This window comes from Ochotona curzoniae, unplaced genomic scaffold, assembly GCF_017591425.1.
Source record: "Ochotona curzoniae isolate NIBS_2020 unplaced genomic scaffold, NIBS_Ocur_1.0 scaffold_4701, whole genome shotgun sequence".
NCBI lineage: Eukaryota > Metazoa > Chordata > Mammalia > Lagomorpha > Ochotonidae > Ochotona > Ochotona curzoniae.
Window position 1 is genome coordinate 11,025,768 of NW_024467122.1, and position 144,179 is coordinate 11,169,946.

Genomic DNA, 144,179 nt, shown 5'->3' on the forward strand with positions numbered 1-144,179 from the left:
ACTTAATAAAATAACTCAGCATGATTTCAAAACTAGATGCTTCCGTGCAACTGCATTGCCACACAGCTTCCCATGGGTCAGAATCTTCTCCAGGCTGGATCTGCTTAGTGAAGGAAGGCTGGGTAGCAACTGAAGCCATTTGCTTCCTTGCTCGGGCAGTGCTGCATATCAGAACACACAGGTGAGCAAGCACACTCTCTCACTGCCCCAAGTTCCGTGTAAGCACCTTGTCATAACTTACAAAGGCAGAAGTGGTAAAGGTGGCCTGTGGCAAGATGGATAGTGCAAACCCAACTGTCTTAGTGTCTCCACCCAGAGCTGGGGAGTGCATTGGGATTCAATCTTTCAAACTGCATGACAGCCACTCAGTGGGAAGAGTGGGAATCTGACTGTGTGGGGTAACAGGAATTCACGAAAATTCCTTCAGATTTATGTGACACTTTCTAATGCAGAAATCATTTTTAAATGATACGTATTTTATCAATAGTTAGAGCTTTGGTCCTAAATGTAATCCTAGTTCCATTGCTAAAGAAGCAAACAAAACTTTGTGTCTGTTTTTGCTTTTTTTTTTACAAAGTGGGCTTTAAAGAGGGAGAGTAGACATAGGTAGTCCACCTGTCGTCAAATGCAGGAAAAAATAAGCTTTCTATAAGTTTTCAGTAAGTTAAAAGAAGGTGCGGAACTACTTCAGGAATACAGTGTTTAAATAAAATTCGAAACTCTAGTCTTGACGGGAGTTAGGGACAGACTGAGAAATATGAACAGTGATAGGAATACTAGGACAGAAAGTGGTCACAGATGATTTACATCAGTTCTAATTTACCAAAAATTCTACTAGATAACAACCTTTAATTACAAACGAGCTGGAATCTCGACCCAGTAAACCTGGTAGAACAAATGTGGCAGCTTATGTGAAGGTATGCATGCAAATGAGCAATGGTTTAAGGGATGAAATAGCAGGGGAGGGAGTTCAGGACATCTGCAGCAGGCCAGTACCATGAATAGGCTCTGGGCCCTCCATTCGATTCTGCTGTCTGAGGCTGCTTAGGTAGGACTAGGCTCTACCAAGCAATCCCAGTTTTTCAGGCGGCTTCCAGAGAGACTGTATGCAGCAGCCATGTTTTTAGTGAGGAGTCCTCACTTGTGTCTTCTTTCACCTTCTATTTTTTTTTAAAACTTTCAAAAAGTTTTCTTACAGAAGGAATCTGTTATCAAATTGATCAGTTTTGTTCTTATGAGGTTTACACTGGAAAACCGAAAGAGGAGGCTTAAATAAGTTCATGGAAAAATGGAATTTAAATACTTATTCCAGGGGAAATCTACTGAATTCATGCAGTCTTTTAATAATATACATTTTCCATAAACTTTTTGGTGATTCCTTATATAAGGAATCACTTTCAAACAGCTACTGAAAAGTTTCCCTACTAGATTATAACTCTAAAATCCAGTATATTTGATAAACTGATTAAAAACTTCTGTTCTCACTTATAAGGGAAACAGAGAAAGAGAGACAAACTTAAGAAATCTCCCACTGTAAATGTCTGGAAGCAGACGTAGTGGACAGCCTTCCAGACTGCCTGCCCTGAGGAAGAACAGTTCTCTCCTGGAAGGCATGTCTACAGTCAGGAGGCCAGGGAACAAGTGTCCTAGGGCTTCCCACCTTGAGAGAAGCCCTGGCTGCCAGTACGGAGGCCCTGGTATCTGCCTCAATTCTTAACAACAAACACCAGGGCCAAAAATAGAACGCTGTGGTCATAATGCACGGCGGTTACTAAAACACACCAACAGGCCCTCTGATGACACAACACTGGGTGCCAGATCCCCAGGTGGGCAGAATAATGTCAGATCCCCTGATCCAACTGGGTATCTCATGGAGGAGCCACGAGCACAGCCACTGTCAGAGGCTGCCAGACAGTTTCAGCAACCAGGGCAAAAAGCACTATCCCACATTTGTAGAGAACATCAAGCTCATGCAAACAGAGAAATCCTACTCAATTCTGTCCTTCAACTGGAAAGAAGAGAATCTGCTGAAAAAGAAACTCAATTTCCTGGAATCCATGAAAAAATATGAAGCCAATGCTTGGCTAATGGAGCAGAAAGCCTTTTATAAGCGATGCTATTTGAAGTTTCAAAGATCAGAGCTGGCCCATGCCCGGCTGCTAGGCCACAAGGAGCTGGTCAAATGGCTCACATCCAAGGGTTCATTTTCTACCTACAGTACCACTTTGGTGGATGACAGTGAGGCAGCAGTGAAGACAATAGTTGAGAAAAGGGCAGAGAAGGAAAGGAACAAGATGCTCTTCAATCTGCACAAAAACACACCATACCCAGCTGTCCGGAGAGGGGTGCTTAAAGATTTTCAGGCAATTTCCACTCCAAATCTCAAGACAAGCACTAAAGAAGAGGGTAGGAGCACACCTCTGAAGATAAGGAGACTGCCATTGAAAGTGGAGACCAAGCCAGCTCTGGTTTTATCTCAAGAGTCTCCATTAAGTCCAAAGCAGGGAGCAGAACATACAAAGAAACATCCTGAGGACAGAACACCAGAACCACAGGAGGAGCATGGTGCCATGGACTCCTCCAGCATGCATCCAAGCATCAGGCAGAGTCATCTCCAAGACGCAGCCACTGGCAGGGAATCCAAAGGCAAGCTTCTCAGATACATAGTCCAAGGAGATGTACGTGTGGAACACCCAAAGAAGAAAAGACTAAGTCCCAGAAACAATCTCCACAGCTTAGAATACGTACCTGCAGGTCCAGCATCACTGAATCCAAATCACTCCATCCTCAGGCAAGTTACTCATGAAAGAAACAGCTCAGTGTCTGGGAGAGACAATCAGAGGTCTCCCACAGCCCACCCATTTTCAAGGCTCCCTTTTCAACAGCTCCTTGGAGAAAGAAGAGAGGCAGCACTGCAAGCCCACAAAATCAGAACACACAGCGCAGGAAGAAGACAGGAAACAGTCTTTAAAGAGAATGGAAAACAAACTGAAAGGATTTCCATCATCACAAAGGACAGAAACTTTCTTTTCTAATGCAGATCTCTCACTTCTTCACCCATTAGCAACTGCTAAATACTTACTCATGAAAAACCTTACCCATGATCTAAACACTGTCCCTGTACTCAGCAAGAAATTGCTTTCCTCTTGTATAAAAACACAGCATCAAGGCAGGATTGAAAAGTAAGATATGGACGCAGGTCACAGCTGGCCCTGCAGCCCTTTGAATGGAGACACGGAGACAAGCAGTGAGAATGGGCAGCAAAGAGAAGGCCAGCTGGACAGGGACTAAGGCATCTTAAACTTTTTACACCAGGCTTCATCTTCACACCAAACAGTTTTCAGAGAACTATCTAGGAGGAACATGACTCTGGGGAACGTTTTGGCAGCATTGCTTACTGGAAGAGAGTAAAAGACAGTAATTTAGCGACCATTAGCAACTTGCTTTTTTCAGGGTTTGGGGAGGAAAAAGCAATGCAAGGTGAGGTGAGGCTGGCTCTAATTCCTGAACTTCGTACAATACCAACAAATAAAACAAATGAAAATGAATTGACTACAGAAGCAAGGAGGCATTCCCTGCCACCAGTCATGCCTTATGCATGGAGGGGGGATGCAGGATCCTCCTCACATTTAGCTAAGCAAAGATAAAGCCCACTGCTACTGGGAGATGAGTGCTACGCAGGAGCAGAGGATATGGTTTCTTGCTTCACTTACAAAAATCCCTGCCACAGTGATTTTGAGCAAAATACCTCAGTCTGAGAACTCTGTTTTCTCATCTGTAAATGAAATCTGGGCGAGATGAGCAGTTAGGTTATTTTTACTGCTAAATTTACACAATTGCCACAAAAACTAAGACTGGATTATTGCCCTTGAGAGCAAAGAAATGACACCATTTTTTGCTCTGTCAGTTCACATTTCAGAATCTTTTTCTGGGAAGGAGGGAGAGAAGAACAACTTTTTTGAGATACATAAGACAGTTATAATTTTTATTATCAATTAGGTGGACATGAACTAAGACTATCATGTGAAGTGGACTTATGTATTAAAATGAATTAACACTGGGACTCTCGAGTTCCAAATGACAGTTAAAGTAACCAAAGAAAGAACTGATGTCACAGAGCACAGGGCTCTGTAACACGATCACAATGTCACTTATAAAAGCAGATGACTCAGGTGAGGTGTAAGTCCTTCCCACACAACTGCCCCTGCTTTATGTGAATGCATGTTCACTTCATTGATTTCCTCCATGGGTTCTTTACATGGGTACATTCAAAGCATACAACTGGTTGTGATGAAAAACAAGAGAGCCATGCTAACTTGAACAGTAGGCTATGAGGGTGGACCTGCAGAGTAAAAACTCAGTGGCATGAAAGCAGTCCTCAATTAGGCAAAGTTGGGAAAATGACCAATTTACTCACCACCTCCTTAGGAATACTTGAAAGAGAGCTGGTTTTGCTTTTATTGCTTTTCTGAAACCAACTATGTTACTAAGAGCAAAATGAGAGTGGTAGTTGTCACTGCACAGTGGGAAGAAAGCAAAAGAGCATCTGAATTCCAGAAAAATCTCTATCAAATATCACGAATAATATCCAGTTTTAATCGGCAGTTTCTCTAAAAACCTCAAACACTAAACAAATCAGCCCATTTGTCTTTACTATCATAATTTTATTCACACATTTAACAAATGTATCATGGAAAGAAAACTAAAATTGCTTTCTCTCAAGGGAAATTCAGACACTATGAAATGATAATTGATAATGATATCTGAGAAACTAAAACTTAAAAACAAATCTATCCTATAGCACACAAAGGTGAACGGCCACTTCACGGGTTTGGGTGCTGGAAGCAAATATACTGGAGACAATTTCTGAAATTTATTGTTAGCTACCAGAATAATTTCCATCTGTCAGGGTCTAGGTGCAATTCATACACTTTTGTGGAGCTGGGATCCTCATCTTTCTGAAGAAACAGGTCTTTAGCCATTCACACTGGGAAGTGGAACACAGCAGTGTCAAGCACAGGGAAAGGACTTAAGAGGAAAATAATCACAATGGATGATGATTTTAGAGATTAGAATCTAAACTTAAAAGTTTTCAAGGTAACTTTCACTTGGCTGATTCATCTACATGGTGATGACATTCTAACTATATAAGAAATCTTCAACTCTGTGGACCAATATAACCAAAAGCTTATTTTGAAGCAAAATTAAAACCCCTTTTATGTGCCCTCCTTAAAAGTTACAATTAGAGTTGACACTAGGGGAAGAGGGCAAGTTAGTATTCAAGACAGGAGGGAGTGTTTGGGAAGTTTTTCAGACAATCTGGTAATTGTGTGGCTGCATAAGGCATAGTTGTGTTTGACTTCAGGCTCGGTGGTGCAAGCCCATGAAGACAGGTCCTCGCTTCAATATATCGATCTCTCTAGCACAGATAAGACAAAAATAAGTCAACAAATGGTTTTCCTCATCTTCCTTCCGTGTGATTTGCCTCTTACATGCTAATGTTTCCAAGTATCCTGTCCTTGATCTCCTCCCTTTAATCCCTTATTCTAGTGATAATGTTTCTGTTAACAGGATTTTTAAAGTCTTTTTCTGTAGGATTTCTTCTTGACATATCTTGAACTGCCTGACAGTTCACTATGTGGTTGTTTTTGGCACTTCAACTAAATCATGATCTAACAATACTGTTTCTTCCCCAAATCCACGTCTATTCTGGTAAATTCAACATTACTACTGCCCATCCAGTCATCCATCTTTGACCTTTTCCAAATCAACACTCTGTGACTAAGTCCCAGTCCCAAGCATGTCATGGACTGTCTTCCTTCCTTCAACACGTAAGCTAATCTGCCTTTCTGGAATTACATCATAGTCTACATACAAAATGCACAGTCACTTTTGCTTTTTCAATTCATATTATAAAAGAAACAAACACAAATCCAACTGCATCTTTGCATCTTAAAGTTTCCAGATTTCAAGACCCTCCCATTATCCTGATCCCTTTACCTTAGAGTTCAAAGAACTGTTTACTTGTCTGATACAAAACCTCATCATGTTTAAGTTTCAGTTGATCTTCATCACCTATCTGCAAAGGTAATGAAATTGTACTTCTACATTGCTTTATAACACTTATTATCTTGCATTGATGTTCTGGCTTAATCCCCTTGAAACAGACTGCTTTAATGAAGTGGTTCTAAATAACTTCAAAACCTTGAAAAGCTGAAAACTCCATAGGCATTTTGCCCAGGAATGTTTATAAAAACATTTCATATTTGCAATAGGAACATAAGTATAATCATCCTGTATTAAGTCCTTTCCACTGTTCAGAGTTACTGAACCACAACAACTGTGTGGTGTGTAGAACACAAATTACTTCCCTGTGTTAGCCTGTTGCGTGAGTTTTTCAAGACATGAAATCAGCCCATGTAGCTTTCCTGGTTACTTTCAGGTAATAAGAGATCTAATTTTCTGGATGTTAAGAAATTATAAAAGTGAAACATCAAAATGCCAAACAATCTTAAAGCCTAAGATTGCTGAATGCTTAGGCCTTCCTCTGTGAGTAGGAAGCCTGAAGATCAAAGTGTACATAACTTGCTTCTTTGTTACCTTCTTTCCCATTCTATTTAAAGCTGGCCCAACCCTCTGGTGGGAACAGAATTAAAAAAAAAAAAAAAAAGATCCTACCGTACCTGCTCTAGTTTCTTGGTGACATGCACAGGGTAACTTTCTTCCATGGAATATTCCCTGCTAGCCATAGCAAAAAATTCTGATATAAGTGGTAATTTCCAGCCTCTCCAAGATACCAACAGCCTTGATCCTGGACTGCTCTCAGTTGCTGCTTGCTGCCTTTATTACACCCATGCAGACAGGCTAGGCTTTAACATGGCCCAGGGTCCAACTTTCATAGAACCAGCTGAGAGCCAGAGAAAAGATACTCCATAACCCCTTCAATGCTGGAAGCTCCCTTTGTTCAGTTTATACAGCCCCTGGACAAGTATCTTACCTTGGGACCTTTTCCACAAAATACCATTCCTGAATACTCCAAGTTCTAAAAATAATTGGCCATGGTCTCGAAGTAGTCCATCTGAAACATACCTCACTGGTTCTGAGGACAGGGGAAGTTTCCAACTCACTGTATGAGGACCAATATTATCCTGATATAAAAACCAGACAAAGATAAAACAAGAAAATCACAGACCAATATCCTTTATGAATATAGATGCAAATATTCTAAACAAAATACTAGCAAACCAAATCCAGCAGCATAGAAAATGGTTTATATAGCATGGACAAATGAGATTATTCCAGGAATGCAAGGTTCGTTCAATATACAAAAATCCATCAACGTTATACAACATATCAATAAAGGACAAAACTACATGACAGCCTTAATAGATACAGAAGAAGCATTTGACAAAATCCAATATCCTTGTTTGATAAAACACTCAACAAACTAGAAACAGATGGGAATTTCCTCAACTTGAAGCATCTATGATAACCCCACAGCTAACATCATACTTAATGGTGAAAGACTGAATGCTTTCCTGCTACCATTAGGAATAAGTAAAATATTTCTGCTCTTGCCACTTCTATTCAATATTGTATTGGAGGTGCTAGCCAGGGCACTTGGGCAAGAAAAATAAAAAGAATCCAGACTGGAAAGAAATAATTTCTATTCACAGATACACGATCTTGTATACATAATCTAAGGAATTCAAATAAAAAAATATTAGGATAAATGACTTGAGAAAAACTATAATATACAAGATCAATGCACAAAAACCATTTATATTTCTAGACATTTTCAATTATTCAAAAATGAAAACTAGTAAACAACTGTAATAGCATTAAAAATAATAAAATAATTAGAAAAAAATTTTTAACCAAAGAGGTCAGGATTTGTACATTGAAATACATACAGTATCACTGAAGGAAACTAAAAACCAAAACAAATGGAAAGACATCCCATGTTGCTTGGATTGAAAACTTAATACTGTCAAAATACCAACATTCCTCAAATTGGCATACAGATTCAACGCAATCACTATAAAAATTCCAGCTGCCTGATTTACAGAAATTGAAAAGCTAACCCTAAAAATCATATGGAAAGCAAGAGATCCAGAATAGACAAAATGATTTTGAAAAAGAACAAAGTTGGAAGATACATCCCAAATCTCATTAAAAGCTACAATAATCAAGACAATGCAGTACTGGATTAAGATACACATATAGAACAATGGAATAAAATTGGTATTTCAAAAATAGTTTTATATATTTACAGTAAATCACTTGTAGTCATGGATGCCAAGACTATTCATGGGAGAAATGTCTTTTTGACAGCTGGTGCTTAGACAAGTGGATATTCATTCACATAACAAAGAATGAAGTAGGACCCTATACACACCATATACAAAAATGGATCAAACACCAAAATATAAAAGCTGAAAGTACTATATGCCTAAAAGAAAACAGACACATATCTTTGACTTGGAATAGGCATTGGTTCCTTAGAAATGGCACAAATGCACCAACCAACAATAGGGAAAATAGGCAGTTTAGTCAAACTGAAAAAAAAAAAAAAAAAAATGTTTTGTGCTTTAAGGGACTCCATCAAGAAAATGAAAAGACCACCCACAGAATGGGGAAAAAGGTTACTACAAATTATTTACCTGGATTTGTAATCCAGAATGTCATTTAAAAAATCAGTATAATTAAAAATATTCAAAAAAAGCCCCAAAACTACATTTTAAAAAATGGCTGACAGATCTGAACAGTCATTTCACTAACAATATACACATGACCAAAAAGCACATGAAAGACGCTTTACATCACTGACCTCAGGGAAACACAAATTAAAACTACAACATACTGCTTTACCCCCACTAAGAATCAAAACTGGATAAATGAGTTGCCCAGGATGGGGAGAAGTTGGAACACTCACACACAGCTGGTTGGAATGCAAAATAGTGTAGCCATTTGGGAAATGTTTGACAGTTCCTCAAAGGGCTAGAAAAAAGTCACAGTATGATCCAGCCATTTCACTTCCAGGTATATAACCGAAAGAAAAAACTTAGGTCCACATAAAACACACACAAATGTTCATAGTTGCAGTTTTCGTAACAACCAAAAAAAAAAAAAAAAAATAGAAACTCAAGCATCCATCACTGAATCTATCAACAAAAAAGTTATTATCAAAACAAAGACATCATTAAGCCACAAAAAAGAAATAAACCACTAATACATGCTACAAGATGATGGGTCCTGAAAGTAATATTCTAAGTGGGGGCAAAAAGATACAAAAGGCCACAAACTGCGTGATTCCACTGATAAGAAATGTCCAAGACATGTAAATCCATATACAGAATGTAGATTAGTGGTTTACCAGGGTCTAAGGATAAGCAGTCACTCCAAATGTGTACACAAGTTGCTTTTGCAGTGATGAAAACGCTCTGAAATTACATAGCAATGACTGCACAATACCATTGACTCTACCAGGAACTACTAATTGTACGCTTAAAAGGATGATCTTTATGGTATGCTAATTACATCTTAATTAAAGATGAGGAAAAAACACTCCTCTTCCATTTTAAGGTGGATGAAGAGTGTCAATTCCACAAACTCTTAGTTTCTCCCTTCATGCAAATATGGGGATAACCCATCTGTCTCTCCAGGATGTCTTGCAAGATGTTACGTAGCATCTGTATTTTAATCTCATTGAATCCTGACAACCAGTGATAAGGTAGGACAGGGTATAATCTAAGCCATAGGAATGGCAGGGCCAGGACTCAAATTCAAAGATACTGACTCTGGAGGATTCACCCTCAAATTCCATGTGCCACTTGTCAGATAAACCTCTAATGCTTCCAGTGGACTGGATGATAAAGCTAAGATAATTATTGTAGGTGTTGTTTGGCTGAGTCTAGGAATCCTGATTCGAGCTCTTGACGATGTGAAACTATCATATGGGCAATGGTTCAGCTCCACCTACTTACCGGCTATGTGACTTTTGGTAAGATGCACAACCTCTTGGGCTGTAGCAATTATTCCATAAAAATGAAAGATCATGTATACAAGGTATTTGATGCACAATGCAATTTAGATACTTTCAGAATCTGGTGGGAGTATGAAAACATGTCAACATGTGGCTCTCACATAAAATGTATTCATCATGGTGTTTCATTTAGTATGGAATGCAGTATTGTGGCTAAGGATTGCTCCTTGACAGGTATGAGTAGCTGGGAACAATACAAGATGACAGACCCCTCCCCCACCCCATCCATTGGGAAATACAGGATTGAGAACGACCAGGGATGGTGGGTGATCAGAGATGTATTGCCAGAGAGCCCACCAGGAAGGCAGGATGGGGGAAATCATGCTAAAATCTTGCTCTTATGGACTCATTCCCTTTCATCCTTTGTGGCAATCTTTTTTTCCATAGGTTGGAATGACAGGGGCAAGAATTCTGGAAAGCCTATTCAGGGAGCTAATCCTGAATTACTAAATATTCAAATACTTCAAAATATAAGAGGATTTCTATGGGAAGAAGGGAAATAAGAGTCTGACTTCAGTAAAAAATCATCAGTTTCACTGAACATTTTAATATAGGCTGGGTTATTTCCAACCACTGCGTAGTGATACTGGTAAGGTACGTACGTACAGGAGGGACTATGCACAAGGGGTTTAGCCAAACCTTTAACAAAAAATCATTTACACACCTATTATAGTAATGAGAGGCAAAAAAAATCTTGACTATAAATGTACTCCAAGCATTAATTATACGTTAAAAAAACACTTCATAGTCAAACCTAAAGTGTGGAAAGGACCTCAGCAAAAGCAGCCTAAACAGTAAGAATCTGAGTGACTCCATACCATTCAAAAATATACCCCCACCGTGCTGTGGTACTATGGATTTGTGGGGTGTTCTGAGGTTTTGGAGGCACTTTGAGGGTCAAAAGACATTGGCAGAGTGCTTTTATAATTTGGCTTTGAAGGGTATTTAATAAATACAAATGTAGCACAAGTAGGGATTCATGGAAAGATAGCTTTGGAACAGAAGTGAGAAGTGGAAAGGCAGGTGGGCTGTCAGTGCAGGGCACTGGATGCCAAACTGGAAAGTGAGTCTTAGGGCACAGGGTATTAAGAGCAGCAAAACTATACTTCAGCAAAATGGAAAGAGTAAAGAGGTGATCAGTCAGGCCTTATAAGAACAAGCAATGAAGGATATCCAGATGTGGGAAGGCCTTGATCTAAAGTATGAAAAAGGAGGAACAGAAGAGATTTGAGGTAAAAGGACTGATATCTGTGACAAAGAACAAGAGACTGTGGGAAGTGACATTTTTAAGGAGAAGTAAATCACAATAGAGATGAAAGATAAAAGCTTCATTTTCATTGAGGTGATAGAAGGGCAAACTACAGACAGAACTCTGGACAAGAGAGGAGTGGGAGTCTTTGGGACCAACTGATGGCAAGAAACATCGAGATAAGTTCAGACAAAAAATGAATTGGAGGAGGATCCACATAAGATGTGTACAGAAAGGGGGAACAGTTTGAGAAGCAGCAGCCCACGTTCAGGGTATTCTTGGATGTTAAGGACAGAGGAGGCTGTGAGTATGCTTGGGGAATCGATGGTCTTCAGAGAAACAGCATGGAATGCACAGCCTTTCGCAGTGAAATCCATCCCACTTGTACATAAAAATCTGTTTAACTGTGAACAAACGTAAATCCTCTGATCTGAACAAGGAGGGGAGGAACCCTCTCTCCCCCATTCAGGAAATTCTTCACGCACTGATAAAAAGAAGTAAGACAAAAGAGAGCACAAGTGGAAACTGTGTCTGGTGATTCTTTGGTGATACAGAGAGGGTGGATAGGTTGCAGAAGTTCCTTAGGCTGGTAGGCCAGAAAAGATAATATTAAGGTAAACAGGGCACAAAGATTATAGAGAGAGTAACCTTTAGAAGACACTTTTGCCTCTGACAAATCATCTGAATTCTTAGAATAATTCTTAAAAGGGGCAGGAAATTCTCATACTGCCATGTTTTTATGGCAACAGTAGTGACGTTACCCAGGTACTTCTGTCTCTTGTAATATGTTAGCTGTGGCAAGGGATGAGTAACATCACAGGTTATCTGTTTGAAGATTCATGTTCTTTTTGATATATATCTCTGTAAAAAGGCATGTATCCCAAAATAAAGCTAAAGATACTGTATTCAGATTTTACCATACATTTAACAACAGCCCAGTAAAGCAATATATAAATTAAGGGACCCTGGAGTTGCTAGGCTCCAGAGAAAGTATAGCCACATGCTGTGATTTTATACATCTGGATTATCCTATAATAAGAAAAGGCAAAAGAATTTCACATTTTGTTTATAAAGATAGTTTATGGTTCATTCTATTCCTAAGGGCTTCCTGCAGACTGTAGGCCAATAAAAATATCGTAATATGTAACAGACTATCTAAGGAAAAAAGCATGTTTATAGCAGTATCTGGAGTAGAGGGAGTAGCCAGTATACTACACTACAGTGAAATTCCTCTTATTATCCTCTTAGGATATTTAGTGACATTCTGGTAAACACAAGTGAAAAGGCAGTTATAAGAGAGTCATAAAATCTTGGGATAATTATTAACTAAGCAAGGGGAGGAACAACTAGTTTAAATCAGTAATTACATTTAATAAAAGTTTAAGGATAAGTTGTCTTTTTGTTAAAAGAATTGGTATGAAACCAACTATATTCAATTATTTAACAACTTCATAGATATTATTGTAAATGTAGAACTCCAATACTGTAGTGATAAAACTTGAGAACTGAAGAGCATAAATTTCTTCATGAATTTATTATATAAAATTTCCCCATAATACTCCATTTTCCCTCTTCTTACATTACATAAGAAGCACAGTGGATGAGAGGGCCTTTGACTTTAAGATAGTCATTTGAGGGTCCCTTGCATCAAGTAAAGTACATACCTTTACAATACTCTTAACAGTTGGCCCAGAAGAAAGCCAAAAAACCCATGTTACCTTATCACAATATGGAAAGCATAATCTTCTTAATCATTAAGTTGTGAAAATGCCACTGCTTTATTGTTAAAGTACGAGACAGTTCTCTCTCAATTATTAAAGAATTAAAATAATCCTGAAAGACATCCTTTTTTCCCTTTAATGATTCGACAGCTGTATTTTCCCTATCAATTTGAAACAAATCATCAAGCTGATCTGTAGTAATCAGTTAAAAACAATCAAGGCCCAAGCTCAGCACATTAGCTGCAGCTTGTAGAAGGATATATTAACCTCTCTCCTTAGTTAAAAATACACAATCCTTTTACTAAATAATGTAAAAAAGAAATCAACATCACCAAAACAGAAGACTAGGAAAGGGAAAACTACTTACTTCTTAACAGCAAGTAATTTAGGCCTAATTGGACTTTTTCCACCCTTAGCATTTGAAAGATCTTCTTTTTTAAAACTTTCTGAAGTAATTTTAATTGTTGGGGATAACAGCATAACTGTTAGGAGTGAAAGCTCCATTCCTTTCCAGGTCTGTTTACTGTCCAGGTGATACAAGGCACAGCAGCCACCCTTTCTACTATGTCACAACCCTGGTCATCTGCCTTGCTAAAAAGCTGCTCAAACAAAATAATGACAACATAAAGGTGAGACTTTAGATTGTCTATTTAAAATCTAGGCAATAATTAATAAAAGGATAAGTGCACTTTCACATGCATTTGTTTTATAATAAACTTTATAACTATCGCAATAGGCTTGACAATCATTTCATTTGGCCAAATGCACTTTTCCCAATAAACTTAACCAACAACAACAACAGAAAAAACAAACAAAAACAAACAAAAAAAACCCTTGACCTTTCATATACTAAAGATTGACTACTGAAAGTTCATTGCAAGACACATGAAGACAACATACTGTGGCATGAGTTGTTTTTAATTTGTTGTGCTGTTACTAAAGTAAAAGTTCTGAGGGCTGCAGTTAAAACATTCCAAGTTCTCCCTTCCATCTTTATTAAGATTTTGCACAGAAAACTCTTTGGGGGACTAGAACAGCAGTAATTGCATCACACTGTTTCCAAGACTTCAAGTTTCAAAAGCAAATCTTAAAAAAAAAAAAGTTCCTGATTTTTGTTAGATACAGGGACAAAAATAGTATGTACTTGAAGGTTACATGTTCTACAAATGGTGGAAATGTTTTCCTTGGGGGAGTAGTTTTGTTGGTGTATATATACTTTAAATACTTAAAAAGGCTCGACCTCAAGCAGTAATAAACACAAGCAAAAGTGATTTAACCCTTAAAATAAATATTCAGAAAAACCTCTCTGTACATACAAGTGAAAGAATATGTAACACTTTCACGCAAAAAAATAATTATAATAATAATAAAGGATTTGTTCATATATGTAGCTGAAATCTGCTGTTCCAGCCCACATGTCCCCAAATGAAGAAGGGAGGCACAGACAGAGGTGGCTACTGTGATTCACTATCTTACAGCCGTTTTTATACTGGGACACTACCACAACCAAATTTATCTCTCTTATTATATTTATTAAAATTTTTTTTCTTTTTTCTTCCTTGTTTTGTTTTAGTTTTGATTTACAGCATGCCAAATCCTTTGGCATATGTGATGGCCTTCAACAATCTCTCTTTAAGCTTTTCTTTGCTTGAATATTCCGGAAGTAAAAGGACATTAAAGCAAGTATGAGATGTAGGTAACCTAAATAGAGAGAAAAGGGGAAAACAGGAAAATAATAAGTCATGGGAAATATGCTCAATATTAAATGCTCCTATTCTTAGATGGTATATACAGCTGAGATGGTTTGCAATGCTTAGACCTTACTGTGCAACTACGAAGAATCAGGCTGTCATCCTATACATCATTCAGGGCTATAATGATCATGAGGATGGAGATGAAACATATTGCATTCACTGAGTTATTAGTTTATACTAGCTATTTTAGGTATTTACCCTTAGAGTTTATCTACAGTGTCTCAAAACAAACTTACAGAGAACTGCAAGCAGTACACACATTGTCAGAGTTGAGGCAATCACTGAGAAGTTAACTTACTCTGAGGTACACAAAATATTCAAAATTGTTTTTCAATGTTTCAAAGTCTATGTTTCTTAATGCTTCTTAGAAATACTGCTGGCAGTTTATGAAGAAACTTACATTAGCACCATGATGCATCAAATAATGCCCAATCAGTAGCAATATCTATACATTTAAACCAATACACTGATTATGTATATTCCCCAACCCCAGTATTTATAAAACTAAGGAATTTAACGTGATGCAATGCTGAACAATCCCCTAAACCTTAATTTAACCATTTTAAGATTATTACATAATAGGCTATTCAACAAATGGTGAATCCAAAACGAAACCTGTATTAATTCAAAATACTTAAACAAATGTGAGCCTCTGTTTAAGAAAGTTTCTTCAAACAGTAACAACAAAATATTTTCCAGAGTTCAGATGATCTGGAAATTTCTATACAAAACCACAAGGCACTTTGAAGCCCCAAGGAGAGTTCAGATGAGTGTGTGATATGGAATGTAAGATTGTTAGTAGCATGCAATGTTGATTACGAATTACCTTTCTGTGTCTGGGCCGTTTTTGGCTATAATCATCTTTAATTTTCCTAGTCCTCCCACAGGCGCTCTGTCTGTGCCTGTTGTAAACTGCAAGAAGAGTCTTTTTTGCTCATCTGTAAATGAATGAACGATCTCCCAAAACTCCCTATGGAGAGAAGATATAACATTGATTTTAGTGCAGGAAGTATAACTAGGCACTAATATAAATGTATTTACTGTTTTTCTTAAAATATTAGAAAACAAATTGGAAGTCATTAGGAACTCTAAAGAAATTCCAGTTAACACAAATTTACCTTAAGGAGATAGTTCTAAACACATAAACACTTGGGTGTTCCCAATTTTTTATTCTGGTAGATAATGTAGTGTGAATGTAGGTGCCTTACAATAGCAGGTATTATGCCAATGTGGTCATAAAACACAACATGTGAAAAACTGCAAATGCCTTTGAGTATATTTTTCTCTCCTGCCTATTTATCTTGTCCACTCATCCCTTACTGAATTTTCTAGGGAAAGAGTAATACAGATCAAGAACGTAAGAGAGAATCCAACCATATACACTTAACAGCAGCAATATAAAAGTATAAAATGTCATACTAACTTAATTTTATCAAATTACACATGCTACATGAAGGAAACCCTGTTTTTTTTTCCTGTCATATGCAGACACTTTAAGAGAACGATTTAATCTCTAGCACTCATAAAACCTGTGGAATGAAAGCATTATTCTGTTCACCAAAAAGCAAAACGCAAGCTCATATGTGCAAGCTGGGAGTAAACACACACTAATTCACAGCTAAAAAATTTGAAGTTTTTAGAAAACAAAGTATTTATTTGTAATCATAGATTTATAATATTCATTTGAAAATCTTTCCAGATTCCTGGCAGATAATCATACTTTCCAAATCAGTTTGTATTATTGTAATTTTTGATATCATAGTATTACAGCACTAAATTTTTATTACCAAAATGCTAGACTCCCAGGCTTTCTCCAATCTGTTACCACTTCACAAAAGTTTCTGGCCATCACATCCTCAATTTCTAAAAATTTGCCTACCATTGATCTAGGGTGGGGTACGATTTACCAAGAAACATTTGGATATTTCTAACATTATTCACAGTCCATTTAAAATTATCAACTATAAAATTTGCCTGTTACACATTTCTTTTTTTGTTGGATTTGTGCACTGATTGCCTTGGCGTGGCTAGACCAAATGATTTCCACGGCCCTAAAATTGCTCAGGGGCTCAACAATCCCCATGGCTGCTCTGAGAAAACAATAAATACACAGCAACAGAAAATGGAACCTACAAGAGCACCTCTCCACTAACAAGCAAAGGTGTCACACCTCATTTTACCATTGCTGCTTCTGGGGCCACTGAGAACAAGTTGCTGGAAAAAGAAAAGCTGTTCAGCCCCTGGTAGTTAAAAGCCTCTTTCCACCACAGGAATGCCCCGATGCCCCAGGGAACAAGCTACACCTACGCAGGCAGACAGGTGTGCTTCACTGGTAAGGAAAGACCCCGAAGGGAATGTCGGATCAGTAGTTGTCACAAAGACCAAATTTGGAGGTAATATTAAGATTCTATTTTTAAAAATTAGAACTTAAAGAGATTTCTATCAACTTCATATAGTAAAAAGAACTGCAGGACAATATTCCACTTCTATCATGTTACATGCAATATTACAATCTAGAATTAAATAAGAATGTACCCACTTAGATAAGTGAAGAAGAAAAGAATCATTCCAGGTTTCTACCTAAAAGTGGTGGCCGCATGGATCTCAGCTCACACTTTTAGAAAATTTATTTAGAGCAAATTGGGGAAAAGAGACCACTCATAATCTATAGTAAAATCAGGAAATAAACATCTATGATCAAGAGAGTTCGCACCTGAAGCACACTGCAAAGTCCAGCAGGAGCAATGGAAGAGCTCCAGCTTCAGAGATCAGCACTAAGGTCAATTTAGAGCACAGGCAGAACACTTAAGGGCTGTTGGAGGAACACATGGGCCGGAATTCATACTGTCTGAAGAGGAAGGGGCAGAGGCATCCCTTGAGAGTGGCTTTGGGTTTTGTAGGAAAAGAAATGGCTGATCAAAGAGCCTGAATGGGCATTAATTACGTAAGATCTAGTAACAATAAGTTCAAGAAAAAAATCAACATGCAGAAACATAAATGAGAAAAATAGAAATCTGAAATCCAAATGAAGAGATGAAAAACTATCCTACAGATGAGAAGGCAAAGCTTCTGGTTTGACAAAAAAGTTCACCAGAAAGATCAATATCCAAAAAGTTAGAATTTTCTAATATCACTTTACAACATGGGAACAGGCAATATTAAATAGGAAAGAACACCACCAATCAGAAAAAGAAAATTCTGAGAGCCAAGTCTGAAACACAAGCAAGAATACTCAAAATCACTAAAACAAAAATCAAAATACTTTTGCAAATACATGCTAATTTATGCTCAAAAAATGTGGTTCATAGTTTAGAAACAAAAATCTAGAGAATGAAAATAAACAATACATTTCGAAGTAGAATAATATAAAAGACTTTCAGTTAAATACATAATCTGCTGTAAAGACTTACAGAAAACTTATACCTTCCCTCCCCACCAATCAATCAATAAAGCAAAATGACAAATTGGGAAAAAGCATTTGCAAACTTGTCAAAATTGAAAAACTAGCTTCCCTAAATGTTCCTAAAAGTGATCGCTAAATGATCATCAAGTGAACTGAACAGAATAAGAAGACCTCATAAAAAAAAAAAAGTAAAAATAGCATTGAAATATATTGAAACATGCCCATCTTCACTGATAATGAGGTAAAGTAAAATTCATGACACTGAAATATCACTTCCTGGTTGGTAGATAAAGAGATTCTCTCATATTCTGTTGGTGGGGAAATGCTATATATTTTTAAAACGATTTATTTATTTTTAATTGGAAAGGCAGATATACGGAGAGGAAGAGAGACAGAAAGAAAAATCTTCCATCCGTTGATTCATTCCCCAAGTTGCAATGGCTGGAACTGAGCCAATCTGAAGCCAGGAGCCTAGAGCTTCTCCAGGTCTCCCATAAGGCTTTGGACCATCCTCGACTGCTTTCCCAGGCCACAAGCAGGGAGCTGGATGGGAAGCGGGGCTGCCGGGATTAGAACTGGTACCCTTATGGGATCCAGGCATGTTAGTCATTAGGCTATAGCTTCAGGCCCAGGAGTGCTATTTTGTCAGTGGTAAAGCAAAATGTTTGTATTTATGGAAAATTTGGTATAGTCCAGGAAAATGGCATGCATCTACCATTTGATACAACAATGAAATATGCATTTTAGTATTTCATCACTAACACCACATGTATGATATTCTAGGGGCTTCAGAGGATTCACTGTGACATTACTAAAAAACCCACAGTATCTTTCAACAGTCAAGCTGTGCTGTATCGATATAATGCAACATATATCTCCATGCATTCACACGGTGTGATTTTCTAGGATAGCCTTAGAACAAACTTCCTAGTTCTGGCTCACAACATTCGACAGCAAATCTCAAACTCTGACTTCCAAATGTCAATTACCAGGTCTGCGGTGAAAATGTTCAAGAGTGAACCAACTAATAGGGCCACATGAAAAGCATACCAATGCCAAGCAATCTGAATGTCATTAAGGAGCACTGTTTGTGAAACACACTAATTTTTTTTTAAACCATAAATTTTTCATTTCCCCCAAAGGAATGTAAAACCTATTAAATATCAGTTATCTTACTCTTACTTTAAAATATTTAAATATCATTTACCATGCCTTTTCAGTAGAATTGGTCTTCAAGGTAATCAAATAGCACCAAGTGACAAAGATAAAGAATGGAATGGGTGTAAATGTGGGACAACAGGATGAAAATAACAGACTCAGGTAATTATACTGATAACAACAACAACAAACTCCCGAAAGATAACAATTCTTGGAAGATGACTATGGCATTGATAGTTCATTTGTTTTTGCTCTTCTTTCTGCCATATCTTCCCCCCACAAGAGCAGCAGGTTAATGGGACAACCAAATGCCCACAGGACATTATCCATAATAAAACTGAACAATAAGATTTGAACACTTTTAATATTCAGGGGGGAAATGGAATAAACATAAATTTAACTTATACTGTTCTGAAATCCACATTTTTTCCACAATAACATGTATTCTCCAAACTTTCTAAAAATTCGGATTTCAAAGATTTTTATAGCAAATAAACTTATCTCTCAAGTTCATTATTTATTACCTTTTAAATTCCCTAAGTGGACAGTATTAAGGCAGTGACAGAAGACCTGGTTGCTCTGAGTATCAACAGGTGAAAAAGCAGAAGGAACTGGTCTCAGAACAACAGAATCTGAACACTGCCAACCTGCTGTACAGCACAGACCAATCTGAAGAAAGCTGTTAAAGGGAGTTACACAGGATCCATCCTGCAAGTGAGTGCGGAGGGATCATGAAGTGATAAGAGCTGGGCCCATGAAACTCTTCTGCATCACTACAACCTACCTTTCTAAAGCAAATCAGACAAAGAGAAAATGCTTCCAACTTATTCAAATGAATCAGCTCAAAACTAACAAAGAAGTGAAGGCAAGCAGGCAGACCACTCTCCCTGGGACCTCCCTGCCTGCCTGCCCACCCATTCCTCTGCACCGGTCCCCTATACATGTCACAATGACCACATCTGTAGGCACCTTAGGTAGTAGCTGCAGGTGGGGACTGGTGGCCCCTGCTTTCCTCCTTCTAGTCATTTATCTCATGCACCACTCCCTTCACAATATCTAGTCAGGAGAGCAACCATGGGGGCTCTTGTGCAAGCACAGGGAGGGGCCCTCTATCCCTGCATTCCAGAGATCTTAAAGGCCCCTATGTGAGTGTTTTATTTCCTAAGGGCCTGTTGGAGTAGGAAAACGGGGGAGGCACGCTAAGGGCTTGCCAGTGAGGATAGTAGGAGGGGCTGCTGTGTTCCCAGGAGTCAGCCCTGGGTCCTTCCACAGGCAGGTGGCTGCCTTGGGAGCATGGGGCTTTAGTCATTACAGTGGAAGGTGAAGGAATCTACCTGGTGATTACAAAACAAACTCCGCCTCTTCTCCCTGACCTAAAAGGAGCTGGCTCCAGAAGGCTGGGGTCAAACCAGGAATAAATTAATGTGATGCATTTACTTTTAACAACAAAAAATTGAGTGTGAATATATACATACATAAAACTGGTACAAAAGCCCCTTGGGAGTTCCCAGTGGTGTTTCAAATAGTCCCCCATGTGGTCACCAGAAAACAAGCCATTCTTTGCATCAATATGGGATGAGCCTGGCCTCCGGGGTTAGGAGTGCCTCCTGCTTGTCTTGGTATTCCCCCCGCCTTGTCTTGTGGTAGTGTCCAAGTGTGTCGTACTGTCTATTCCAAATCATGCCTGGTCCTGCCTCGTGGGCCGAGTACTCACTTAGAGCATAATTGTACTAGATCTTTTCGAGAACAGAGTATTAAAGGAGTGATGTGCAATAAATTCATTAATTAATTAATTTTTAAAAAGGCAAGTGATACCAACACCAAGATGAATAAGATGTTGGAATTATCTTATTAGGACTTTAATGCAGTAATCACAAAAATAACTTGACAAGAAATTAATTACTTTCGAATGTTAGCAAAGAAATGGAAATAAAGAGGAAAATGGAAACTACAAAGCTGAAAAATACAGTAAAACAAAAATAATCAGTTCGGCTCTCAGTAGAGTGATTCTGAACAGGAGGAAAAACAGAGGAAAAAAGGAACTGAGCCTCAGGAACAAGTAATGAGAGGCCCTGAAGAGAACAAGACTGGGACCAAAATAGGTTGGAAGGAATGATGGCTACAAGTTCTTCAAATTACACAAACCCACAGTTTAAGCAAACCCCCAACAGCATAAATCATAGTAACTTTTTGGGAATAAAAATGAGGATCAAGTCACCTTCAAACCAATAAAAATTAAAAGAATTTATCAACAGGTCTCCTTTTGAATCAGTTGACTCAGGAAAATGACAAAATATGAAATCCCACAATACAAGATGAAAACATTGAGCCATTCCTGCTGTCATCTCAACACAGCATAGTTGACAATGGATACAATACTGTAAAAGCCACAGTATTCAAAAGAATCTCATTTACATTGGAGCAACAGGCCCAAATGAAAGCAAGGTTTCCACATTTGACTCAAAGCTGTATTATACCAAGGAACAGTGATGAGTCATTTATGGATGAAGGAATACTCACAGCAAATACAGAAGAACTCTACAAAACAAAATACCAAAATTATCTCTCATAATAAGTTGAAAGGAAATCCCTAACAATGCTGAAGTAACCTATGGAAAGAGGAAAAAGGCACAAAATATAATAAACAGAAAAGAGAAATCAAAAAGGAACAGAAACAACCTGAGGCAGAGACTGAGAATGGTTCATTTAAAAAGGGATCCATTTATATCCTATTTTCAAAAAAGTAATTTAAAATTCAGCAACATAGATAGCTTAGGTTAATCTGACAAAACCATACAATTAAAACACAGGAATGGTTATATTCCTATCAAAATGGTTATACTGATATCAGATTCACAGCAAGAAAATTATAAAACAAAGATTACATAATAATAAAAAGATCAGTCCAACCAGAATACCTAATCAATTTCAACAGATATATACCAAATAACAGAGCCTCAAAATGAATGAATGAGAGAGGAGAAAATCTCAAAAACAGACGATTACAGATATAAACAACAGGTTTTTAAGAATTATCAATTTAACATGCAGAAAGAGAATGGGTATCTACTAGTTCACTCTCCAAATACTTGTAATGGCTCGTGCTGAGCTAGAACTCAATGTGGATCTTGCACTGAGTGCCAGGAGCACAGCTGTCAGGAGGAAGCTGAAGTCAGAGCTGGGACATAAGCATGCCAGCCAGTGTTCCAGCCACTGTGCAAACTCAAAACTAGTCTCAAAACTCAGCAGTAAAACAACTGTACTCTTTATTTATCACAAAGGAATCTTTTCTTTGCAGTTAACATCACAGTTAATAATGAAATACTGAATTCTTTTTACAGTGTTTCATTCTTAAAAAAACAAACTGAAGGTCTGTGGCAACTGTTCTGTTCAGTAAACAAGTCTACCAATCCCATCTTCCTTTTCTTTTTTTTTTTTAATAAAGATTTAATTATTTTTCTTGAAAGAATTACAGAGAGGGAAAGATAAGTTCTGTTTTTCTAATGGCATGTATTCCATATCTGATGTCACATTTGGTAAGTTTTGAAGAAAAATTTCTCTTATTCTATTTCTACACTCTGCGAAAACTGACTTGATTTTGCTGTAGTAATTATTTTGGAGCTACAAACCATGCCCATACATACAAGAGCATATTGAACAAATAAATGACCTATGTGTTCTGACTGGATAGGCTATTTTTTCTTTTCCTTGAGCTTATTCCAGAATACAGTAATAAAATCAGGCCAATTAATATTAAAAAAAAAACAGTCTCTAAGAATTCAAATGAGAATCATATATTACCCACTGTATATCAAAAGCTAAAAACTATGATTAGTAAGAAATGTACATAAACAGTCAAGATAAGTCAAAAGCTAGTTGTTTGAATCAAAAAGTCAAGTTGTAACTGAAGAAAAGTTCTTAAAGGAAGAAAAAGTGCTGCTCCAAAGAACCTAATCAAAAGAAAAAAGAAAGAAAACAGAGGAAAAAAAAAAAAAGAAAAACAAGTTTTATTGTTTATCTAGATAGAGAAAGCTGTACGATCTAAATAGGATACACCAGCCTCAGCTTTCATAGCTATAAACCAAGTCAACCTCTGGTTTCAAAGCTCCCAAGTTCTTGCAAACTAATGCAGCAGGAGATCCAGAGGTGGATCGTGACTCCAACCTTTTAATAAATAATAATCCATTAGTATATGACAAACACATTCCTAAATTTATAGATGAGAATTTTTAACTTTGCCTATTCAGGAAGTACTATCTACAGAAAAGATCTAAAGCATAAAGCACACTTCCCTTTGGAAAATCAAATTTTGTTTTTAAGAATTAAACACCTCACCTAATCAGGACAGAGTCCCTGGTATAGCCACCATCATATTCTGTAGTTTCTTCTAGTGCCTGGAAATCTAGATTCTGCAAATTCAAGAAAATAAGTCATAACATCATCTAAACTACAACATTACAAAAAAAAATCAATCAATCAACCAACATATGAATTTTTTTTTGCAGATATCTGCTTTCTTACCCGGCTCCCACATATAAGCAATTCAATTTCTTCTGGTCTGAATAAGTACTTTAAGGGAGATTCATTGGTCACCATATGAAAACCTCTGCGAAAAGCCTTGAATTGTTTCTCTACAGACTTATTGAGAATGTAGTCAGAATAGAGATTAACAAATTCCTGCAGAAAACAACCACAAGAATATTACAGAATATGGTAGACAGAAAAAACACAAGTCATTGCCATTAGTCTGTATAAAAACAAAGCTAGCCTTATTTTTCCAAGAAAATAAATCAATACTTTTAAAAATCCTAATTTTATACAGGCATAGGGAAATAGTATTTCACAGCTCTCTGACAATCAAAAATAAGCTGTAAAAAGGCAATCTAAATACAATGGTTTATAGATGTAAATTTCAAAAGCGTACTCCATAGGACATCTGAATACAAAAGTTGAAGTTTTGATACAACTTTATAACTTTCCTCAACTCAGTTATGCAAACAGATACAGATTTAAACCATGTCTACATCTACTTATAAAAGCCAACTACATTAACAGAATGCAAAGTACTTGATTGGAGTACACCAAAAAATTTCATGATTTCCATTACAAAATATTTAGTGAACCGTCTAGTGTATCCAAAGCAAAAACACTGGTATCTTACTTGATATATTGGTTTTTATACAGAATTAAAACATGAAAATGCACTTAGTGTCCTAAAAGAATATAAACACAAGATTCTTTCATAAATACAATAGATATTTAAGGTCACTTAAATAAAATAAATATGCACGTCAGAAGTATATTTACATAAAAATACACACATAATAATGTAATGACCATTATTTCTATGAAATGAACTCAACTCCCATAATATGAGAAAAACGCTGTTCCCTTCTTGCTTTATACTACAGCTAAACTTACCTATTCCCTCTCTCCAAATGTGTTCGTTCTCTGAAATGCATTTGGCACTCAACTGTGTGTTTTCATACCACTGTTACCATTAATGTGGATTTGATAAAGATGCCTTGGTTCTTGTTTTGAATCATATTAAAACTTCATCAAAAGCCAAAATGATACATGCTTTAAAATTGTTAACGAAGAGACAAAGCAATGATGATGATATAAATAATTTATTACCTTCCTGTTTTCATTTGTAATTGGAATTTTGTCACCGTTTTCCTTTAGATCATACATCATTGGGTTGCCAAAAAGATCTGTCTGTGATATCTGGAAAGTGATCATCATATCATCTTCCACATTTCCTTCATATTCCAACAAATCTTTTAAACTCTGATATAAAACCTAACAATCAGAAACAGAACATTGAGGATATGAATAAGTGTACAAAACAATAAATGGTTTGCATTATTCTTTCAAAAATGATCTCTTTCAATAAGAATTAAGACATAAATATCCTCCCTTTCTCTTCAGTTTGCAACCTAGAAAGAATGACTGTAATCCATTGCTGCCCCAAACTCTACTGAGTATCACCTTAGCAATGGATTTCACACTGTGCTCTGGAAGAGTCCCGACAGTGTCTCAAGGTGGCAGGGCACAGAGAAGGACACACTAACTGTAGCCACCCAGTTGCTTAGCCAGGACAACCATCATGTACGTGGCAACTTAAGAAAGTTACAAAAAACTTACATAAAAATCTACCCATTTATACTTATAAATATTCATAATATATCAATCACATTAAAAATAACTTTATAAGGTATAAATATAAGCAAAAACAAAACAAAAATCTAACAGACACAATAAAAAATGGCAAAGAACTTACTGGATGAGAGTCTCCCAAGTCACGGAAAGTTCCTTTTTTCCCCATTAGCTTCCTGTACACAACCATGGGAAAATGTACATCCAGTATACAGTTATTGTAAATAGCCAGGCCCAATACTATGCCAATCAGAGTAAACTGACCCTCAGTTTCAAAAGAAGATGGGTTAAACCAAAACAGTTTTGTAGATTCATCATATGTGAACATACCTACAAAAAATAATTTTGGAAAAACATAAATTTTATTATACTAACACAATCATTATGGGAAACTTGAAATTATGCATGTAAAATTTACAAATAATATGTATGTATACATCAGCACTTGCAGAGCTAGTATGTGTCAAATGGCAAGAACCCAAAGAAAAAAGGTAATTAGCAATTTTTATGGCACTTCTAGAAATTAGAAAACGTGTTTACTAAACTCAAGTTTTCTAATTCTCTAACATATACATTAACCCACAATCATACATTATCCAATCAATGGCTGAAAAATACATGCAAAGTCAGAAGAGGAAAAAAATTCATTCATGAAGACACAGCTTTTTTTTAAAAAAAAACAAAAACAAAAAACTGAGTTTTTTTTCCCCCCAAACTGGATAATGGCCCACAAAATCTTTCTGATAGCTTTATTTTGAAATGTTCACTGATCCCAAAGTCATAATTAGATAAGCCTGATAGTTAAAGAAATCTACTTAATATACTATTAACTGGGAGTCAGCAAAACGTAAGTTTTGTAGTCTTTCAGTTCCACCTGGTTTGTACTATTTATAGCACAAATACAATTTTTGGTTTGGCTGTGTGAGTTTGACTAAAATTGAATTATAGTCTTTCCTTTTAAATATATGGTTCATTTGACTGAATTTAGAATGCTTTCAGTTTACAAAGTTTATTTTTTCAGTTATTACTACAAAATAGAATATTTAAAATTAAATTTGAAAAATCCAAAATCAAGAAAAATGTAAATATTAATAAAAATATGTATTTTAAAACCAATTTGTAAGAATTCTGAAACATTTTAAATTTCCGTTCGTTTTTACTTTTAGACTGTGAGTTTCCCTCTCTTTTTTTGAGGCTGCATTAGTCTCTATGTAGTCAGAACATCATTGAATTGTAGACACCGAATTAACCAGGCGAGAAACAGCTGATACACAATCAAAACAGAAACAATAGATATTAATGTCATTATTTCAGGAATATACCTTTTTAAAATTTTTATTTTCCATGACATAGTTACCCTTAGAAAATAAATTACATAAGTAAACTATTCTCATCTCCAAATAAGAAAGATTACAAGTTTGAAGTCAAAGATGATTTCATACGAGGTACATTATAAGTGACTATAAGAAAAACACCCTAAAAGTTTCAAACATTTTTGATATACCTGCTGCCAATACTTAAGTGAGTAATAAAATCAGTTTCCATAATCTGCAATTTAATGATTTTAGTTCTTACCCACAGGTAACCTAAGACATCTTCCCTTTTGTTGCTCTTCACAGCACAAATATTTATATACCAACGTGAACAAATTCTCAGTTAGAAAGGAAGTAACATCACAATCAGCTAAAATACTTACCAATATCGGGATTGAAAATTTCCTCCACAACCAATTGAAAAAACTCTTTGGAGACACCTCCCTCATCCACTCCTTGTTCCCCTTCAAATTCCACATACAACTGTTTCTTCAAGTCTGCAGGGTTTTCCATAGCGATCATCTCTAGCTAATGATTGGAAAGTGTAAAAAAAAAAGATGACTTTCAATATGATGATAAAATTTAAAAAAACACAGAAGCAACAGAACAACAATGAGAAGGACTAAGGCAGCAGATAAAAGATATTTATACTTTCACAAGGAAGTAAGACACCAAACGATTAAAAAGTGAGGACAAAGATTCAGTCTCACACAAAATGGAAACGTAGGAGAAGGAAAAAAGGATACAATCTGTTATAAAATTAATACAGTGCAGAAAATTAGGATGAGAGTATCTTACTTATGTGTCCAAAATCTGAGTGTTAGACATGGAAAAGACAGCCAAACGTCCACATGATTTTCTAAGACAAAATCGCCACCAAAACATATCAAGTACAGGAGTTTTACTTTGAAATTATCCACCAGCAGTCTTGTTTATTAGAATACAGACTCTGGTCATAATAAAGTTATGAAAGATACACTGAGCAGATGTTTGGACCTACTATTCAAACACCAACTAGGGTGCTTACATATTCCAAGCCTCAATTAGGGTACTTACAAAAGGTGCCCAAATTCAAGATCTGTGCTAATTCAAGATTTCTGCTAATGTGCACCTCACTACCTCTGGGTTTGGCCCAGCAATGGCTGCTGCAGGCATTTGGGAAATTAAACAGCACAAGACCTCTCTCTGCCTCTCAGTAAGTTTTTATTTTGAAAATAAATGGAATAGAAAAGCAGCTTATTACCACTCAAAATATGACTTAGCTTAAAAGAGTATAATGCATTTTATACCCATATTTTCTTTTTTAATCATATTTGATAAGAGGTTTTAATTGGTTACAAAACCCCACATACAAAATTAGAAGCATTTAGATGCACTTTTGAAAGAACATTTTTTTTTTTTTTGCTGAGCTAAAAAATGCAATTTTTCAAGCAAACAATGTCTTGAAAATTTAAAAGAGCAGCAACACACTTAGTTTCCTTTGCCTGTGAAATGGTGCAATTCACAACAGGTAAGGTCACAATAAACCAAATCAAGCAAATGCACATGTATGTCTGCTCCACTCGGTGCTAATGTCCACTACTAACCATTACTACAGTAGGCCCAATTTTAATCTCAATGTGTACAACTTATATTTTCTTAAAAGCTGGTAAGACATACCCTCGTTCATGTTTTTCCCATCTAATTTACCCAATCTGAATATCTAGTATTCTTTCAACTGCAAACCTTAGGCCAAGAACTATTTTGTAGCTACAGAAAAACGAATAATGTGACTAATCCTAGTCATGAGAATAATCATAAAACAAGCACTAAATTGGAATGTGAAATGTTCCTGGTACAATTTGTTTACTGATATGCCTAACTATCCGTGTACAAAAGTGCCTCCAAATGATAGCTGTTTGAAAAAAAGTTACTCCTCAGGATCAGTATTTCCAAAATCAGAGCATTAACGGATATAGAATAAACAGAACTTTAAGAGTGTTTTTGACCAATGAAGTATTACCAGAGTATTTTATACAGGCCTGCAGTGTGATCAGTTCCTTAGGAAACAGTATTCATTTGCACATTATGGTGTCTAGAATTCATCTTAAGGCTTACAACCAACAGGGAAAAAAAAAAATCAGAATGTATTCCACATAGTAAAGGTGTTTTGTTAAACTCTGGTTTCAATTAGATGTAAAGAATCACCATTCTTTACATGGTGTGGCGTGTTGGAATGCTATGTAAAATACTTCTTCCTAACAGGGTAAAGTTAAAAAAAAAAAGATTGAAAAAGTAAGTAAAATTATAACCTGCATAGGACCGACTATGTGGTTCTAAGATTTTTGCGATTTAGCCATTTTTTTTAATGGGTTAAAAGAACGTCTGCTCTTGTTCAATAGTTGTCTCCAGAATCTATAAAATGGCTTTTAGGCCAGTGTTTTTAAGAGAATTCCTGAGCCATTATCACCATTTCCCATTGTCACTTAACCTGTCAGCTTGGTTAAATAATTTAATTAAGGTGTTTCTTTATCCACCAAAAATGTAAATAAAAGGAGTAATAGTCTTACCACTACAGAATCATGAATGCTTAATAAAAGTATGAGAAGTAGTTCAACAGAACCAACACTGTTATTATACTGCATTGTTAACTTTCAAAGCGACTTAGCTCTTTGAATTAAAGCTCCACAATTTTGTGTCCTCAAAGGAATCCAACAAACTAGTTAGTTCTAAAACTTTAGAGTCAATCCAATGTATGTTTGAAATTAACCTTAGGGACAAATGTCCTACATTCCAGTCTTAGCTCTACCTAAGGCATGTCATAAGAAAACTGAGACAAATTTATTGTTAACTCTTAAAAATTTATTACATATCTGTCCACTTCTACCAATCTCTACTCTATGCTCCTCACCTTGATTGCCAAAAGAATTTAATGCATTATGTTCTATAATGGTAACTGTAAACATATAACTTTAACTCTTTAAGATGCATCTGTAAATAAACATAATAAATTAATCAATACATGTTAGGTGCTTAGCTAAATTCCCCACACAAAGTAAGTGTAAGTTTGTTGTTGCTATTATTTTGTTACTGGTTCTAAAATTTTTTCTGGGCTTGTGAAAACCTAAAAACCATGACATTACACAATAAAAATATCCCAGCAGTAACAGTAACAATATCATGTAGAACTTCACACACAGCAACAACCATATAAGGCAGACAACATTATCAATCCCATTATACTGACGGCAACTTTGAGGTAATGAAAGGTTAAATAACTTGCTCAAGTCACAATGAATGAGAAAGCAGAAATCGTAAATGAAGCAAGTTTCCTATTGCTGCTTACTGCCCTTCACAGTGATTAGCAATCATTAGACTTGAGTGTAACTTATTTTCTTCTTTTCAATTTTTTACATTAACATATTGCTTTTAATAAAATCAAAGATACATTTGTTTTTATTTGAAAGGCAGAATTACAGAGAGAATGAGAAACAGAGATCTTCCATCCACTCCTCTAACTGGCCACAATGTCCAAGGCTGAGCCAGGAGATTCCTTCAAAGGTACTCCACAAGGCTGTAGATGCCCAAGAACTTGAGCCATCTTCTGCTACTTTCCCACGTCATAAGCAGGGAGCAGGAGGGAGTGGAGCAGATGGGACATGAACCACATCCATATGGGATGCCAGCATGAAGAAAGAGGAGTAACCTGAAATGCCACCCCACTGTCGGGATCCCAATATGATATCAATTTTAGAATCAAGATTTTAATTACAATTGCATATAAAAAATGATTTGAAGAGCAGTTGGCAGTGGAATTCCACAGGCAAAAATTTCCAAATGCTCTCTGTATTGTACTGCTATGCGCAAATGTGCATGGGGATTTAGAAAAAAATACTCCATCTTTTAATAATATATCAGTAACCAGTCTTTAAAAAAAATTAATAACAATTTTGACAGGTTATTATAATGGAAGGGGTTGCACTTCCTGAGAAGAATGCTGCAAAGGCTAAACCATAAAAGTGTACTACTATTTTGTATAATAGATATCACTTAAAATTGAGTTTTTAAAATCAAGATATTTCCTTTTTTGTGAACAATAACTGTACATGCAAGCTATGTATATAAAATTAGTATTAATCAAAGTATGGGAACCTACATTTTCCCTCCTTTAATATTGCTGATTGGAGGCTCACAGCTTCCTTTGCCCACATAGCATATCTTAGGTTACTGTGAAATAAATGTAGTCTGGTCAATGTTATACTTACAAGAGTCAAAGGTAAAATCCTTGCCACTAAGAACTCTCTCATGTCTTGTGTTATTACATCAAAACTATCCTCTATAGTTCAAGCAAAATAACTTAGTGATACTGATATTTCAGTAGAAGTTGCACTCCAATAAAATATTTTAAAATCTTCTAGGATGTCTAAGAAAGTTAGCTTAAACTACTCAATGTTACTCTCTGCAAAACTCCTTGCTGGTGGCTAGTTTTAAACTATTACAACAGGGCTTTAGAACAGATCACATAATCACATCTGTTTGTAAAGGGATTTTATTTCCAATTCTACCACTAACTTCTACTTTAATCTCCCTCACAAGTAATTCTAATGACACTGAGAATCTGCAGATCTGCTTCATTTTCCCACTGACCCCCAAGAAACTACAAACATAAAGTTATTCATTTCAGTTAGCATAATGCATAAGCAATAACAATGGCAATTGCATTAATTATAAAATAATGAACATACAAGCTATGTTTAGCCAAACCATTAAAGAGCAATCTTATTCTTAAAGTACATGGGTCAACTGACAAAAACAAACAAACAAAAAAAACATCAAGTTTGTGTTTCAATAAGTAAGAGTGTTTGCCAATGAAAATGTTAGAGGCCATATCAGAAAGTGTACTCAGCACCCAGATAAAATAGGCCAGTGACTATCCAGAAGGAACTGGGCATACTTTCTTGATACAGGCTTGTCATCTGTGACAACCACCTCTATCTGCACTGGCTCCTTTTAGATGTTCAGGTCCAATTCTACATCTACTCATTGCTCATGGTTCTTAGGTATTAACTCTGCTGTCCTCGTGATCCTCTTTAAGACGTAGCAGTTCCCAAACATTTATCTGCATACATAAAGGATCTCAATATTTGTCTGTGTTCATGTGCATTACTGAACCACAGCCATCTTCCCAAATACTGGCTTTACTAGAACATGTGGAAAGTCCTACACAAGCTATGGACTCCAAAACAAACCTCTGACTCGGAAGCTCTAGAAGGCATGTACTTAGTTGTTTTCTATTTACTTAACAATTTTTCCCACTTAGATGTGAAGGTAGTGGAAGGTAGTTCATAAAACAGCAACACTGTCTCCTGACATGAAGCTCATAACCTCAATTTCCTACTAATTTTAAAAGTAAATTTTTACATTTTATTTTCATACTGTTCTTGCAAATATTTTGTTCAAGAAAAATGAGAGATTATCTCTATTTAAACCTCACTGCACTAGGATTCTTTTTCTTCAAATGGAAGCCAAGCTCTGAGCTCTTGACCAATACTATGCCACTTATGCGGTAACCATAGTGAAATGTAAGAAAATAAATCGCAGCAGAAATATTCAAGCAACTTAAGCATGATTATGGGAGGCATGTTTCTTAAGCAATTCTGATACTTAACTGTGGAGCCAAGTTATCAATTCCATTAACTCTAAAATCCATTTTTGTTTTTTTCACATTTTCTCACCTCTGAAATAAGCATTTTCAACTAACAGTATCTCATAATTACTCAGTGGGATTATTTTTCCTTAGTAGTAATAAAGCAACAGTGTGTCCTACAATCAATGGTATGTAGTTTCAATAAACATAACCACTAATTTGTCCAATACAATCTAAAAACTCAAATGAGCAAAAAAAAAAGTCTTCTCTAAATACCCTACTATGTAGTTCCAAATTATTTTTGGTCAAACTGTGATATCTAAAAAAGAAAATGAAGCTTTAGTAACTAAGTGGGGCCTTGAGGAATAAAATGTTGAAAAACAGCACTCTTTAGAGTTCACTTGAGGGAAGGATCTGAGATCACTTTTCACAGTAACCGTATGTTGCTGAACTAATGTGATAACCATAACTGTCAACTGCTCTTAGTATTTCAATTATATCTAGGCAAGTAATCAACTAACTTTCAAGATCTATTTAGATGTCTTTTGTCTCAACTTTTCAAACTTTTTCCTTAACCTAAAGGAACAGATGAAATTAAGGATAAAATCTGTATAATGTTAATATTTACTGCCTAAATATCTAGGAATAGTTAAGAAACTCCTCAGTAAGCACCAACTCATTGCATTGCCATTGGTTAAGAAAACACCTAACACACTAAATCACAGTAATGAACTGCAAGTACAGACATTATCCAGGGAATTCCGATTTTAAAATAGCATCCAATTTTGACATAACTATATATAACTCACCAAAAATTTTGCTGGCATAATTAAAAAGTTCATTGTTAATTTTACTCTAACAATTGCTTAGAAGGTGACTAAAACCTGAATTGGTTGTTTCTTTACAACCCCAGAATAAAAATTTGAAACAGATAAAAGTATCTAAACTTTTACTGATCCTCAGTCTTGTGAATCTAGGGGTAAAAATGGGGGCAAGAAGCAAAGTAAGTCTGGGGAGAGAAATCAGAGAGGGCAGGTAAGAAAGTGGACAGATGTTCTACACCCTGGAATAAATCTTATAGAGAGCACTTAATTTTAGGCTAAGCACGGATTTCTGCAGAACACAGGGGAAGTATTCAACTCAAAGCCAAACAGAATGAGGTTTGGAATTCATAATTCTATTCTAGCAGAGGATGTTTACAGACAGAACTCAAAGTGCTTTTCCTAAAACTTCACTTGCAAAGAAAATGTTATTTGTTTAATTCACTTATTTGTGGGGAGGGGAAAAAGACAAGGGGGTGGGGCAGGGGAAGAGGTATATGAGAATTTTGCATCCACTGGCTCACATCTCAAATAGCTACAAATATTCCAGTGGTGGCCAGGATGAAGCTAGTAACTCCACTCTGGTCTTCACAGGGGTAGCAGGGACCCAATTGGGCTGTCTTCAACTTTCTTTCCAGGCACATTAACATAAAGCTGGATTGGAAGCAGACTCGCCAGGATTCAATCAGCACTCTGCTATGATGCCCCAAGTAGCACGCAGTGACTTAATGTGCTGCAACACCAGCCCCTTCGCTTACATTCTTACAAAATACATTACCCTTCTGCTAAACTGTAAAATAAGCCGTAATTGGTCCATTGGTTTGCCCTTATGCTAATTAATTATTCATGGAGCTTCCAACTACAGAAGTAAAACAAAAGCTAACCAGAAGCAAGGATTGTTATTTCACACAGTTAAACGCTTAATACTCTCACCACTCAAAATCTGAGTGTTTAAGTAATGCCGAATCTTTATTCAACACTATAAACACATTTCCCATTTTTAAGGAGGCAAAAAATTCCAGTAACAGCAATTTCTGAGATATAAGTTTTTTCCATTGGATTACAGATTCACAAATTCTCAGATTAAGAAAAACTCATTCTAAAACTTAAATACACTTTAAAATTTCTTACTGGTTGTCACATTATTTTTGCTCTTAACGTACGTAGAGACTTGATCTATATTTTTAATGCAATTAAAATTTAATTGAAGTTAATGAGAAGAACTAACAATGACATGGATACATACACTACAATTACAATAAAAATCTAAGCACATTTTGACAAATGCAAATTTTGGCAAAATATGACTGGCAACCAGTTTTTCTCCTAGCAAGTTCTACACCTTTACCTAAAGGCACTAAAATTCATATCTTCCATGGAAGAAATTAAAGAACAAGAGCCATTCTCACTGGAAAAAACAGAGTAGCAAGGTACCGGAGTTTACAATACTTTCCTAGCTCAATCTACCTGGATTTTATTGGTGACACTAGAAGAGGTGCTATTTTCCCACAGAGGTTCCAACACCCGTGGTTGTCCCTAAGGATATTTTAGTGAGTAGAACACTGAAAACAGGCAATTCCATTTAAGGACTTTAGTGCCCTACTGACCCTCCAGACTTTTACTGACAACAGGTATCTACCTGGCACATGATCATTCATGAATAAATAAAGCTCAAAATACTGCAACTGTATATTTATAGGACAAGTTTTTGAACAGAATTTACAACGCGATGGAGAACTTAGGTACATAGTCGTATCCATACTTACTGTGTTTCCACATTTCCCTTGTAACTGTGTTATCCAACACTCTTGAATGAATAAACTTTTGGAGTTAATGGTCAAGATTCAGAAAACTCATTGCTTTTCAAAAAGCGGAGGAAATCATTGTATAAGACAAGCAATGCATAGAACATATCCATACTCTTGCAAAGCAGCAAAAGTAAAACTTAAATGATCAGAAATGCCCTTGCGTGATATATGACATTTTTATTTTAAAAGTCATGTATAAAATGAACTCACTAAATATTCACAATATTCTTATCACTGGGTTTTTTAATTAGTACTGATTTTGAACAGTTAGTCCAACTTACCCGGACAAGTGCATCATCTATGATATGGTCACGTCTGACTTTGAGTCTCAAATATGGATTCAACTGCTGTCCTTGAACTAAGCTGTAGAGAACAGTAATTCTTCGTTCACTGTACATGCGAATTCTATTGTCATAATATAATCCCAAATTCTTTGTGACAGCATTCAATATAAAAGGACATGTCATAAAAGAGAATTTGTTCTCCGTTTCTACTTTGAAAAAAGTATAATCCTTATCCATTTCTAGAACATCATTCAGTGGTTCATTAATAAACTCTTCAAAAGGAATAAGTGGCTTTCGACAATCCAGAGTTTTAACACCAAGCTCAGTCTCCAGTGGGTCCACTCGAGGACCTTTCTTGTTTCTTCTCTCCTCTCCCAAAAGTTCCTGAAGTGTCAACTCACTAGACTCAGGGATAGGCTCTTCATCATCTTCTTCATTGTGATTTGTGTCCACATCTCCTCCAACTACATTTGCATAGTAAACCATTTTCAAGCACTTGGAAGCAGCAACAATGGCATCATCATCGTTCACCAGATTTCGACTGTTAAATTCATTGCTTATGACTTTGTAAGTAATAAGTTGTTGAAATGTTTCCATCATTCTCCGAATCTGGTCTGCACTGTATTTAGACCAAAGTCTAATCAGCTTTCCTTGGGCTGCAAGGGGTAGCTTGCTCATTGCTTTGCAAAATAATGGCAAAGCCATTTCCAGATATTCAGGACTGTGGAGATTTCTATTCTCCATTACAATAATAAACAAATTCAGATAATTAGGATCTCGGGAGTATACATTGTGATATGTCAAATCACATTCTACGTTAGGTGACAAATATACAAGTGCATTGAGAAAGGCAGTTTCTATTTTTTCATTAGAGAGCAATCTGGTATACACCCTTCTAATAGCATCAATATCCACAGACACATCCTCGGGGCCTAACTTTTGTATATTATTGTCTCCCTGTGAACTCTCACTGATCCTTGATGATGATGCCTCTGAATCTTCTTCCATAGCAGCAGCAGCAGCAACAGCAGCAGAACACGCAGCTTTTTCCTTTTCATCTTCATCCTTATCTTCATCTTTTCCTTGAAGAGATTTCAGTTCTTCCTTTGTGTGTTGTTTGACTTTACGAAAACTCTGGACCAATGCCTCAGCATTTGAAAAAACTCTTCCAATGACACGGATTAAAGGTGAATAATCCTCTCTCTCTCTACATAACTCAAGAATTTCATATACCAGGTCTTCAGTCAAGTAAGTCACATCTACAAAACAGAAGGGAACAAAGCAACTTATTTTCATATTACATCTGTTTACTCTGTCAGTGTCAGTTGTGGCAAAAACTCAAATATTTTAAACTCAAGCAGAATTCTAGCAAAAATATATGTTTACCCTTTTTTTCCCCAAACACTAACAATATCAACAACCTATTTTTTAAAAATTATTTCAACAATATGTAACTTTAAAAAAAAACGGAATTTATTTTTATTGGAAAGACAGAGTTTACAGAGAGGAGGACAGAGAAAAACTTCTCTTCTTCTGCTTCATTGCCCAAAAGGTCACAACAGCCAGAGATGAGCCAATCCAAAGTTAGAAACAACTAGTGGGTCAGCCACATATACTGGAAGCCCAGTGCTGCTTTCCCGGGCCACCAGCAGGGAGCTGGGTCAGAAGTGAAGCAGCCAGGACACAAACTGGTACCCAAGGGGGATGCCAAGCATTTGAAGGTGGAGGATTAGCCAGTTGAGCCATCCTGCCAGACTCAGACAATACGTGACTTTAACAGCCCCAAATAGTTCAAATTTTCTTCACAATCGAGATCTGTCAAAATGTAGTCATATAATACAAAAATGCATGTGTTCACTAACCATAATGCCTTTTACCCACCCATAAAGCAGGTACACTACTAGTCTCCTGAGAATTCTGACTTTTTCACTTTTGCTCTACTTAAAACACTACAAATGCAAGTTTTAGAAAAAAAAAAAAAAAAGACTTTCTTCAGCATATTCCTAGAAACTTTTGTCCTTTTCTATGTTCTGGTCATGTTGTATCTGAGTGGCAGGTTTGAGACTGGACTTGGCTCCCAATCCAGCTCCATACCAGAGTCCACTGTGGGAGACAGCAGGGTAGATGGCTTAGACTTCTGTGCCACCCATGCCAAAGCCCTACATTGCGTTTTCGAATCCCAGTTCTTTCTTCTGTGTCCATTTCAAGTATTTGAAAGTGAACAAGAGAATAAGACCATCTGTATTCAAATTCATTTTCTTTCGTTCTCTTTCAAACAAATAATAATAATAATAATAATAATAATAATAATGAAATGGTTCTTCTTGGGTTTTCCAAGTTCATCCCCGGGAGGCTATTTTGTAGATAAAAAGAATGTATAATTTTTCATAATCTCTGAAGTTGAAATTGTTTTCATAATCTCTGAAGATAGAAATAAGGATAGAAAAAAATCAGCGCAGTAAATCATAGTCTATGAGCAAATAAAAACAAACTGGGAAGAAGGTAACTTATGAGCAAACAGGTAAGAGGGCCTAGTTGTCACCAAAGTTGGTTTCCTCTTCTTTCTGGGCACAGAGCTGCAGCATATTTCCTAATTTCTCCAACTTTTTGAAGCCAAAGCTTTCCCATTTCTGGTTAATAAAGCAAAAGTATTTCATGTTGGAAGAAAAAAAAAATGAATGAAATACTTTGTTTACTACATATCTAGACTGGGGAGGGCAACGAGATCCCACCTGGTTAAGCCTCTGCCTGGGCTGTCCACACCCTATACGGAGTTCCTGGGACCTCACCTATTTTCAACCCAGCTTCTTGCTAAAACACCTAGAACACAGCACCAGTTAATGGCCTAATTATCTGGGCTCCTATCCCCCATGTGGCAGACCCAGACGAGTCTCTAGGCTCCTGTCTTCAGCCTGGCATAGCTTTGACCATTCAGGCATTAAAGAGTAAACCAGTGAAACAAATATCACTTTTCCATTGCCTCACTCTCTGTCACTCTGCTTTTCAAACAAAAGTCAAAAAATAAAACAACAAAAACCCTTTATTACCCTGTTAATACTCATTACTTTCACTGTGATTACTTTCACTGTGAGGGGGAGATTGGAGTTTAGGATAAGGGGGCAGCTTTAAACATTTTGCAATCCATACAAGGGTCTTTTTATAATGTATATTTTCTGTGAACTTTCTAAAGACTATTTTATTTCTCTTAACACCGTAAATTGATTTCGCTCCACTGTGATATCTTAATGTCACCCAATAAGCTGCAAAACAGAGCTCATACATTTAAATCTCAACATCCTTTTCAGTCAATAATTCTAAATTAAAAATTAAGCATCTTACCTTTAAAATCAATCCGAGGTCCTTTTCCTTCCTTCTTGTTCATCTTTATCTCAGAGTTGTTCGGGGCACCTTTCGAGTTCTCCAGGTAAGCCGAGCTTGCTCCTTTCTTGGAGGGATGAGGATCACAGAGTTTTGCATTAATCTTATAAAGCTCGAGGGCTTTAATAGCTGCTGCATTGTTATCCATACGATGAAACGTTGGACAGGAAGCACAAAACTCATTCGTGCAGGCCTCATTTCCACAGCCCTCAGTTAACTGATGGTAGTAGCGTTCTATTAGATGCTTTGCAGCTGCTCGCTTCCTGTACCAACATTTAAACAGTAAGCATAATCGTTAGTATGGCTCTCAGGCACAAAGCTCAATATATCAAGTAAAAAGTTAGTAAAACATATAAATGTGCATATCACCTAAAAACTAAAAACATAAAGGTAAGGGCCTATTAAAAGCATCAATCTAGTTTTTAATCTAACCACAATTTTTTCAGTGATTCATGAATATGATTATTTAAAACAGAGCTTTTATCCACATAAAAAAATTTCCCAATCAGTAACCCTACAGGAAGTGTCAAAGCAGTTCTACAAATGCAATGTTTAGTCTAGAGTTGGTGCTTTCTTGAGAAAGTAAAACACAGGATCATAAACCCAAAAATGTCACTAAACCTCATTAATTTCTTCTTGTAGGAAGAAATATTTTAAATTCCCTTTGAGCAAAATCTAATACTACTTTTACTTTGTGAATCTGAGGCATATACATATATCAAGGTTCCATTCCCCTTCCCACCCCACAAAATCTACTGGGAATACTAGTGAGGGGATTATTTCATCAAATTATTCAAATCAAATTCTATTAACTGATGATATCACCACACTTTAAGCAGTCTACTAAATCTAGAAAAACAATTCATAGCTTTTCTGCTTGGGTCAAAATTCACAAACACTGGAATAAAAACTGCTAAGAATTAAATTTGTAAAACAAACAAAAAAATTCACCTAATTCTCTGAATGTTTCTTCAATTATCTTACTAACATGTAAAATAATAAATGGTCAATACCACAAGAGCTTACTTCTTCTTAATCATAAACTAAGCAAGATGGTAAAGGAGTAGATAAAGGATCAAAATAAGTCTAGTTTTACCTCAAAAGTAGGAATCCAACTAAACCACCAGGGTAGACAACAAAGAGTGATCATTTAAACACATTCAAGCCATTCTGGTGCTTCTAGTTTGAAATATTCCATGCAAATGTACCACTCATGCATGCAAATAGAAGGGAAAGAAAACACAAAGCACACATAAAAACTGCATCAACAGGACCTAAGAGGCAGTACTGTATGCAGCTATAAAGAATCCCACCTTTGCAAGTGTTAAGAATTATTATTCCAGATAGATAGAAGTGAAATGCAGGATCTAAAACATTTAAAATATATATTGCTATACTGCTATCTAGGAAATAATGGGGAAGATATTTCCCTAATCAAACATAAAATGAGTACTTCTTCTCTGGAAGTAAATGATGAACATACACCAAAAATCATAAAAATGAAAGCCAGAGTTGTGCCATGACAGGTTAATCAATACCTGCATCTCTTGCATCCCCCATGAATGCCATTTTGAGCCCCACCCACCCCACTTCCAACCTTACTCCTAGCTAACACATCTGGAAAAGCAGTAGAAGGAAGATGGCCCAAATCCTTTGGCCCAGGCACCCATGTGGGAGACCCAGATCAGACCTCTGGCTTGGGCCTACTGTAGCCTTGAATACTGTGGCTATCTGGGAAATCAATCAGTGGGAAGGAAGATTGGTGATTTCTCCCCACAGCTTCATCCCTTCCTACTCCATTTCTGTAACTCTGCCTTTAATAAATAAATCTTCAAAATAGTCAGAAATATACATATCACCTTAATCATTGAACAATAAGAAATAATAAGATCTACATTTGGCAAACAAAAGTCTTCCTGACATATCGCTGACAAAAGTCACAAAGTAGAAGGTTTTTACTTCAAAGCTGTGATTTTTAAAAACCCTTTTTAGTATTTTTCTATGATTTGCACATTAGTACTGTACCAAAGATTAACATAAACAAGGGGAAAGGGCCGTGGCCCAGAAGACATAGAGGCCATTGAGTCCTGGAAGTGATTTCCAGCCCAACCCCAAGCTTATGGCTTGGGAAAGCAGCAGAGGAGTCCAAAACTTGGGAACCTGCACCCACTTGATAGACCCAGGAGGAAAAAAATTACTGGCTCCTTTCAGATAGCTCAGTTCCAGTGGTTATGGCCATTTGGGGAGTGAACCAGTGGTTGGAAGACTTCTCTGTCTCTCCTTCTCTCTCTGTAAAACCTGCTTTTCTCATAAAAACATTTTGAAAAATGAAATTAAATGGTAACAGACTCCATATAAGAATAATAATGGTTTGGAAAAACACATGTGCTGTTTAGAATACTGCCTGTTACATACTAAGCACTATGCCAAGTGCTAACTGCTATTATTGTTGCGTCATCCTCACAAATTGGCAATATTAACTCTCATTTGGGCGATGCTCAGAGGAAATAGCATACCTACTAACAGATCTGGATCCAGCTTTTAATTCTATCACAGAGATTTAAGAATAGCTCCTCGAACTAGTATGCTTCTATCCCCAGTTTACAAACAGCATCCGCACCGACGATGACAAGGCATGCACAAATGTTCATGTTCTTCTTAAAAACAACCTTATTATCCCAGTAACATTATGAATTATCTAATTGTAACCACAACCCCATTTAATTGAAATATACAGAAACATGAAATTCAGAGCACATAAAAAACCTCTAATTTGGAAGCTTCTAATGTTCTGGTAATAAGAAATACTAATAATGTTTTGGTAACTTTCCTGTCCAAAACTAATTCCTGTGAGGAAGTTGCCAAATCTCATCCAGCATCTGTATTTTAGTAGCTCAGAAATATCTTCTTCAATGGTTGAAAATAATTTGATAAAGGAACATTTTTTTCAAATGTGGGAAGAACATGAAATTCAAGTTTCAATACCTATAAAGTTAACACATACTGAAACGTTATTTTCCTACTGTCTATGGATGTCCTGTTTTCTATTAAAACAACAGAAATGCATATTTTTAACAGACTACTCACGGTACAAAGTATGAAATAAATATCTGCTGGTCTTTCTCCAAAAACTGTTTAACTGTTAATTTACGGTGAATCCTCTCTACTTTACAGTGACCCTTCCGTCTAATAACCTGGATTCTGCTTCTCTTTCTCCTCTTAATCAAATAAATGCAATAAAAATGCATACCCTTTCCCCATTATTATATATATACATATACATATATATATATGCAGAGAGAAGACAAAGAAAGGAAAATAAAAAATAAGAAAATCCAGACTCTTCTTAATGCAAAAAAGTACCATCTGATTTTTTTTTAAATTAAGAATGCCTTGCTTATCTAGTAAGTAAAGTCAAGAGAAATTTTTCTAGAAAAAAGTTCAAAAAGGTACTAAAAACTATTTGACTCAAACAATATTTTCGATTTGATTTCTAGTTAGTAAAATATTCCTACAAATGAAAGTTCTACAGAAGAACCTTACGTGTAATCCATGGCTTACTGAATTAAACTTAACAGCAATCTGTCTATTATAAAACAGTTTCACCGTAGAGGTAAATATACTGAATCACTGTGTGATTTTGAAATGCACTTGAAAAACCCAGGGTAGACTAGTGACAGAAACAAGGATATACAAGAAAGCAACAATATCCTTCTAGGTGGCAGGGCAAAAGGTGTGTAAACCATAAAAAAAAAATTCTTCTAACTATAAATGCTGGGGGTAAAACTGTTACCATATTTTAACTTTGTAAAAAGCATGTAATTTGGAAGCAGAAAAAGAGAAATATCTGCATAATCAATGACACTTAATACCATGTTTGCCGATTTTTAACTGCTTTTTGGACAGTCCTACACTTTCCAAAAAACTACAAACACAAATAGCTATGACTGACCATATATGTAATGGCAACTTAACAGTGTGTCAAGGAAACACACATTTGGAAAACATACACATAATGTTCCCATATACATGGCAAGCAATGGAGTCAGAATGGCAGCATAAGTAACCATAAAAATTATCTGGAATAGAAGCAATTAAAACAAGTACTAAGATGTTGAAGCCTAAGAAAACAGCAGCTATCAGGAAGTGAAGACATGACAATGAATTTAACTGGAATAAAAACTTAACAGTAATGATAAAACAGGGGTGAAAATAAGGAAGGGAGAGAGAGATCTTTGAATGCAGGGAGAGGCAGTGACATCAGGTACTTAGGTCCCTGCAAAGCAGAAGGATGGTAGAAACAGGCAGTTCTGGACTCCTTGTTTTCAACTTGGGTTAGATCCAGCTGCAGAGGCCTTTGGGGAGTGAATCAGAAGATAGAAGATTGCTAATACTGAATATTTTAAATAAATGAAAATTCTAAAAGACTATAACCGATAAAATGAAGAGATGGTTCTGTGACATGACCACCCTCCAAAAATGACTAGCTCAAATTAGTTTACTAAAATAAAAAAATTAACTCAATGTAGCCAGTTGATCTAGCAGTTAGGACTCGTGTTAAGATGTGCATGTCTCATATGGCAGTAAGTAGATTTGATCACCACCTCCAGCCTGTTGTTGGGTTTTTTTTTAAGATTTATATTTATTCATTTGAAAGACAAAAAATGAGGAGGGAAAGAGGAGAAAACAGAGAAGTCCTCAAACCACCAGTTCATTCCTCAAATGGCTGTAATGGCAAAAGCTAGGCCAGCCCAAAGCCAGGGGCTTCCCTTGGTTCTCCCATGTGAATGCAGAAGCGGAAGCACGTGAGCCATCCTCCAACTGCTTTTCCATTAGCAGGGAGCTGGCTCAGAACTAGAACAGCCAGGACTCAGACTGGCACCTACATGGAATGCTGGCAATACAGTCATGGCTGTAACGACTACACAAAAATGCTGGCCCTAGCTATGGTCTTGATTCCAGCTTTATGCTAGGATCCTTGGGGACAAAGGTGAGGGCTCACATACGTGGGACCTGAAATCAGTTTCTGTCTCATGATTCAGCTCCTCAGTCACTGTAGGCATTCAGGAAGTGGACCAGCGAATGGAAGCTGTCTCTCTGCATCTTGAATAAATAAACAAAAATTAAATAGACCCCTATACAGTCAATGATGCAGAGCCAACTAAGTGATACCACAGAAATACAAAAGATTAAAGAGTAAGAGCAAATACATCCCAACATACATAGTAAGAAACGGAAGAGTTCTTGGACACATACACATTAGTAAGATGCAATGTTAAACTTAGACAGTGTGACCTCCAACAAAAGATTAAATCAGCACCAAAAACAAAGTCAAGGATGAGACTGCTTTACTAACTTCTTTTTCCAGAGTTTGAAAACTTAACACCAACCCATTTAAAATGATTTCAAAGAATTGTAGAGGAAAAGTTTTCTGTACTCAATTCTATGAGGCTAGCATGAATACAATACCAAAATAACAAAACAAAAGCTACAGTTAGTATTTTTAATGAACACAGATCCAATAATCTTCTGCAGAAACTAACAAATGAATCCATCAACAAATTAAAAAGATCATGAATCAGGATGAATAAGGATTCATCACAGGGCGTCAACATATACAAACCAATAAATGTGTATGAACAGAACAAATGGGAAAACCTCATGATCACCTCAATAGATTCAGGTATGCATCCGTTAATATTCAATATCATTTCAAGGTAAAAAAAAAATTTTGAACAAATTAGGTACAGAAGGAGCATAACTCAACATAATAAAGGTCCTACCTGGCAAGTCAGCAACAACACAGAAAAAATGGAAGACTTACCCAAAACAGTCCAAAGATAAGGATACCCACATCTACCAATTTTCCCCTATGTAAAATCTAAGTCCTAAGCACAGGCATTTAGAGAAGATAAAGAAATAAGAGGGCATCCAAATTAGAAAGAAGAAAAGTCAAATTGTAACTATTTATAGTTATTAAAACCAAAGACTCCGCCAAACACTAGTAGAACTGCTAAATAAATTAAACAAAATTGCAGCTACAAAAATCAATGTAACAAAACAGCATTACAAGTCAACAGAGCATTAGCTGAAAGAGAAACCAAGAGAGCAATCCCATTTACAATAGCTACCAAAAGAGAGAGAGAATAAAATACAGAAAATGAAATTAGCCAAAGAAGTCAAAGACCACTAGATTGATTTTTGAAAACACAAACGAAACACCGTGAAGGGAATACAAGAAAGAGGAAAAGACCCTGTGTGCATGGACTATAAAAATCATCCATGTTTCAACATCCATACTCTTCAAAGAGATGTACACAACCAATCCCTATGAAAATGCCAATGACATTTTTCATAGAACTTTAGTTTATGTGTTGCCCAAGTGAGCACTTCATACAACTTTAAAATCGTAACATTCATATGAAAGAAAAAAAAAGTAAAAAGCCAAGCTTGAATAGATACATAAGGCAGGAAGTATCACATCCTGTGACATAAAAATATATAATGCAAAACTACAGTAATTGAAACAGCATGGTACTGGTATAAAAACAAACAGGTCAACAGAAGAATAGAATAAAATATTACATAAAAGACACACATTAATAATCAGTGGAGCATCAACATAGTGGCTGAGTACCCACTTTTTTTTTTTTAAATGAATGATGCTGCGAAAATTGGCTATCTACAAGTAGAAAAATCACACCAGACCACTATCATTCACCATCTACAAACACCAACTCAAAATATCTTCGAGACCTGAGGCCAACATTGTGGTGCACAGGGATAAGCAATTATTTACTAGACCACACACTATCCCACACTAGAGTATAGATTCTATTCCCACTGCCCTACCAGTCGTCGAACCCCCACTATGTGCCTGGAAACGCAGAAACAGCACCTATGCTTGGGCCCCTTCTCCCTCTAGGGGAAACCAGGTTGAGTTCCAGGTTCCCGGTTTCTGTTTAGCCCAGGTATGTGAGGAGTGAACCAGCAGACAGAAGCTATTTCTCTCCAGCCTTACCTCTTTCAAATAAATCTTTTCAAGATAAAAATAAAATGACCTAAATGTAAAATCAGAAACGATGAATTCACTAGAAAATAGCAGAAACACTTCAGGCTGAGGGCACAAGTACAGTTTTGGGATCAGTCACCAAAGGCACAGGAAACTAAAGTAAAAACAGGTAACAGGTATTAAATAAAAACTTAAAACCTCACGGCAAGAAATAAATAACAATGAAAAAAGCAACAAACGGGAGAAATATGTGCAAACTGTACATCTGACAAGCAGTCAACAGATTACAATGGGATACTACAAAAAACTCATGAAAGTACAATTAAAAGGTAACCTTACTTTGTTAAACTTTTCTAATAAGTATTTTTAAGAACCCTTTAAAGATCTGCTCGCATGCTGATTTCAGATTTTCTTACAACAAAGCAACTTACATTTTAATTCAATTTCCCAAAAGCTTTTAAGTACCACTGAACTGCAAGAGCTGAAAGAAATCAATAAAGCAAACAAACCAAATGATCCAATTGAAAACAGGGAACAATCCTAAAAATTTTTTCTAAGAAAGTCAAGCAAATGAGCAGTTATATGAAAAAGTCACATCATCACTAGTCATCAATGAAAAGCAAAACCAAAGATAGCACTTTATTCATTTAGGATGCTTGCCTTGGAGAAAACGGAACACCTACACATTGCTGCACAAAAGTAAATTAATCACAGCAACTGTACAAACAGTGGGGAGGTTACCCAAAAAATTAACTACCATTTAACAGTCAAGACTGAATCTATTATTGAAGGGAATGAAAATGGTCTGTCAAAAATATATCTGTATTCTCATCTATTTACAGCACAATAGCAAGAAAAAAAAAGGAAGTAATTCTATACAGTCTTTACAAAGATGTGGGACAGCATATTTCTGAGCCATCCTGTCCTCTGTGACAACAGGAATAGAATAAAATTATGCTAAGTGCAATACACTAAAACCAGAAAGACAGGAAGACAAGCAATGCATGGCATCCTACTATGACATATGATAGCATAACTCTAATAAGGTGAAGAATGTAATGGTGACGATCACAGGGTGGGAAGAGTTGAGAAAAGAAGGGAGTGTCTGATTAATAGGCACGAAGTCACAGATAGAAGAAACTGATAGCGCACACCATGGTGAACATAGAAAGTAACACGCAATTTACAAAAGTGTTGATTAAATCACAAGGAAGTGATGTCTTGGACATGTATATATTGCTACTTAGATCTGAATATTATACAATGTATAAATATATCGTAACATTACAATGTACCTATAAATATAAAAATTTGATTTACTTCTTAAAGTTCCAGATGCTTCTTATTCAATACAAACAAAAATAGTTCAATATATACAAGCTATAACAACCATTCATGATACAAAAAACTAGGAAGATCAAAAATTGCTTAGATATACAAAAGCCAAATACAAAAAGCACAACATATATATGATCAAAAAAAAAAAAAAAGCTTTCTTTCTAAGATTATGGACAGGACAATTTTAAACACAGAACTGAAAAACAGCCAAGGATATGAAGCAAGAATTAGGAAAACAAGGTATGTAAATAGAAAAACGGAAAATCAAATTTGTTTCTGGCAGCAAATGACAAGATCTTAGCATGAAGTGTGGAAGATCCTTCATATCACACACACAGTGAAAACTCATGAACCAGTTAAGTTGAAGGAAACAAGATCAACATTTAAAACCCAGCTGCATTTCTAAACACTAACAAAACTACTGTGAAAAGAAATCTGAAGAAACTCATTTTTAAGCACATGTTTAACATATATTCAACGAATAAAATACTTTCCAATAAACTAGGGAGGCGAAAGGCATACACAGCAGAAATAAACACAAACACAAACAAAGAATTTTTAACTTTAGGAATTCAAAGAAGTAATGCTAAGAACCCAATAATATCGGGAGTGATTTACAAGTTCAATGCAGACCGTATCAAAATTCCTAGGGCACTGCTTTAAACAGAAAAAAAAACACACTAAAATTCAACTGAAATACTGTACAAATATGTGAAAATTAAACAAGGTTGTGAATGAGCAATGAGTCAAACAAGAAAATCAAAAGAAAATCTTCTTAAAACAAAGTAAACCAAAACATAAGTGACACAGCAAAGGCAGTACCAAGGACAAAGGTCACAGGCCCTACATCAAACAAATAGAAAGGCCTCAAACAAATCAAAACTACAGCTCACTAAACTAGAAAAACATTAACAAACCTAACAAATTAAGACAAACAACCAAGATCAGATCAGAATTCAACAAAATTGAAAATTAAAAAAAAAAAACACAAAATTGGTCAAAAGTTACTTAAAAGAAAACAAAAATGATAAACATTAGCAAGACTAAGAAATGAAAGAATACTTGAAAATCAGAGATGAAAACACAGTCATTATAACTGATCCCACAAAAATTATAAAACTCATTAGGGACTATGGACTGTACCAACAAATTGGAAAAGCTGAAAGAAATGGATAGGGCCAGGTGTAATAGTGTAGTGGTTAAAGTCCTTGCCTTGCACGCGCCAGGATCCCATATGGGCACTGGTTCTAATCCCGGCAGCTCCACTTCCCATCCAGCTCCCTGCTTGTAGCCTGGGAAGGCAGTCAAGGACGGCCCAAAGCCTTGGATCCTGCACCTGCGTGGGAGACCTGGAAGAAGCTCCTGGCTCCTGGCTTCAGAATGGCACAGCACCGGCAGTTGCGGCCACTTGGGGAGTGAATCACTGGATGGAGTATCTTCTTCTCTGTCTCCCCTCTCTGAATATCTATCTTTGCAATTAAAAAAAAAAATAAATAAATCTTTTAAAAATGTATATAAAAAAGGGAATGGATAAACTCCTTTAACTTATCACCTAACCAGAGTGATTCATAAAGAAGTAAAAAACCGGGCCCAGTGCAGTAGCCTACCAGCTAAAGACCTCGCCTTAAACGCACCGGGATCCCATTTAGGCAACTGCTCCAATCCTGGCAGCCCCACTTCCCATCCAGCTCTCTGACTGGGGCCTGGAAAAGCAATTGAGGACAACCTAATGCCTTGAGACCCTGCACCTGTGTGGGAGACCTGGAAGAAGTTCCTGGCTCCTGGCTTCAGATCGGCTCAGCTCCAGCTGTTGCGGTCACTTGGGGAATGATTCATTGGATGGAGGAACTTCTCTGTCTCTCCTCCTCTCTGTACATCTGACTTTGCAACAAAAATAAACCTTTTTTAAAAAAAATTAGAACCAGGTGAATAAATATCGATATAAATAGGGGCTTCCGTGAAAACTATAGCTAAAATTATACTAAATGAGTCAAGTTTGGATTTGCTTCATGAAATCTACAAGACAATCCAACTTCCTGCTAATGTGCTCGAGGAAGCAGTGAAGCATGACCCAAACACTTGCAGCCCTGCCACCCAAAAGGGAGACCTGACAGAGTTCAAACTTCCTGGCTGCGATACGGCTTTTGTGACTGTCCAGGGAGTAAACCAATGCATGAAACACCTCCTTCCACCCCTCATACTATCACTCTGCCTTTAAAATAAATAAATCATAAAAAGAAAAAGAAAAAAAATGCAGCAATCCCACTCACTATAGCAACTACATTAAAGGAAATAAGGCCATTCTTTCAAAAAGATGCCTTCACAGTCACATTTATTACTGTAGCATTCACAATAGCCAACATACAAGAGACAGATTCAGAAAATGTGTATATGCAAGATGGAGTATGATTTAGCCATAAATCATATTTGCAGGAAAATGTACAGACATTAAGTTAGGCAAAAATCTGCAGCACAGAAAGACAAACACATCATCATAAAATGATAAGACGGAGGAAAAAGGAATATAAAACAGGATGGTTAATGGGTGCAATTGAGGAGAAAAAGTACCTTTTAATGTTTCATATCACAAGTAACCATGGTTGACAAGAAGTACTTATATGCCTCAAAGTAGCTACTGTAAGATTATAAAAGTTCCCAATCCCAAGAAACAATGAACACATGTTGATAACCTCAGTCTAATCACTATACATTTACATGTTTCAGTGTCAAAACATATCCTATAGGTTATATATCAAAAAGTTGGTGGAAATTTGATTAAGTTATCAACGTAAAGAAATTCTGAAAATCCTGCATCTGAGGGGGGATCCTTCAAAAGGCTCATGGAAATGCACACTATGAAAAAAAAACTAAACAAGTATTTCAAATTTTCTTACATAAAACGTTGAACCTTTTAAAAGTTTATTTCAAAAGCATAGAGAGGCCACCACAGTGGTACAGCACCTTAAGCCTCTGCCTGTGGCACTGGCACCCCATTTGGGTTCCACTTTATGCCCACATCTAATCCAGCTCCCTACGGGCAGCCTGGGAAACAGTGGAGGGTGGCCTGAATCCTTGGGTCCCTGCACTCACAGAGGAGTCTTGAAGGAACTCCTGGCTCCAGGTCAGTGGCCATTCTAGGAGTGAAACAACAGATAGAATTTCTCTCTCTCTCTTCTAACTCTGCTTTTCCAATTTAACAAAAAAACTATTTTTTTAAAGCAGAGAGACTGACCTCTATTTCCCAAAATGACTGTAACAATCAGACCTATTGGTTTACATCCTCACCAGCATCTGATGTCAGTTTTCTGAATTTTGACATCAGTGCTGGTGAAACTCAACAAAAAAAACAAACAAACAAAAAAAAAAAACAAGGAAAAGAAAAAGAAAAATGGTAGTGGCATTTAAGTCCACTCAGAGAGAAACCCTTTAATTTAAGGCCTGCTGAAGAGTGCAGACTAATCATATCTTCTGTAGTTACTTTCTGTTAACTAGGGACACAGGGCTTGCATATCCCAGGTTCACAAATGTCTGTGGATCCCTTTCTCAGATTGTTGAATTTCCATTCAATGCCAAAGGCTATGTTCCCACATCTTCATTCTTACTCTGAGAAGTTGCTCTCTTCTTTACACAGGCCAGCAACATAGGTAATCTAATCATGCAAGGTATGCGCCAAGATCAGACCATACACCCACAGGTTCTGTTCCCTTTGACTAGAAATACTGATGTATGGAGGCCACAGCTGGTACCCTGTCCTGGTCCAACGGGTCCCAGGGAGGTCTACAGTTACCCAGGATACCCGTGCCCTAGCTTGCCCCAGCCCCAGCTTTCTCTCTCACATTGACAGGTGCAGGACTGACCATTTCTTACAAAACTAAATGCAACTGCTTTTATAAAACCCAATAATCACAATCTTCAGTATTAACCCAAGGGAGGTAAAAACTAAGTCTATGCATGAACCTACACATAGATGTTCATTAAGTTTTATCCTAACTGCCCAATCTGCAAAAAACAACAAGGTCTCTTTCTCTAAGTGAATGGATAAATAAACTGATTTTTATCTCCAGAAAGTGAAATATTTAAGCACTAAAAGGAGAGGTTCACTAAAAGTGAACCACTTTTAACTAGCTGATTTTCCAGAGCTTGGCATGAAGACTTTATGGAAATATCTAACTTTGGACTCTGAAGACACTATTTCCCGGTCTTCTCATTTCTCACTGGTCATTTTCAGAATTCTCTTCCAAATCTAGAATTATCTGTACTCCCCAAGGATCTGCCATTAGACACTTGAAACTATTTTCTACACGCTGATCAAACTCTGCTTGAGACTCTGGTGCAATTCCAGCTCCTCAAGCTATGTCACATCAGCTCCTCAAGAAAGTTAATGCTTAAAGGAGATGATGTTTCTATCTCCTTTAAGTGAGATGATGTTTCTATCTCAAGGATGACAGCATAGATATAACAATATGGCAGATGAATCACACAGAGAAGATGGTATTTTGGGACATCTACAGGCGGTTTAAGAGCTTGAAACTTAAAATAAAAATTAAAGAAATATGAAATGGAAAGGCAGAGAGACGCTAGATCACTGAAGACCTCATAGCCTGGAACAGAGAATTTTGATTTTACCTCATAGGTAAGTAATTTAATAAAAACTAATGACCTAACCATAAGCATAACACTTCTACCTTGCCAATAACTTTATAAAAACCACAATTCAATAGGTAAGAAATGATGCAGTTAGTCACCAAAGGCATTAAAGCAGGTAAGTGATCAAGCTTTCTTTTCAATACTTGCATTTACTAAATTGCGGAGCAAAAGTGGTCAAAACCAGAAGCAGGCAATAGGGCAAAGTAGTGACACAACTGAAATGTTAAACAGTGTGAGCATACAATCGACAACATTTTGAGATTCATATGTACTGTCATTTAATCGTTATAATTCCCATAAGAGATGGTAGCTACATATGGGGGGGAAAAAACTTAATCAGAAAGTTCCAGTTTCAATTAATGTGGAATAACACCCCTTTTAATAGTCCAATTTTGGCTTCTTTCAGCCTGAAAAACTTCCATTAGCATTCCTTGCAATAGGTTTGGAGGTGATAAATGCCCTCCACTTTAATTTTGTAGCAGTTTTTCTTTAACCCTTCATTTCTAGAGTACAGCTTTGCTGGGTGAACTATTGTCTGGTAGTTTGCTGCTTCAACAGGTTTAGTGTATCATCCCACCCTCTTCAGATGCGTAAGGTTTACACTGAGCAGTCCGCTTACTGAAACATCTCCTCTGCTCTCAGACCCTTCTGATTTCTGAAGGTTTATCATATTTATGGTGAATCTCAATGGATCTGGTTCCTGCCCCACCATTTTTCTCAAAAAAGTTTGGTGTCCTCTTTCGCTGTAATTCTTCAACTCTTGTTCTTTTTATCATTCTGATGTTGCTCCCTAAAGCCTGTAAGCTTCCTCCACTTCTTCCTGGTTCTCTTTTACAATCCCTAAGTATATATTTTCAAATAAGCCAAGTTTGGATTCCTCTGCTTCGATCACTGCCACTGCTGATATCCTTGCCTGCAGTGTTGCTTTCAACGTATTTTTCAGCTTTGGAATTTGGAACCTTTCTTTAATATGTTCAAACTTCTGACTAAAATTTAGTAGTCTACTGTTTTCCTTGAGTGGTTCCTCTGTAGTTGGTTCAACATCATTAAGTGTATTCAAAACAGTTCTCTGATTTTTTTATTAGGCAGATCACAATTTGTCATTTCCTATGGTTGATACCTGGTGATTCAGTTCCTGTTCATTTGAGTAAGTGGAGCCTTGAATTCCACTGTTTGCAGGCTGACTTTGGAAAAGTTCTTCACCAGTCAGCCTGCAAAAATTGCTGTTAGACCACAGGTGAGCAAAAGCAATATTGCTCCTCAAATCCATGGGTACATTGGTCTGAAATAAGTGTGCAGGCTTTTACCCAAAGCCTAAACGCATTGAGTGTGCTACAGTGCCTACTGACTGACTGGATCAAGAAACATGGACCTGGAATCTGTGTCCATGCAGCCAGGCTTGAAGCCTGAGTCCATAGGAGCCGATGTGGCGCTAGAACAGGATGGGCATCTGAACCTATAGGAATCAGTCAGATGCTAGAATGTGGCTTTCACCTGAGAAGGCAAGGCTAGATTCAAGAGCTAATCTGCAAGGGAGTTATAGGAACCTTGGTGTGTGGAGGCAGGTTTGGCACAGGGTCTTCTGGGATGCATTGCACTGTGGGTTCACAAGAAACTGAGGCCACAGTTTCAAGTCTACTGGTGATGAGGCAAGTATGCAGGCTAGAACCAGGAAAATCAGCTTAGAAGTTTGAAATATAACTTGTCTCATGATCAGTGCAATACTATGGCATGCATCCTAAAGCTAGAGAGGCCGGTCCTAAAAGCCTAAGGGGAATGATCCACAACTGAAGTTTACTAAATTGACTGAGACTTGGAGACCTAACAAACAACCTAGGGTCCAATCTGGAGGGGAAGGATGTAGAGACTGGCTTAGCAGTAGGCTGCAGTCCAAAACTTTAGAATGCAACTGAGAGCCAAAGCGGCACAAGAATTGGGTGTTGCACACTTCTCTGTCCCTCAACTTGACTAGAAAAGGACCGCTGTTGATGTCTGAAGTAAAACTAACAGTTAATGCATTTTTCCCGAAAAGAGATTATCCATCCCTACACATTGCTATGAAGGGTTGAGAGAGGTGTGAGGCATGTAAAACTGCCCTCCCTACCCTCTTTAATGTCCTTGCTCAGCTGTTCCACACCTGGAACCTATGATCTCTGACCTGATCCCTTTCCTTTTTGTGATTTTTGTGTAAGTTTTTCAAAGTAATATTTCTGCAAAGAAACAAGTACCACAAAAACCTATCCTATGACCTTGCTAACATCTAAATCTTAAGAAACCAGGTTTTTTCATTAAACTGGCACCACAATATTTCCGACCACTGCTATCATTAAAAATATATAGATTTATTTCAATGCTAACATCCCATACCACACTACTAGTGTGGTTCTACCCCATCAATTCTGCTAACACTCAACCCTGAAATATGTTAATGTCCTGGCTATTCGAGGATATTGTTTCAAATGTAGGTTTGGTAAGGCTTCTAATTTAATCTGAACCTTAATGGCATAAAACTTTCAACAATGTCTGATACGCCACCTCACTCATGCCCCTCAGTAACCTCCTAAGTTTTCAATAATCTCAAGTACCTTAACTACATACTAGTTATAGTATCCCACAAAATATAACTAAAGCGTATTTCATAAAAAGTCACAGCCACTAATCTACAATGAGCTACCAACTCAATTCCATTAGGATGGCTATTATCTAAAAACAAAACATAGCAAAACAAACACTATAAATGTTAACAAAGGCAGGAAAATTGGAACCCCTGTGCACCCTGGGTAGGAATGTGAAACGTACAGCCAATTGGAAAACTACAAAATTAAAAACCATTTATCCTATGGTATACATAATCTATCATATGTATACCATTTAGGTATACATCTACAACAACTGAAAACAGGGTCTTCTAAGTTCAACTATGTTCACAGTATATATTACCCATAATTATTAAAATATGATGGCAACCTAAGCATTCAATGAGATGAATATATACATGGTGTGATAAAATGGATTATAATCAGTCTTTCTAAAAGGGAATTTTGACATATGCTAACAACATGGGTGAAACTTCATGTTTTGTTAAATAAAATAACTCAATTACCAAAAGATAAAAGGTATATGATTACACTTGCTTATAAGTACTCACTAGTCAAAATTATACACAGAAAGTAAATGATGAACAGAGAAGCAAGTGGAAATTATTTCATTCAATTGTACAAGCTTAAATATATTTTGCAAAATGAACTGTAGGAGTTGCTGTAGTGATGGTTGCACAATATTAATATACTTTTAATAATAATTAAAATGTACATCTAAAATGAAGATAATGTTACATATATCTTACAACTTTTTAACAGTTAGTTGGAAAATAAGTCACATATTTAAAACATATTTATAGTTCTTAAGAGATTCACAATATTATCAGCATGAGAAATGACTCCCTACTATTTTCAATCAAGAAAATTCTGATTTTTTCATTTTCATGCAGAAACACATTTAACATCACATATCAACTAACATTTGATTTCAGGTGGAAATCTTATTCAAGGTCAAATCGTACAATTATCTTTCATTTTACTTCGTAAATATTTGTCTTAAGCTAGAAAAATTTATTTTGAAATTGATATTTTATTGTCATTCTTGTTAAAAATCTCACTAACCGAACTACTGAAGGGTCTGGTCACCCCAAGAACCATGTTTCTCTTTAATAATGTTTATCCACTGCCAGAACCACTAAAAATCCATGTCTAATAGCATCACTACCACTGAGTGAATTTTCTATGACTTTGTATCTGTAAGGAACAGGATACTTCAGATACCACGCAATGACAGTTTTTTCTAGCAAGTCTTATCTTCTCATCCTTGGTGTATGACCTAAATTCCTCCATGCCCAATGTCTACATTGATCATGCTGCTTTATCTACTACTCAGCTCAGAAATATGTCCACAGTACACCTGGCTTACTATTGTATGTCAATCAATGAAATTGTTTCTTCATATTTCCATCTGAGAATACTATAAATTCTATAACACAAGAACTAATTCTTATGCATCTTTATACCCAAAACATAACACCTATGCCTTACACATAAGTTATTAAATTTTCTCAATCTTTATTCCTCCATACCACAAAAAGGCAAAGGAATTCAAGAGAATGTAATCTTATAATTGTAGAAATCAGTAACTTTGTAATAAGGTCAGAAGTTTGGGTAGAAGAAAAATCAGATAACGTTCCAATGTCCAAATCTACCCTCAAATTATTTGTAACCACAAATTATTTTCGAGCAATATATGACAATTCAAAGCTGCCTCGGGTAATTCAATTAAGTCAATACTTACATTCGGCTAGTTTCAATGTCGTCAGACTGAGCTTCTCCTGGTGATCTGTAAAATGCAATTGAAGAAAAGTTAGTGAAATAAAATTCCATTTTCTAATAAGGAATACACACGTAACTTGGAAAAACACTGAACGACAAAATTTAAGCACTAAATCCAGTAATTTAAAGATTTCAACAAGAGGAAAAGAAGTGGTAGGATCAGCTTGCCATACAATACAGTGAAAGAGCCAGACTTACAAGGAAACTGTAAAAACTGGCAACTAGATACCAACACACAAACCAGTTTAAGTCATAAATAGCAAATATCTATAATAAAAATAAACAAATGTGCGGCTTTTGTTTGATAAGCATTCGTTATCCACACTAACAAAATAATATCCATAACGGTCAACAAACCACTGCTTAGGTTGACAAGCCAAAGCTTGGAAAGAAGCTTGTCTTACAAATGCAGTTTCACTAGAAAGCGAACACTTCAACTCCACTAAATATTATCTAGGGTTGATTTCACTCTTAAAAAGCCAGAGTATTTATGGCAGAGAACACATGGCCCATAAAACCAAAAATACTACTTGGTCATTAACAAAAAACTTTCTCATTTCCACTCTAGATACCTCAAACTAAAATCTAATAACTTGCATGAATTTTGAATTAAATGAGGTGTACCACTCTAATGATGATTAGTTTTACAATGAAATCAGTTCTCTAAACACGAATGAATAGGATGTACTAGTACCTGCCTGAAATGTCTCATCTAGACTATCGAGGTTAAAGCTGCTGTGAATTCAGTTTTAAATGGTTGTGTTATTGAATACTGCTACTATTCTATACAGAAATACTGAAAAATCTCAATACACTAAGGCGGATTTCCCTTTCACTGAGAGATACAAACCATTTCCTTATTAATTATTAATAAGTTGTTTTAAAAATTCTAATACTCTATTAATTATCTTATTCATTTTCATAAACAGCATTTGCCAACCACTGTTGTAAAGCAAACCAACAGGGGCTGGCATTGTGATGTAGCCGTTAAAGCCATAGCATGCAATGCCCACAGCACAAATGGATGCCAGTTTGTGCCCAGCTTCCCCACTTTCCATCCAGCTACCCAGCTAATGGCATGGAAAAGGCAGCAGAAGATGGTCCAAGTGTCTGGGCTGTTACTACCCACATCAAAGACCTGGGAGAACCTCCAGGCTTCAGTTGCCAACTCTGGCAATTGTGGCACTTGTGGAGTGAAATCAGCAGGTGGTAGATCTCTCAATATCTCCATTTCTCTGTCTTCCTCCCTCTTCCTATGACTTTCAAATAAAAATAAATCTTTTAATGAAACAAAATAAAGCAAAATATCGATTTTAATACTTCAAAGTTTGAATATAAACTCAAACTATGTTATTTAAACCTGGATTTTTCAAATTGGCACTATAAGGACTTGATCTGTGAATCTGCCAGACTTTAAATATCCAACTTAAAGGGGGAAAAAAACTCTCAGCAGACAAATTTTAAAACAAGTGATTAAGATGTTACCTAAATTTTTTAGCAACTAAAAAACCACTTCATTAGGCTTTCAAAATCACACTCACTACAATCCATCCATAGTCCAAGAACACAAATATCAAAAAGGGTGGGGGAGAGGAGGAGAGGACACAAACACAAACTCCACCAGCAGAAACATTATTTACCTTAAGTCTTCTTTGTAGTATAGTTAAATTTCACAGAAAAAAAAAATTTAAGAATTAAAAATTGGGCATGATGGAAGTGATAGTGACTTGAAAGTGACACAAATGCAAAAATACACTCCACCCTCCCCCAGGGAGCAAGCAGGTCACTTCTGTGACACTCCTGCTGTCCACCAGCCTGTGAGTAAATGCACCAAAACTGCTTCCAAACTTCTATCTCCCAAACCAAAGAGCTAAAAACTAATGATAACCCCAAGTTCCAGCTGACTCATTTTTGAAAGTGCAACCCTCCGGCATAAGATGTCATACTGTAAAAGAGGCAGAGCTGGCTTGCAAAACAAAAAATAAACCTGCTGGCTCTCAGTGAAGAGGCAGGTTAGAATTTTTCAAATATGAAGGTGGCAAACCTTTCAAAATTAACTCGGAAACAGGACAAAAAAAGGGGGACATGGCTTAATAAGAAAATAAAAATACTACTAAGAAAAAGGAAAGACACAGCAAAAATGCAAACAAATCCAAGCCTCAGAAGTACAACGCACAACTGCTGCCAAGTTCTACGATTCTGAAACAGGAAAAGAGGGAGTACACCATCAAATGGGAACTACATCTATTTTCCCAATCAGTTCCCTAAACTGCTGTGAACACTAATACCACAATGCTACTGCTGTAAATCTGCTGATTATTTAATACCTAAATACATTAAACTGAGCTATTAAAAACCATTTGTAAGTGAAACTTAAGAGTCTAAAATGATCCAGTCTAGAACAATCAAAGGCAGGATTGGAAAAATTATTCCCCTAAAACATATCTATTCTTGTAGAAACAGGTTAGTTTCTATACAAACTGCAAAGTTTTTAAATCAACAGAAAAGTACATATGCACAAAAGAGAAACATTTTTCCTATAGTATTATGGTTCATTTCTGAATAAATTTCCAGATATTCTGCTCTGAAAGTTCAATTTTAACTTTTAAATCTCCACAAGCTTTTATCATGACATGAATTTTTAAAGTCCCCCCAACACACAATATATTAACAGTTCCTGAGCTCTACTCCCACTCCTTTAAGTTAATTTACTCATTATCCTTAGATGTGGGGAGTATGTATAACTGTACCAAATTTAGAAAATATTAATATCCTAAAATATAACAAATCAAGATTTTAAAACTACAATCAGTTGTATCACAAACAGATCTAAAAAACTCTCAGCATAAAATCTTGACTTGCATAGAAGATTGATTACAAAATACTAGCTAATCTGAACACAGCAGCGTTAGCTAACTAGCAAACAGCGGTTCACTTCGACAATGCTAATTGTAGCTTCTCCCTCCTGCAAGCCACTCTTTCTGCCTTCACTATAACTCTTTAGGAGAAAAAAGTATGCCAATTAAAGCTAAATAAATTTCTAGACAAATGCGTAATTAAATCAACCACCACGTAAATGTAACAACTTGTATTTGAGAAATGCTTTTCTGTTTATCCATAGAGATAAGTCATTAGTGGCGGCTGCTGATATTTTGAATGAGAAAAAAGAGAAATGAATCAACTCATGTCCACTATTCTTGGTAGTGTTCCTGTATTTCACTTTACAATGACAGCCTTTTAAAGATTCTAAAATGGGTCCTGTGTGATGTTTCAACGGCTAAATCTTTGCCTTGCATGTGCCGGGATCCCATACAGCTTCTGATTCCCGTCCCAGATGATCCACTTTTCATCCAGCTCCCCAGTTGTGGCCTGGGGAAGCAGGAGAGGATGGAACAAAGGCTTGGGCCCCTGCACCCACATGGGATAACTGGAAAAAAGTTCTGGCTCCTGGCTTCGGATCAACTCTGCTCTGGCCACTGCAGCCATTTGGGAAGTGAACCAGGGGACGGAAGATCTTTGTCTCTGTCTCTCCTTCTCCCTGTAAATCTGCCTTTCCAATAAAAATAAATAAATCTGTAAAGCTTCTAAAATAACATTCAAAATTACCTTTTACAAGCTGTGGCCATTCGGTGACATCAGGGTGATCACAGCTTTGAGTCACTGATTAAAAACAGGTTGGCACACCAGTCTAGCTGCTAACTTGATCTGAGCGTAGGCTTAGTAACTCTAATAAATTAAACAAATCTTTAGTTAGAACACTTTAGCATATAAACCCAATTCACTGTCCAAAAAGAATTTGAAACTTTAAAAAATGGATCAGAATTATTAATACTTCAGAGGACTATTTTCCAGTGGGTTATCCCTAACCTGAAAATCCAAAATTCTCCTAAATTCAGTTTTCTGAGAGCTCAGATTTGAGAGCATTTTGGATTTTCAAATTACAGAGTTGTTCAGGCCAATACGAGTATTCAATATGTAAACAATTCAGAAAAGTAACATTTCTGGTCTCAAGTATTTCTGAAATCCCTTGTTCTTTTGCATAGGCTACGAGTTCACAGAGCACTTTGGTCATTAGTTACCTTGAACCAAATGACTACTTTCTAATACAGGCAGAGTGCATGTAAAAATTCTGAAAAATTAAGCAGCTTCAGAGTGATTAATTGACTTGCCCAAGATTTTAGAATTACTCCTGAAGCTAGGACGTTAACCTAATACACTGAACACAGAGGGTTGAATATAGTAGGCCAAGTTTTCGGTTTGGTTTAGTTTCATTATATAAACTCACTATTTAAGTAAATAAAGTGAACAAAAATTTAGGACACTGATTGGCAAGGTTCTTACACATATGGAGAAAATGCATGTCACCAAAAATGTAAACAAGTGATACTATTCCACATTTAAGCAGAATCACAAAGCATAAGCCAAAACTCCTTGACACTGCATGAAAATATGCTCTGGTCCCTCCCAATCATAAGCTCATTAGGTTCAATTTCATGAAAGAATATGATAAAATATGAAGCCATATCCTCCCCTCTCAACCAACTATCTTTTAATCCTGTTTTTTTGTTTTTCCTAATTGTCATTGTTCAAATTTAGCAGATATCCTTAAAAATACTATAGATTCTGATAAACATACACTTAATATAACCTGGTAACCAAGAGATAATTTCATACAACTAGCTTTTCCTCTTGTAATTCCCTACTGACCTGCATATTCATGCCCAAGCTGAGGATCGAACTGAAGGATGAGGAAATTACAGAAATGATCCTTTGTAATTAACGTGAAAATTAACAGCAGCAAACATAGAGGGTGATTACCAGCATGGACTCAGAATCTAATAAAAAACACCCAGGTATTCAACAACCCTTAGCAAAATGCTGATACACGCTGCTTCTGTACTCACACAGCTATAAACACGGGGCTTTAATTCCAAATAAGGATGAAGGGTTGTCTGAGTATATGTAATTTCAACAAATTCCAAAAACTAAGACTTACAATCCCCATAAAGGATTAGATTATGTAAAAAAAAAAGTTGATGAAACATAAAATTAAAAGGTAAGATTAAGTTGGCACAAAATACTTTGGCATCCAAGCATATAAGCGGATGAGGTGAGTCTTCAAAAAGTCCATGAAAAACATGTATTGGGGAAAAAAAATATGCATGGATTTCATAAACTTTGGCAGCAAAACTTACCTTTCATTTAATTTTTCCACTAATTTTTGAAGTATCCTTATAACTTAATTTGACTGCCATAATGATATGTCTTATTAAGAGGCTAAGTATTACTGAAGTCACACAGGAAAAAAGCGACAGCATTCCCAACATGGACAATGAAGTAAAGATGTAGTTCCTACTTAAATTTTCATTAAACTACCAGCCTACCAGCGTTATATCTATCTGGAAGATCTGAATGACCCCAACTTCTCAATTTATAAAAGCAAGGAAGATAAAGTATCTTTCAACTGAGTCACCTCTTCTATGATGCCCAGTGCTTAACAGAGCACAGACTACAAACCAAGGATTCACGTCCCATGTTTGGTCACTTAGTAGCTGGGAAATCTTGGGCAAGTTACTTAACCTCTCTGAACCTCAGTTTCCCTGTTGGTAGAACTAAAACACTGTTAAGAATTATTATGAAGATGAACAAACTAACATCTTAACAATGCCTGGCAATGAGATCACAAATAGAAGCTCTTACTGATTTTCACAGCCCGACAGCCAAGCCTGTCCCCTCAACCTTATCATAAATAGTATTTTTACTTCTCATAGAACGCACTAATCTCTTTTACTTTATTAAATTTTTTATGCACCCCTGTGGGTCTTTCATATGGCCTACCTGTGTAGTTAACTCAGCACCTAGCACAATGCTTTAAAAACAGCAAGCGTCCAAATTTGCTGAACGCATGTGTCATTATTCTAACCGTGACATTTAAATATTCATGCAATATGAATTCTTAACAAACAAAAACAAAACAAAACAAAAAAGTAAACATACCATAGTTCGCCAAACTTCTGAGGAGCTGGTGAATTCTAAAATCAGGCTCTTACAGATTTTTAACCTAAAATATAAAACACCTCACTCAATTCCTTTTACACAGACAACTGAAAAGGCTTTAAAATAAATTTTACTAAAATTTAATATAAGTTAAAATGCTTCTTTCATAATATTTATGAACATACAAAAACATATCAAGACACAAATTACTGCTGCTGTCAGGCTGAGTAAGGCTATTGAAGCAGGCCTGTGGCTTGAGTGCTTCCAGCCCACAAAGCCGCAGTTTCTCACTTTGATCCACAAAGCTTACTGCTTTCCATTTGTTTCCTCTACCCTCCCTTCTATGGGCCAAAAATACAGATGGTATTTCAAAAAGTTGATACAAAATTGCAATTAAAATTCTTATTTTGGTGCCCCCCCCCAAAAAAGCATTTATCAGTGTTTCAACACAGGGTAACAAAAGTATTACTTCTTAAATCAATTCTGGAATGTAAAGCAAACTCCCATATAATCACTATAAAACCTTATATATAGCTATTTCTCTACAGAATAGGAACTGCAGTCTTAATTTTTTTTAAGGTTTATTTTATTTCTATTGGAAAGTGAAATATACAGAGAGGAGGAGAGACAGAGAGGATTTTCCATCCACTGATTCACTCCCCAAGTAGCCAGAACAGCCAGAACTGCACGGATCCAAAACCTGGAGCCAAGAGCTTCTTCCAGGTCTCCCAAGCAGGTGCAGAGTCCCAAGACTTTGGACCCTCCTCTACAGCTTTCCCAGGCCACAGGAGGGAGCTGGATGGGAAGCGGGGTGGCCAGAATTAGAAGAACTGGGGCCCATATGGGATTCTAGCTCATGCAAGGCAAGGACATTTGCCACTAGGCTATCACGCAAGGCCCAGAAGTAGTCTTTCAACACACAGTCAATTTTACCCTCTCAGGAAACTAACCCCCAAACATTAAGAACCTCATCTAATATTCAACAGGCTGATGGTAGAAATGCACCACGTGTAATTTTAATAAAACTAACTAACCATTAGGACTTTAGAGGACTCAGTCTTTAAACCACCTGAGAAACCTAAAAGTGAAACGATTTGGGCTCCATTTTCAATAATTCTGATTCAATGCAAGAGGGGTTATATATACTTCTAATGAGGTATAGGCCTCAATTTGAGAAACCTTGTCTTCCTATAACTATTAAAAACCCATAATCATAAGGAAATACAAACCTGAAATATAGAAATAAGTTCTAAACACAAATTTCAGTCACACTCTGCAAATTTAACCATCAGCACCATAACACACAATACCGAGAACTGCCATCTCTTCCAGAGGTCTCAATACAAGAAACTACTAACAAACACCTATGCAAATCCTCATCTACTTCTTTGCTTTTTTTTTTTTTTAATCTATACATAGTTAATTAGGTTTGCTCAGCCCTGCCCTGGTCCGCCCCCTTCCAGCTGCAGTCCAGCCCACCCCAAAGCCTGTTTTAGGATGCACATTCAGTGTTGCTGCCTTAGCCTGCCTAGACTATTGTCGGTTCCTCTACCCATGGGTGATGGCAGGCTCCTTTATCACACCTAGCTTAGTCCATCACTACCCCAACTCTTGAGCTAACCAGTGGGAGCAATACTTCCACAGGGTTTGGCCCACAAATCCCCCCATAATCTACCCCTGGAAATGACTCTCTCCTGTGTTAATGTCATGCCCCTGCCTGATGTGACCCGTGTCCTGATCCATCATTATGTCAGGTACTAGGATATGGTCCTGCTAGACAAGCCCCCAGACTTAGTGTTAGCATGAACCAGTGTACGGCGGTCAGCATTGTTCGGTAACAACAAGTTCTACACAGGACTCAAGGGAGGCTGGGATCTTAGTCTTACCCATAAAGATCATCTAGTCCCTCTCCTCCAAACTACCATTTCTCAGAATCCTTGCTTACCTTCAAAGGAAACGTAACTGTCATTAGGAGACTTCAAGACTGATTAGCAACCCAGAAGCGGGTGGGTCTCAGGACGGGGCTTCTCATGCCTGGATCCCAGACCGCCGCCATGTGCACCTGGTGAGCCGTTCCCCAGGCCTGCTGGGTTCCTGGGGGCTGCTTCCTTCGGGGTGAGTAGACCAAGGGGGGAGGCCTCTGGAACTGGGCAGGTCCGGGACCTACCCGCCGCCTTTATTGGGCAGTGAATGGGATTTGGGAGAGGCGCGACCTTGGGCCTGGGAATTTAAACCTCCAGCAGCCTCCCGGCAGCTGGTGGGTCTCAGGACGGGGCATCTCATGCCTGGATCCTGGACGGCCGCCATGTGCACCTGGTGAGCCGTTCCCCGGGCGGCCAGTGCGCCATTTGGTGCCAGGCTCCGCCTGCTGGCCACCCAGCCAGGGAGTTCTGGGGATTTGGTTGAATCACTGCTTAATTAGCTCCAGGATGAACCCATTGTGCTTCTTGGACCTGAAACAGGCAGTTACTCTTCCTTTGTAAAACTTGTAATCACTAATAATGCTGAGCACCAAATACCAGTCCATGTAGAACCTATGGCTTGGGGCTTGTCCTGCACAAGTAGCTCCAACAGCTGGCTAACGTGTCAACTGGTAAGGGAACAGAGTAGATCAAGCACGACTGAGCAAACCTTAGCCCACAAGTAAAACTAGAAACCAGGAGGGAGCAAAGGTCATGCCAATCTAGACTCTTGTACCTACTGGTCTGCGGGAGCCAGGGACGCAAAGCCACAGTGTCTAAGGCAGAGGTCGGGACAGGTGAGGAACTGTGCCAAGCTGAGTCAGAGCATCCACTGGCATGTGCATGATCTATGGCTGGGAACAGGCCCAGTTGGGGAGCTAAGGGGACAACGCTAGCTGGGTTGAGGTTCCCAACAAGAGGCGTGTGGCCTGGAAGGGGGGCTGCTTTCTGATCTGGAAACAGTTGTAGTCTCCCTTGGCACAAGTGTGGACTGGGATTGGATGCACCGAACCGGGCCAGACCCCAACAGCCCCTGGTGTCCTGGAGGACCAGGGTAGATGTGGGATGGACTAGGCAAGGTCTCAAACCCCTACTGAGCCACGTGTGAGCCATACGTGGGTATGGACAAACCATGGCTGGGCTGGAACATCCAAGAGCAATGACCAGTTTGGGTTGAAGACCTGTCAGGAAAAGCCACTGCTCCTGCTAGGACAGGAGGTGAACTGAGTAGGGCTGGCTCATGGTCCCACTGGTATGCACAAAATCTGGCATTGGGAGAGGTTCTGATGGAGGAGCCTGGACAACTCCTCTGGCAGGACACAGATCTGGCAGGTAAGCGCAAGAAACATGATAGGAAACAGCCCAGAACAGGCCATGGAAAGTTACCCACTGGCATACATTTGGCATGGGTAAGGGGAAGACCAGGCTGAATCTGTTCACAACATCCACTGGCAAATCCAAGCACCAGAACAGTGTGGGTCGAGCTGGGTTTGGTCGCAACAAAAACTAGTGAACAATACGGAATGCCAAGGTGAGGTTGGCTGTACCAGATGTGACCACAGTGCCCAACCAGCACGCATGAGAACCTGGAAGGCAGGAGCGGAACCCACAGAGGAATAAGGGGTAGTTCCTTTGCTGGATAGCTATTCCCACTGGAGAGCGTGATGGAGGCAGACCAGACTAAGCAGGGCTACAACACTTGTACACCTCAGGTGGACTACATCAGTGAAAAGCCAGGCTGGGCTGATTATTCCTACTGGTGCAAACAAAATTAGAGAGAGTGGGTGAGGGTTGTTTGGACTTAGCCAGCCACAGCATCAGCTGGCAGAAGCTGGCACTGGGGGCTAGTTCTGTCAAGTCAAACCACAGAAATACCTGGAGAGTGCATAATCCAGGAGTTGGAGAAGCCTGGGAGGGAAATAGTGGGCTCCTCCCTCTTCGGTTACCACTCCCATTGGAGGGAATGAAAACCAGGAGAGGGGCTGGGGTCGAATGGGGTTTGGGACAGACTGGACGACTGCTACACATACTGGCAAACCAGGTTAGGGGGCAGGCCTGGTGGGGGTTATTGTGGGTCGCTCCAACTAGGCTGCAGCTCCCACTGGTTTATGTGAGGGCCAAGTATGTGCTGGGCAGAACCAGGCTGGAGTGCAACACCCATTGGTTCCAGTGGAAGTCGGGGCTGAAAGTAGAACCAACCCTGCAATTGCAACCACCAGCTGATTGGAGCGATGGACAGTGCCAGGCCCTGTACTTGTTAGCACATACAAGAAGTTTCCTTGGAGATCTTCCTAATCTAAATGCTGGACTCAGAACCCTAACCAAGAAAAGAGAGAAGACAAAACAGGTCAACCAACCAGCTCAGCTATGATGAACTATGTCAATCAGTGGATTTTTCAAAGACCTCATAGTGCTTGGAGTGGCAAGATTGACAGCGATTCATAACTGTGGCAATATCAAAACCATTTGAGCAAGAACCTCAGAGCATGCCCTACTTCTGGGACCTGGGGAGGGTGGGAAATTGGGTGGGCCTTCTCCCTTAATACCACCTTTTAAACATGAAGGTAACAATATGGAAAACATACTAGTATTATCCACTTTCCTGTAGCCCTTGAACCTTCTTACCCTAATTAACTATGTAAAGAATGTCAAAATAAATTTTATTAAAGCAACCCAGAAACACAGTGGGCTCAACATGAAGATACCTATGTAGCAATTCACAGCCCCTAAAGCACAGAGCTCACAGCAGGGCGGCCAGCAGGCAGAGCCTGGTGCCCATTGCGCACTAGCCACCCAGTACAGCTCCACAGGTTCGTTGTGGCTGGAATCAGAACTCTGAACACGGAGACTAACCTGGCCTGGGACCTGCCAGCGGCCAACAGCATGCTGGAAGTTTTTAAATCCTCATCTATTTCTATCACTAAAATTTTCATTTTACTCAATTCTATTCAATCCACATTCTACTTTACTCTTTAGATATTCTAACAACAATTACTTAGTTCTTTCCCTTTCTGCATATATACCGACATACGAATATATATATAAAAACATAATCATGTTAATACAACTGTATGTCCATTATCCCCTCTCCAATTTCGTGGTTTCTTCAGAACTCAGATTAAAAATCTTACAAACTGTATTTTTCATCACTTCAGTCTTCCTTTATGTTTCCTATGTCTTAAATTTATGAATAGCTCCATGTTAAAACTAAATCTTGTCCATTTACAAGTTTCAAAAATCAACCAAAGAGTGATCCGACTTGTAAGTGTTCTGGCCCTTAGGTTCGCCTCATGGAAATTCCTTGCAGGTAAGACTAAGCAAAAAAACTTTAAATGGCTTTCACATAGTACTTGTAATATAATTCCATTAACTCCATTTAGCCTTAACTTTCAATGCCAGTATCTTATTCTCCCTCTTTTAATTACCAGAAAAAAGAAAAACTAAAAATCAACACATTAGCTGCTAATACATAAAATCTACCTATAGATACTTTCTGTATATTCCACATGCTGTGGCTCAATTTTATTTAATATTTGTAGCATTTCTCAACCATTACTTACTCCCCATGGCTTTCCTAACACTGTATCTACTCCTGTTCCTCTACCAAACGTAGTGTCTTTTGCTAGTTCAACTTCAAATCCTTCATACATGGCCACTCTTCAAGTTTCTATCAATAGTTATTTTCCTAAAAAACTAATTATCTGTGCAGTGTCTTCCATTTCCATGACAACCTCCATACTTCAGACCTCTAAGTTTGCATTTTTAAACCTTTACCTCTAGAATAAGTCTGCAACACCCAATTACAATGCTATACAACTACTGAAAGCATCATTAGTATTTAAATTCAATGTATCTAAACTCAATTATCCACCTTCTCCCCTCCCCCCACTGCAAAAAAAAAAAAAAAACCCTCAAGCATTTTACATATACTTAATTTCACTGTCCTCTCAAGTTTGCAATTAAAAAGTTTGATGCCTAGGCTGGCATTGTGGCATGGAGTTAAAGCTGCTCCTGCAATGCCAGCATACTATATAGGTGCAGTTTCACACCCCGTCGCTCCACTTCTGATCCAACTCCCTGCTAAAAGCCTGGGAAAAGCAGGCAGTCCAAGTATTTGGACCCTCCTACCATTATGGAAAACAAATAAAACTCTTTGTTTCTGGATTCAGTCTGGTGAAGCACTGGCTATTGCAGACATCTGTGGAATGAACCAAAGGACTAGAAGATCTCTGTCTCTTTAATTTTGAAAGTAAATCTTTAAAAACCAAGGGGAGGTGAATCTTTCTCTTTCCCCCCTCATTTTCATTAAGTCTAGCCATTACTTATCAGGCTTCAAATTCTAAGAAGTCATCCATTCAAAAAGTGCCAACTAGATTTTGAATGCCTATTTGGTAGATGCAAATGAAGCAGTAAAGAAACTAGACAATTCTTTATATTGGGAGGGTACAAATAATAAACTACAATTATGTAATTACAGGACATAGCTAAATGCTGTTAATGAAAAAAAACAAGATTGGTAAATATGTTTGCAAAAATCCTAGCTAGGTCTAGGAACAAGGTAAGATATTCTTCATGAGGGATGGAAAAGACACTAACTCCTTTGAGATAATGATAGCATTATCAGTCAAGTTACCCAAATCAGAAGTTTATTTTCCAGTATGTCAAACTGTTCACCAAATGCTACCAATTCTACCTCAGAAATTCATACACATTCCTCCATTATCTCCAGTATTTTTTCTGATGCTCTTATACTTGTTTACAAAATAGTCAAATCTTCACATCACATCAAATCTTCCTACTTATAGTCTCTTCTTTCAGAATAGAACAAAGTTTGAGAAAACTGTTTACACTTGGCAATATTCAAAAATTTTACAGAATAAACATCATATCAAAGAAAAAATTCTAAGAGGCCAGCACTGTGGCAGAGTGGGCCTGCACAGCTGCTTTCCCACATGAAACACCATGTAAGTCCCAGCTCCCTAAGGCAACGTCACGCACAGGAGTCGCACCCCAACCACTGCAGCCACATGGAAGTTAACTACCTATGCAAAATCTCTTCTTCCCTCAATCTGGCACTCTGTCTTTCAAATAAATAAAGTAAATCACTAGAAAAAGAAGAGGAGGGAATTTTGAGATAACATATTTCATGGCTTTCAGCCAGTAAATGCTATTCAAGTAGGACACCCAGATAGAGTTTCAGACTCCTGGCTTCAAACTGCCTAGTCCTGAATTTAATTTCTACCTCTTCTTCTCTGTCACAAAATAAATCTTCCATTAAAAAAACAAATTCAAAACCCAAATTTGTAAGATTTTGAAGGCCATGTTCAATCCCTCATACTTACCTCACAATTCATACACCCACTCTGAAGGAATTTATCTCTAAAGTATCTGTTTCTTTACCTATGTTTATGCAGCGAGTGCCTCTACCTGGTTTCTCTTTTGTCTTTATCCCTACTGCTTTTAGCATAAAAATGAAACTATTAGAATTATCTCCCTAAAAGCCATATTTGGCCATATAATTCCACTCAAAAGCTTTATTGCTTCTCAACATCAACATGCCAAATTTCAAATCCCTTCACATATTAAAGACCTGGCCATGGGGCCTCCACTATTCATCCAAGCATTACTCATACAACATTACCTCCATGAACCAGACTATATGACTACAAATCAGATGCCATCTTGAGTCTCAGACTTCCACTGTAACTCTTTGAAGTCAAGATTCCTTCTCAGTTTGGGGGACATTACATGCTCTACCAACATTCAAATGAAAAGCTGGTACTATTCATGGATTACTGGCTAACTGTATTTCTGACTTCAATACGTTAGCTTCTCAATACACTAACACCTTCATGTCTTTCCCGAATCACACTTCACAGTCATCTACCATGTAATGCTAAAACTCTCACTCTTCTCCCACCCCAGATTTATTTATTTTTACTGGGAAGGCAGACTCACAGAGAGGACATACGAAGAGACAGATATTCCATCTTCTGGTTCACTCCTGAAATGGTCGCTGACAGCCAGAGCTTAATTGACATATGCCAGAGGCTTCTTCTGGGTCTCCCCCACGGGTGCAGGGTCCCAAGGCTTTGGGCCATCCCCCACTGCCTTCCCAGGCTTCAAGCAAGGAGTCAGATGGTAAGTGGAACAGCCAGGACAGGAAGCAGTGTTCATATGGGATACTGGCACATATAAGGTGAGGATTTAACACTGAGCCATCATCCTGGGCCGCAAATCTTACTCGTCTAAAGATCAATCCTGACAGATACAGCTTTATAAATTATTTTATACGTAACCACTATCTCCTATGCAACTTACCACACATTCCCAATAGCAAAAATGATGTTAACTTCCACACATTTTAAAAGTTACAACATTAAAGCTATCTATATACATTTGTCAGTGCCTCTAGTTGTAAGCTGGTTGATGGTACAGACCATCTCATCCATATTTTTATTGTCACAGTCATGGTGATTATCATTTTTTGATACCAGACCCCTTGCCCCATAAAAAAAATGGGGAGTGAAGGGAGGGCTGGGGAAATCAGGATCCATGCATGACCTGACAAAAGATCTTGAGCTAGAGTTCCAAATATAATATACAGATTTGGAAGATACTTCTTTCTGAATAAACACAATTGAATCCCAACTTGATGTTTATTTCAAAGACTAAGTGTTAGAAAAATTAAAAAATCTTGTTTCTAATAGAAAAAGATTCTTTCTACCCAAGAAGCCTTCTCTACCATTAGCGCATAGCACAATTTAAATAACATGACAAAAGTACACCTCTTCAAACACCTTTGTCAGTATACGCTAAGTGTATCCTATGACTTAACATTTTCACTCCTAAATGTATAGCATATAAAATGAATAGAAAACATTCACTGGAATGTTTAGAACGGTAATATTCAGAGAAGCATAAACCAAAAATAAAATATATCCATCTACAAAACTGTAATATAGCAATAACACACTGATTAACACAATCAGTTACTACTATCAGCAACGTAGGTGGTTCTCACAAATACCCTTAATGAAAGAGTCCAAACACAACTACATATGGCCACTCAGCAATGACAGGGCTAAAGCAAGTAAAACCACTGCAAGTTGAAAATATGTCTAAAATGCACAAAACACATGGACCCTACCAATAACTTAGCAAGATGAAGACCCTCTCAAAAGGTACAGAGTAGTGAAATCTGCCTGTCAGTACAATGCTTTCTATTACATACTGTCAGTGAAGATTACTGAAATATGCACAGTAAGAGATTAACAAAACAGAAGCAGTACAGTAGTGTTACTGTTACATGAATATGCCCTTTCCAGTATTTTGTTGTAATATACTCCACCTTCTTGTGAGGAAGTGCCACTACTCTCACACTTGGCACTTTGGGACTGCTTTCAAGCAAGCTATTTGAATAAAAAATACTGAGATAACTATGAGTCAACCTGATAATCTAGAAACCTATGATTAATAGGCAGGCAGATTATACAAGATGGATACTCTGAACAGTTTTGATGCATTTCTCAGGCAGGAAACCTAATCATGTTAGAATAAAAACTTAAAGATCGTATTTTCAGACTGTGGTTGATAGTTGGTACCAAGGAAAATGAAATCATGGACACTAGATTATCAGTTGTCCATGTTCATGACTGCCTAGCTGACTAAAAACTGAACCTTCTGCTGCTGAATCAGACATGCTACAAAGATCAAATTTCCAAGTACAATTTCTATTGTACATATTACATATGGTTTTTGTACTACAAAGTAAAATCAAAAATATTTTCAGTCAAACTATCATTGAGAACAGTCTGAATGCGACCAATTCTAGCTACATAAAGTGTAAAACAATGGAAATTATATTAGAAGTCAAGCTATCAGACTAGGGTGCAAATAAGTAGTAACAGAGCACCAAGAACAGTAATAGGACTTGCTGCTATTCTGCAAATTTGCTAAATGAGTGTTCAGTGTGAAATTAACAAGATATGCACTTATAAGTGCATTCATCTTTACATAAACAATATATTTTTACTTTAATTAATTTATATTATTTTCCATGATGGTTTTATAGGCAAAGCAATCCCCCACCTTCTCTTCCTCCCTCATACATAGCATCATAACCAAAAAGGGTTTAAAACCAAGAAAGTATTACAGTCAGAACACTAGATAACCATGAGAAGAGAAAATTAGTCCAGAAAATTTTTCAAATATACTAGTTGCTTCTTGCAGGGTATGTTTGAAAAAACTTCAGATGCTACATAACAAGCATAGGAACTGTAATGCATGAGATGGAAAACCAAAACCAACCATTCAAAGCTCTAAGTCTGGCCTAGAAGCACTTCCCAAATCATAGTCAAAAGAGGGGAATCATATGCCAGGAGATGTATATCAATTTCAAATAATAATAATAATAATAATAATAATAAGGAAGTTGTAGGAGAAACTAGCTAAGAAAAAAAAAAGAAAAAACAGCGAATAATGGTTATAATGGATAACAATGTCTAACTCTGATAAACTATAAATGAAATCTAAAGTCAACCAAACAAACAAGCAAAAAAAATTTAAAAAAAAGAGGAAAAAAAAAGTCTCAAAACTTTCAGCTGGATGATCACAAAGAAAATTAAGAAGTGAAAGGAAAAACTTAAGTCTAGAACAAGAAAACATATAAAACATATAGTCACAATCTCTTCATTAGAAATAAATGCTGAAAGATAAACACTCCAAGCTAGAATCAAATGAATAATACATTACACAAAACTAAGAAAAATCACTCTCTGTACACAAGAATGTTACTTCAGAATGTGGACAAGGTTAGTGTGAAGGCTCAACTGGCTAACGCTCACCTTCAACCACCAGCATCCCATTTTGGCACCGGTTCCTGTCCCAGCTGCTCCACTTCCCATCTAGCTCCCTGCTTATCGTGTGGGAAAGCAATGGAGTATGTCCCAAAGCTACGGGACCCTGCATGAGCTGGGGAAGATGGCAGAAGGCTCCTGGCTGCTGGCTTCAGATCAGTTCAGCTCTGGCTGTTGTGGCCATTTTGGGAAGTAAACCAGTGGGTGGAAAACCTTTCTCTTTTCTGTCACTCCTGTATGTAAACCTGTCTTAACCAATAAAAACAAGAGAAATCTTAAAAAAAAAAAATAGGGGACAAAGTTGTACACAACTGAAGTTCCCACAAATTACTGGTAGGAATATAAATAAAACCAATTTAGTAAGAATATTTGGTATTAGCTTAAAATCCTTTCTGTAGCAAAGTGTCTCTACTCCAAAAAGTATACCCAAGAGAAAGGAAACTATTATATGGTAATACAAAGACTTTTCCCTCACAACCTTTCATTGTAGCTTTATTCCTAACACCTAGAAACTGGTATTATAGTCCAGATGTCTTTTAACAGAAGTTACAAACCAACTGAAACCTGCAAAAACACAGATGAATCTCAAAAATGCAAGCAAAGTAAAGGCAACGCTGTGCACATTTTATGGACTGTATAAATCCTAAGTAATGAATGATGTTCTCTACATGAAGTTATGCAGCAAGCTAACCTACGATGGAAAACAACAAAATGGTTTATTTGGGAGGAATGATATGGAAGAAGTTAGGACAGGGTTCTAACAGCTAATTGCAATGTGATACAAAAGTGTATGTCAAAATTCATTTGATGAATGGTAATCCAATGGGCTGTTATTTCCCAAAGATAATCATTCCAACATAATATATCCATATGCTTTTCTACACAACACAATCTTGCATCAAGTGGTAGAGCCTATGATAGCTCTTGAAACCTATGATAGCTCTTTGTGACCATCTCAAGCAACAATATAGTGGTACTCCATGCTCTGTAACTGTTCGTGCTAAGTAATAAAAGTGCCACACTCCTCTCCTTTGTTCTCTTTCGGAATCTAGTAACCGTGCTTCAAAGGCAACCATTCACTACAGAGGCCAAGCAACCATATGCAGACATGAAGGAAGCATTCTAGAACACAGTTCCCAGACCTCAGTTGCAGCTGAAATTCCTGACAATCTCCATTAATTGCTAGATATGTGAAAAGAAAGTCTTCAGATGACTCCAGCCTCCAATCCTCAAGTCAGCCTGAAGGCTGTATGCTTAACTAAAATCAAAATAAATTCTGCTCAATCATGTTTAAAGTAGAGATTCATCAGCAAAATAAATGGTATTTACAAACAGCATTTGGGACAATTCCATTACACAATGTGCTAACAAAAATACCATACTAACCTCTAGTCTTTAATATTAAATCACTATATTCCAGTTAATATATATGCGTAAACTACACTGCAGTTAAACTCGAGTATCAAAAAATAAGACAAATTTAGAAACATAGCAGGTGGTCATTTGGACAGATACAAGACAAAGCAAAGAAAATGCTAATTGTGGCACTGTAACTTTACAATGATTTTAACTATTTTTAAAGTTGATACATAGGAAAAATCTTGTAGTAAAAGGGTAAAGGGTAAAATAAAAGCATTTCCATACAAATAAAAGTTAAAAAACCTTTACAACTAATCTAACTACACTTTAGAAATATACAGTGGCCTAACAGGCTAATCCTCAGCCCATTAGTGCCGGCATCCCATATGGACGCCAGTTCTTGTCCTGGCTGCTCCACTTCCCATCTCACTACCTGGTTACAACCCAGGAAGGCACCAGAGGATGACCCAACACCTTGGAAACCAGGAAGAAGCTCCCAGCTCCGAGTTTCCAATCAGCACAGCTCTGGCCATAACAGCCATTTTGGGAGAGAACCAGTGGATGGAAAACTTCTATTTCCCCTTCCCATTCTCAGTAAAAACCTGCCTTTCAAAGAAATACTAAAATGGGGCATCTATTTAGCCCAAGCAATAAATACTCAGGACACCCAACTCCCACATCAGTTAGGACACTTGGTTAGAGTCGACACTGTTCTGAGATCCAGCTCAAGTACTCAGGTCCCTGTCAGTCACGTGAGAGGTTCAGATGAAGTTCTGGAATCCTGGTTGTTGCAGGCACTTTAGGGAGTGAGCAGCAGATGCAAGATCTTTATCTCCCTCTGCCTTTCAAATAAATACTAATATTTAAAAACAAAATTTTTTAAAGACCAAAAGGAAAGTTAGTAGAACTTAAAATAACAGAAACTTGAAACTAGAAGAAGGAATCTACAAAAAAAGGCAAAATAATGAAAATAATAAATGTAAAAATGTCACTCTCAGGTTTTATTACTGGCCATTTAAAGATGGAGCAGGGACTGTGGTGTTGGCTGCACGTTACACTGCTGGGGTGGGACACTTATCTCGTGTCTCTCCTTCCACTCCAGCTTCCTGCTTCCGTACATGCTGGGAGACAAGTGACAGCTCAAGCACTTGGAACTGTGTGATCTGGCTGGGAGAACCAAATGGAGTTCCTGACTTTTAACTTTGGGCTAGCCTAGCCCTCATTATTACGGGCAATTTGGGGGTGGAGCAGGGCATCCTCTCACTTCTCGCTCAACTCCACAAATAAACTCTAATTTCTTTTCTACAGATTTATTTTTTTATCGGAAAGGCAGATTGACAGAGAGAAGGAAACACCGGTTCACATCCCGAATGGCTGGAGCTGACTCAATCAGAAGCCTGGGGCCAGGAGCTTCTTCCAGATCTCCCAAATCCAATTCCAGGAGCCTGCCTTTCATCTGGACCAATGCTAGATATTCCAAGTATTTGGGGAAGGAATTAGTGAGATATGTTGTCTTTTAGGTTAAAAAAAATAAATTTTTAGGGAGGACCCTGGACAAGTAGGTAGCACCCCAGGCCAGCATATACCACACTGCCAGAAGACCAGGCCCAAGACCAACGCCAGGTCCAGGTCCAGGTCCAGACCTGCTTCTGAGTTGGCAATGGACATGGTGACTATGAATTGTCCCAGGAGGAGAGTTTGGGGATTGTTGATGGGAGGGGACTGCTTAGGAAGTACATTAAAGGGACTACCACAGACAGACCATTGCAATTAGGTAAATAAGGAGGCTGAGACCAGGACACCTGCTCATATGGGAGACCTGGGCTGGACTAGTTGGCATTGATCACAACTCACTGGCGCACATGAAAGCTAGGGCTGGGAGGCCTGCCTGGTGGGACTAGGTTACAGTATCTGTAGACCATGTGAGGTTGAGCTATGACACTAGTGGACACATGTCAGAACTTGGTCTAGGGGCAGATTCCGAGGGGAATTTATGTGCCTATCCCTGTGGGACTGCAATACCTACTCGCCCAGGGGAGAGTTGGTGGTGACAGCCAAGCTAGGCATGATCAAAAAACTCAACACTCATGGGAATTGGGGTTCAGAGTAGGCCAGGTTGGCGCAAGCTGCAGCACCTGGAGAAGCACGCAAGAACCGGATATGGAGATGGCTTGAGATGCAGCATCTACCAGCATGCACAAAGGCCAAGACTAGGAGGCTCAACTATGCCAGGCCGGGCCCTAGTGCCAGCTGACATATATTAGATCCGGGTCTGAGAGCAGGCCTAGTGGGGGAAGTTGGTAACTCCCCTACTACTCTGTAGCTCCTTCTCGTGAGCAAGAGTTGGGGCTGGTGTGGGCCAGACCAGGCACCACTGTGCCAAACAGCAGCACACTGGCATGCGTGGAAGCCAAAACTGGGTGTGGGCCACGCCAACTACGCTTCTGTATTCTCATCCTGTTTGGATGAGAGCTGGAGAGGGAGACAAACTGAACAGGGCTAGGCTACAGCATCTAACGGCAAAGGTCAAGATGGGAAAGTGACCATGTCAGACTGCGCTGAGCAACCACCTGCACACACAAGATCTGTGGCCTAGAGCAGGCCTGGTCAGGGAAATAAGGGAACACCCCTGCTGGAATTGTGGTTCCCACTGGTGAGTGCAAGAGCCAGAATGGGGCAGCAAACTGGGCCAGACACTGTTGCAGTAGTCCTTGGCATGTGTGTGGACTGGGTCTGGGGGTGTGCCAGACTGGGCTAGGCTAAACTCGGCACCTGCTGAACCACAGGAGAGCCAGTTCTGGGGTTGGGCCAGGTGGGGCTGGGCTTAGCACCCAACAACAGTTAAGAGATGGAAAAGGTGTGGGCTGCTCAGGCAAGGCGGCTGTACCTGACAGTGAATACTGAAAGTCAGGCTGGCCAAGAAACTGCCTATGCGCACGATCTCAACTGGGCAGTGGCCTGATAGAGCAGAATGGGAAACTCCTCTGTCAGGTCACAGTCCCTGCTAGCGAGCCCAAGAACTGAGGCTGGAAACAGCCCAGACCAGGCCACGTTAGAATACCCACCAGCTTATGTGCAGGTCAGGTCTGGGAACAGGTCGGACTAGGTCAGTTTTTAGCACCCACTGGCAGATGTGAGAACCAAAATGGGATGCAAGCCAGGCTGGGTTGGGCTGGGCCTCAACATCAGCCAGTTCACATTAAAGCCAGGACCAAGTCTGTCCAGGCTGGACTAGGCTGCAGCCTCCTGTCAGCATGAGCGGAAACTGGATGGAACCAGGCTGCAGCACCTGCCAGTGAAAGCCAAGGTGAAGCGGGCCATGTCAGACTGAGCCGCAGCACACATCAGCACACACAAAACAGCAGGGGCTAGGGGAAGTGGGAGAGGCCTGGTACAGGGACTGCAAGGGACTGCAAGGACCTCCCTGCTGGGCCAGTGCTCCCTCTGGTGAGCATGAGAGCCAGGACTTGGAGCAGAACAAATAAACTGGATTGAGGGGGAGCAGGAGAGTCAGGCAGCCAGGCTGGGGCAGGAGCAGGCAACCAAATCTACTGGAGCATTCATACGCTAGAGTAAGCAAAGACTGGTCAGGTTTTGCAACAGCATCAGCTGGCCGGTAACACAAACAGGGCAAGTTTTGCCTGTCAGACTAGACTGTAGTACCATCTGCAAATTCCAAGATCCAGGGCTGGGAATGGGCCTTACAGAGACACTGTGGCTACCCCCTCTGATGGGCTGCAGCTCCCACCTGTGAGCTTGAGAACTAGGGCACAGGCCTGGCTGGACAGGCAACAGCACCCACCGGCAGTAAGTGTGAACTGGATAGTGAGGTTGGTTGGGTTCAGCTAGGCTGCAACACCTACTGGTGTGTACCAAAGCCAATTGCGATTTGGGATGGACAAGACCAGTCTGCTGCACATAGCAGCATGCGCAGGAACCAGGGCTGGCGGCAAGCCTGATGGGTGTTATTAGAGATTGCTCCAACTGGGCTGCAGGTCCCACTGATCCATATCAGGGCCACATGTGTGGTACGCAGGGTTAGGCTGGGTTGCAGCACCTGCTAGTTTGTGTATGAGATGGGGCTGGGGACAGAACCAACCCAGCAACTACAGCACTTGTGTGCATGCACGCCGATATCAGTAACAAACTGAACCAGACCTAGCTCTGGAAGGCACATATTAAGGCACACATTAGATCAGGAGATTCAAAGCTCTAACCACAGGGGAAAAAACAGGATCTGTGGTGTCACCTTCACGTATCAGAACTAGGTCTCCTCAGTTTCTGAAGCCTGTGCTGTGGACAGCACACCCGGATGCACATGAGGGACAGGATAGCCCATTGAGACCTGCAGAGGACATCTAAATACCACAGCAAAGGATGGAGGGCAAAACAATTTGGACAACCTTCCTAGCAAAGCTTTGTCAGTCAGTATCTGGAAGAATGGAGACTCTAAGGTGGATTATGTCAGCCAATTGACCTAGGAAGGATTTTGTCAACCTTGAAGCAAAAAACTCAGCAGCATCTGAGAACTATCCTAAACCACTTATGCAGTACCTCAGAACATGCTCCACATCAGGGATCCTTTGATAACAGCAAGTGGTCATCCCCCATCTCCAGGCACTGATGTGGTTAGGCTGCTAGGAGCAGCCCTCTCCCCTCCACCCATATACAGGATTAAAGGGGGCAAAAAAGTGAAACCAATTGTCTCATCCATCTTCCCTATATTTCAATCATCTATATCCTAATCAGTGATTTACAAGGGCATACATCCTTCTCAGCTATGTAAACATCATCAAAAATAAAAAGATAAGCAACCAGTAAAGAAATGCAAATAAATAGCAAGGAACTTACACTCTGAAAAGCAAAATAATATGTAAAATATTTGAGCACTCAAAAAAACAGCAAAATTCTTGATAACATTAATCATCAAGAAAATGTAAATCAGAACTATAAAGATACTTCATACTCACTGGGATGAGAATTAATTTTTAATTCCAGAAAATAAGTTTTATTGTTGACTTGGAGAAACTGGAAGCCTTATGTACTGTTGGTAGTGATGCAAAATGGTGCAGCCATTGTATAAAATTATGGCAGGCAGTTCCTCAAAAAATTAAACAGAGAATTACCATTCGACCCAACAATTCTACACCTAAACATATAATCAAAAGAAGCTCTACACCAGTGTTCACAGTAGCGTTAGTCATACAGCCAAAATGTGTAAACTCAAATGTCCTCCAATGGATGGACAAAACATATGCTATTGTGATGTATTATCCATTCTGAAGGAACCATGCTAAAACATTGACGAACTTTAGTTAGCTCTACAAACCGACATAAGCCAAATACAAAAGGTCATGATTCCTGCTGTATTAAGTGTCTAGTAGTCAAATTCATGGGGATGGAAAATAAAATTTAATTATCAGGGACCAGAAAGAGAAAGCAATGGGTGGTTACTGTTTAGTGAATACAGCGTTTCAGTTGTGGAACAGCTGTACCATAACATGAATGTACTTTGTCACCAAACACTGTATTTGAAAATGCTTGAAATGGTAAATTTGTACATATGCAACATCCTTTAAAAAGCGATGCAGTTATCACCATCAGAATGTTTGCAATCAAATCCTGACGAGTATCAAACACTAACAAGGAGTTGGAAGAAATAGAATTCACAAAGACTTGTGGAAATATAAAATGATATAACCATTTGCAAAATAGTCTAAAGTTCCTTGTACATTTAAACATAAACTTACCAAGTGACCCAGTAATTCCAAATTAAGATGGTCACCCTAGAAAAATGAAAACATTATGTTCACACACAAGCATGCATACTTTTAAACAGCCTAAATATGAACATAATCTAAACACACAAAAAAAATTAAACCTGTATAGCTATATCACTTTCAAAATAAATCAGTGATCAATACAAAATGGATGAATCTTAAAAACTAAATGAAACATATAGTATACTATGCCAAAGGCATACTACGCAATGCCATGTATATACAATTCCAGAACAAATCAAGGAAGCAGATTGGGAAGAATGACTACAAAGACACATGAAAGAAATTAAGAGATCTACTGATTTATTTGAAAGGCAGAATTAGATTCGGAGATCTTCTACCTGTTGGTTTCCTCCCAAAGCGGCCGCAATGGCCTGAGCCAGGCCAGGCCAAAGGAGCTAGGATCTTCTTCTGGATCTACCATATAGGTGCAGGGGCCTTGAGACAGGTACTGCAGCCTTCACAGATGCATTAGCTGGGAAATGGACTGGAGACAGAGCAAAAGGGTCTTGAACTGGTGCTCATGAGGGATGCCAGCATCACAGTCAGTGGCTTTACCAACTATGCCGCACTCGTCCATGGCAAAAACTTTTCAGAGTTAGTTCAAATATTTATGTGTGTATGCAGTACAAAATACTTCAAAAAGTATAGTTTGAAATTGTTTGAAAGTATTTTATAGGATGCAAATTATATTTCAGTAAACTATTTTTCTTCAAAATTTACAACTCTTTAGGGCATTTTAAGTGATTGAAGAAAATATCCCTTAAGTAGTCTCAACAATTACCTACACAAGCAGAAGACAGCAAAGAGTAGTTAATCTTAAACCATATCTACCCCAAATGCAATCAGGATTTAAACCATACTAGCTCCAAATATGTACAGAATTCAGATCTACATTTATAAATTTAAGTCATAACACAAAATCATAAAAAGACTAAATACAGATAATGAACTCTTGCATCATCTTTGAAAGCATAAAAAAATCCAGAAGCTATAAGTTATTTACCTATCATGTGTGATTTACCTATATAAAAATTTTAAATTTCATAACTAGATATTGTACAGTTAAAAGATCACAGATGTTGAAACAATATTCACATCTGCAAACCACAGAAAGAATTAAATGACAGGAGTCCAGAATGGTAGCCTGGAAGCTAAAGTCCTCACCTTACACACACCAGGATCCTACATGGGCACCAGTTCATATCCCGCCGGTCCTGCTTCTCATTGAGCTCCCTGCTTGTAGCCTGGGAAAGCAGTCAAGTATGGCTTAAAGCTTTGGAACCCTGCACCAGCCTGGGAGACCCGGAAGAAGCTCCTGGCTTTTGGCTTCAGATCGGCTCAGGTTCGGCCACTGCAGCCACTTGGGAAGTGAACCATCAGATAGAAGATCTCTCTCTCTCTCTCTCTCTCTCTCTCTCTCTCTCTCTCTCTCTTCCTATTTGTATATATCTGACTTTCCAATAAAAATAAATAAATCTAAAAAAAAAAAATAGATAAAGAACACTTTTAAATTATCAATAAACACATGGGACTAGGGCACAGTATGCAGCATAATAGGTAAAGCTGCTGCCCGTGATGCCATGAGAATACCGCTTCCCATCCCAGCTACTCCACTTCCGGTCCAGCTCTGCTAATTGCCTGGACAAAGCAGAAGATGGCCTAGGCGTTTAGCCCCTCCACGCATGCAGTGAATAGCTTGAAGTCCTGGCTCCACCTTGGCTCAGCACAGAGCACTGCGGCCATGTATTGAGTGAACCAACAGACAGTAAAATCTCTGTCTCTCCCTCAAACTCTGATTTCAAAATAAATAAATAAATCCTTAAAAAAATAAAGACAAAAATGGGTAATTTTATAAGGTCAAATGTAAACATTCAGATATTTTTAAGAGATTTTTAGCAAGTTAAGCCATTGCCTGCAAAGCTGGCATCCATATGGGTGCTGTTTGGGGAAAGCAGCAGAAGCGGCCTGAGGAAGTGACCTCAATGAAGTTCCTGCCTTAGGCCTGGCCCAGCGCCAGCCGCTAGCCATTTGAGGAGCCAATCAGCAGAAGGAAGATCTCTCTCTCTCCTCTTTTAGTAACTCTGCCTTTCAAATAAATAGATCAGTCCTTGAAGAGGGAAGAAAAAAAAGGATTCACAGAACACAGAAGCAGCCTTCCAGCTTAGAATCACTCCAGGATAAATGTTCATTACAGCCTAATTTCTAACATTTTAGATCACTATTTCCCTTTTCTTCATCCCTTCCTTTTTCCCTCCAAATTTATTCTGAAAAAATATCTGTAATTATGTTTGCATGTAATGAAACACTTAAAGCGATAACTAAAATTATAAGTGTCATAACTCATCAGGTTAAGCCACCATTAGGAGACAGGCATTGCACATGGGTACTGTCACCTGAGAACACAGCAGAAGATGCCCACAAGCTTGGGTTCCTGGTTTCAGCCTTGTAAGCCCTGGCTGCAGTGGACAACTGGGGAGTAAACCAGTAGACTGAAGATCTTATGGTCTTCTTTCTCTGTAACTCTGCCTTTGCCTTCTGAATGAAAAGAGAGAGAGAGAGAAAGAGAAAGAGAGAGAGAGAGAGAGAAAGAAAGAAAGGAAGAAAGGAAGAAAGAAAGAAAGAAAGAAAGAAAGAAAGAAAGAGGAAGAAAGGAAGGAAGGAAGGAAGGAAAGAAAAGAAAAAAGAAAAGAAAAGAAAAGAAAAGAAAAGAAAAAAAGAAAAAGAAAAAGGAAAGAAAGAAAGAAAGGAAGAAAGAAAGAAAGAAGGAAAGAAAGAAAGAAAGAAAGAAAGAAAGAAAGAAAGAAAGAAAGAAAGAAAGAAAGAAGGAAAGAAAGAAAGAAAGAAAGAAAGAAAGAAAGAAAGAAAGAAAGAAAGAAAGAAAGAAAGAAAGAAAGAAAGAAAGAAAGAAAGGAAGGAAGGAAGGAAGGAAGGAAGGAAGGAAGGAAGGAGAAAAGACTGAAAAGACAAAAACAACAACAAAACCTCCAATGACCTCTTAGGCTGCACAAAGGTAAAAATCAAACTCCTCATTAAGACCAAATGATCTCTGCCTTCGGGTCTTTATTTCCCACCTTTTGAAAAGATTTATTTTATTTTTATTACAAAGTCACATATACAGAGAGGAGGAGAGACAGAGAGGAAGATCTTCCATCTGATGATTCACTCCCCAAGTGACCACAACGGCAGATGCTATACAAATCCGAAGCCAGGATCCAGGAACTTCTTCCAGGTCTGCCACACGGATGCAGGGTCCCAAGGCTTTGAGCTGTCCTCGACTGCTTTCCCAGGCCACAAGCAGGGAGCTGAATGTTTCCCATCTTTTCTAAAGAAATAAAACACTCTCTACAATTACCCTGGCCATTTCTTCATTCATCATATACAGTACTTTCCCATTGTAAGATTTCCAAATTCACTATATCCTTCACTTAGAACGCTCCTCCCCATCCATCCTCTGGGTTAGTTCTCATTTCTTTGCTCAAATTACCACACCAGCAAAGTTTTCTCTGGTCATCCTAAAAAAGCTTCGCTCATCCTTCCCACTTCTGCACCACATTTCTCAACATCTTTCCTTACCAGTCTTATTTATCTATCTTTTTTTTTTTTGGTCCCTCTTTCCACTTTCAGCATGCAAGTGCCATGAAGATAATAATTTGGATACTTAGATTTCTATTGTTAATAGAAATAAATTATTCAAAATACAAGTTAGCTGTGCAAAAAAATCTATGAAAGCAATCAATAATCCGAAAATACATTTTTAAAAAAATCATTTCACCAAAACATCAAAAAGAATACAATTCTTAGGTATAAATTTAACAACAGAAATAAGATCTGTAGACTGAAACCCACAAACATATTTAAAAAAAAAAAGGAAAGGAGATCTAAACAAATGAAAAGACATCTCACACTCAACATCAAAACAAAATACTAAGGCAGTAATCCTCCCCAAACAGATCCTCGGCCCACATTCAAATCTCATGAAAATCTTGGTTTGCTTTTGAATCCTGCTAACTCTAAGACACATCTGGAAACTCAGATAGCCAAAAGCAATCTTGAAAATAGAAGTCAGGCTGAACATGCATAATTCCTGCTCTCAAAATGTATTTAAAAGCTTTGTGTATTATTGGCATTAAAAACAGATATACGAATCAAGGAGCTTAAGTAATTTTCAACAAGGATGCCGAGATCATACAATGAAGAAAAACCACCCTTAAATAAATGGCACTAGGATAATCAAATAGCCACATATAAAGGATTGATACTGGATACCTACCACCCACCCACACAAAAATTAAACAGGCAACAGACCTAAATCTAAAGAAAGCTCCTGGACAAGAACACAAGTATACATCTTTATGAGCCTGTATTAGACAATGACTTATTAGAAAATGACATGAAAAGTAGACCTCGCCAGAATAACTGTGCTTCAGGAGAAATTATCATAAGCACACACACACACAAATCATGGAATGGGAGAAATGTTTGGCAAACATATCTGACAAGTCATTTCTTTAAAAAATACAAGAGCTTGGCACCATAGCCTAGAAGCTAAAGTCCTTGCCTTGCAAGCACCAGCATCCCACAAGGATGCTGTTTCATATCCCAGCAGTCCTGCTTCCCATCCAGTTCCCTGCTTGTGGCCTGGGAAAGCAGTGAGGGATGGATCAAAGCCTTGGGATTCATGCATGGAAGACCCAGAAGAGGCTTGTGGCTCCTGCCTTTGGTCCGGCTAGGCTCTGGCCGTTGCAGCTGCTTGGGGAGTGAATCAATAGATGGAAGAGCTTTCTCCATGTCTCTGACTTTCTAATAAAAATTATATCTGTATATCTGACTTTCCAATAAAAATTAACTAAATTCTAAAAAAAATTTTTTTTTTTAATAAAAGATATATGAAGAACTCTCAGGGTGACTCCATGACATAGTAAGCTAAGCCTCTGCCTGCAGCCTGGCATTCCACATGGGCACCTGTTCATACCCCAGTAGCTCCACTTTCAATCCAGCTCCATTATGATTTATGGAAACAGTGGGGAATTGCCCAAGTCCTCAGACCCCTGCATCAGCATGGGAGTCCAGGAAGGGCCCTCCTGGCTTTACATCAGTCCAGTTCCTGCTGTTGCTGCTATCTGAGGAGGAAGACAGTAGACAGAAGATCTCTTTCAAACAAGTACATCAAGGCAAGGAAAGGCATGGGAGGGGAGGAGAGGAAGGGGAAAGAACTTCTATAACAATAAAACCAGTTAAGACATCACTTGCGTTGCCTGCCTCTCCCAAGAGCACCACTGCACTCCCCATCCCAGCTTCCTGTAAGACCCACCTCAGGAGGCAGCAGGTGATGCATGGCTCAAGTCTAGAGTCAGCGCCTGGCTGCTGGCTTTAATCCTCCCCAGCCCAGCCATTTCAGACAACTGGAGAGTCAATCTGCACACAGAAGAGATCTCAATCTCTCTCTCCCCATCTCTCTCAAGTAAATAAAGGAGTATATACTTTTAAAAAGAAAAACAAAAGGCAATATTCTAAAAAAGATAGTGACAGATTTAAACACATTATCTCTCCAAAGATTACAGAGGATTAGAACAAAAATAAGGTTCATCACAAGTAACCAAGGTGTTGCACATTAAAAAAACACAGATGCACCTTCACAACTATAAGGATGCTTAACACAAAAATGACAGCTAAGTGCTGACAAAGCTAGCAGACAAATCAAAATCCTCACTCACTGCTTTTGGCAATTATAAAACATGCAGGCACTTACGAAGCATATTTGGCAATTTCTCAAAATGTTTCTTTTTTCAATTTTTACTTATTTATTTATTTTATTGGAAAGTCATATATACAGATAGGAGAGACAGAAAGATCTTCCATCTGCTGATTCACTCCCCAAGTGGCCGCAACAGCCAAAGCAGCGCTGATCTGAAGCCAGAAGCCAGGAGCCTTTACTGGGTCTCCCATGCGGATGCAAGGTCCCAAGGCTTTTGTCTTTCCCTAACTGCTTTCCCAGGCCACAAGCAGAGAGTTGGATGGGAAGCAGGACCTCTGGGATATGAAGCGGATCCTGCTGTGTACAAGGCAAGGACTTTTCACTTCTAGACTATGGCGCTGGGCACCAAAACCTCAAAATGTTACCTAGGGTTATCCTCTGATTAGCATTTATACTAGAAGGTGTCTATCACCAGATAATTACATGCAGTCCATACAAAAGCTGGTATGATGTTTATAACAAAGTTACACAGAATAACCAAAAAGTGTGAACAACTGGCTCTGACTACCGCCTCATTTCCTGCTAATGCAGATCCTGGGAGACAGCAGTGAGGCAACTGGATCTGTAGCTGAGTTCTCAGGTTCAATCCAGTGCAATCCTTTCAGGCATTTGGAAAGTAACCCAGGCAATGGGAGTCTGCTTACACCAGCAAGTGTGCTTGCTCACTCTCTGCCTCCCAAATAAATTTGAAAAATTGTACAAGGGAGAGGTGGAACTCTGCAGTGCAATGCCCCCATCCCGTACCAGACTGTCCATTCCGGTCCCAGTGTAATACAGCTCCCTGCTGCATTTCTTCCACAGTCAGTCCTCTACCACAAGGAGTCCCACAATTGGTGCCTTCCACCAATAAGAAGGACCCAGATAGCTTAGGGTTCAAACCTAACCTAGTCCTGGTTGTTGTGACTGGTGAATAGGCCTGGTTCAGCCCTGGTTGCTAAGGATGCAAACCAGCAGCTACTTTTTTTTTTTAATTAATTAATTTTTTTTTTTATTAGAAAGGCGGGTATACAGAGAGGAGACAGAGAGGAAGATCTTCCGTCTGATGGTTCACTTCCCAAGTGAGCGCAACGGCTGGAGCTGTGTTGATCCAAACCAGGAGGCAGGAGCTCTTCCAGGTCTCCCATGCGGCTGCAGGGTCCCAAGGCTTCGGGGCCTTCCTCGACTGTCTTCCCAGGCCACAAGCAGGGAGCTGGAAGGGAAGCGGGGCCTCTGGGATTAGAACCAGTGACCATATAGGATCCCAGCAAGGACCTTAACCACTAGACTATCACGCTGGGCCCAGCTGCTCTTTCAAGTAGATGGAAATAAGCATTCAAAATAAGACAAAAGGCAGGTTTACACCAGTACCCAACAAACTGAACTCCATGCATATTTGTTCAGGCTTAGGACTCACACACCATCCCTGTGCTTTTGTAAGTGGACTACAAAAAAAAATTCATCAAAACTGTGTATTTTAAGAGAACTAGCATGGATTTCTAAATGGTTTTTGCACATAAACAAACTTATACTAACTTGTTATAAAATGTCTCAACAGGTTTAGTTTGAGGCACTAAAAAGTCTAAAACATTAATTTGATAACACCGCCTACCATAGTAACATGAGTTCTGTCAAATTTTGAAACAGCTATGATATTCACGCGGAAGCTCAGATGAAAGAACAAACCCACAGAAAGCAGCAGTGTCCCCTGGATAAGCAGTGTTAGGAAAATCTGATCCGATGCTGAAGACAAAACCCACAGCACCATCCACACCAATTTATGAATAAGAAGTAAACCTTTTCACTCCGTAATTAGCAGGAAAAAAGCAATACCCAACATCAACCAGTCTGGCTCCACAATCCTAATGGAAAAAGTGAACAAGAATCCTAACGAAGAAATGAGAGAGGACAGAACAGGTCAACCAACCAGCTCAGCTATGATGGACTAAGTCAATCAGTGGATTTTTCAAAGACCTCATAGTGCTTGGAGTGGCAAGATTGACAGTGATTCATAACTGTGGCAATATCAAAACCATTTGAGCAAGAACCTCAGAGCATGCCCTACATTCGGGACCTGGGGAGGGTGGGAAATTGGGTGGGCCTTCTCCCTTAATACCCCCTTTTAAACATGAAGGTAACAATATGGAAAACATACTAGTATTATCCACTTTCCTGTAGCCCTTGAACCTTCTTACCCTAATTAACTATGTAAAGAATGTCAAAATACATTTTATCAAAAAAAAAAAAAAAAGAAAAAGTGAACAAACTTTCTCAATGAGTATTAAAAAATGACTGCAACAGTAACAGAGCTTTCAGTGGGAATCAAGATGCTACAGCATTTTTTCCAAAGAAGGCAGAGAAACATTCAGCAAAGTTCCCACAGTCAGTCCTCTACCACAAGCCTCCTGCTCATTTAACTCAGCAAGCAATTGTCAGGCGCCATGGTTTATTTTTGTTCTGTTTTAAAACGTATTTATTTGGCCTAGCGACTAAAGTCCTCGCCTTGAACACGCTGGGATCCCATATAGGCACCGGTTCTAATCCCGGCAGCTCCACTTCCCTTCCAGCTCCCTGCTTGTGGCCTGGGAAAGCACTCGAGGACGGCCCAAGGCCTTGGGACCCTGCAGCTGTGTGGGAGACCTGTAAGAGGATCCTGGTTCCCGGCTTTGGATCGGCGCAGTACTGGCCATTGCGGTCACTTGGGGAATGAATCATCGGACGGAAGAACTTCCTCTCTGCCTCTCCTCCTCTGTATATATCGGAATGAAATATCGGGACGGGAAGGAAATTTCCTTTCTCTGCCTCTTCTCCTCTGTTTATATTATTCGGACTTTTTGTAAATTAAAAATAAAAAATTTAATCTTTAAAAAAAAAAAAAGATGTATTTATTTATTTGAAAAAGTTACAAAGAGAGGAGGTAAGGAAAGAGCTCTTTCATCTGCTGGATCACTCCCCACATGGCTTCAATGCTCAAGCACCAGTCGAGCAAAAACCAGGATCCTCATGTGAGTGGATCTCCCCTGGTAGGGGCCATCCTCCACTGCTTCTTCCAGGTCAGCAAGGAGTTGAACCAGAAGCGGAGCAGCATGAACATGAACCAGTCCACATACACGATGCCAGCAATGACTTTACCAGCTATGCCCCACCACTGGCCCCAAGGTGCCAGTTCTGATGGAAAATCATTAGCTATTCACCTTCCAAGCCTGATCTGGCTCTTTGACTGTGTGTTTCTTAATTCTAAAAAAAAAAAAAAAAAAAGAAAGAAAGTTTTAATATGCACCCATTTTTCTTTAGTTAATAATTTAAAGAGCCTACACTGACATGGTTAAACTCCCAGGGTCCTCTGGGGGATGTACTAAATGGCTGGTATTATTACTTACAAAATACACTGAACTTGATGGAACGTATGTGAACAAATAATAAAAGAACTTTTATATTTTAGCCATTTTCATAAACATTTTGAAATTCCCAAATACTTGTGGCACAGGTACTAGCTTTAATAATGTCTTAAAGGATTCTCTTCTAAGAACCACTTGTGATGCCTTTATGAAATTCCTGTTCAGATATCCTATAACAGAATTTCAGAAAATCTTAACCAGAATGGTTCTCTATTTTCTAAAATTTCTTTTTCCTTCCAGTCAATCCCAAATCAACACAACAAGTCAAATAACACAAATTATAAGATATTCGATTCTGGATTAACAATACTACACAATGCACTACTATCAAGATCTATTTTCATTTCAAAATTACCAAAAAGTTAGTGTTTCTTCCTCTATTATTGGCTGTTCTTGTTCCCTGAACCTACTGAGCCTTAACAGCCCCTAAAAGCTTTTATGAGGCTACACTGTGGCATTACAGCTTAAGCCTCTGCCTACAGTGCCAATGACGCTTAGGGAGCCAATTTGAGTCCCAGTTCCTCCACTTGTGATCCAACTCCCTGTTAATGCATCAAGAAAACCAGTGAAAGATGAACCAAGTTCTTGGATCTTTCTGCCTACATGGGAGACATGGATGAAGCTCCTGGTTCTGGTCTGGTCCAGCTACCGCACTGTACACTTTTGGCAAGTGAACCAGCAGATGAATGCTTCTAACTGCATTCTAATGCTTCTAATTTCAAATATACAAGATCCTTTTAAAAAGAAGTTTAGGGGGCAACTGACGCTCCCTGCAGTGTGGCGACTGTGGGGGGTGCCCCTGCCGGGTCGGACCCAATGCGGGGGACTCATGCCAAAGACACTGCCTCCCCCAGGGCGGCCAGTGCACCAAATGGTGCCAGGCATTGCCTGCTGGCCGTCCGGCAGGGCTAACTCTGGGGTTTTCAAGATATGTAGTTGCTGCCTGGGGTCACTCATGACTAAGACTAGGTTGAGTGAAGGTGCAAAGTGCATTTTCGGGTATTCTCATGACAGGGTCATGAAAGATTTAAGCATGCGAGGGGACCAAGACCTAGTGGTTTTAGGGAAGTATCCAGAAGATAATTTCAGTAAGACAGATGCAACAGCTCAATTATGAATACAGAGATGGGATATTAGTATAGAACATCACTGATCGCCACACACTAGCCCACACCGAAGCTATGGATGGGGGCCTCTTTGGAAGTGTTGGGTACCATTGCCCGACTGAGTGTTGGAGTTGTGGAGTGGTCACATTTGGCAGGATCAAGACACTATCCAGCACGCAAGAGAACTTGGGCTGGGGGTAGACTCTGTGGGGTTGTGTGGGCCCAACCCTTTGGAATACAAGTCCCCCGGGTTAGCTTGCAAGCTGGGGTTGCAATGGTTTAAGCTAGATGTGACCACGCCACCTGCCATCACTCATGGGTAAAGGAATCCACAACAGTCAGGGTAGGTCAAGGCAGCAGCACCCAAACGTGCATCTTTAAACAGGATGTGGGGTGGGCCGGGCTGCCACTGGAAGGGGGCAGAATGGGCAGGGCTGAACAAACCTTAAATCACAAGAAACAACAGAAATCAGGTTGGAGCACAGCTCATGCCATGTAGGTCCTTGCATATACTGATCTGCATGAGGCAGAGGCACTAAGCCACAGCATCCAAGGGGCCAGGACAAGTGAGGGGCTCTGCCAAGCGGAGACAGAACAACCACCGGCCTACACCTGCTCTATGGCAGGGAAGAGGCCCGGGTGGGGAAATAACGGGACACCCTAGCTGGGTTGAGTTTCCCACCAAGGAGCGCATGGGCTGGAACTGAGGCTGCATTCTGATCAGGATACGATTGTAATCTCACTTGGCACAAGTGTGGACTGGGACGGGAAGCACCAAGCCAGGCGAGATTCCAACACCATCTGGTGCTCTGGAGGACCGGGGAGAGTGGTGTGACGGACTAGGCTAGGTCTCAGCCCTTACTGAACTATGTGTGAGCTGTGTGGGGGTATGGAAGAGCCATGGCTGAGTTGAAATATCCAACAACAAGAACCAGCTTGGGTCGAAGGCCAGTCAGGAAAAGCCACTGTTCCTCCTAGGATAGGAGGCGAACTGAGTAGTACTGGCTCATGGACCCACTGGTATGTGCGAAAACTGGCATTGGGAGAGGTTCTGGTGGAGGAGCCTGGGCAACTTCTCTGGCAGGACACAGTCCCATGCAGGTAAGCGCAAGAAGCACAATAGGGAACAACCCAGAACAGGCAATGAAAATTATCCCACTGGCATACACATGGCATGGGTTGGGGGCAGACCAGCCTGAATCTGTTCACATTACCTTCTGGTGAATCCGAGCACCAGAACAGAGTGTGGGTCGAGCCAGGTTCGGTTGCAACACATACCAGTACACAACAAGTAATGCCAAGGTGAGATGAGCCATACCAGATGTGGCTGCAGCTCGCAAACAGCACATGTGACAATCGGGGCGGAGGCAAAGCCAACAGGGGAATGTGGGCACCCCTGCTGGACAACTACTTCCATTGGAAAGTGTGAATACAGATGGGGGCAGTTCAGACTAGGCAGGGCTATAGCACCTGTGGCCCTCACGGTGAGCTGACTGTTCTGACTGGTGCGGGGTAAAATTAGAGTGGGTTGAGGGGTGTTTGGGCTTAGCCACAAGCATTAGCTGGCAGAGGCTGGTACTGGGAGCTAATTCTGACAAGTCAAATGCCAAAACCACCTGGAGACTGCATACTCTGGGAGTGGGTGTGGCCTAGTAGGGAAATAGTGGGCACCTCCCTCAGGGTTACCACCCCCACTGGACAGCACGAAAACCAGGATAGGGGCAGGGGTGGCTAGACAGAAAGGCACCTGCCAGTGGGTGTATGGGCTGGATAATAGGTTGGTTGGGTTGAACCAGGCTTCAATGTCCATTGACGTGTGCAAGAGCTAAATGGGATGTGGGACAGACTGGACAAGCCTGCGGTGCATACTGGCAAGCATGGGAACCAGGGTAGGGGGCAGAACTGGTAGGAGTTTTGGGGAGTCGCCCCAACTAGGCTGCAGCTCCAACTGGTTTGCATGAAGACTGAGTATGAAGTGGGTAGGATTGAGCTGGACTACAACACCCGTTGGTTCACAAGGAAGACAGGGCTGGAAGCCGAACGGACCCAGCAATCACAATGACCAGCATATGCATAAGCTGATTGGTGTGACGAATAGTGTTGGAGTCTGTACTAGCAAACTCACTCAAGAATCAGATCTGGGATCAACTCAGATGAAGCTTCTTTGGATATTTCTCCAACTGAACTGCTGATCTTGGAACCCCAACCATCAAGAGACTGTCAGCCAATGGACTCTGAATAGGTTTCATTGCGGTTGGGACGGTGAGATTGGCAGCAATCCAGAACGGATGAACTATCAAAACTGTTTGAGCAGGACCCTTGGAGCGCGCCTCATGTTGGGGATCAGGGATGGGTGGGAGGTAGGGTAGGGCTTTTCCCTTTGTTACTCCCCTAACCCCAGATACAGGGCAAAATGATTATATTAGTGTGGAAACAATGATATTACCCACTTTCACCCTGTAGCCCGTGACCCTTTGTACCCTAAAAACTAAGATTAATTTTAAAAAAAGTCTGAAATATATGCAAGTCTTTCAAGCTATCCAGTTTCATGAACATCCTTCATTAGTATAATTTCAAGAAATGTTGCATTAAAATAATTCTATCTTTTAACTCAATTTCCCATGAGCTTTCTACGTCCCTTCATACAACACAGTATGAGCTAGATATTTGGGTAGTGGGCTGGCATCAAAATAGGAGCTAATGCCCATGCAGTTCCATGAACAAAGAATGAAACAGTTAAGTCGAGCGGTCTGGGAGATGGTGTGGGGGTGAAGGGGTAGAGGGCAGGAGGACCTCAGGATTCAATCAAGGGAAGATGATGCAGCTCCATTTCCAAGTTTACCCCCAAAAAAGAAAGGGGGGGTTTTACCTAGATGAAGTGACTACACAGTCAGCTCCCAGTTTATCTCTGTGACCCCTGTATCTAGCCCTATCCATAGTAGCCACAAGAGGTAGCTAACTGTTAGCTGATCATTTACGGATTTACTGATAACCAAAGCAAACATACTGTAGGCTTTCAGTCTTAGCTCCCTCGCCCCAAATTCCTATGTTGAACACTCAACCCCACAATGTGAGGTATTAGAAAGTGGGGGGTCCAAGAAAGGCTCTGCCCTCTTCAACGGTATTAGTGACCTCATGAAAGTGACCCCACGGAAACCCTCTATCCTTCCACCAGAGACAACAGTGATAGAAGGTGACTTTGAAACAGGACCTGGGCCCCCATCTTCCAGCCAGCAGCCTGATCTGAGACCCTGGCCTTCAGAACTGTAAAGGATAAGCATCTGTTGTTTAAAACAATTCTTAGTTTTGTTTTCTGTAAGTCACCCAACCTATGGTACATTGTAATAGTCATTCAATTAGATGAAGACATCGGGTAAACACCAGTTCTTGCCCTCACAGTCGGCACTGCTATTAGAAACAGACCAGGAAGGGGAGCACGCTGCTGTGCACCGCATCCAGGTGCTCTGTCACTCTGCAGAAACACCGGCCTGGAAGAACTCCGAGGAGCATGAGTGCTCCTGTCTCAGGCATGCTGCATCCTTTAATCCACACAGGTGCCACCTGCCTTCACCAGCCCTTTCCCAGGTAGCCCTGTGGCTCATCAAGACTAAGCAAACAAGGATATGTCAGAATTAGAAAAGCAGGGTGTCTCTGACTATGTTTAAACCTAACCTGAGGGGAAGGCTGTCAAAATTAGCCAAAACTCTGCTGTCTGGAACCATCCTAAAAACAGCACCTAAGGCTTATCAAAGTGTTTTACTTGGAAAAACACTACTGAAAATTCTGTCTTCACTCACAACAATCAGAAAAAAACTTTTTAAATAATTGCATATGTACTGAGTATGTTTCCACACATAGACCTGCAGATTTAGATTTTAAAAAGTATACAACATAAGCAAATATAATCAGTAATCTTTTAAGAAAACAGACATTTGAAAACACCGTTTCCAACACTTAGTCTGAAAAATTCAGCCACAACTCAGTTATGGATCATGTACCACTGACCAAAAATTTTCTGGAGGGCCAACTGAAACATAAATAACTGAAGAATTAAGAAATAAGATGGACAGATAACATGTTACATGCCCAAGGACACATGGCCAAAGATACACCCACTGAATCTTGTAAATAGGCCGAATTAAGTGGTACAAGAATAGGTATTCTTCACACCTCTGACAGGATAACGATTTTTATTTACTTATTTTTTCAAGCCATAAAAACAGTAAAATTTAAGAAAGATAAAAGCTTACAAAAGCAGTGAGGAGAAAGCAGCAGAGTATTCCCTCTCTGCATAAGCTCCTCGGGGACAGGCAGGTGCAATGTCCACAGCATGGCGTGCGTATGACTTGGCAAACGAACGTGGGTTAAATATTGACAAAGACTTCAGAGCTTATATTCTAATTTTGTAAATAAAGATTACAAGTTATTTCTTTGTATCATGATCTTGTATTTATTACAAATCCTCATACATAAATGGCTTCTAAAAGCTATTTTTGGAGTCTTTTTTTCCTGTTATTCATGCTTCCTTTTATTTCTTTACAGGCATTCTGGGTACCCTTTGGGCTTATCAACAGCATCAGTAATACTGTATTCATTAAAAAGGGCTAAGTGGTAGAGATTCAAAATCAGGATGTAATTTCAAAATTATTTCTCTATACATGCCAAGAGAAAGATTTTTATCTCTCCTAAATCACAAATTTTATATGAGTTACCAAATAATCTCTTTGATAGAGTACTATGAGTCAGAGGCGTGAAGAAAAAACAAGATTCTTACCCCTCTTGTACAATGTATTCTAAAGGATCCAATGGGCCCTACCTGTCTTACATACATGACTTAACAGCTGTATTTCTCCAAGCCCCTTTGCTCTGCTGGACCTGTCAATATCGCAGATGGAGAAATAACCCCAAATTATCACTCGTACCCATATTCCTTTATGACTGGGAATAAACGTGCACTGTAAACCACACGTAGTGGAGTGCGTTCTGAACAGCATCTTTGCCACTTAATAAATACAACCTCAAGCAGATTTTAAGCTGTTTCTATATTCACTTGACCATAAAAAAACCACAAAAGATCGAGAGGCTAAATTATTTTTACAGGATCCTACACTTAACCAATCAGTGTCCATATCAAAATATTAAAAAAAAAAATTTTTTTTTTAATTTTCTGGACTAAAGCACTTGGCACATTCGAGTCCTGCTTTACCAGTAAAAACCTCCGCACCAACACAACCAAAGACTCCTTTCCATTTTCTCAAGGGGGGGGGAGTGTGGATAGAAATAAGTAAATAAATAAAAAGCCATCTGCTTGCAGGTGTGCGCTTGACACAGCCTTCTCTGGCGAACCCAGTAACTCACGGTCAACTTCAGAATCCTACTGACCAGCAACAAATGAGCAGCCCGCGAGCAGAGCCCCAGCTTTGACACCACCACTCCATCTGCCTTCTCTCTCCACCAAAACCCACCCAAAAACCCCAGCCGACCAGGCGCACGTCTAAATATGTCTTCCCTCCAGAGACCCCCACCTCCCCCCCCAACACACACCCAAGAAAATAAATGAATAAATAGGATTTTCACAAGGCCGAGAAAAAAGGGGTTCACCATTGACGAAAATGGCCTGCCCTTCTCCACCGGGAGCCCTAGCGGGCTCGGCGCCCCTCGCTCCATGAAGGCCCCGTTCTCGACGCCCTGCACGTCCCGCCCAGCCCCGGGCGACAAAACCCTGCCTCCGGCGCTCAGCCACGACTGACAGTTACGGCTGCGGCAGCCGCGGCCAGCAGGGGCCTTGTGCTGGCACCGGCCCCTCCGGACCACGCGCCCCCGGGGTGGGGGCAGGGGTGCCGCTCCCGGCCGGCGCGGGCCCCGCACGGGGAGGGAGCGCCGCCCGGGCCGCGTCCGCAGCGACACTGACCTGTCGTCGGCCCCGCGCCTGGGCTGCGGCCCTCGCTGCTGCGGCCGCCGCACTGGTCGTCGTCGCCCTCGCCCGCCGCCTCCGCCCGCCACCGCCTCGTTCCCTTTCGCTGCCGCCACCGCCGGGGCTCATGCGGGACCCGCGCTGCCTTCTCCGGAAACCGAGGCCGGGACCGCCGAAGACCCGCCGTCCGTCGCTGGCCGCCGCGGTGTGTCCACGCCGGGGGGTGGGGAGGGGAGGGCTGCAGGCCGCGAGCTACTCCGACGCGGAGCCGAGGGAGGCGCCGCCGCCCGCTGCCGCCGTGAGCGCGGGGTCGACGGAGGTGAGGCGTCAGTCGGGGCAGAGGACGGGCGCCTGGGCCGGCGGCCGGCTAACGCGGGCGGCGGGATGCGCGAGCGAGCGAAGGGGGAAGCGTCCGGGGGGTGGTCGTGGCGAAGGGGAAGAAAAAAAAGAAGGCCCTGTCGTCTCCTAGAGTCACCCCGAGCCCCGAGCCACCATCTTGGAAGAAACACGGATCTCGCGACCGCGGCGCAAGACGGGAGGACTGGCTGGGCGGGCGGAGTATCCCGGCAGGCAGCGCGCGCCTCCCGGACGGGCGACGGCTCCGGGCCCGGACGCGAGGACGCGGGGCGGGGCCGGGCGGTGCGCGCGGGAGGGCGGCGCGCGCGGGAGGACGCCTCGCCCCGCCCCTCCCCCGGGCGCAGGCTCTGCCCCCGCCTCCCGCCGGGCCGTCGCCGCCGGCGCAGGGGCGGCTGGGAAGGAGAGGTGGTCCGCGGCTGCTCCGGGAGTCCCAGTGGGGCAGGTCGCCATCTTGGGACTGGGCACAAGGAGCCGGCTGTTGGCTCGTGTTGTCCGCAGCCCGTCAAAAAGAAAGAGGTGTATTGTAGGGACCCCCCCCCCCCGAGGGAGCCGGAGCGACCCCCGGATTGGCCCCACACAGGGACGATCTGACCTGCTTGAACGAGTGGGCGCACTCCAGCTCCGACCCCAGCCCCTTTGCACCCGGAGCTGCGCTTGCACATGCTACGTCGGCCGCCCGAGGGTGCGGGCCAGCTCTCGGGAGACCAAGGGCTTGTGCTTGGGCCTCTTGGCGCGGCAGGTCGTGTCACTAGTGTATCCAGGAACGGGAAGCCCACCTCCTGCAGCTTTGATTTTCAGTAGCCTGGCCGACGCCAGCCGCACGGTTTTGATTCATGTGGCAGCTGAACCCCTTTAAAGCTGCGTGGCCTCAGGTCTGGTGACAAGGTCATCGTTTCGTTGTAAGAGCTTTTCTTTATTTTTACTATTAATGGCTTTGTAACACTTGCGAGCAAAGCTTTGAGAGAATCACAGTCCATAACCTCAAGGCTTGCTGATAAACCTCAAATATAGTCAGCCAACAATCAGTTTTTCATGAATTTTTTTTGTCACACGGTAGACATATGTTTTTAACTGTCATTCTTACAGCCTCTCTTTTTTTTTTTTCTTTTTAATATAGTCGAGAACATAAAATTAGTACAAAATAAGCCATGGCAAGTTTTAGGATATTTTAATTCTGCTCCTGATTCTGTTGTTATTTTTCCCCATCCATATTCGGGATCTGCATTTGGAAACTGCTGTGACATTTCATGGAACAAAATAGTTAAAATTATACTCTTGTGTTTATCTTTACAAACTACCAAAAAATGAAAATATAAAGACTTGATAGAATAATTGCAACAGAACGTTGCTAGCATGAAGATTATTTTAACTATTCTTGCTCTTAAGTAGAACTTGAATCAATGTGGCATAATAACTGGCTGGTATATAAAAATGTGGCAGAACTCTCCATGTTACAGAAAAATTTAAAGACTCAAGGGAATGTGTGGTGAAATCTCCACGGTACAGAAAAATTTAAAGACTCAAGGGAATGTGTGGTTAGGTGACCAAATGACTATCTGATTTTTCCCTAAGATCTGAAAGTAGCCGAAGTCTTCCAAGGTCTGGAGCGCTTGCACATGCCACTTTTAGTTCATGAACATTAAATATTTTTATTGTTGTATGTGACATTCATGAACCCACTTTATCCATTTTCAAATGTATAAATTTCGTGTAAAAATTACAATGTGAATAATGTCAGGAATTCTTAGAACACAGGTAGTATTTACCTCTAATTAGGTGGCTAAAGCTTTTTTTTCTTCTATTTTAGTCACATGTTTTTCTTCAGGTAATGTTTTCCCAAGAAAATAACTTCATTAAGTGAGCAGCAAAACCTTGAGTCATAATAAGCCTCAATAGTTCCTAATAAATTTCTTAAAATTATTCTTTCTGCAAAAGAAGCAGTTTGATTTAATAAGCATGTGCATTAATGCTTTGCGCAAATTTCGAACTGCAATGATTTACCCAGAAGTGTAGCAGGCTTTGGGAAACAAAAGAGCTTAACAGTCTCAGTCCCTGTCCTGGAGAGCTCAAGAGTTGAAGAGGAGATGGAACCTGGAGAATTGTGGACATTCATTCAGAATAGCCTGGCGCTTCAGCGGGAATAGCTGCTACTATATATCTGCTCAAAGTATAGTTTTTGTTTGTTTTTTATCACGAAACATTTAAAATTCTGATGAGGCCGGTTTTCTCACAGGGATGCTTGGTTGGCTCAAGAATTACTGTTGATGGGCTACAACAGATGAATCAACTGTAAAACTTCACCTTTTTAAAGATTTATTTATTATTGGAAAGGCAAATATACAGAGAGGAGACACAGAGAAAGATCTTCAATCTACTGGTTTACTCAACAAATGGCCACAAGTTAGAGCTGGACCAATCCGAAGGCAGGAACTTCAAGTCTCCCACGTGAATGCAGGGGCCCAGCAACCTGGACCATCCTCTGCTGCTTTCCCAGGCAGCTAATTGGATCGGAAGTGGATAAGCTGGACACAAACCAGCATTGATAAGGGGATGCCAGTGCTTGAAGTTGGAGAGTTAGCCTGTTACATCTAGCATACCCTGGATGGATCAGAAGTCAGCTGACAGCATGGAAGAGAAAATGGTCAGATGTAATTACATGATACGCAGATGCTGTCTGTAAGCTACAACACAGTGTTTCACACTTAACTGTTCACAGACTTAGGCTTCACTATGGCGGGAGCTCCTGGTGTTTAAGAAATAACATTGAGGATGCAGCATCAGTCCTCACCTGGTTCATGTCCCAGGTCTCCACTCCTCACCCATCTGCTTGCTTATATCCTGGGAAAACAGTCGAGGACAGTGCAAAGCCTTGGGACCCTGCGCCCATGTGAGAGATCCAGAAGAAGTTCCTTTCTGCTGGCTTTAGATCAGCTAAGCTCTAGCTGTCACAGCCATGTGGGGAGTGAACCAGCAGACAAGATCGTCCACTCTTCTCTCCATAAGCTTGATGTGCCTTCCCAATAAAAATAAATATTTGAAAAAAAAAAATAAAATTGAAACAGAATTAGCTCCATAGAGAGCACTGTCTGACATGCAAGTGCTTGTTAAATATTAATATAGTAACAATAAATATTGGTGGTAGGAACATAGTATTATCTATATCATTATTTAGCATTATACATGTCAGGCATGAATTCCACCTTATTCCTACAGTGCTGTCTAAATTTGTATTGTTCCTGACCTGATTTTTGTTGTTGTTATAAGATTTCCTTATTTACTTGAAAGGCAGATGAATGGAGAAAAAAGGAGAAGCAGAGAAAGAGAGATCTTCAGTATGCTGGTTCATTCTCCAAGTGGCTAGAACCACTAGGGCTGGGTCAGTGCAAAGCCAGGAACCTGGAATTTTTGCGGATCTCCCACATGGGTGCAAGGACCCAAGGACTTGAACCGTCATCAGCTACTTTCCCAGGCACATTATCGGGGAACTGCTTTGGAAGTAGAGCAGTTGAGATTCAAACTGTACCTCATATGGGATCCCAGCACAATATGCATAGTCTTAATCTACTCTGCCACCATACCAGCCCCAACCTGTTGTCTTAAAGAATGAACCAACCTTTTTTCTGTAGCTAGTTCGTGCGCAGAGGCAACACCTAGAGTCTCACTAGTTCACTTTTTCTTTCTGTTGGTTTTGTCCCTTCTGTTTAATAGATGAATGTACATTTGACCATTTCCTTCCAGTTCCCTCTGTAATTACCAGAATTTAGCATCTGCCTCAATTTTCATGAGTATATTGCCTACCATAATGACTGTTTCTCAGTTTTCATAGTTTCAGACTTCTCTACGGTGTCGCACATTGCAAACCACCACCTCCTGGAAACTGCTCCCTTGCTTCTGTTACCTGGTCTCCTCGGGCCCAGTGTCTTGCATGTCGAGTCTCCTATAGAGAATCCTCTCCTCCAAAACTTGGTTCTCCTTTCCTGCCGTGTTAAATACTCTCTGCTAGTACCATTTATGTGGATTTTTTCCTGCATCATTTCAGTCAGAGCTCAAGTCTGATTCTTGAGCGTGGTATCACTCAGCATTGCAGGGCTGAGGACCAGGCCAACAGCCTTACACAGCCTACAGAGTGATTTCCTCTGGTCCTGCGAAGGCGGCCTCAGGTGAGACTCGAACTTCAGTAAGTCTATGGCAGGCTGATTTCTAAGGTGATGATTTTGAGTGGCCCACAGATGTTGCTAAAAACCCAAATGTCCCTCAAATGTCCCTCAAATGTCCCTCAGAAGGTAAAAGATGCGTAAGCCTATGAGATAACAGTATGTCTAAGCCCTAAGTAGATGTCAAATGCAAACTAAGGTTGTTCCATTTGCTGCCATTCACTGAGACAGAGATAACAGCAGAGGAACCGGTTTTTGTTTTGTTTGTTTTGTTTTGTTTCCGATCAAGTATGAATTTAGCATTGGCAGTGTTAGACTTGAGGTGCGTATCAGAAACCTGTGAGATGTCTTGCGTGCTGACTCCTGTGCCCTCTCCCCTTCAGAGTAGGAAAATATGCAGCCAGACACGTGGTTGCAGGTGATAAACTACATGTGACTGTAGCACTGGGTTTGATCAATGGAATGTGAACAGAGTGATGTCTGTAACTTCCAGTTAATAGTCTAAGAGAACGGAAAGCTGCTGGTGCTCTGTCCGCCACTGATGGCTGGAGAGTATCTGAAATGGGGAGCAGTGTTGGAGGGTGCTAAGCATGTGGAAACTTAACACCCGTTGTGCAAGTAAAACAGGTGGGACTTGTGAGAGCAGTTAAGTCATGAGGGCTCTGCCCTCGCAGGGGGTCAGTGCCCTTAGCAAGTAACTGGAGGGAATTAGGTTGGGCCCTCTTTTTGTTTTTTTTTTTGGGGGGGGAGGAGTATTTTAGTGGAAACTAAGATCTACAGAGAGAGATCTTCATCCCCTGGTTCCACTCCCTGAATGGTCACAACAGCCAGAGCTGAGCCAATCTGAAGCCAGGAGCCAGGAATTTCTTCCAGGTCTCCCACATGGGTGCAGGGTTCCCAAGGCTTTGAGCCATCCTCCCCTGCTTTCTCAGGCCAAAAGCAGGGAGCTGGATGGGAAGCGGAAAAGCCAGGACACAAACCAGAGCCCATGTGAGATCCTAGTGCATGCAAGACTAGGACTTTAGCCACTAGGCTACCATGCTGGACCCGCTTGGGCCCTCTGTTGTCCTGTGGCTTCTGGAGAAGACAGCATTCCTTTTTTGCCGTTACAGGCAGCAGGGAGGTGCTGTACAAGCAGAGAACAGGCTGCGTCACATGCTGAACCTGCCAGCATCTTGAGCTTGACCTTCACAAACTTCAGAGTTATGATAAAATAAATAGCTGTTCTTTAATACTTCATGCAGTCTCGGCTTTTTTTTTTTTTTTAAATCACACACAAATCCCAGTTGTGATATGCCAGATTTAAACCTAAAGTTGGTACCTGTGTTTCCTCACCAAAAACACAACCGGGGGGAGAGGGCATTAATAATATCTCCCAGGACCTTCATTCTATTTAGTACATATTTATTGAGTAGAGAAGTGTACCAGGATGGTTCTGGTGCCAAGAATGTAACAGCCTGCCTTCATGGAGCTTGTAACAGAGGAGGAAAGCCAACATACATGCTATGCAAGAATGTAACAGCCTGCCTTCATGGAGCTTGTAACGGAGGAGGAAAGCCAACATACATGCTATGCAAGAATGTAACAGCCTGCCTTCATGGAGCTTGTAACGGAGGAGGAAAGCCAACATACATGCTATGCAAGAATGTAACAGCCTGCCTTCATGGAGCTTGTAACGGAGGAGGAAAGCCAACATACATGCTATGCAAGAATGTAACAGCCTGCCTTCATGGAGCTTGTAACGGAGGAGGAAAGCCAACATACATGCTATGCAAGAATGTAACAGCCTGCCTTCATGGAGCTTGTAACGGGGGAGGAAAGCCAACATACATGCTATGCAAGAATGTGGCAGGCATGACGGAGAAACAAAGATGCAAAGGGCATAGAGATGGCTATAGGACTACATTGTGCAGGTTGGCCACAGAAGGGTTAATTGGAAAGATCCCATTTAAGCAGGGCTGTAAAGGGACATTGTGACTCTAGAAAGTCAGGGAGCACAGGATTACAGTTGATAGGATAATATCTGTATGAAAACTGAGTGTGTACCATCCATATAGCTAAATGGATATCATTTGTATGAGAACAGCTGAATGAAGAGCGTGTGAACAGAACACTTGGTGGGTTATACAAAACAAAAGAGTTCCAAACAAAAGTATAGAACCAGATAATGGGTTTTATTGATAAGCTCAATACCTCCTTCCCTTATCCTATATGACCCTCAGTGTGTAAAGTCTGATGCCACTAAGAAATTTCGGCTTTCGACCATCAGTCAGAGTCGATGCGTGTTATTATTGGCTCCTTGCACCAAGTCCATTGCTGCAGGACAGCAACACAGGGCTTTGGCAGAATTAAAGAAATAAGCTATGGGGATATAGAGGAAAGAGGCTGGCTCCTGGGCATAGAAAGCCCTGTGGGGGGGAAAAAAAGTGCTTACAGCTGTCTAGGAACAGCTAGGAGGACAGCTATAGCTAGAGAAGAAAAAGAGAATTGAACATGAGCTTGGAGAAGTCATGGTGGGTCACAGCCCAGAGAAGTACGTAGCTTAAGAACTTGAGTATTTAAACTGAATGCAGTGGGAAATCTCTTGAAAAGATTTCAGAGGTCTGGAAAAATAACTCTTTAACTACTGTGTGAAAATGAGCAGATAGTATATATAAAGTTTTTAGCGCCTGGTGCATGAGAAATATTCAATTATATGGTAATAAGCTTTACTGGATTGTCACAGTCATTATAGTGTATGTTTCCACCTGTATAATCCCATTGTGACTATGTTTGTTGCACCCTTAGTGGTTTGTCCCTTCTAATGCTGTAAATTCCAGAAAAGAACCAGACTGTCTCATCCACTGTATTATCCCCCTATACCCATCAAAGTACTACTCCATATACATGTTACTTCATCACTGAATACCCCCATCACAAGTCACTTTTTTCTCTTCTTTTTTTATTATTATCATTTTATGATACCCTTTTATAGGCCCTGGGGTTTCCCTTAGCCCCTCCTCAAGTCCCCTGCCCCTCCAGACTTATTTAAAAAGAATTATTTTTACTGAAAGGGCAGGTCTGACATATGGAGAGAAGAGAAAGATCTTCAGTCCGCTGGTTCACTGCCCAAGTGGCTGAAATAGCCAGAGTTGAACCAATCCAAGAGAAGAGCTAGGAGTTTCTTCCGGGTGTCCCACACAGATGCAGGATCACCAGACTCAGGGCCATCCTCTGCTGCTCTCCCAGGCCACAAGCAGAGAGCCAGATGGGAAGTGGAGCAGCTAGGACGTGAACCAACAGCCATATGGGAGAATTTAGCCATGAGCCATCACATAGTCAACAATACCTTTTTTTTTTTTTAAGAATGAAATATGATCATACCACTCCCTTTTTTAAAAGATTTTTTTTTTAATTTTAAAGTAAGATACACAGAGAGTTGGAAGAACAGATATCTTCTGCCACTGATTCACTCTCCAAACAGTCACAACTGCACCAATCCAAAGCCAGGAGCCTCTTGCAGGTCTCCCACACAAGTGCAGAGTCCCAATACTTTGGGCCGTCCTCCACTGCTTTCCCAGATCACAAGCAGGGAGCTGGATGGGAAGTGAGGCCACTGGGATTAGAACCAGTGACCATATGAGATCCTGGCAGAGATGAGTCAAGGACTTTAGCTCCAAAGCTACTGTGCCAGGCCCATTGCTCCCTTTCTTAACCAAGTCACAGGGCCTTGTGAACATCTGAACTCTAGAACAAGCCAGTTGGGTGTGGTCCCTGCCTCCTAGCCCCATCTTCTCCATCCCCCAGCGCAAGCCCTTTGCTGGAGCAGTACATATACAGTTCCCTTGTAGAACTTTGGCATGCGGTTCTTTCTAGCACCATCTTTGAGAAGCATCTAGTCAACCCAAGCGTGTTTGCTGCTCTTCCATCTGCCCCTCCCTCCTGCTGTGCAAGGCCTGCATGCTCTGGGGGTGCAGACTTACACTTCTGACTCCCCTTAAGTTCATTGAGAGAGGAGGGTTTCCAGTACCTGTGCCAATGACCAAAACCTGACATAGTCTTATGAAATGTTTAAAAGAATAAATGAATCAACTCTTGGGGGTGTAATGATATAAGAAAAACACAGATCTTGACAGAGGACCCGTTTCTGTATTAGCATACCAGCTTGTCTTTGGCTGTTTCACTTCCCAGCTATGTCAAGCAAAAATACCAAGATGCAGATGTGTATGCCTATAAAAATCAAGGACAGACAGAAAAGCCAAGTGTATTAATTTATTATAGGAAATCTTACCCTCTGAACTCTACTTTACAAGGTAAGTAATAATGTATGTGTCTTTTAGTTTCAGAAGCTCAACATGTAATGTGTAAAATGAAAATGAAGACTTTGAACAAGACATTCTATGGAGTCATTTTTGTGAGTTATTCAAACACTGATTTTCACTAATCATTCCTGTATCCAAGGCTACCTGTTAAGTCATTTCAGTGAAAACCTGGAAGTTCTCTCAGATCATGCTTTGACCTGGGCCATTTCAATCTCTTTGTGTCTGCTTTAACCCAGCTGGAGAGAATGTGCTAAAGGGAAACAGTTCACTGAATACCAGCTGTGGCTGCTGCTGCTGCTAAGCTGAACTTTTGTGAATAAAACAGACCCACTCAAGTCAATGAAGCAACTCTTTGCATTCTTTGAAATGACACTACAACCAAATGTGTAATACTGTTTTACATATGTATCCTACTGATTCAAACAGGGATTATAACACAATGTTTAAAAGCTAACAACATGAATTGATTCACTGAAATTTTAGTGTAAGGGTGATATACGTGTGTGTTTTTTCCCAGGATCTCTCAACTAAACAAAATATCTCACTAGAAAAGAATCGTGATTATCAATTGCAATTGACAAGCAATACCTTTTAAAGTCTTACTTGACACTGATGGACAAGCTATAAAGTTTTATAAGGGTAAATTTTATTATGTAAACTTTTTGACATTGCTTCAAATAGAATTTTAGAATCTTAACGCTTAAAAGTTTTGTAACATTAAAGAAGCATTACAGCATAGAAAACCCAAACTTTTTAAGGATAGTAAAATTGTAATAAAGATACTATTACTGTTCATAGCATTAAATGTCCTTTTAAATGTACTTGCTAAGCATGATACTGAGTGTGTCTATATTTTCAGTACTTAACACATGTTCCTAAAATGACAGTTTAAATCCACAAATTGAATTTCTGCACTTATTAGGTACCAGCTGCTTAAATAAATTTCATAGCTTCTCACACAAAATATGGGTTATTTTCATTATATGGATTTTTAGTCTTAATTCTGACTAGAAAAGGTAAATAGATCATATCTCACAGCTGAAAGCTAGAAAACCTAGGGTATAGTCAGGGATATGTGGAACAGGAAATTGTGTGTGTGTGTGTGTGTGTGTGTGTGTGTGTGTGTGTGTGTGTGTGTGTGTACACATTTCTTAGAGCACATTGCTTACCCAGGAAATAGAATTTTTCTAAACTTCACAAGTGACATTTAATGCAAGTGTTTTCTCATTCAATGATCCTTTTTTCATTGCTTAATAGCAATATTAAATAATAATAAATTCTCAAATTGTTACCCTAAACAGAAAACCTGTTTTCCATAGTGTTGAGTTCAATATTGGGCATCTGGGAACCATAGCCAGCCATTTTAATCATGGAGACCATTACCCCTTTCCAGCACACCCTCCCCTAGTTATGTCATGTTGGGCCAGCTGCTTAACATTTCTAAGCTTTGATTCCTTTGCAAATGAGATGATATTGCAATTATTAAGTAAACAAGGTGATGCTAACAATGTGACTGTCATGTAATAAATGCTCAATAAATGTTGACAAATGAGATGATTCGAGTAAAAGTAATTTATTTGAGAGATAATCACAAAAGGCTTTGATGAGGAAATAAATGTGATAATAAAACAATTTGAACTGAGAAAAAAAGAAGAAAAAAAGATGTGAGTTAGCAAAAGGAGGCAACCCAAACAGCACTTTATCAAACATCTAGTAGGGCAAATTGGGATTTGTACTTTTATTGGGAAGCCGGGAGCTAGTATGGAGCACTCCATGGTTTTGTGTGAGAGTGTGACATAGTTATCCTCATCCTGCTGGCTTGCTGTGATACAGATTGGCAGCCCCAGCTGGTTAGAGGGAGAAATGCAGGTGCATTTCTGGTACTAGGACTGACATGTAATATATTGGTTAAGATTGAGGGCCCCAAAAGAATCTGCTACATGATACCTGTTTTAGCTAGCTGTTTTGGTTTTAGCCAGCTCACCAACCATACTAACATTATTCAGGCTTGGAAGATGAAAATGCAACTCAGAATTCAGATTCTTGACTAAATTGAGAAACAGTGTTCACAGGGACTCAAATACTGGAAGGGACTGCAAGGTAGAACCTGCAAATAACAGAAGATTCTTTAAAAGCTTGAAATCTGGATAAAGGGAATTGGAGGGATTGATTTTCCAATGTGAAGAAAAGACTTGATATTATAACTTCTCAATCAAGATCATTTTGACTGATAATGAGAATATTTGGTGGTTCCTGTCCAGTGTCTCCTGGGAGGGTTACAGCCAGCATTTTCTGATGTTTCCATTGATGAAGAGACCTCCTCTTTGGAAATGTTAGGTTCCAAACGTATCTTCAAAAATTAGAAACCAATACCATTATTTTAGTGACTTTTATCAACTTCTGTGCTGTCCATTATGTGTCTAATGCGAATGCTCAAAAGAAAATAAAGATTTTCTTTATTTTTACATTGTGGCACTTCTCACTGTAGGTTGCCAAGTACCAGCCATATTATATACTTCATTCTCTGAATGATTGTAATCACCTCTTACCCAGAAATTTCTATTATGTATAATCAGAACGTCAGGCCTCCCAAATCTTTGAAACCTACTGATTATATCTTAGTAGTTTTTCTCCTGTTTCTGTTTTTTAGGTCAAAATTCCTCCCATGAGACATGCTACAGTCCGTAGCTTCTCATTTCCAAGTCATTCTTTAACCCTACAAGTTTAAAGAACAGAACAATGAACACACACTTTTTTCCACCTAGATAACCCAGTGGTTTGTGTTTTGCTGTATTTTTGTCTCTCCATATCCATTTAATCTATAAGTACATGACCATTTGAGATAAATTAAAGATGTTTTCTCTGAAATACCTCACATTGTTTTTCCTAAGAACAAAGACATTTTAAAATGTATATTTTTGTATTTATTTGAAAAACTTATAGGGAGAAGACAGAGAGAGGCCTTCCACCTGCTGTTTCACTCCCCAGATGGCTGCAATGATCAAGGTTGTGCAAGGCCAAAGCTAGAAGCCAGGAGCTTCTTCCAGGTCTCCCATGCAAGCATCAAGGCCCTAAACACTTGAATTATCTTCCACTGATTTTCCCAAATCATAGATACAACAGCAAGGGCACAAGCTGGTGCCCATTTGGGATCCCAGAGTCACTGGAGGTAGCTTTAACCATTATGCCACAATGCCGGCCTCAGAACATTGCTTTATGTAATACCGTATGATATTTGATACTCATTCAGTATTGTATGATATGCAAACCATCTTCAGTTTTCTTCAATTGTTCTAATAATGTTCTTTAAATTATACTTCTCTTTAATCACCTTTTAATTATCTTTTAGTCTTTATCTTGAAACAGGCTCAGAACACATTTTTTTTTCTTTTATGACCCTGTTCATTTTTGAATTTAGATAATTTAAAGGAAGGATAACTTGGAGATGCTGTTGTCATTGAAGAATAAGACACTGATACTTGTGGAGACATGGTGAATAGAGGAAACAAATACTCAAAACTAAGCATCAGTTTCAGTGAGAACAAATTGCCCTTCCTTCCATCGTAACAAGGGTCCAAGTTAATCAATCCACAGTCTATAACTAGATATTTCACTTTATGGGTTATCTACTGAAACACCGATTACTCAGCAAAGGTCAAAGATAACAAGACCCTCCATGGTGAGGGCAAGTGCATATTGCTGAATCCATACATTTTTCCATTATCTCTTTGATCACTTTGGTCATGAAATCTTTAAAGAAAAATTGAAGTAAGTGGAATGAGAAGCTGACATCCACAAACTAATGTGTTTCACAATGTATTTCACAGAGCTGTGAACACCTCTGCATTGAGTGCTCCTCAATGACCATTCACAGAGCTATAAATGTTCTTACACTTGGACCCATCCTAAAAGTCAAACCATATGGTTTTGACTCCCAAGTCCTCATGACAACAATCTAAATTTTATCTGTCAAGTTTATGATCATTCAGTCAAACAGGAAGTCTCTTTTTATCAATCAGTCACATATCCATAGAGTAATAACTCAAAATAACTCAAACTATAACATGTAGAAATTATCTGAACAGAAGTATAAATTATTTGCTACCACTTGGACAACTATTGTCAACTCCTCTGAATCTCCTCAAATACAATGTGGTGGAGGCACAATTCAAATCAATACAACTAGGACCCATGATCACTTGTCCAATTAGACTTTTCACTTGTTTTTATCTCTACAACAACTTTAATTATATTTTTCTTTCTCTGTATCCCTACATTGATATAAAGGTGGGATTGGTTCTTCCGATCCTGTATAAAAATATATGTTATATTCATTTTTTTTCATCTAGGTTAAAAACAAATTCTTAATCACTCCAGACTCATAATTAAAATGTCTGATTCAGGTCTGGTACAATGCCTCAGTGGCTAATTCCTCACATTGCACATGTCAGGATTGCATAAGAACATAAGTTCATGTCCCAGCTGTTCCACTTCCCATCCAGCTCCCTGCTTGTGGCCTGGGAAAGCAGTCAAGGACAGCCCAAAGCCTTGGGACCCTGCATCCATAAGGGAGACCCAAATGAAACTCCTGGCTCCTAGCTTCAGAAAGGCTCAGCTCTGACCTTTACAGCCATTTGGAGAACCAACACATGAAAGATTTCTTTCTGTCTCTCCTTCTCTCTGTACATCTACCTTTCTAATAAAAATAAAATTGAGTTTTAAAAAGTCTGATCCAAGGTGTTGTGATTTATCTATAGCCCCTTCGAAAGCCAGGTGCTGTTTGTATGATCATGTTAAGAGGTAGGCCTTTAAGAGTGGAGGCCATGTGAGGATGGCCTCCTTGTGAATGGCACTAGCTAGTGGCACTAGCTGGAATAGAGAACCCAGGTGGTGAGGATTGCTTCTTTTGCCCTTCTGACAACAGCAATGGAAGGACACGACTGAAAGCTCTCAGCAGATATTGATGCCTTGATCTTAGAATTCCCAGATTCCTAAACTAAGAGAAAAATATTGCTCTCAATACCCAATTTCAAGTGTTCTGTTACAGCAACAATTGTAGTAAGACATGAAGAATAGTCAGAAATGTCAAAGTTAAACAATGAGGCATTTTCTCCTCCTCTAGCTTTCATCTATTTCAGACTAGCCAACTTGGATGGGAAAAGGAATGTTCTTTTGCTGCACTACAATATGCCTCTGCTTTGAATTTTTATCTCTGTGATAAACAATCTGCAATAAATACTAAAGTACCTGGACTCAAATCACTTCTCGGTGTGGCACATTTCTAATCCCTGATAATGTCACTGCTCAGACTATTGAATTTCCTTACTTCACTGACAGAGAAGTTAGCCAACCAGAGTCCATTTTAAAATAACAAAGTGTGAATCAGTGTATTAGGTTCTTAGAGTTTTCATAACAAAGCATTGCCTATTTTGTGACTTTTTTTTTAAAGATTTATTTTTATTGTAACATCAGATTTACAGAGAGAAGGAGAGACTTCTGATGGTTTACTCTGCAAGTCGCTGCAACAGTTGGAGCAATGCAAGACTTCGGGCCATCTTCTATTGCTTTCCCAGGCCCAGTTAGGGCACTGGAAGGAAAGTGGAGCAGCTGGGATATGAACTGGTGTCCATAAGGAATCCCAGCACTTGCAGGCAAGGATTTGGCCACTAGCCTAACATGCCAATCAGTGCATTTCTAAGCTACAGGCCTACGCATGCGCTGTGACATGGAGTTCTTCCTTTGGTCGACTTCATTTGGCCCCCAGATGGGTCCCTGGCGCATGCAAGGCAAGGATTTCAGCCACTAGGTTACATTCCGGGCTCCAATTGTGTAACTCTTAGAGTCTCCATTTGCCCAGTTTTTCACTGCCAACATATGGCTAGGGTAGTTGCAGTTCTGTGGCAGGAAGTCTAAAATGAAAGTGTAGTCCAAGCTAGGCTCACTCCAAAGCTTCTAATGTGGGATCTTTTCTCTTATAGCTCCCAGTAGTTCCAGTTCTTCCTCAGGTTTTGGTAGCATAATCCGATCACTGACTCAGTTTCACAAGGCAATGTTTTCACATGGATGCCAGTTGCAGGGATTTGAGGTCTGCCTTACTCCACCATGACCTCACTTTAATTAATTACATCTGCAATGACACTATTCCCAAATGAGGTACTAGAGGCTAAGAATTCAATATATTTCTTTTCTTGGGGAAATATTTCAGTCCTTGAAAATCAATTGCCATCTTACTCCACGAAGCTGCAAGGCCACGCATTAAGCTCCCAGGGATCTATCTATACCTTCAGGTACGTGGGCAGGAGCAGTGCTATCTGCTGACCAGCAACTATTTCAAAGAATGCTAATAATCTCCAACCTTTTGAACAGCCTCCCTGTTACGGGGTGCAAGTGAGAACATACCAGACATGTTTAAAGTTTATTAAGGTGTCTTTATTAGCCAAGCTTGGTGATCATAGAGCATACTAGAAATAGCAAATCACAAGTCCATATGGCAATCCAACCAAACACAATCCAAAGAGGAACAAATGGTCATTACCATTAAGTCCACCTGTTAAGCTGAAGACCTATGCCCCAGCTTCCACAACAATATAAGCTATCCTAAGAGACATTCAACGAATTACAGTTTGAGCAAACTTACAAAGCTGCAGACACTCACCTTTCCCTGGCTTCTCTGCCCACATTACACTATTGCTAGGTCTCACATCTCCTGGAACTCCTGACAGCACACAAACCAGAAACAACATTACTATATCCATTGTCCCATGTAAGCAGTACACGGGACCATGCTCAGGGGATCACCTGTCCTGGGCCAGCCAAGAGTTGAGGTGACAGAGTAACAGAAATATCTGACCAGAAAGAGTGAGCCCCTGCTTCACAGGCCTCTTAAAGGGGCTTATGAGAGGAGTGGTTACTCAACAATGCATTACTGTCCTCTCTCAGATGATAGGTGAGTTGCAGGTGGGCAGGAGTGAATACCTAGGTGATGGGGGGAATGGCTGAGGATGGAATTAACATTCCATTGCTGTTAGGCCCCACCTTCAGGACAGAGAGTAGGGGAAACGGCCACATTCCATTTGCACACTGTCAGTGGGTGCTGGCTATCACTGGCTGCATACCATAACACTCCCTAAACTTTGTTATAGCAGGAAAGTCAGTATTTTAAGGCATCACAGGGCTAGTAGAATATATGATAATAGGACTCTTACGTAGAGTTCGCGTATCTGGTGAACCCAGCATAAACAAAGTGCTTTATAGCATGGATCCTCTCATGGATCTCAATAAAAGCAGTTGAAGCTAAAGCCAACAGTTTTGACAACTGGATAAGCTAGGAGTCACAAAGCTGGGATCTAGAACCTACCAGGAATGAATTACTTGGCAAAACCCAGGGCTGTGTTTCAGACTTTGAAGGCTTGGAGCTTACAAAGCAGGACAAAATAAGAAAACCAAGATGTTCCACAAAGTTGCATGCTTGAAATGTAATCAGCAATGATTAAATAGTGTTTTAAAACTCTTTTTTACGGGCCTTGCAGCATGGCCTAGCGGCTAAAGTCCTCACCTTGAACGGGCCTGGCGCCGGGATCCCATTTGGGTGCCGGTTCTAATCCCGGCCGTTGCGCTCACTTGGGGAGTGAATCATCAAACGGAGGATTTTCCTCTCTGTATATCTGACTTTGTAATAAAAATAAATAAATCTTTAAAAAATCGAAAAAAAAAACCCTCTTTTTTACTCTTTTCAGCTTATCACATGAAAGATATATACCAGTCCAGGTTAAAAGTGGACCCCCACAGCCCAGCACAGTAGCCTAGTGGCTAAAGTCCCTGCCATGCAGGTGCCAGAATCCCCATATGGGCACCAGTTCATATCCGGTTGCCCCATTTCCTGTCCTGCTCCCTGCTTGTGGCCTGGGAAAGCAGTTGAAGATGGCAACAAAGCTTGGGACTCTGGACCTGCCTGAGAGACCCAGAAGAAGCTCCTGACTCCTGGCTTCAGATCAGCTCAGCTCCAACCATTACGGTCATTAGGGGAGTGAACCAGCAAACAGAAGCTCTTTCTCTCTGCCTCTGCTCCTCTCTGTAAATCTGACCTTCCAATAAAAATATATTTTTTTAAAAAAGTGAACCCTAGGGCTGGCATGAAGGCCCAACTGGCTAATTGCCCACATGGCAGTGCCAGCATCCTGTATGGGCACAGATTTGTATCTTGACTACTTTACTGCACATACAGCTCCCTGCTTGTGGCCTGGGAAATCAGTGGAGGATTGCCCAAAGCCTTGGGACCTTATACCCACGTGGAAGGCCTGGCAGAGTCTCATGGCTCCTGGTTTTGAATTGGCTCAGCTTCAGCCATTCTGGCCATTTGGGAAGTTTCCCTGCAGCTGGAAGATCTCTGTCTTCTCTCTATATAAATCTGCCTTTCCAGCAAAATAAATAATTAAATACGTGAACCCCAAATGGCTACATTATACAAACAGTGAGGTTTTTAAACCTGTGACAAGGAACAGAGGGGCAATTGTATTCAAGACAAGGAAGTCCTCACGCTTTGTGGCCACATGTGCTTCAAACCCACGAACCTTCAGCTGATCATCCTCAGTGAGCCCACTCTCAACCCAAAACTGGTAAGTATTCTTTATTGGTCACCTTCTTTTTAAAAATATTTACTTATTTACTTATTTAATTGGAAAGCCAGATATACAGAGAAGAGGCAAGACAGAAAGATCTTACATTTACTGATTCACTCCCCAAGTGGCTGCAAAGGCTGCAGATGGGCTAATCCAAATCCAGGAGACAGGAGCCTCTTTCCAGTCTCCCATGTTGGTGCAGGGTACCCAGGATTTGGTCCATCCTCCACTGCTTTCCAAGGCCATAAGCAAAGAGCCTGATAGGAAGTGGAGCAGCCTGGACATGGAATGGAGCCCATATGGGATGTCGGCGCTTGCAAACTGACAATTAGCTAGTGGATTCCTTATGCTGGTTCCCACCAGTTTATTTGTCTATTTATTTTTTATTGCAAAGTTAGATATACAGAGAAGAGGAGAGACAGAGAGGAAGATCTTCTGTCCGGTGGTTCACTCCCCAAGTGACCAGGACAGCAGCAGCTGCACCAAAACTAAGCCAGGAGCCAGGAACTTCCTCTAGGTCTCCCACATGGATATAGGTTTCCAAGGCCTCGACTGTTCTCAAACACCTTCCAAGGCCACAAACATGGAGCTGGATGGGAAGCAGGGCCACCAGGATTAGAACGGAGCCTATATGGGATTCTGGTGTGTTCAAGGTGAGGACTTTAGTAGCCAAGCCACCCCACTGAACCCCTACCAGTTTATTTTTATTGTAATCATCAGCGATCCCTTAGACAGTCTTTCTGCCATTTCTCTCTTGAATTTTTATATGGATGTAATTGTCAGTACCAGCAGGAAACAGGTCATCGCCATTCCTTACATCAACAGAAGGGTTGAGAGAGTAGAAGTTCCAGGAGAGGTATGCAGTTCCGTTCCCTTGGTGGTCAGTGGCTACAGAAGGTTGTATTGGGACAAAGGCACTGGCGAGGCGAGGGAGCGCTAGCTGGGGCTGCTGAGTCCGGCGTGGTGGCTCAGTAACCGGCAGGAGTGACATATAGCAGGATTTAAACACATAGTAGGTTTGGTGTTAAAGCACCTATGTATTATGAACAAGCTCTGTCTGTATGATCCATAAAGACAACCATCTTTCACAAGTTAAATGGCAAAGATATAGAATACATTTTCGGTGTAGCTACTTATAGTTAAAAAAAAAAACTCACTTTAAAATTTTAGTGAAGCATTTAATAGTAAAACTAACCAATTCAATGGAATAAAGAAACACAAACAGACAAAAGTGAAAAATAAGACAACCAATAAGGGGAAGGAGCGGGTATTGGGAGTGGTGATTAAGGGACCAGTTGGCGTGCCTGCATCCCACATAATGGTGCCTGGGTTCGGATTCTGGCTCTGTTCCTCATTCTAGGAACAGAGTAGGGGTGAAGGCGGGGTGGGAACCAAGTGGTGACTCAGGTAACTGATTCTGGCCACGCACGTGAGACCCAGGCAGAGGCCCTGACTCCTGGCCCAGCCCTGGCTTTCTGGGTATCAGGAGAGAGTCTCTGTGCCTCTCTGACACTTTGCCTTTCCAATACAATGAAAAATGACCACAACGTTTTAAGTGAGAGGAAAATAATCTTATGTGTAAGTACATTAAGTTAAAAAGGGACTGAATGTTTCACATCAGGAAAAAAAATTTTCACATAATACAATGAGATTCAACATACACTGGTGTCTTAAATATAAGCATATAGAAAGGAGAAAATTTAAAAAATGAGAAAGTATATACACTCATCAAAAGACACTATCATGTTAATATGAATGCTGTAAACATACATGGCCTCTTACATACTTCATAGTTACACATTACATTATACATAATAACTTGCATATAAGTACCAATCTATGAAGTAAACTTGAAGGTATAGACTAGGCAGTGGGCATGGTGGTTAAACCGCCAGTTAGGACATCTGCATTCTACGTGGGAATACATGAGTTCAAGTCTTGCTTCTGGATCTGGCTTCCAGCTTCCTGATAATGTGGCCCATACAAGGTGACTCAAGTTTCTGACTCCTACCTGAACGGGAACCTGAATTAAGTTTCCAAGACCTGGCTGCAGCCCTGACCTGGCTCCCAACAGTGGCAAGCATTTGGGGAGCAAACAAACAAATGGAGAACATTTTCTTCTGCTGCTTTTTCAATTTAAAAAAGTCTACTAACATATCATGACACAAAACATTTTAATTCACTGAGGAGAGAATTCCTCTAAATTTGTGTGTGTCTGATAACACAACTTCACACTAGACAAAGCAAAAATTATTACAGCTCCAAGGGATGGTTGACAGACCTCTGAGTAAAGACACGGATGGAGACACACCTGCTTTCTGTACTCAGCTACCTCCTATCACCTCCTTCCTGCCAGAGGAGATCCTGGAGGTAGCAGCGAGGGCTCAAGTGATAGGATATTTTTTACTCTTATGAGAAACCTAGATTAAGTTTCCAGCTGCCAGTTTTGGCCTGTTTTGGGGCCCTTCTGCGCATTTAGGGAACGAATGATAGATTAAATGTCTCTGTCTCTCTCCATAACTCATTCTCTTGACCTCATTGCCTGTCAATTTTAAAAGTAAACAAATCCACAAAATGGCACATTAAAATACACTTCTCTTAGTAATTGATGAAAGTAAGTAGATAGAAAAGGAAACTACTTTAATTAGCATATGTGTTATATAACTTGCTGAGTTTTGAGACAATGTCTAAGGCTTGAAGCTTGATAGGCAGAATCCGATCTCTCGGTCTCATAGTGCTGAATTCCGGCTCAAAAGAGGGAATAGCAATAAACAGACACCTGCCATACCTGCACGGGGTAGATGAATGACTATGCTCAAAATCTCTAAAAAGTGAGACTTCCCGATTTGAAGAGGTAGAAATTTTTCATTCTCTTGTTCAAAAGCCTGGGAGGACCATGTATAATTAATATCTTTGAGAAACAGCTAAATAACAAACATGAAAAGTGTGCATGAAAAGTTGAAGTTTTCAAAATGGAATTGAATCTATAAAGAAAGTAATTAGAATAGAAACACAGAACTCAAATACAATTAAATAAATATTCCACACATGAAAAATAGTACAGCTAGATTTACTAACTGAGAGAGCAGGCATTGTGATGCAGCAAATCAAGCTGCTACCTGTGACACCAGCATGCCATATAAGTATCAGTTCAGATTCGACCTACTCCACTTCTAATCCAGCTCCTTGCTAATGTGCCTGGAAAGCAGTAGAAGATGGCCTGATTACTGGGACCCCTGCCATCCATGTGGAAGACCAAGGTAGAATTCTGGGTTCCTTATTTGAGTATGGTCTAAGCCAACAATTGCAGCCATTTGGGAAGTGAATGAGTATATGGGAGAGATCTTTCTCTCCTCTATTGCTACACATTTCAAACAAATAAATAAATTTTAAAAACAAGCAAACAAACAATAACAAAACCACATACACACACACATAGGCCAAAACAAACAACCAAAAATAGCAGTGTGTTAGGCACAGATTCGAGTCCTGGATGCTCCACTTACCATCAAGCTAGCTCCCTCTTGGGTTCCTCTATGCCTGTGGGAGGCCCGAAAGAAGTTCCTGGCTGCTGGCTCTGGCTTTGCCCAGTTCTGGCTGCAGAGACTGAGTCCTGGATGCCTCACTTGCCATCAAGCTAGCTCCCTCTTGGGTTCCTCTATGCCTGTGGGAGGTTCAGTTCTGGTTGCAGAGACTATCTGGGGCGTGAACCAGCAGATGGAAGATCTTTCTCTGTTTCTCTCTCTGTGTACTTTTGCCTTTCAAATACACTTTTTAAAACTCTTTCTTTAAAAAGAGAATTAAGTAGATTTGACATAGACTATACAGAAACAATGAACTTGAAATACTTAAGCTGAATCACCTGAAGGGGTATAAATAAATAAGCAAGAAAACAAACAAACCTATAGATATAAAGACAAAAGCTTAGGGGCCCAGCTCAGCGTCCTAGGGGCTAAAGTCCTCGCTGCAAACACGTCGAGATCCCATATGGGCACCAGTTCTAATCCCGGCAGTCCTGCTTCTGAACTAACTCCCTGCTTGAGGCCTGTGAAGGCATTCAAGAACTGCCCAAGGTCTTAGGGCCCTGCGCCCACATGGGAGACCTAAAAGAAGTTTCTGGTTCTTGGGTTTGGATCAGTGCAGCAGCAGCAGCCATTGCAGTCACTTGGGATTGAATCATTGGACAAAAGATCTTCCTCTCTGTCTCTCCTCCTCTCTGTATATCTAACTTTGCAATTAAAAAAAAAAGGCAAAAGCTTAAGAGGTATGTGAAATAAGCAATCTAGTCAATAAAATAAATCTAGTGTCTGTCTAATGTGAATTGTGGTAAAAGAGGAGGGTCAGAGGAAATATTTGAAAATATAACCTCACCAATTTCCTCAATCTGCTAAAAGGTAGCAATCTATTGTAGAAGAGCATTTATGAACTTCAGGCAAAAGAAAAAAAAATCCTCACCAATGTACATCAGACTGCTGAAAAGTAAAGACAATGATACAATCCTAAATGTAGTGAGAGAAGTGAGACATTTATCTTTAAAGTGTCAAGGATAATTTCTTTAGCTAACTTTTTCATGGAAATTATAAATTCTTTAAGAGCTGAAAGGAGGGTGAACCTAGAATTCTACACTCTGAAGAATATTTCTAAATAAATCTGAAATTTTTATATAAAAACTTTAAAATATTCATGGTCTTTTCTAGGAGGAATTGTAAATTGTTAAGGCTGAAAGAAAGGCATTGCAGATGGCAATAAAGAATCACAAGAAGCAATAAAAAGCATTACAATAGATGTGTAAGATACGTGTAAATATAATGTGCTGACGTTGTGGTGTAGTCCATGCTATGGAGCCACTCACTGTGCTGCCACCACCTACAATGCTATAAAAGCACTGGATTGAGTCCTGGCTGCTCAACTTCTAGTCCAGTTCCTTGCGAATGGCCTGGGAAAAGCAGCTGAGGATGACTCAGGTGCTTGGGCCCATGCATCCATGTGGGAGCCCTACATGAAGCTTCTGGATCCATGCTGGCCCAGCCGTAGTCACTGTGGCCATTTGAGGAGTGAGTCAGCAGCTGTAAGATCTCTCTCTCCATCTCTCCCTCTCTTTGTAAATTTGCTTTCAAACAAGTAAATATTTACTTTAGAATGTCTAAAAATATAACCAGTTAATAACTTTCACCAATTATTATGGTTTATTGTAAAATTTATGATACGTTGAAACTAAAACTACATGCCAAAAGTAAGCCCAGAAATAAAGATATTAGATGGCTTAATGATGTTGTAAAGTTCTTACATTGTTCAGGAGGTGGCAACATAGCGTGCTTAAAGCAGATAGTAAGCGATTCATATTGAGTCTCCAGGTTACTATCAAAATATTAAAAAGAGTAATGGGAAAATTTTAGAATAACAAAAACGGTTTACTAATCTGAAGGAAAGTGACAGAGATTATGAAATAAAAATAGATAGACTGAATAGGAAATAGAGAGCAAGACCTAACCCTAAAACTATCTGTTTTATTTGTCGTAAATGAATAACTGATGATCTAAGTTAAGGACAGAGACTTTCACTTTGGATTCAAAAACAAAACTAAAGTATATGCTGTTGACTGCTCAATGCACTTTGAACAGTTTATCGTTCAAAGAAAAATGAAAGGGTAGAAATTATAATATGGTGGGTGGGGGCAGCACTGTAGAATAGTAGGCTAAGCCTCCACCACTGGTGTCCCAGGTGCTCCACTTACCATTAGCCCCCTGCTTAGGACCTGAGAAAGCGTTGGAGGATGCCTGAAGTTCTTGGGCTCTTGCACCCATGTGGAAGACCTGGAAGAAGCTTCAGGCTTCAGGCTTTGGCTTGGCTCAGCTTCAGCTGCTGTGACCATTTGGGAAGTGAACCAGTGCATGGAAGATCTTTCTGTCTTTCCTTCTGTCTGTAAATCAGTTTGCTTTTCAAATAAAAATAAGCAAGCCTTTCAAAAACAGAAATAATGTTCAAATAATACTCTAAAGGGTCTGGTGTGATAGCCTAGTAGCTAAAGTCCTTACCTTGCATGTGCTGGGATCCCATATGGGCATTAGTTCTAATCTTGGTGGCTTCGCTTCTCATCAAGCTCCCTGCTTGTGGCCTGGGATGGTTCAATGACTTGGGATGCTGAAAGTACATGGGAGGCCCAGAAGAAGGTTCTGGCTCCTGGGTTTGGATCGACTCAGCCCCAGCCAATGGGGCCACTTGGGGAGTGAATCAGTGGACAAAAGATCTTTCTCTCTGTCTCTCCTCTCTGTAAATCTGACTTTCTAATAAAAACAAACCTTAAAAAGGAAAAAAATCTCATTAGTCACATATAACGGCAGATTAGTAAACTTTAAGGCAAAAAAAATTAGAAGCGGATAGACACAACCTTGAATAATAAAATTAAACAAATACAACACCCTAAATTTCAGTATCCAATGTTTCTACTATGTGCACGCGACTGCTTCAAAATATGTATTTGAACTATAACAGAACTAGGAGAGGGTGCTAACCTGAATAATGTCATAGAAAATTTTCCACACAAGAGCAGATATTACTAGAGCAAAGACTCAATGAGGATATAAAATATTTGAGCAATATAATTGATCCAGTTTTGGATATCTGCAAAATGCCAAGCTTAACTGCTGTAGAAGAGATCTGTGCATACATAGAACAGCCACCGAGGAATACAACATGTACATACCTAATCAAAAGACATCTAAAGGATTTGAAACATTTAAGGCACGCTGTTTGACTATCTTGTCTTTAAACAAAGAAAATAAATGCGCTAATCTCTAACCATGTAGTGACTTACAATTTTAAATTGGTAAAATGATAAATTAAAATGAATATTAAAAATAATCAGAATTAGGGTTGGTACTTCTTTCCCTTTTTAAGATTTTTTTTTAAATTTTTGATGATTTTCACGTAGTTGATTAGGGTGATAAGAGTCCAAGGCTACAGAAAAGTGGGTGAGATCACCATTTCCACATTCTCCTTTTTTCCTTTCTGCATCTGGGGGAAGAGGAGAGATAAGGGGAGAAGCCACAAGCAACCTCCCAGCCACCTCCATATCCTGGGATGATGGAGGGCCACCCGACACCATCTCAGGCTCCCCGATATGAGGCAAGCTCTGGGGGTCCTGCTCAAGATGCTTTGCTTTGCTAGTTCAACAGTCTGAATTACTGCTGATCTTGTCACTCCAATCACAGTGAAATTGCTCCAGAATCCATTGGTTGACATAATCCACTTGAGTCTCCGTTTGCCCAGATATTCACTGCCAATGCTTGGCTGGGGTAGTTGATCACTTTGTTCTGACCTCCATCATCTCTTATGGTACCAGGTGTCCTCTGCAGACTCCAGTGTACTGCCATATCCTCCATGTGCATCTGGATATGCTGTCCACTGCTCCATCGAAGCCACTGAGGAGGCCCAGCTCTGTTACATGCACTCCAGACTCAGACCATGGAACCTGCAGTTCTCTCCATGTTTGGGGTTCTGAGTCCAGCAATTCAGCGTGGGGCATCCCCAAAGAAACTTAACCTGAAGTGATGCCAGCTCTGATTGTTTTTAAAGATTTATTTTATTTTTATTGGAAAAGCAGATATACAGAAAGTAATAGAGACAGAGAGGAAGATCTTCCATCCTATGGTTCACTTCCCAAGTGACCAGGACAGTGGCTGTTGAGCCAGTCCGAAGTCAGGAGCCAGGAACTTCCTCCAGGTTTCCCACATGGATACAGGGTCCCAAGGCCTTGGGCCATCCTTGACTTCTTTCCTAGGCCACAAGCAGGGAGCTGGATGGGAAGTGGGGCTGCCAGGATTAGAACTGGCACCCATATGGGATCCTACTGTGTTCAAGGTGAGGACCTTAGCTTCTAGAATACCACGCTGGACCCCCAGAACTGATTCTTGTGTGTGCTTGCCAATACAGGGTCCAGCATAGTCCATCACACACACTGGGAGTTGCAGTTGCTGGGTCAGTTCTGTTCCAGCCCTGTCTTCTACACAAACCAATGGGTGTTGCAGCAGCCTGATCCTACCACACACTCGGCCCTCAAACAAAGCAGTAGGAGCTGCAGGCTAGTAGGTGCAGCCCACAATGACCCTGACCAGGCAAACCCCCACCATTGGTTTCCGTGCTTGCCAGTATGTGCAGCAGACTGGACCAGTCTTCCCACATCCCATTCAACTCTCATATATGTCAATGGGCAATGAAGCCTAGTTCAGCCCAACCAGCACCAGCACACACACCTGCTGGCAGGTGCCACTCTCATTTTAGCCATGATTGTTTCAGTTCTGGTCCTCATGCTCACCAGTCAGAGTGGCAATCCAAGAGGACGGTGCCTATTGTTTCCTTAATGGACCCACTCCCACTCCTGGATCTTGCACTCTGAGTAGTTCTGCAGTTTAACTAGACAGAATTGGGGCCGGCATCATTACACAGTGAATAAAACCACAGTCTGGACCCTGACATCCCAAAGGAGTGCCAAGTCGGGTGTCATTTGCTCTTCTTCTGGTCCTGCTTCCTGGTAGTGGGCCTGTGAATTCAGTGGAGACAGACCAAGTGCTCTGGTGCCTGTGGGACTAGAAAGAAGGTCTAGGCTTTCTGACTTCAGCTTTGCCCAGCCCTGGTCATTGGGACCATCTGGGAAGTGACCAGTGGATGGAAGATCTCTGTCTCTGTACCTCTGCCTTTAAAATAAAATAAATCTTTAAAAAGATAGGTAGAACTTAATGATAATGGAATATGCAATATACAAACCAGTTGTATGAAGTGCTGAAGTTTAAGAAATGATTATGTGGAACAATTAGCTTCAAATCAGATAAAAATTGAAAATAAAAATTTAATGTAGGCATCAATAACATTTTTCTATACAGGGCCAAATACTAAGTGCTTTTTGAGTTGTATAGTCTCAGCCCCAGCTATTCAACTCTGCTGCTGTAGAGTGAAAATACCCACACACGTTACATTAACAGGTACTGGACCAAGGACACTGTATGAGACAAATACCAAGAAAGAGCCATACTGAATTTAGTTGCTATGGATAGTGAATTTCCGTTAGATCCAGCAAAATAAGCACTTTATTTGCGAAAATCAATAGATTATCGTGAAAAAAAATTAAAGTCTCATATACCATAGCAAACACACAAAGAAGTTATGGAACTCTTTGATTTCTCCATAAAAGCATATGATTATTTGGCAGAATTATTCTTGGATACACCCACTTGACCATGACATCAAAAGTCTATGCAAGAGTTTGTGAAGATTTCTGTATAAATAAAGGGGGCAGCTTTTTTACATTTATCCATTATGATCCTGAAATTATAGTGGTCTGTTTCTATCCTCTTTATGCTCTTCACGAGTTCTGAACCTGGCAATTTAATATATTAATAGGACTCATACATAGCACAGATCAATGATTAAGATTTTATTAAGGACCCTCAACTTGGTTAGATTTCAATTCCTCCCTAACTTCCTTAATAAAGCTGCTAAAGAGCAAAAGTAACATTAAGGAGCCAAGAGATTCTTCTGGATCTTCCACATGGGTGCAGGGGCCCGAGAGCTTAGGCCATCTTCCACTGCTTTTCCAGGTTATTAGTAGAGAGCTGTATAGGCAGTGAATCAGTCATGACTTAAACAGATGCCCAATCGGATGCCAGTGCCATAGGCAATGGTCTAACTTGCTTCACCACAGTGCCCACCCCTGAAATACTCCAATTTTTCTCTTTGGGCAGTGTTTCAGTTCCTTGAGTATTTTGATTATATAATAAATTCATTGTGATCATTTTTCTCAGTACTGGGGATTATATTTCTTTTATACTGATGAAGATCTCTTCCTTGCCTACATCTCCCTGTCCAGAACATAGGTGCCCATCTTCACCTCCAGATGTGTGCTTCATTGAGCCAATACCTGCTATTAAACATGGCCAAACCCACACTTGCATTTTTTCTATGCTTAACTAAATCCTCCCTGTGATGAAGGTATTTGGGTCAATAGATTGCTTTAAATGATCAGTATCAGACTTTTACCATATGCCAGAGACCATGCTCAGAGCTGTATGTTTTTGATTCACACAGTTACACCCCACTATTAACATTATTTTGTTGAAGAGGAGACTAAAGACTAAAGAAGTAATGTGGTAATCAAGGCTGCGTGACTTTTATTGATCACAACTGATTAATCATTGTGTCTCTACTGCCAATAATGCTTTGGAAATTCTCCTAGTTTAAAATCTTAATTCCATAGCAAATCAGATAGCAGGGCCACTGCTGTGAAGTAGTGGGAAAGCCACTGTGTGATGTACTTTCATCCCATCTGAGTTCTGGTTTGGGACTCAGCTTCTTCACTTCCGGCTCTATCCTAATATGCCTTATTAGCACATGCTCTATGCTAATAAGTGTAGAAGGACAGTTGAGACCCTAGAAGGTCAGTGAGCACAGGATTACAATTGATAGGATAATATTTGTATGAAAATAAATGAGTGGGTACCATTCATATAGCTAAATGGATATCATTTGTATGAGAACAGCTGAGTGGACAGCATGTGAACGAGAAAACTTGGTGGGGTTATACAAAACAAAAGAGTTCCAAACAAAAGTATAGAACCTGTTGATGATAAGCGCAATACCTCCTCCCTTATCCTATATGACCCTCGGTGAATAAAGTCTGATGCCACTAAGAAATTTCGGCTTTCGACCATCAGTCAGAGTCGATGCGTGTTATTATTGGCTCCTTGCACCAAGTCCATTGCTTCGGGACAGAGACAAATAAGTATAGTCCAAAGACTCGGGCTTTTGCACCCATATGAGAGACCCCTATGAAGCTGGCTCCCTGCACCTGGCTTCTGATTGCTCCAGCTCCAGCCATTGTGGCCATTTGGAAAGTGAATCAGCAGGTGGAAGAGCTCTCTTTCTCTCTCTGTAACTTTGTTTTTCAAATAAAGAAGCAAATCATTAAAGAAAAAAAAAGTTATGTACCAGATTATGCCAATTCTCTCTCAGACTTCCTACTTTTTCTATCACTTAAACAAAGTATAGCTGTGCTGATGAACATCACCCCAAACTGGTTGAAGCCATTGTTGGAAAATCCCCTGAATGGGGTTTGCTTCCTCAAACGACAGAACGCCAATCACTGACATCATGATGGTGGAACAAAGCAGGTATTTATTACAAAGCACAGCGCCAGGATCCAGGAAGCTGTTGATTAATTCCTGGGCTATCCAAGGAGTCAGGGGTGCAGGTTCTCACAGACTGAAAATTGGGGCTGAAAGATGTGTACATGCACGGCTCCTGACTGGTCAGTGATGCCATCATCTTTAGTGAATTCACCTTAGTCAAGTGAGTTCCAGCCCATCTGGGGGGTTACATGGATCAAGTTACATTTTCACCAGGACTTTCCCTAGATGACCCATACTAATCATGAAGGTTCTTATTTATTGGAGAAGCAAATGACTTCCAGTGTCCAGAATTTGATGTGAGATCACTGAGATTATCACTAACTCTTGGGGATGTTTTGTCTTATATAGAGTTCCACTTGAACTGAATATGACCGTGGTAACGAATTAGATCTGAATCTCCAGTATATATTTTAGGGAATAGCAGCTGAGCTCGCTGCATTTGGTATGTTGTTGAAAGCTGTGCTCAGGGACTAGCCCCTGACATCAACCAGCTATCTTAGCTTACTCAAATCATGCCACACTTTCTTGGCCTTCTGCCAAGGAGCACTGCCAAACACTGACACAGAAACCAGAAGAGAATTCTGGGTGTCCAATATCTCTTCCACCCCCCAGAAATCATCCTAAAATAACTCGCCTGGCTAATCTGGGGCAACTAGGACCAGCCAGCTTGCAGGAGGGGTGTGGCTACAAGAACCTTCTCAGAGTTGTTGCTGTCTGCCTGGCTGGGGGAATTACAAATTTTTGTTACTGAGGAAGGAGCAACACCAGTGGTGGCTGAAAAATCTTGATAAAGGTTGAGAGGTTAACAATTTATTCAGACTGCTGTGTGGAAATTCACAGTGCAAAATGAAATAGAAAACAAATTCCTCAGGGCTCTGCTGATGAAATGGATACTTGTGCCAGTCAGAGGTCAGTACCAAACATACATTGTGTTCAAATCAGTAACGGTATCAAGTAACGCTTGGAATTAATCCATCTCATATAAGGGAATCGACCAAGGCGGTAAGATCACCCAGGAATTTGTCACTGTCCCAAGAAGAACATTCTGGTGATGGGCCTGGCAGACTCATTCTTGCCTGATAATTCCCTGAACTAAGTCTCACCTGTTAAAGAACTCTGTTAAAGAACAGAGCTGTAGGAATCTATTTGAAAGTCACCTGGTATTTGTTCTTGCAGCAGAAGAAACTCTTTTGAAACAAATCTGGAGATACTGATGCAAAGAACTTTTAGAAACTTCAAGAGAACAATTAGTTATGTTTACTATTTACACACACAAACAAAAACTCACCTACACTTAACCTGCCTACCCTTGAAGAAATTGAAAAAAAAATCCCTTTGAGTCATGTTCTTTCTCTTCAGTGAGGACAGTTAGAAAAATTTCAGGTTGGAAAAAGTAAATTTATTTGGGTACATGCTTGAGCTGTTACTTGGCACTATTTAGTTATCATATCTTTTAAAAATATTCTTATGTATTTAGAAAAATATGTATTTTAATTATAAGCTCTTCCTAAAGTAGCTGTCCAAATTTAGGAAGAACTCTGCAAACATCACAAATTATCATGGCTCGTAGTTCATAAGCCTTGTGTTGATGTCAAAATGAAATTTAACTTATTCATTTTAAAATTTTACCATTCGATACTTTATTTTTACTCTTTTACTTTATCAAAGTGAGTTTATGGTTATGGAAATATTGAAGATTCAAGAAAAGACTACATACAATTCTTTAAGGATATCTATTCCAACAAAATGGAGGAAAAAACTACATGTGCACATTCAAACATTCTACAAACACTTACTGAGCCTCTACTAAACACTTTACACTATCTTGGATTTGGGGGGAATAAAATTTAAAAGACAGCATTTTCATCTTCCAGGAGCTTAGAATCTACAGTGAAACACACTCAGGTTATAATAAATTCCAGGATGGGGTCTAGCATTGTCGTACAGTGCAATAAGCCAGCACTTGTGATGCAAGCATCCAACACTGGGCCTGATTGGAACATCAGTTGGAGTCCCTGCTGCTCCGCTTCTGATCCAGCTCCTTGGTTATATCATGAGAATCAGTGCATGACGAACCAAATTGTTGAATTCTTGCCACTTGTGTGAGAGACCTGCTCCTGGTTCAGACCTGGCTGTTGCAGCCATTCGCGGAATGAGCTCTCCCTATGTCAGGAGAGATAATAAGCATATGATAAAGAAAGCAGATAATAAATAATAAACCACATACTAATAAGTAATTTTAAAAAGTAGTTCCAGAGTGGACTCCATCATGCTGTGAGAGCAGAGAGTTGAGGAAGGGGGTTGGGGGAAACAGAACGCAGGTAGGACACAGAGAAGCAAAAACAGGGTAGAAGGAATTTTCTCTTTTCAAAGAAGAGACAATTCGAGATCAGTGACAAAAGAGAGGCACTGCTCTGAAATAGCAACTGAAAAGATGCAGAACTATGAGCAGGGATAGCAAGACCCAGAAGCCATTTTCTCTGGTGGAGGTTGGGGGAGTGTGTTGGACAGGATGGGAAGAAAGGAGCTGAGATCTCTTTGGGTAAGGAGAAGGTGAAAGGCAGGATGAGTGATGGCTTCATTCCAAGCCATCCGGTTGCCTTTGTTTTATGATTACAGGCTAATGGAGGCTTGGTATGAGGTTATGGTGCTAGGACCAGTCCACAACCATTTGAATTTAGACCAAAGTTGAATTGTTTGATTTTGTGATCCTTGTAAGTACTCTATAATATGAAGCCGCTGGAGGCATGCTTGGGTCCTGTTGAAGGAAGGTGACTCATGCTCTTGCTGCCACATGCCTGCCCAGCTCCCACAGGAGCAGACCTTGAGCGTTACGGGGCCACACCACCCTGTGAAGAAAAAGGAAACAAGTATTCATTGCAGCTCCCACAAACCAAGTGCTAGAATATTAAAATGAAAGAAAAATTGATTGACTTAAACATTTGATCATATGAATACATGCTTTCCCGTATATGCCTGGTCAAGCCCAGCTGTGCTTGAATACAGATGAAGCCAGAAGTCAGTGTGTTATTCTCGCGTAGCCAAAGACATCGGAGCTCCACTTCTGCAGCCTTCAGGGTGGATGCCAACATCAGTGACGCAATCAACATAGAATCAACTCCCTCCTGAGAAAGGTCGCATTTATGAAGAGTGCTATATTCAGATCCCCTCTCCAGGACAGATTTAATAGCATTACAGAAAGGAAGTGATTTAACCAATGTTTTCATAAATATACAGATCCAGTAGTCATTATGCTATTTTTAGACTGAGGAAAGGAAAAAAGGAGTGCCTTTAAAAATATCTGTGCATTCCATTTCAGTGCTTATTGGAATATCTGTTCTTAAAAATATTTGTTATTCTATCAATGAAGATAGAATTCTCATAAGCTTCATATATTCCTGTTGCTCAGAGCTTGTGACCTCACGTATGGTGTGAGGACATGACCTTTAGTGGTGGTATGCCCCAGAGTAGTCTCCAGGGTCACTTAAATGTGTCCTCCTGCATTGCCCAAGTCATCTTGTAGCTATGTATGGCAAGCTATAACCCTCTGGACATTCATAATGCACCTGACTCCCTAACGGCCTTGAGAAATCTTGAGATTAAGAAGTGTCTTTCAGAGGCCAGGCAGTGGTTCAACAGGCTAATCCTGCACCCTGCCGCATCTACATCTCATGTAAATTCATGTCCTGGCTGCTCCACTTCCAATCCTGCTCTCTGTTTATGGCCTGAGAAAGCAGCAGAGGCTGGCCCAAGTCCTTGGGACCCTGTACTCATGTGGGAGTCCCAGAAGAATCTCCTGGCTGCCAGCTTTGGATAAGCTCGGGTCGTTACAGCCATTTGGGGGAAGTGAACAAGCGAATAGAAGACTTCTCTCAGTGTCTCTCTTTCTTTCTTTGTAAATCTGCCTTTCAAATAAAAAAATTTTTTTAAAGAAATATCTTTTAGCTCCTTTAATCAGAAATGCTGACTTTTTCTTCTCCCTGTTTATTCCAAAATGCACTATTTTGTGACACAGAACATTCTGCTTTCTGGAGGGAATCCTAAGAGCTGTCCCTATTGTTCTCTGTGAAGCACCACATTATTTCCTTTTTTGAAATTACAGAAGTGCAGATTATCACTCTTTTTCTTTTACGTGATGTGATTATCTGTCCTTCAAGATAGGTGCCAGGGCCAACTGGTTGTTGTGTTGTCACAACACCTCGGCCACAGCTCAGCAAACGACTGCCAAGAAAGATCTGCAGATGGCCAAAATGAAAAACACTCAACATCATTACTCATCAGGGAAATATAAATCAAAACCACACCAACATATCATCTTATCCCAGTCACAATAGCTATTTCCAGGAAAGCCAGCAATAACAAGTGCTGGTGAGGATGTAGAAAAAGGAAGTTGTTATGTACTGTTGGTGGGGATATAAATTAATACAGTTATTATAGAGAACAGTTTGGGGGGGCCTCAAATACCAAAAATAGATCCATAATATGAGCCAGCTCCCTAATCACTGGGAATAGAACCAAAGGAAATTAAATTGGTGTATCAAAGAGACACCTCCATGACCATACTTACTTACAATAACCAAGATATGGAATCAATCCTGATGACAGTTGTCAGACTAACGGATAAAGAAAATATATTCACTATGCACTATCATTTGGTTACAAAAAGATTGAAATCCTCTCACAACAGAATGGATGAAACTAGAGGAGCTTATGCTGTATAAAATAAGCCAGACACAGAAAGACAAATGCTGCATGTTCTCACTCGTATGTGGAAACTTAAAAAGTTGATCTCAAAGAGATTACAGCTAAGTAGCCGCTAGGAGCAAGGGGGGCTAGACGATAGAGAGACACCAAACATAGTTAGCTAGCAGGAATAAATGTTAGTGATCACAGTCAGGCCATCCCGGGGTAGAATATTCTAAAATGTTCTGTGAACTAGGATAGAGTTTGATGGTTATGCATCAGAAAATGATAAGGAGAATGAAATGCTGATTATCATGATTATATAATTATGTTTGTATATGGAATTATCACAATGACCCCCAAAAACATGTACAGTTGTCATTTCCCAATTACAAAGGAAAAAATTAGGTGTTGTCTTTTGGCCTAACAGTTAAGACAGCAATTTTCGGGCCCGGCACAGTAGCCTAGCAGCTTCACCTTGCACATGCTGGGATCCCATATGGACACTGGTTCTATTCCCGGCAGTCCTGATTCCCATCCAGCTCCCTGCTTGTAGCCTGAGAAAGCAGTCGAGGACAACCCAAAGCCTTGGGGACCTGCACTCACATGGGAGATTTGAAGGAGGCTCCTGGCTCCTGACTTCGGACTGGCTCGGCTCAGGCCATTGTGGCCACTTGTGGAGTGAATCAAAGGATGGAAGATCCTCCTGTCTCTTTCTCCTCTTCTCTGTATATCTGACTTTCCAATAAAAATAAAACAAAACTTAAGATTGAGCAATCTTCTTTATAATGACATTGAGGAAAATCTGATATAGTAAAGCATGATGTATCACAGTAGCATAAGAATAAGATTTTTCATTTTTGTGACTTTGTAGAATACCACTAATAGTACATGAAAATTTGGAGAAGATGCTAAAAAATATAATAGGAAAGCATTCATCTTTGGTTTCTGCAACTGAGGGCATCGACTCTCCCTCAGACCGTCTAAGACCTACATAGACAGGCTGTTGCCAGTCGGCTAATCTGAAGCCTGTTTGCAGCCAAAAGCCGGGAGTGCGCACACAGAGCAGGGCCCGGATCCCGAATCCACACATTCACAGGTGGGTTTTTTTTTTTCCTGTTCTAGCGTTCCTGGAACGTCTTGGATACTACTCACCTAGCGGGAAGGACCACAACAAGCTGCCTGGGGAGCTGGTGTTTCGGCCAATTAAACCACCGCTTAAAAAGCTGGCATTCCATTCCAGAGCGATAGTTCTAATTTTGGCTACTCCACTGTTGATCTGTCTCCCTGCTTATGCATGTGCCAAAGCTGAGGAACACGACCCGTGTGCAGGCCCTGCCCCTCGGGTGGGAGAGCAGGAGGGAGTTCTTGGCGTTGGTATGACCCAGTTTTGGTGTCACTGTCGTTGTGCAGTGAATCTGAAATGCAAGAGCTCTCTCTCCTGCCACTTTGCCTTTCAGAGAAATAATGTAGCCTGTACTAAGTTGTTTTTTTTTTTTTTTGAAATTTTGATGATGCCTGTAGTAAGTTTTAAAGGCAGCACTTGAAAGGATGATCCACTAACATCAAGTGACACCAGCTAGGGATCCCCTATCAGAGGATCTGGGTTCAACACCTTCCTACAGCTTCCTGACAGTAGAGACCCTGGTGAGCAGCAGGCAGTGGCTCCAATAAGCGAGGCTCCTGCCATCCATGTGAGAAACCTGCGATGAATTGCCGGCTCTTGATCTGGGATCCCAGCGCAGCGTAGGATTTGTTTCTGGAATGTGACCTTGTACTTTCCACCTTGCAGTGTCAAAGGGACAAATCCCTTTTCTAGTGACAGGCTGGTCTGCTCAGGGCCTCCGTCTACAACTGTGGCTGCCAGCATACGTGCAAACCTCACTGAGGGCTCTAGTGAAGGGCAGTTCTTGGGCCTTTCTGTTGGCCTGATGTGTGTGTGTGTTGTCCAATGATTTTTTATAAAGATTTATTTAATTCTTTTTAAATTGCAAAGTCAGATATACAGAGAGGAGGAGAAACAGAAAGGAAGGTCTTCCATCTGTTGCTTTCACTCCCCAAGCAGCCGCAACTGCTGGAGCTCAGCTGATCCGAAGCAGGAGCCAGGGCATTCTTCTGGGTCTCCCAAGTGGAAGCATGGTCTCAAGGCATTGGGCCATCCTTGACTGCTTTCCTAGGCCACAAGCAGGGAGCTGTATGGGAAGTGGGGCTGCCGGGATTAGAACCAGTGTCCATATGGGATCCCGGCATGTACAAGGCGAGGACTTTAACCACTAGGCTGCTGCGCTAGGCCCAACCAAGGATTTTTTTTTTTTTTTAACATACTCACTCCCGCTGCCACCTCCAGGCAAACGTCACAGAGGGTTTTCCAGGCCCCTTTAAGAACCACTGCCTACTGCATTGCGCTCCCTCCATCTATGCTTTTTTTCTACACATTCATTCCTTAGTCGTTACATGCTGAAACCTTCTCCCCTGAAATTAGAGTCTTCTTTCGATCCCTTTCCATGTATTCCTTTGTAGCTACATTCTCCAAGGCTTATTGTCTGTTTCTCCACCCCTGTACACCAGTTCTCACCAATGCAGCTTCCCTCTATCATGCCACATACACTCTCTTCACTCTTAAAATAAACAAGGCTACCTGCTGTTGCATACTAAGACGAAGCCTCTAACGAAGCCTGCAGAGCCCTGCGCACACTCACACACAGCTCTGGCTTGCTGCTCCCATGGCATGCTGCTCCCATGGCATGCTGCTCCCATGGCATGCTGCTCCCATGGCATGTTCCTCTTCCCAGCCTTCTCTCAATCTCTCCCTGTGTTGAGCCCCTCTTTGCTCAGGGCCTTTGCAGTGTTGCAGCCTAGAACCCAGTACCCTTCTCCTCCCAGCCTTCTTTGCTCCAGTTGAAAATCCACAGCCTTGAGGTTTCAATACCTACCTAATTAAAGCCCCCATATTAGTCTCTCATTTCTCCCAAGTACTTTGGCATGTGTTTCCTAATTTAGATTTTTAAACTCGCTTATCTATGCTTTTTCTCACTAGATTATTAATTTTGAAAGGCTGATGGCTATATTAGCAGAATTTGCACTGTGTCAAAGCCCAGTTCCTGAAGCGCAGTAGCTACTTTGCTTTCTGCAAAGGGGCATCAATGAAGTTATTCTGGCGAGGTTGCCCACAACCCGGGCCTGGCAGTGGAAAATGTGTGGCTCACTCTTTGTCCCAGGTGTGCTCAGTTGGGGCGAGAACAAGGCCAGACGCCTTGCGGTCTACATCACTGTAGTCCAGCCTGATGGCAGAACAGCCGTAGGGAGCTTTTGCTTTTGAACAATTTCACTCAAAGGAAACCCAATGGTCCAATTTCTTTCTCTGCACAGAAAGATGGTTTTCCCCACAGTTCTCTGTGATTACTGGTTAATCTCAATAAATCTCTTGAGAGACTTTTTTTTTTTAAATAAAGGGAGGACTAAATCACCCACTTCCTCTGTCGCGTGTGACACTCAGGGTTCCCTTAGAAACGAAGCCTCAAGGACTTTGCCTCCCAGCTTCGCTGCTCACACCCCCTGGCTTCCAAGCTCTGTGCCTGTGATGCTCCCACCTAAGCTGCATTGTGCTTTCCTTCCCTGGGAAAATAAATCTGCTAGCAATAAAAAGACCCAACTGGGGCTAAGGTATGAAGCGCACATTGTTCTTGTTCCTAATTTGTCTTAAGTAGTGACAAAATTTGACTGGCACTGAGAATGAAGTCCTTAAAAGGCCTATGTATGCATACGCACGAACACAGGCATGAATATATATAAACACATACACATTAATGGCTGCCTGTTCAAACACCCAAAACATATGCACCCACCCACAGCCACCATGCAAACCTCAACAAACCATTAGACCCCTTCTTATAAGGGGAAGCACTCTGGGTGACAGTCCAGGCTCTTGGTTGTTCTTTTATTATGTATCTGAAATGCAATAGAGATGAACAAAGTGTATGTATTTCAAAAAAGGAAAGCCAATCGCCATTATTCTGAATAGCAGCCCTGGGAAACCCATGGGGACCGTTTGTGTGGAATTAATTTAATAGAAATTAATATAAAAATGAATATTAAAAACAGGTCTAACAGGGGCTGGCACCATGGGAATAGTAAGCTGTCTTCTACCTGTTGTGCCGGTTACTCCACTTCTGGTCCAGCCCTCTACTTACAGCCTGCTGAACGCAGCGGAGGATGCCCGAGGCCTTGTCTCCCTGCCTCTACGTGAAAGACCCGAAAGAAGCTCCTGGTTCCCAGCTTCATATCAGCCGCTCTGGCCATTGCAGCCATTTGGGGAGTGAACCAGTAAATGGAAAAACTCTCTCTCTCTCTCTCTCTCTCTCTCTCCTTCTTTCTCTGTAAAATCTGCTTTTCAAATAAAAAATACATAAAAACAAATCAGTACATCAATGGTTACTTTCCATGTGTTTACCTGTATGTGTTTAAACATAGTACTCTGAGTGTTTACATTTATACAACTTCATTCTTAGCATGTTTTTATTACTCTTTGCAATGTCCAGTATCACTGTCAGTTTAATCCAGGTGCTTTTTACAGTTGATCTGAAATCTCAGCAGTGAATAGTTCTCAGTGCAAGAATTAACAGCTGATCAAAGGAGAAGTAGTAGGAGGAAGGGCTATCATAAATGGACATATGCTGGGTGCCTGGCCTGAACCGAAAAAAGACTCCACGTTAACTAAAAAGACACACAAAGAAGTATGTACTGGAGTTCCCAGGAATGGTAATGGGAGCAGACATAGAATTCACAGAGAACAGCTGGTGGAGAAAATGGGTGAGTTCAGCCTTGAGTGCTAAGCATTTGCATTTCCAATATATCATCCAATTATTAAAGTCCAAGAAGTAAACCGAAGGTAAATATTGGAGTAGGGCAAGAGGCCAAAGTCTAAGAAAATCCATTAGCTCCTGAAATCTGCAAGTTGATATGTATGTAAAAGAATGCAAGCAGAAAAGGGAAATTACTCAGAATGAGACCTTGGAGAGAACTCACAGATTGAAGTCTGTAGGAAAAGAAGGAAATAATAGAGGAAACAGAACTGAAATATTAGAAATGGTCAAAGGCCAGGGAAGTACTAGATAGACAAGGCCAGGGAGAGTTCCTCGATATGAATGGGCTCAGGGCCAATGTGATCCTCAATGAGGTACTGACAGCAGACACGCGCTGTCATGTGTGCCAGAAGGTGCTGGCATCAGTTGTCCATCAGAGTAGTGGTGCAGGGGAAAGTTTCTGCAGAGGACCAAGGAGTTACAGAGCAGGACAAGTGGAGGCTGTACAAGAACCCAGCCTGGAGGATGCACCTAGTAGATGGAACAGCAGAAGGTGGGAGAAAGAGAAACTGATCATGCTCAAACAGTGGAGCAATCTCGAAGTAGAGGTTGCATTGCCAAACAGACTGGCAAGAAAGATCAGGGAAAGATAAAGGCATGATGGGATGAAGAGAAGGGAAATTAAAGTAGCTTTCCTTGGATATCCCTGACCATTTTACATAACTCACTGGACAGGTCATTTGGTACAGATGGAGGGATCGGAGGTGTCTCTAAGGGGCATGAGGAAATGCTGCATTTGGGGCCATTAGCAGTGTGGGATTTCCAGCCTGTGGGACTAAAGGGCCTTGTATAAGCCTATAAAACCAGTTGGTCTAACAAGGCTAAGGCAAATGCAGCTGACACTCAAAATTCTGTAAGTCTATGACAGGCTGATTTCTAAGTTGATAATTTTGTATGGCCCATGCATGATGTTATAAATATCCAAATGTTCTGGCAGAATAAAGGTTCCCTACCCTTGCTGGACAACAATGTCCAGGAAAAGATGAGCAGATGAACTACATAGTCACTCTGAAAGACAAATTGTAGTCAGTGTGTATGGATGATCCCTCTGAGAGGACCTGGACCCGAGATGTGACAACTGCACCTAGAAAGATCTGGGCACAGGGGATGCACAGATGAAGCAATGCACACTTTATTGAACTCAATAGGTATCTATCTATCTATCTATCTATCTATCTATCTATCTATCTATCTATCTATATTCAGCGGGTCACCTAGGCAGCCATGCAAAACCCCTCTAAAGATAGCAAACAAGAAAATGAAGTAACAATCACCATGGTGTCAAAGTAGCAAACATGTTTTCAGGCACTGATTTTGATGATCAAACCAATTAGCTGAGGAAGAGGAGACACTTGGCTACAAGCAAATAGCGAGGAAGGAGGCAAAAGGAGGTACTGCTCATCCCCAGCCATGCTTGGCCAGTGAGATAACCACAGCCCCAGGCAGGAAGTCTGCTTCCTGCTAGCCCTCTGAGTCTGCTCAGGGTGTATGAGTTCTGGGGTCCTTGGGCATCTGATGGACTGGTGTGGGGGTGTGAAAGTCACATCTTTGTGATTTTCCTCAAGATATTTTTTGGACAAGAAAATACAGGAAATGGTGGTCGGCTGGAAAAGTAGCAACTGCAAAGTCTGAGAAAAGATAGTGACTTGAAGTTACGGCTCTGGGATTCAGACTGGCACAGGGAAAATGATGGCAGAAAGGGGAGCAGAAGCGACAAGAATAGGGAAGGTTTTGAAATCCACTCTGGAAGGAGGGCCCATGGTAGTGGGTGGTGATGTCGCTCGTTATGCTCTATGTGTTGCCACTTCCTCACGAGTGTTGTGGGCAAAAAGTAATTGTCCAAGACATCCTAAAGAAGACCAAATTACCAGCCTTGGATTCCTCAGGATCCCCTAGTCTACCCTGCCTTTTACTCATGTCTACACTGCAGAAGAGGGTGTAACTCAAGGTATAGCATAGGGATTGAATAAACCACACGCATAATGTTCATCAAGGCTAAGAAACCACTCAACATATAAAGGTGGTTTGGAATAGCAATACTAGCCTGCTGATGATACAATCTTGCACCATGGTTATGCCTACCAAATCACTGGTCTAACCGGTTTAGACTCTAGGAGAATCTGAGTGGCCCAAGGCATGAACGGTGACTTTTACCTGTTTTGAAAAGGACACATATTCCTGCTGCCTCCGAACAAATAGAAAAGGTTGTAATTAATCACAAAGACAGTGGCTGAACACACAGTTCCCTCCTTTGATATTTCCTGCAGCCAGGGAAGGAGCCAGAAAAGTCTTAAAGACCTGTAAGGGAAACTCTGCAGCCATGAGCACATTGGTTTCAAATTCCTATTGCTCAATCTGGCCTTCCTGAAGTCTTAGCTTTCCTCTTTCTGTTCTTTCCCTTTTTTTCTTGGCTTGCCAAATTTGGGCTTAGTCAGTGCTGCAATGTTAACGCTGCAGCTCATAATGAGCCAAGTCACCCTGAGTCAGAATCAAAGAGGCAGATCAGCACTGTAGCCAGAACCAAAGACACAGCAGGGGTGGGGACTGGACCAGGTAGCTTCCTGAAGTGCCTCTCTTTGCTGAAACATCTCAGAAATGCCTCAGGGCAGAGGGCAGGGACAATCTGAGAGGTGATGAACTCCCAAGAGAAAAATACTGTCTCACTCAAGGGTGAAGGTTGCATGTGTATCTGAGTGTGTGTGTGTGTGTGTGTGTTTGCATACATGTTTGGGTGTGTATGTTTTAAAACAAGTGAATATGCAAATCAATTTAGCAAATTTTTAAATATATAATTCTAGATTCACATGTAATGCTAAGAACTAAAATGAAGAGATCCTATGTCATCCAGGTTATCTCCAGCAGTAGTATTTGAGAAGTTTATAGGAGAATACCATAGCTAAGATGTTGACATAGTGTAATTCTCCGTGCACTTCAGATTTCCCTCAGTATTGTTTCTGTTTCTTTGCATTTGTTGTTGTGTGTGTGTGTGTGTGTGTGTGCTCATTTCACTCTACACAATCTTAGCAAGTGTGTATTGAGCTCTGGACACTGGTGCCAAGATTCCCTTGTGCCACCTCTTATAACCACAGCTCCCTCTCCACTCCACTCCCCATTGCCATCCTTGGCCCTTGGCTCCTGCCAAATATTGTTCTTACTTTCTAAGGTATTTCCTTTCACATTTGCTAGATAAATGTAATTATATGAAATAAAACTTTCAGAATTTCTTTCCACCATAATTTTCTCAAGTTGTTGTTTCAATAATTCACTGCTGAGAAGCATTCCACTTTAATGAGCCCATTGGTTTGACTTCCCACTCAATCTACCTGTGGCATTATATGTGAAATGAGATTTTTTAAAACAGCAGTATATGAAAGCTATTTTTCCTCCAAATATTTACTGATATGTATTGGAAAAAGATTTACAGAGAGAAGGAGAGACAGGGAGAAAGATCTTGCACCTGTTAGTTCACTCCCCAAGTGGCCACAATGGTTGGAGCTGAACCAATCTTAAGCCAGGGGCCAGGAGTTTCTTCCAGGTCTCCCACGCAGGTGCAGGGTCCCAAGGCTTTGGGCCGTCCTCTCCTGTTTTCCTAGGCCACAAGCAGGAGCCAGAAAGTAAGTGAAACATTTAGGATATGAACCAGCGCCCAAATGGGATCCTGGCACATGCAAGGTGAGAACTTTAGCCATTGGGCTACGACACTGGGCCACTGGACCCAAAGTTATTTTTATATGCTCTATAAATCTCTGATTTCCTGTTGATGAAACTTAAGTTTATCTTTTAAAATGCTTTGTTTTCTGTTTTTTTTGCTTCCATAAATAAATAATTTGAATAATATTTTGGATTCTACCTTGGCTTGCTGTTTTTGAGTATATTTCCAAAAATGATTGTTTCCAATGCTTGCTCAGGGCATTAGAATATAAACATATGACTTATCACAGTCTACCAGTTTCCTGATAGCAACATTTTACTCTCTTGCATTAGGTGTTGGTCCTCTTTCCACTTAGATCTCTTCCCTTTCTCTTTTCTAAAATGCTGGCTTGTGAATCGGCTGGTATTAATATTTTATTTTAAATCATCAAATAGAGATTCATAAAACTTATGAGTAGGATTGTTTATGTACCCGTATTTCTCATTTCTGCTGTTGCCTTTTCTTTTCCAATGCTGCATGATTGTCTATCAGTTCTTTTCCTTTTTTAAAAAGATTATTTTATTTATTTGAAAGGTAGAGAGAAAGAAGGAAAGACAACATGTAGGGCCATGGAATCAATCTAGGTCTCTCATGTGGGCGGGTAGGGACCCAATTATTTAAGCCATGACTGTTGGCTCTCATGGCGTGTATTAATAGGTGTTGGGGATTGAGAACCTAGGGCTGAGCTCCATGCACTGTGATGGGGGCGCTGGTGACCGAAAAAACCTCCTCACCATTGTGACAAATGCCCACCCTTAATCAGTTCTTTTCTGTTTGGAAAATTATGTTAGTCAAGCTGATCAAGTAGGTCTTCTAGGGACAAATTGTTCTAGTTTTTCTTTGTCATCAGAGAGTGTCTTATTTTTGTTTCACTTCTGAAGACTGGTATTCCAAGACATAAAATTCTTGGTTGAATTTTTCCCCTTCTTGAAAGTTCCCCCCCCCGCCCCCGGTCCCTACTGTTACAGATGAACAATCTACACATTGGAATCCTTGGAATCATTTACATCCTACAGGTGATGTGTCACTTCTGTCTACTTGTAAGATTTTTTTCTTTGTCTTTTTTGTAGATTTCTTTGTACTTAGGCCGTTTGGAGTTTATTAGCATCTTAAGTCTGTAGGTTTGTGCCACCAAATTTAACAAGTTCTCAGAATTACTTCTTCAAATATTTTTTTAGTGTTGCTCTCTCTTGGGACACTCTGGTGACTGAAATTTTTGATCTTTGTTGCCATAAGCCCTTTAGACTTGCTTCTTTTTGCATCTATTTTCTCATCATTGTTTAAACTTTATCTAAAAAGGGCCAATTATGCTCTTAAATTCAGTAATTTTTTTCTTCTGGCGTCTCTGTTTCGTTATTGAACATATCAAGAGGGTTGTTCTTAATAATTTCTGTTACTTTTAGTGCTCTAATTTCTATTTTGTTTCTTTGTATCAGATTGTTTTCTTTGCTCTGGTTTTGTAATTGTTTTGTGTTAAAAGAATTTATAATCAATTGCTGAAACATTTTTTATGAAAGTTGCCTCTAAATTCCTATGAGATAATCCCAACATCTCAATGTTGATGTTGTCTTTTTTAAACTCAAATTGTGCTCCTGGTTTTGGGTATGATGGGTGATATTTGATTGTATCCCAGGCATGTTATGAAACTCTGGATTCTACTTGAATCTTTGATTTCAACAGTACTCATTCTGATAGGGTTTAGTTCTGGATTACTTTGTTGACCCTAGTTCCAAATCATATTTATGACTATTTTAAAGCCTTTGACCTTTTCCCTGTTTACAGATGGGACATTCTTCCTCCCTTCTACCAGGCCTCACCCAGATTGGGGCCCCACTTGGTTTCTTGGAAAAGGGCAGAACCTCAGGAGACTGGTGAAAAGAGGGCTTTTGAAACCCAAGCTAGCCAATTTCCTTGGCCCACTTGTCATCTGCTGATTCTATCCATCTGCTGGCCTTTCCCACTTTCCAGGTATATCATGGAGTTTCATCACAGTGACGTCTCTTATTTGTATTTTCTCTAGACTGTAGACCTATGGCACAAAACAGCATGTATGTAATATCTTGTAAACAGGAAGCTGGCTATGCTATTATTCTCTAACACCCAGGGCCTCTTGAAATCTGACTTATCTCTGTGATTCTTTGGGCTAATGAAATGCAAGTAGGAATGATGGATATCACTTACAGGTGGAAACATTAGGAGCAAAGACCTTTGATTCACACTCTTCACTCTGTCTTCATCACTGATGATGTTACAGACAGTAACTGTTCCATCAGCCCACATCCCAGAGTGACAGTGATGACAGCTGAAGCGAAACTCCGGTGGATCTTGGAGGAGAGTACATTATGTGAAGGAGTAGGAAATTTTATATCTGAATTGTGGTGTTTCAGAAGGTTCTTCGTCACTATAGCTTCATTAATCTACCCCGCAATACTTTTGCAAAAAGGATCAAGTGAAGAGGTAAATGTTGATAGCTCTGATGAGTATTAGAAATGCGTAAAATCCATGTATATTAAAAATCACATTTACTAAACATTTTTATCAACTCAATTCGTGTTCCCTAGTTAAACATACAATTAGGATTTTACTTTAGGGGAGTTAAAAATCACAAACTTGGTTTTGCTTTGAGTGTCCTGCAGCTGGATTTGTCCTAAGTTTTTGTGTCAGTCTAAGATAATTTCAGAAGCAGAAACATAGATGAAGTGCAGGAATGTAGGCAAGACTTTGTTAAAGAGATTGAAGCAGTGCTACGTGCTCAAACTGGCTGCCCTTCTCGTTTATCTTGGGAAAGTTCCATGACATTGCTACGTGGTGCTCAGCATTAGCTGTTCTTCTCATGATGGTGTTGGTTCAGGTGTGTTGGGAGAGAGCAGGTGTGCTGAACTGATGAGGAAGGAAGTGGAGTTTTCTGGTGGTGCAGTGCAGTGAATGACACAGACTCTTCTGGAAGCCTCTTAGCTCCTTTGTCCCTCTCTAACTCTCTGTTTAGCCCACATCAGTTTGATAAATATTAGGATTGGCTATGAAGTGCTTGCTTTGGCAGCATATATACTAAAATAGGATTGTCTATGAAGACATTCTCAACAAGGTGCATTTTTTAAAGGAAAATTCTGGGAGTAAGCATATTTTCCATTGTCAGATAAATCTTTTCTGTCTCCACCTTGAGTTGAACTGTGGCACTAGACACGACTGATTTGGTGGCTCTGTGCTTATTCTCAACTTGTCTTTCTAGGCATTTGCATCCCTTTGGCATTGGTCTTGAAAGTTTCAGACTCCATTTTACAGCCTTGTGTTGGAATCTCCAGAGGCTGTAATGAATTCAGCTTGACCTGGGCCAAACCATAAGCACAGCCTCTGAGAATGAACAAGACAGGGAAACTGGATACAGTTCTCCAGGGAGGAAGTCAACTTTCCCCTGGGAGCTGTTAGGTCAGCCCAAGCACTTTTCATTATTGCTAGATGATGTTTCTTAGGTTAAGCCAGCTTTGCTATTCTCTACAATGATCTTAATATAATGGATTATTGACGGACAGAAAAAAAATCTCCCAGACATTTAATAAGGATGTATAAATACTTTCTGGAAAATTGGGAAGACAGAATCTGAGTATCTTTATACAATTATATTAATGAATGTGAAATCACTTTAAAATGAAATTAGAAATGACACAGGCACTTCTGAATCAGGGAACTGCAGGAAATCTGACGAGGTTGACGAGGTGTGTAAGCCTGAGAAATTCTCTATCCATGTGTTTTTTCTAGTTATATCCTTTTCCAGTGAAGGCGGCTGCAATACTCAGCCCATTACTTTTTCTCTGTAGCCTTATTCTATAGCTGCCACTATCTATTTCTCATTTTTTATGTTTTTGTCTTTCTAAAGCCCAGCAATAAAATAAATTCATTCCTTTGCATCTGCTTGTCCTGTTCTGATAAAGATACAGTGTAGCAACTTCTTTTTTTAATCTAAAGAATTCTATTATCCCATAAATGGTTTTCAAATCTAATGTGTAACCACACAGAGGGAGTTGGCGTTAGATCACATTACATTGCAATAAACTTGTGTTCTAACCCAGTTCCGACACAGTTTCTTAAATAAATAAACTCTCCCCAAATTAGTATAAGACTTTGGTTGATGTAAAAAATTCTTGAAGAATTGATTTTGACAGTGTTTGTCAGCATATTCATTGCTTTGATGAAGTAGACTTCCAGTGCTTGTCAACCTACAATTTCACTAGTAAATTTTTAATAATTTCAAATTACAGGGCAATGTACTCAGAAAGATAAAACATTTCATTTAGTAAGCATTTGTGAGAATCGAGTGTTTTCTTGGCACTAGTCTAAAATACTGAAGCTCCAAATGTGGAAAAGAAATAGCACTTGTTCTCAAAATCGTCACCATTCACAAGGGAAGTGCGTACATACTTGGGAGGAATGAGCTGAGAGTAGACACAGGACTTTTCCTTCAGGAATAAAGGAGGAAGAGCCTGGCAAGAGAATAGAGTTAGGGGGAGCAGACATTTTAACTTTAATTTACATTTTGGCCAAGCCAGAGATTAAGGGAGTTTGTGAGAGCCTTCATGCTTTGAAGTTTGGCCAACATTTTGTGTTTTTAATTTACTTATCTTTATTTGTATCTGGAGGATGGTAAAAGGAGAGAATGGAAATTATAGATCTAAAAATAGCATAAAATGAAGTTTAAACATCTTTCTGGGGTTTAGCAGCAGATTTATTCTGCTGAGAAAAAGCATCAGTGAACTTGAAAATAGGTCAATTGAGATGATTTAATGTGAGAAACAAAATGGTGTCAGGATGAGGAAGAATGAACAATCATACAATCTGTAGGGCTGCACAAGCTTGTCAACCTGCCAGTAATAGGAGTCTAAGAATGAGAGGGAAAGAGAAAGGGGTAGAAGAATATTTGAAGAAACAGCCAAAATGTCCAAATTTTAAGAATTATTGGAGAAACAGAGACAGAGAATAGAGAATTAGAGTTCTTACCTTCAGATTTTCACAATGGCTGATATTGGACTAGGCCTAAGCTGGGAACCAAGAGCTCAAAGCAGATCTGCCGCACGAATGGCTGGGATCCAACTCTTTGAAGCCCTAAGCTGCTGCCTTCCAGGGTTCACATGAGGAAGAACTGTCATCAGGAGTGCAGCTCGTGCTTGATGTATGCGAAGGTGAGCATCCCAACCAGTGTCTTACCTGCTATACCAGACGGCCACCCCCACATATTCAAATTTTGGTCACGAACATTTATGTATATACTTAATAATACAGATTAGATGAAGTGAAGAAAATCTACATTTACATACATAACAGTGAAGCCGTTAAAAGATAAGCAGAAGATTTTTTTTTTGTGAATACAAAATCTTTTCTTTCTTTTTTTCTTATATTTTTGACAATCTTTACATAATTAATTAGGGTAAAAAGGTTCAAGGGCTATAGGAAAGTGGGTAAGACTATTACCTCCATATTGTTTCCTTTATATATCCGAGGTAAAGGGGATTTTAAGGGAGAAACCCCACCCAGACTCCCACCCTTCCCGGGTCCTGGATGTCAGGCATGCTCTGAGATACTTGCCCAAGTGGTTTTGATAGTTCAACAGTTATGAAATCGCTGCCAATCTCGCCACTCCAAGCATGATGATGTCATTGAAGAATCCACTGATTGACATAGTCCATCATAGAATCTCCATTTGTCCAGTATTTTGCTGCCAACATATAGCTGAGGTGGTTGATTGACTTGTTCTGTTTTCCGTCTTTTCTTGGTTAGGGTTCTGAGTCCGCCATTTTGACTGGGGAGATCCCCAAAGAAACTTTGAGGTGTTCCCAGACCAGATTCTTATATATACTAGCAAGTACAGGGCCTGCCTCAGTTCATCGCTCTGATCAGCTGGTGGTTGCAATTGCTGGGTTGGTTCTGCTTTCAGCCCTGACTTCCACTGGAACCAATAGGTGTTGCAGTCCAGCCTGGTTCTGCCCAGCACATACTTGGCCCTGGCATAAACCAGTGGGAGCCGCAGCCTAGTTTGAGTGACCCACATTAACCCCCACCAGGCCCAACCCTCACCCTGGTTTGCCAGCAAGTGTAGCAGACTAGTCCAGTCTGTCCCACATCTCATTTGGCTCTTGTAC

The 144,179-nt window shown here is 40.0% G+C and overlaps 1 protein-coding gene across 16 annotated transcripts; it reads right to left on the reverse strand.

Moving 5' to 3' along the window:
* Positions 1 to 5,948: 5,948 nt before the first annotated feature.
* UBE3A (ubiquitin protein ligase E3A) lies at positions 5,949 to 96,728 on the reverse strand. 16 transcript variants are annotated; one of them, XM_040968798.1, is made up of 16 exons: positions 80,392 to 81,145; positions 80,021 to 80,056; positions 79,241 to 79,371; positions 62,093 to 62,156; positions 59,702 to 59,821; positions 57,736 to 57,742; positions 56,058 to 56,102; positions 38,681 to 38,982; positions 35,339 to 36,600; positions 27,186 to 27,330; positions 25,614 to 25,819; positions 24,968 to 25,132; positions 23,852 to 24,007; positions 23,666 to 23,739; positions 15,596 to 15,739; positions 7,185 to 14,716 (listed from the first exon to the last, which is right to left on the reverse strand). In XM_040968798.1, coding segments are annotated over exons 7-16 (2,577 nt in total). In that variant the 5' UTR covers positions 56,060 to 56,102; positions 57,736 to 57,742; positions 59,702 to 59,821; positions 62,093 to 62,156; positions 79,241 to 79,371; positions 80,021 to 80,056; positions 80,392 to 81,145; the 3' UTR covers positions 7,185 to 14,595. The 16 variants fall into 16 exon arrangements, with proteins under 16 accessions (XP_040824738.1, XP_040824732.1, XP_040824731.1 ...); XM_040968797.1 differs by having other exon boundaries at positions 57,736 to 57,745; XM_040968804.1 differs by lacking the exons at positions 7,185 to 14,716; positions 57,736 to 57,742 and adding an exon at positions 5,949 to 7,148.
* Between the last annotated feature and the right edge of the window lie 47,451 nt (positions 96,729 to 144,179).

What these genes read in the sequence shown, in the direction of transcription:
- UBE3A (XM_040968789.1), bottom strand. Translation starts at nt 59,721, where the DNA reads ATGGCCACAGCTTGTAAAAG. An exon ending in ACCTCGGATTGATTTTAAAG is followed by an intron (nt 36,601 to 38,680) that starts GTAAGATGCTTA and finishes TCTGTTTTGTAG; the next exon opens with ATGTGACTTACTTGACTGAA. An exon ending in TAGATGATGCACTTGTCCGG is followed by an intron (nt 27,331 to 35,338) that starts GTAAGTTGGACT and finishes TCCAATCATTAG; the next exon opens with CTAGAGATGATCGCTATGGA.